Source organism: Grus americana, chromosome 8 (assembly GCF_028858705.1).
Source record: "Grus americana isolate bGruAme1 chromosome 8, bGruAme1.mat, whole genome shotgun sequence".
NCBI lineage: Eukaryota > Metazoa > Chordata > Aves > Gruiformes > Gruidae > Grus > Grus americana.
In genome coordinates this window covers 15,545,789-15,689,967 of record NC_072859.1, presented here as the reverse complement: position 1 = coordinate 15,689,967, position 144,179 = coordinate 15,545,789, and the positions used below count along the sequence as shown (strand labels likewise).

The 144,179-nt window shown below is 41.3% G+C and overlaps 1 protein-coding gene and 1 long non-coding RNA gene across 4 annotated transcripts; one reads left to right on the top strand and one right to left on the bottom strand.

Annotated features, from left to right (window-relative positions):
• Positions 1-53,442: 53,442 nt before the first annotated feature.
• Positions 53,443-93,494, bottom strand: LOC129209218 (uncharacterized). 2 transcript variants are annotated; one of them, XR_008578015.1, is made up of 4 exons: positions 93,057-93,494; positions 92,785-92,959; positions 54,080-54,203; positions 53,443-53,583 (listed from the first exon to the last, which is right to left on the bottom strand). It is a non-coding gene; the product is annotated as an uncharacterized LOC129209218 (long non-coding RNA). The 2 variants fall into 2 exon arrangements; XR_008578016.1 differs by lacking the exons at positions 53,443-53,583; positions 54,080-54,203 and adding an exon at positions 87,614-88,729.
• Positions 93,495-94,044: 550 nt separating this feature from the next.
• SNX7 (sorting nexin 7) lies at positions 94,045-124,807 on the top strand. 2 transcript variants are annotated; one of them, XM_054833334.1, is made up of 9 exons: positions 94,045-94,529; positions 100,926-101,108; positions 102,975-103,085; positions 103,510-103,674; positions 104,638-104,839; positions 106,732-106,931; positions 110,356-110,442; positions 116,042-116,194; positions 116,470-117,484. In XM_054833334.1, exons 1-9 carry the CDS (start codon positions 94,335-94,337, stop codon positions 116,485-116,487), a joined length of 1,314 nt encoding a protein of 437 aa, XP_054689309.1. In that variant the 5' UTR covers positions 94,045-94,334; the 3' UTR covers positions 116,488-117,484. The 2 variants fall into 2 exon arrangements, with proteins under 2 accessions (XP_054689309.1, XP_054689308.1); XM_054833333.1 differs by lacking the exon at positions 116,470-117,484 and adding an exon at positions 124,403-124,807 and having other exon boundaries at positions 94,046-94,529.
• Positions 124,808-144,179: the final 19,372 nt, after the last annotated feature.

Here is a 144,179-nt window from a genome sequence, read left to right as displayed (position 1 = left end):
AGGATAAGAACCTGGGTAAGAGCTTTGATGGTCTGGAGAGGGAAAAGCCTGGAATACAAAGAGGTTATAAAGGAAAATACAGTAAAGGCATGACCTGCTTGGTGAACAGAGTGTATGGCAAGCCCACACTCCATACTGTAAAAAAAGTCATAAAGGAACCGTTAAAAGAATGCAATGATTAAATCAATATATTCTTCTCTTATTTCTAAAGCCTTTGCTTCCAGTAGTTTTCTAGTTCAATAATGTATGTGCTGTGACAGATACAGAACAGTCAATATTAACAGCCCCCCTCCAGCTGCAGTTAAATTTATTTTAAAATCTCCACATTTTCATATATGAAGTAGATGTTTAAAATTGATCGGAGTTCAACATATTTATATTAAAACAGACTCTGTTTTATCAGGCGTTTGAAACTGTTCTGATAGTTTGAGCCACGTGCTTTAGCTATCAATATAATTGTCCTTTGACAGGTAACCGATTGCCATGTATGCAGACTCTGCATGCAAAAATAAAGACCACCTCTCCCTGGACGTCCCTCTTCTTTTTAGCCACTTGGGCAAGAGAAGCAGCTTGCAGAGCTTCTGCATCCTGCACTCACGAAACAAAATGGCACAGTGCATCAGTATAAAGGGTGAATCAGCAGCACTTCACATCCTTCCCTGTCCTCCTGTTGTGGTCGGTCCTCATCCTGACCCTTTAATAATAACCTGCTTCCAGCTAGAAGGGTGGAGAGTGACTGACATCTGTTAATCTTTGTAGTATGTTTGTGTGCTGTCACAGCCTAATCTCTATGAAAATCAAAATGGTGTCATTTTTTCCTTTTCAGGTACCAGTTTGGCAAGCCCTTACCCACCACTTACCTCTCCTCTCTACGCTGCCTGCCCAGGGCAAGATTTCAGCGCCATCCAGGAAGTCTCGGTCTGCTGCTACAGACGCCGGGTAACCAACTGCCTCGAACTTCCGAGTTGCCAGGACAAGTTGCGAAGATCGCTAAACTCTCAGTGTGACAGGTGATCGATATGCTGAACAATTAGTATCAAATATACAGTAAATGATGCATAATATCATTGGTGAAAAATGTTCTATTTAGGCAGAATGTAGATTGATGTCAGAAAATGCTCTTTAGTGTGTGGAATAATCAAGTCAACTGCTTGATGGATGTACTATATAGTCTATTTACATAGCTTGGATTCAATACACTTACACGATATTTGCATCAGAAACATATCTATAGTCAACCAATGGGAAAGAATACATGATTTTACCAACATGCTTATACATTAATAATATTACTTGGCAATCTGATGTTTCAAGACCCAGGGTGAATTACTTATTAAAAACCCATATACAGCTATCTGTCTTTATCTTTCTTTCTGTGTGAGCCATAATGGCCCTGATTGTTTTCAAAATTACATTTGGCCAGGATATGACTGTTACATGAAACCTCTTAAACCAATATCATTTCCCTCACTGATAAAATACATTATACTGCTGGGTGCATTGAGACAAACCATTAACGAAGGAAGCTTAACCTAACCTTTGTGCTTCTGACCAGCCGTTAGAGCAAACTAACATTTCAGAAATTGTTTAAAAAGTGGAATTGACATGATTATGAATATTTATATTAAGTTCACTCATTTCTTAGAGCTTCTCCTATCACCCTCACTTTTAATGGTTTGAATTTTGCAGGAGACTTAGTTACTTGGGAAGACACAAGGAAATGTACTCCATTTAACATTGTTTAGAAACGCAGGCCCATGATAAATTAGCCAGATAAGGTCAAATTAAGCAAGGTCAGTTTTAAAACTTGAATTCAGGATGCATGAGAAAAATCAAGTAAATGTATTCAGTACAAATTTGAAAAAAAAGAGATGTGATGGAAGCCATGGAAAAACCTCAAGTCAAATTCTTCCTCGTAATTGTGGCGCTAATAGTTTAATAAACCGTCTCAAGCCGTGCCTGTCTCTAAGAAGAGGCAAGGCTCCCTAGACCTGCAGGCCAAGACAATAGAGCTTGTCTGATAGGAAGCAAGTGATGTAACGTCAGTGAGAAACACTACTCTCCCAAGGAGCTAAGGAAGCTATTTTCTGAAGTTAATAACCAACTAGATCCCAGTGCTCCTTCCTCTCTCCTCAGGTCACCATCATGACTCCTCCTCACAACAGAGAGAGGAGGCTGATCATCATTTTCATGTTCAACAAGACGAACAACAGAGCAAAAGTGAAAGGAAGAGCAAGACTTACCTGTAAACATCAGTAATGCATAGCTTCTTCATAGCACTTTTTCTCTTTAGGCGTCCAGTGGATTTACAGAGTAGGTCATGGCCTATAAGACCTTGGGGTAGTGGCTTGTTCATGATGTATACCAGTGGCAGAGGTACAAGTGGACCATCTCAGGATCACTAGGTGTGAGAAGGCAGAACTGTGGATCCTGGAAGAAATACCGTGCAGTTGATTGTACATGCAAACTAGCAGGCACTGTGGATAATGCAGTCTCACCACAGGCGTCTCAGCCCACCAGTCTGAACAATTTCCAGAGGAAAACCATTCCAGAGGCTTGCTACTCTTCATTTTTTTCTACCCTTGTTTCTCCTATTCATCTACTCGTTTTGTCGTTTCTGAAAACACTGAAAGCACCAAGCATATTCCTGATGTAGGCAGATGTAAAACAAAGCGATGCACTGCTAATTGTAGGGCACGAGAGGTACGTAGCAGCTTCTGTGCGTGCCAGGACAGAACTAATTTTAGTCCGTACAGCTGCAATTTTATCAGTGTAGATACCCAGTTTACAGCAAGTAAAGCACTGCGGTTCTGCCTTATTTCCTTACTCCCTGCATGGGATCCCGCAGTAGCAGGATGGCTCTGCAAGCACGATGGGAGGGAAAGCCATAAAAATGAGCTAAAGGACAGCGGCGTCATACAAATACACCGCTTTAACCTGGCTGTGGATGCTCAGTCAATACAATGGTAAAAGAGGGGATCATCATCTGGGATCACCTCTCCAGCAGGAGAGATCCCTGCTCCTAAGGAAGATTTCTTAATTGATATAGCCACCATCTATTCTGTTTCATGCTGCATCAGCCATCTTTGAAACTGGTGGAAAAAGAAAGCGGAGAGTGGTCTTTAGAGAGCTGCAGGAGTCCCTCCCCTCCCCTGTATCGCTCTACAGGCACCGCGACACAGCTGGGACAAAGGTGCATGGCTGTGCCCAAGCGCCCAGCCATCGTCCCCGCGTGGTGGCATGCCAGGACAGACAGGCCCAGGGTCAGGGAGGTGGCGGGAGGCAGCAATGAGGAAGGAGCAGGGGGTCTCCGCACAGCCAGGGCATCATGAGCAGCTGCTTGGCAGGCTGGAAACTAGAGGCCCTCCCCCGTCACATTTCCTCCCGTGTTCAGGGGAAATCACCCTCTTACACTGCCTCAGAGCAGCACCTGATCCCCTCTCTGATCTCTTCTCCTGTCTGGAAATAATGCTCCGCACCCCAAATCTGGCTAACGGCTCCAGCTGAAATGAAGCGATGCTCTTAGTGCTCTGGTTAGTGCTGTCAAGCACTCTGAAATGGAAGCTGGCAGTTGTCCTTCTAAATGGCTATTGCTACATGTAGCCCAGAAGTGGTAAGCTAAAAAATCTTTTTGTATTTGAACTCCTTCCAATTTCATTCAACAGGATACTGGCAGGCCACTTTTCGTGTTAATTATTTCTGTCCTGATTGCCTGGCCACACAGAGCACTGCATCGACAGTATCACACTTCACCATTTGTTAATGCTTCCAGCTGAATGCAGAAAGAAATTGAAATAAAGAAATTTCGCCTAGAGACAAATCTCCAAAAGTCAGGGAAGGGGAGAGAAGGTGCCAGTGGAGTCAGAAGAGCCGTGTATCTCCCAGATCTGGATCCATGATTTTAGAAATCCTTAAGAGCAGAAGAATGACACAGTATATTACTCATTGGAAAACGCTTAATGGGTCTGATCCTGAAATGAATTACAGTGGCTTAAATCTGGAATGGCTCCAACAAAGTCAGAGATTAATCAAGAAGAACTTTTAATGCCTGATGAGGAAAGACTGCCTTTGCATTGCTGGCAGGTACAAATGAGAGGACCTAGGCATAAAATTACCTCATTGCTCCCACAAATCAGTGAGCTAAATGGCTACATCTTGACATTCGCACCAGCAGTAAATTATAGTCAGGCGCAAAAATCTGGGAACAATTAGATGTGGGTGCAATACTGAGAATAAAAGCCAGAAGGTATTTGAATCCTGTTAACACAAATATTACCTTCTACTGCTCTCCATAGCATCGTGCCTTTGGAAGAGCACAAGTGAATGCAACGGACAATGTTGTTGTCCAAAAAACACACCCTTGAAAACTGCTTAATAGAATTTGCACCAGGACTTTCCTGTCTTTGGCTTCTCAGGCAGTCATGGACTGCAGCGATATTCCCAACAATGGAAAAGGAAACTGGAAAGTTTTCAGCCATGGGAGCTGTCTACACGAAGAGGAGAGCGTCCCTTTGTACGGCACTCACAATCCCAGGTTCTGACTGTACCTGCAGACCAAGGCCAGCCTGAGAACACAACTCACACGTGCCACAGCTCTGACATTTTTACGGACTGTACTACTGGCTGTTGAGACAGACATCACCTGAGATAAGTGTATTTCTCATACAAGCCAGCATTGTTTGTCCAAAATTAAGCAAAATTATGTAGCATCTTTGGCGTACACACTAAATCCATGTAGTAATGAGAGGCTATTCAGCAGCATTCTGAATAAACAAAAAAAAAAAAAGCAATTGGGTTCTTTCAAAACAGACAAAATTATTGATATTCTCAATAAATTTTAAAATTACAGCTGAAAGACTTTAGTTAGGTTGACCTGGCCTCTCCCTGACGCATGAGCTCCTTGTTTTGACAATATGTGGAACAAAGTGGTGGTGAAGAATTCATTAATGAGTTGTTAAAGCAACATAGCCCTCAACTTCATTGTTGTGAGGTTAAATGGGACATTTTTGAAGAAGACAACTCAGAGTCTTGTGCGAGATCTGTTCGCATACAAGAAGTCACAAGTATGTTCTAGCTGAAGCTTGAAGAGTCTCTTTTAGAGAATCTAGTGGAAGCATGTTGGTCTGCTGTTGTATCAGGACTCCCCCGTGCAGCTAGTGAACTAGTGCCGCTGTAGTGAGAGCACTCCAGAAGTTAATTGGGAAAGATAAAGAATAGCATGGCAAAGCGCCAGGAGCACCGCAGCGTTGGGGTCCTCACCCCCAATGCTTACATTGCCAATGCTGCCCTTTGAACCAGCGTTTCTGAAGGAGGTTTGTCACAAAAGCAGAAACATTCCTTGTTAGGTCCCTTCTCCTCGTGCAGTAATTCAGTTGAGACCGTCAATAGTAGTAATCTGGGTGATAATTAATCATGACTTTGTGCGCAGTTGCCAGCAAGGAGGCAGGGAACTCATCGCTGCCCCACGCAGCCCCTCCCCACAGCCTGATCTCCCAGATAGCATAGGGTCTGTCCCTGCATCCTCTCTATTCCAAACCCCAATGGTCCCAGCATGGTAGCTGAACAAAGACAAGCGTTGGCGCGTCTGTGAGATGGAGATAAGCTCGTTAACAATTGTGCAATGCCCATTTTGGTTTAGGAATTTTGTGGATACTGAGGTTAGAATTTCATCTCTTTTCCCTTCATGGATTTAACTAAATCTCACCCAGAATTTTGAAACATGCCAGAATTAGAGAACAATCTCTTTAAACATGAGCTTATTTCTTACACTGAAATTTCTCCAGCTGGGATCAGCAATAACAGCAACAGTTTTAAGGTCTCCATCTTGATAGCGGCCGGTATAACAGGGCATAGAAGCCAGGTCTGGGCAGCTTGGGCTTTGACTGACTTCAGCTGAGCTCTGGGTGCTCGTTGTGGTGAAAGCCAGTACTTAACTCACCTGAACCTTTGATGCCTAAGTACAAACTGTCTGAAGAGGAACACCATCAGCTAATTAGACTGTAAACTCCCTTCCCCAGGAAATCTTTATCTTGGTGCTTTGGATAAAGCAGAGTTTGGTTGCTATCACCTAACAAATAGGAAATATGAGTGAAAAGCGGGTGCTTGTGGAAAACCTGTGGGCACAAATTTAAAAACACCCTTGAAAGATCTAGCCAGGATGATACCCTGTCTATTCAATTTACTATAGGAAACATCTCATCCAACAGGTGATATGAAACCATAGCGTTAAACCTCACTTGTGGAAAAGAAAAACAGTTACAGCTTCACAGCTGCAAACAGCAGGCTAGAAGGTGCAGGTTACATTGGTGGTCCATGTGTGCCTGGTAGAAACTGGCCTTTTGTCCCCTCTGGCTTCCAGCTGCATGGTATCCCTGTCCCATCAAACTTCCTTGCAAGTACTGGCTAATTGGCACAGGAGGGTTAATTGCCATGTCTTAGCATGTCCAACAGACCCTGCTGTGCCCAGAGAACTGTCCTGGGCACCCGAGGACAAGAGTGCCCAACCAGTGGGGCCTCTTCCCTCAAAACTGACACCTTGCAGATCTTGGCTGTACCTGGAGGTGCAGCCCACTCACCTTTAGAAGGAGGAGACAACAAATTTAGCTGGGTGCAGACCCTGTAGTGCCTGGCACTGAGACTCTCCTGGGTGCCAGCTCCTTGCAGAAGAGAGGAGAAGGCTCAAGAGATCTCACCTCATGGCAGAAGGCAAGTCCAGTCTCTCAACACAAAAGCCTTTCTGTCCACTGTCTTGCACCCTTCTTCTCTCTCCTCTGGATCCTGGGGAGAAAAAGCTTTGGCCTGACAGCTCCACACAGGTGGTCTGTGCTTCAGCCTGGGAGAACAGGAGCAGGTAGTGCAGTACGTACTGAGCCACTGAAGTCTGGTTCAAAAGTACTTCAAAGCTTGTGGAAGCCAACAGGGGTCTTACGTATCGCTACTGATATTCACATCAATCCGAAGCACTTTGTCCAAGTCCACACAGTGGGATCTCTACAGAGTTATAAATAGACCCCAACTCTCAGGACTCCCACTCCCCTGCTCTAAGTCCTTCTTACTGTTCCCTGGCTATACCTGACACTCTTGGATACTGTGTCTTACTTTTCCTCTGACTACAATTCACTTCTTTCTAAGGAAAAAGGAAAGATTCATAGTCTTTCTTGGACATTGGCTCACCTTTTCATCACGCTCATCTTTCTTTCCAAAAGCACATCGGACAGTGGACTGTTGGACAGGCAGCTGAAGGAGAGAATCTTGTCAGAACAGGGCATTGCATCTCTGAAATCCCATCGAAATTCACTCATAGATCTTTACCAACTTCTATATATTGATACCCTTTTCTAGCACTCTGAATTTATTGTTACCATCGGTTCATTTCATGTCAGCTTCATGCTGTCTGTAGATGAGCTCCATACATGGCCAAACCAGGTGTGTCTGTTGAACAGCCCAGGACACATCCCGTGGCTAGATGCCTCGGAGTCCGTAGCAATGCTCCTACTGTTTTCAGTGAGGCCAGGACAAAGCTCTGTGTCTTCGTTGTACCTAGAGGTAAGCGTAAAGCCTAACAGCAGAAACAAAGGAAAAAAATATAGTGCAGCCAGTTTTACCCAAATTGTTGTAGGCTTTTATGGAATCATAAAGATCAGTAAAATGGTCTTTGTGTAACATACCACAACTCCAAACATAATAAAACTAAAATCAATGAACATTCTTTAAAATGAGTGAATACACCCACACAGTTCAAATTTCATTGTGTTTAGACATGCAGTAGATGTTCTGATACATCAACTTTGATTTTGCCTTCCCCTCCTCCCAGATATTCTTTTTATCAGGTTGCCTGTATGAAATGCATTGAACACAGTGGGGGGGGGGGGGGGGAGAAGCAGTGTTTGGTTTTAAGCATTCATTAAACATCTGTAGGAGTTAATACAAAGGAAGAGTTTTTGAATAAATCTAAAAATTAGGAAGTTGTACTTCTGATCTTGACTTCATCCTCATGCATCAATGAACACATTTTAATTTTGTTCATCTTTATTGTGTTTAAACCAAACACTGAAAACAACAACCCTCATCCAACTGTTATATATCATTTCTAATGACAGGGTAGCTTTTGTTCTAAATGCACGCGTAAAAAGACTTTCACTTTAATATTCTACTTCTCAGCTCTTCAAGTTAAAATAGTGCTTTACAAGTGATCTCTACTGATAATGACATACATTTACATTAGAATTCCAACTTGATTCTCTACCTTTCATAATCTACATATATCTTTTGTTTTGTTTCAGATTCTTTTTCTTGCAGGTTATGTAGATTTGGCTGCAGTAGATTTTTTCCCCCAAAGAATATCCAAAAATACATGTCTGCATAGCATAAAGTTGGAAGAACTGTTTGTCGCAGTCTGCTTAACAAAACAAGTCCTTTTTCTGTTTGCAGATTATTCATGAGAACACATCCAAGTTTTACAAATGCATTCATTATTAGAAATAATTCTGTGAATTTCATAATTTAAGACCAAAAGGGACTATTAGTTCACCCAGTTTGACCTCATGTACCATATAGGTTACTATATTTCACCCATGGACTAAACTCAAAGACTTCATTAAAGCGTTTCAAGTCCCCAGATTAAATTGTGCTCCACCAGTTAAGAACAAGACAGACAAAGCAGCCCGTAATACCTAAGCCCCCTGCAACAGCAAAGAATTATTTAGCTGAGATATGCCCAAATCATCCCAGCAGGTAAGGCTTAAATTTAATGAGCAGTAGGACCTAGACATCTCACAAAGATCTTAGGAAAGATGATACTCTGCACCAGAGCACTCATCTGCTCTGGTCCCGAGGCAATTAAGGAAGGATTTGGGTCCCTAACCACAAACGCCTGGAGGCACTTGCACTTCACATGAGGTAGCCTGGTGTGACTGCAGGACAGCACAGCAGCTGCAGGGACCCACACTCCTGGGAGCACTGGGTGAAGGCAAGACGTGTGAGGCAGTGACAAGTGGCAGTAGACCCTCTTTTTTACAGCTGCATTGAGTCCTGAGGATGGGATTCAGCCCCACACTAAGACACCTAAGCCTAGGTGCCCCACACATGGCTCTGGGCTCCATTTGCAGTCTGTGGGGATTTACACAACACACCAGAGGAGTCTAGCAAGCTGCTCAGCCCTGCCAAATGCAGACCTGAACGTCTGGTAAGCTGGCAGACTCCCTGGGCTCCTTTCTCTGCTGATTAGCTCTCCGTTGCCCGAATCTCACCCTGAAAGGCTCTAGGGCTTCAGAGGAAACAGAGCCCAGCGAGCTCCAGGCAGGTATGGGTGCGTGCAACTACTGCCTTCCCAGACCGTGAAGGTGCCTGGGCACCTGAAGGTACCCCGAAGCACAAGGTTTCATTAGACACACTGTCTTAACCCAGGAAGTGCAAATGTGAAGATAATATTGACAGCAACGTTGGCAACCCCACCAAAGCCCATGACAGGACTTACCAAAACTCAGCACCCAGGCTGGCCGCCCACGGCCTCCCCCAGTCTGCTTTTCAAATGGCTTTCTGGTGAGTCACCACCCACACAGCGGGTAGTTTATCCAGTATGTTGCCTGCACAGGGCTTCCTAGGAAAGTCTTTTCCCCATACTGTTTCCAGTGACCAGTGGAAATCTCCAATATTGCCAGTCTCCTAATTATAGACCCTTAGCCTCTACGTCAGGCAGGTTACACTTGGCCTTGGCAGTTTGGTCCCTGCCTCTTGTAGGCTTTGATATTTCCTTCCCCAGCACGCTGTCAGGACTTTGCCGACCAGGCCTGGGAGAGCACAAAAGCATGCCCAACGCTGCTTAAGAAACACCGTTTCTTCATAGCAAACAGTCAAATTTCACATTGTCTGTGAAATGCAAGAGATGTGAACACAGTGTAGTCTTGCACAGCTCTCCTCTCAGAAGTGCGAAGCAGAGAGCAGCTTCCCATAGCCCCCACGGCTATGCATTTCCATAAAAAACAGGAATCAAGGCCTCACCAAGTATCAGAGCTCTTTAAATCATAGGTAAAACTAATCTGTATTCCAATTTGAAGAAAGTCTCTGAAAGGACAAAACATGCATGTTGATGGCAGAGAAAAAAAATCGTATGTCTGTTCATTGGGGAAAAAAAAAATCCAAGAATATTTAATGTGTGAAAATAGGACTCCAGTTATGCTGTTAAGAATAATGAAATCTAGGGTGCTAAGTACTGTATGTGTCGCTGTACAAGTTAAGCTGCCTGAGGCAGTTTTAATTTCTCTAGCCAATTTTTCTTAAATTTTCTTTAATTTACGCACCAAAGTTCTCATCACCTGTAGAGGAGGGGGCTGGATGGGGTAAGCCACAGACCTCTTCCCTCTGCAGCCACAAGTCCTCAAGGCAGGGGTGTGCGGTGCTGTGCCTGGGGTGCATGGCCTCAGGGGAGCTGGGGGCTGCTCTCCGAGCTGGGCACTGGGAGCAGGGCTTGCCAAGGAGCCCCAAAACCAAAATGCGACCGGCAGGGTGCTCACCGGCTCCTCTGGGAGCTGCCCCATCTCTGGTGTGACAGATTTTAGTCACAGGCTCAACTATTCCTCCCCCTAAAGATAAATGCTGTACTGGTCTCAGCAGCCCAGCAGCAGGGAGGGGGGGTGTGCCCCTCACCAAAACAGCCTTGGAGACAACCTCCGGAGCCCAGGGCTGGTACTGATACACATCCAGGCACCATCAATCAAAATAAATATCATTTGTTCCCAGGGTTTGGTGGGAACAGCATGGCCAGAGAGGCAGAGGGGAAGGAGGGCAGAACAAACCCGAGGGTGCAGCAGAGCCAACAAGACAGCATCAGCCTTGGCCGAGGCTGCAGGATCGGCTGCTCCAGAGGTTTCTCTGGCTGCATAACCTGTACTGGGCTGACCTGAAGTGCTGTAGCCATTGTATTGAAGACCCAGAGAGGAAATACCTAAAATATTCTTCAATTGCTAATCTAGGAATTTTTATTATTGCTTTATCTTTTTTGAGGGCCTTGATTTACCCTAATTGTTCCACCTTCCAACAGCACACAAATTGGCTCCTCCAGGATCTTCAGTCATTTCTCAGCAGAGCAGACATTATGTTCCTTTCTCTGGGCAAACAAGATACACTTCAATATTAACATTTTCAATAGTCTTGAAGTGTAAGTAGCTTGCCATGCAATATCAAGCTATTATCTTGCTGGAGCATTTCACTCCTCTCTTTGTTTTTATTCCTCGTAGCTACGTTCCTTGTCAAGAACAGCCTGAAATTAACTTGTCAAAATTATTAAATTTGAGAGGCAAACATAATCCAAAATTGGATAGACACAAACAAGTGACAGCAGCAGGAGCGTGCACTTTGGGGGACTACACCAGGCACATTTGCATTTTGCTGGTGAAATATGTATTTACCTCTGCAGACCACCATGCAGCTCGCTGTAGTTTTGCTTCCCAGGAGTTGCTGAGTTTAAGGCAGAAGCCTGCCTGCAGAGTCAGGTTCACTCTGGCCTCAGCTGCAGGTGCCCTGCCAGGGGTTGGGAAAGGGTCTTCAGTCACCTTTTGTCTCCACATCTGCAGCAGGAAAATGTTATTTTAGATTTGCAAAATATTCAATGTTCGTGATCTACTACGCTGAGCTGTCACTGTCTGGGCTTGACTCAGTACGCAGATTAAAGTGAAATAGCTGCGGGAGGAACAGAGGTATGTGCTGTGGGACAATCCACGGGTGCACCCCGGGCAGCAAAGGCTGGTGGTGGCATCCTTGCAGGGTGCTCCACGCTGGGATCGAAGGCCGCCTGACCAGGGAAAGCAGAGGGATCAGTAAGTGTCCTTAACTTTATGACACAGCCAGGCACGCTGCTCACTGGGCAGGGAGCTGCCACCACACTGCCGTGCACAGGCAAGATACAGAAGGCAGCTGCGAGTCCCCCGTTTTACACTCCACCACCACCAGCAACACTAAGGAGTTTTGCTTCCTCCTGAACCCCGCTGCCATCACTGCCCGCGTGGCAGCTTTTGTTCCCAGCAAGCAAGGGGCAGTGTCGCACAGCGTGGTCACATTAACACAGATCTCACCCATCAGCAGCCAAGCCTGAACGCACTCAATGCCCTTTTAGCCAGCTCTCCACCACAACTCAACAAGCTATCGGCACAGACACTGAGAAGTCCTCCCTGTTTTCCTCCCTCCTGTTTCAGGTTTCCCCGTGCATACTGCAACTTGTAGGAGTTTGGAAAGGACTGCAGGCAGTTGCCCCTGCCCTGGATGGGAAGGGCAGTGCGACCATCTCCACTGAGCTTCATTTCAGACATCATTTGAGTTCGGGGCAGTGGCTCTGCTTGCTCAAGTTGCTAAGCCAACCTCAGGTGGTTTGGAGATTAAGCAGGACCCAATTTTTAATCTCGTTCTCTGAAGAAAAAACTGCTTTTTCTGTGCTCCAAAATAATGGCAGAGTCCGTGCTGTGTTTCTGATTTGCATCAGCAATTTGCCAGCCAGACCCTCTGGACAGTGTTCTCTCGCCCTGTCTCGCCCACAGCACCAGGAGGCAGGTCCAGCTTCTTGCTCTTTCAGAGGGCCAAAACGCACAAGCGGCGAAGGCCAAAGCTGCTCTCTGCCCGTGCCTCTGCAGCCCCTGCCCGGACCCCTCCTGCCACAGGGGAAGCTCCTCCTCAAGGGGAAGCACTAGGGTGGAGGTCGGACATCAGCCCGATGGTAACACTCCAGGTTATTCCCTGCCAGCCCCCCGCACGGCCAGATGGAGGGAGGTGGCAGCAGGACAGGAGCCTGAAAAGGTGCAAAACCAGGTAAGGGGACCTTCCTGGGGGGCCTCTCTTCAGCTCTGGTTTTGTGCCAGGGAAATTCCTGCACCATCTGCCTCTAAGGACAAAATGCCTGTATCTGTAATCCTTCATCTCCAAGCCTTTCACTTTGCCCAAAAATTTTATTTGAATTTGTCTATACTCTATATTGAGTTTGGGCACAAACCAGTGTGGAAGACCAGATTCACCATTGGCATAGTTTGACTTTCATACCTTCTTAATTTTTCTTTTTTACAGTTGTATCCAAATTGCAGCAAAGATGGACCTCTTCCACATCCTCCATTTTCCAAAAAGGAAACTCAGTGAAACGGATTGTGCGTGTTTTTCTCCATTTCAGTACAAGATCCTCTCTTCTTCCCTGCTCCCATCAGCAACCAAAAAACATCTTCAAAGCTCTGATGGAAAGACAAGACACGTGATAGTATATTATTCTGAATGGAGTTTCTGGAGCAGGCGAAGTTTTGAGCTCATCTACTGCTCTCTCTCTAGTTTGATTCAGAATCTAATTTGTCCAGAATTTCAACCGTGATGAACTTTCCCAAAACAGAAGCAGCAAGCTGCTTCCCACCATCACATACTTGGCCTGCATCCCGTCTATCCATATGCAGCAGATGTAAATATAATTTACTGGCACAAGCAGCTTTCTGCACATGGCATCTTTCTAAGTCTTCTTTAGTATCCATGTGAAGAAATAAATTATTTTATTGATGCACTCAGAGGCCCCAATAACGCTTCATAATGACCTATAAATAGAGGTCTTTCTTAATATGCATCGATCAATAACTCACATAATTATGTCTCGTATCATTTTGCTGAATTGTTAACAATTCTAACCAAAGCTATAATGATTCCTTATAGACAACATAAGTCTTCCTGGAGCCACATTTTGCTGGCTTCCATATATTGTAGACGTGCACATATACAGATTTAGCGCAGGCACCAGTTGCATCAGTTAATTTAGGGCATGGCCTCTTCCAGCTGTGCCCAGTCATCACAAGGAAAGCTTGCAAAGTCTCCCGCCACATTAAGAGATGCTTTGGAGAGCAGACTGCAGCAAATACAGACAATTTTTTTTCTTCTATCCTGTGGAAATAAAATGGTTAGTAAGATGGTGCTTTAATCAGAGAGAAGACGACTGTAAAGTCAGAATGAAATATTCTCGGTGGAGACAACCTGTCTGGTGGCAATGGGAAATCCTGCGTGTCAGCACATTCATTCTTGGCTTTATCCTTGCTCACTGGATGTGACTCAAAGGAAATGCTGGGCTTCAGTTTCTTCATCAGCAAAATGGGGATAATATTTCCACTTATGCAAGTCACTTTAAGTGGAAAGCACTGCATTCATGCAAGATAGCTTTATCATGCCAGTACACCGCAGAGTTTTTCACTTTCTGCTTGGAACATTTCATAAAAATCCCTCCACATATGGAACAGAACAAGTATTGCAGACTGCAGAAAATGTGATTTTTAGGGAGCTGACAGCGCCACTTACATTCGTATATTTTCGCATTTCAAATACAGCCAGGTTTGGCAATGAAATTCACGATCATCTGGTGGCTTTTATGAAACGAGCTGACCATGCTGCTCCAGGTTTTGCCAGCCCAGTCACAACCCCCCTCCGCACGAGCCCTGGCCCCCGCCCAGGCTGGGGCAGCACCCGCGTGGCCCCGGCTGCTGCCTGGGCAGCAGGACGTGGCTGGCAGGCGCCAAGCAAAGCCCCGAGCCTCGCGCACGGGTTTTGGAGCAGAGACAGATCATTTAGCACTTTAAATTCCCCTCAGCGAGACGGTGCTGCAGCCTCAATTGTCATTCCACCGCTTATCCATAGCAGACGGAGGAGAGCCATGCTCTAGCGCCTTGCTGCTTTGCTTCGTGGAAATGCCCTGGGGCTTTGGGCAAGTTGCAGCCCCTGCCCTTCACGGTGGGGCCCCACCGTGCCCCGGCACACCCTCGCCTCCCCACCGACCACGAGGGACGGTTTGCTGTCCCTGGCCCTGCACCCGTGAGGAAGCACGCAGCCCTGCCTAGCAACTCGCTGTCCCCTTCTGGTTTTCAGTACAGCGCTCTGTTAACGTCAAAGACTGATATACGCTTAAAGAGCTCAACTTGCTGCTTTCCCTCCTATACGAGCTTGGAACAAATCCGTGGACAAGTACCATATATCACATAACTATCAAAGAAAGAAGAATTATATTTTAATTACTGTATTTATCTTAGAGAACACAATGATTGGTTTTTCTGATGAAAATAAATGTAATAAAGGCTAACGGACTTTTGGTAGTAGAGCCATTAAATCCTCTATCTAAATACGGTCTAGATATCTGGGGTGCAATTAGGACAGCCACACTGAGTGCTTCTCAGGGTAAATGTACGGATGCACTCTAACCTGAATCTAATTCTGCTCAAAGGCCAAGGCAGAGGAATGCTATTTGTGTTGTAATGATTTAGTAGAAATGGGCAACATCACATTTCTAATGCCTTTTGGTCAACGAGCATGTTAGGACTTTCAGTGCCTGCTACTCAAGACCTAATTGCTTTTAGCAACTCTTTCACAGAAAATACATCATCACAACAAATGCAGTGCTCATGTGTGGTGGCTATCAGGAAGACAGGACACACGATACAAGAGCTTTTGTAGCAAACTGCAAAATTCAGACATTTAGTATTAGGCCTCCACTTGTAAAAGCAGAGCTGAACAAATAATTCAAAATGAATAATTTATTTGATTAATTTTGTCTCTCCTTGCTCAGGGAATATATATAAGCCAATCACACCATCTCGAATTTATTTGTTATTCAAATATATTCAGTGACTTTCTTTTCACTATATTTTTTTACTCTATGGATTAATTAGAATATTTAAAATTAAAAATACACAGTTTTCCTGTGATTGGCCAGACGTGCCACACGACACTACTTTCCTACTGTGAGCAAGTGAGTATGCCAGCACTTCTGGAGTAATCCTTATGCATGCAAAATTGAAAATTCAGTTTTGACAAATATTTGCATGTGCATCTTTGAAATTCACTTGCTGCCAAGAAAACTGTCAGTAAAATTCAGCACCTCTTAAATTTGTAAAATGTGAGAACTAAAACATGCATTTTAACATTTGCATTTAATTTAATTTTTTTTTTCAGTTTCATCTGGAAGTTTTATAACATTGTATTTTCCCTGAAAGGATGCAGCATTGCCTACCAGGACTGAGTTACGGATTTGAGCCACTCATCTTAATATCATTTGGCTCAGCCAATGGTCTGTTGCCCTAAAAGCCTGTAGTTTTCTAAACGGGCAAATGCTACACGCATTGTGTGCAAGGCTTTCAAAAGTCAGGGTGGTTTTTTTCCTTGATGGATGATATGTGCATTATTCCTGCATCAAATAATCCCTCAATTATTGAATTATTCTATTGTTAGGAAAAAGCAGATTTGAAAACAACTCAGTTGAAAGCATAAATGATGATGTTAACATCAAACCAATCCACCAGAGAAAACGTTCTTTTCAACTTTTTGATTAATTAGGAGCCACTGGTAAAGGAGCCCTCATTTATCTGATGTGGTTTTTTGTGCAGCGCCCCTTTTTAGGGCAGAGCCCAAGGTGGGGATTCCTGGGAACCTCTTACACTACCTCAGACCTCAACCTCATGTATCTACAAACACTTCCCTATGTACTTCAGGTAGCAATTGCCCAGCTCTGTGTAACAGATACAGGGGGCTGTAAATGCATGTCTGTTTGCCTGAGAACTAATATAACTATCTGCAGGATTTATGTGTTAATATATCCCTTGGTTTATCCTTAAAGCAGCCTCCAAACGTTCATGTGCAAGGACATGAAAAAAATTTAGGGTCTGTCTAATCTTCAATTACATCTGACCCACTGGTGACTCAGGGTGGGAGCCAAACAGAATATACCCCTAATCACACTTTGCAGAAGTATTTAGGTGGAAACTCTGCCCGCAGAGAGATATTTGTTAAGGCATCTGTAGCACCGAACAGCAGAACCTGGCACGGCCGCTGCTGCCCTGGCCGCATCCTGCCACCCGCAGCAGGCCACAGCACCCTCTCCTCCGAGGGGACCAGTCCTGCCTGGCTGAGGACACAGCTGGCACTCTTTGGCCCACCGTAAAACAGCAACAACCAAAACCCAGCCCAGGCAGCGGGAGGGTTATCTGCTGGGAAAGGCAAGCAGGGGGACAGCCAGTTAGCTCTTTTGGGCCAGCAAGGACCACAAGTGCAACCATAAAACTATGGTGGGTAATAGGGTATTAACTCATTGAGTAAACAGAGCTAGTGCTTCACTTACCAAACAGGATGATTTAAATGGCTTAATTTACACATCACAGCAAGCTTTTCCTACTGCAAATCAATAAATTTGCATAGGTTCTTAAAATAATCAGCAACATGCTCCTGCATATATTTTTTAAATGGGTACAAAATTCCTTAATGAAAGCCAGAATCCCATCGTAAGCTCAGTTTTTAGTTCACCTGCTAGTTATATTTATGAGGAAACATGAATGTATGAAGGCCCAGAGCTAAGCAGCAGCCTTGCAGCTCGTGCCTGCAGACAGTAGGACTGCAGGTTCCCAGGGGCCCGGGTGTAAAGCCCCCTCCTGCCACCCCAGGGTGCCCCGGCGCGGGCAGAGCCTGCTGAGCACTCACGGCAGGAGCAGAGGAAGAGACGCAGCCGAGATCCTCTGTGTACACCTCTGCCCAAGGGACGGGCACACGGCGGGAGGGTTGGACGGAGGTCGGCTTCCAACAGCAATAGCCTTTACCCAGGTCCAGCACGCTTTTTCCGCGTGATTTCTTGTTCGCCTTCTTGCCTTCGGTTCTGGCTGCAATCAGAAACAGCAGCTCTGAAATGCCACCAGCAAAGCTGTCCTGGCAGCGGAGGTGCGCACAGCTCCCGAAAAAGCCTGTTCTCACCAGGGTACCAAAGTGATATTGCCAGTTGAAGGTTAAAAACATTTGACATAAGCATCCTGGCACTTAGGGTCTCATCTGAGCCAAAGCAAACCTCAGATGTTGTTGAGTTATCTCCATAACTGGCCAGGACAACTGTAGGGCAGCTTTGCACTTGAACTGGCTCTTCTCCCCCTCTCATTTTGGTGCTCCCGTGTGTGTGCAGCCACAGAAAGGACTGACCCCCCCAGGGCTCGAGGAAGGGGCAGAAGGTAGTGTGAAAATCTTGCAGCTTTGCTGGCTCATGGAAGGACACTGCACCGATGGGTCAGCCGGGCACAAACGGGGCTGTCCAGGGCGCGCTGTGGTGGCAGGGTGTGCTTCCAGCAGCGGCCACGTGCAGGCATGGTGCAGCTCAGGGTCTGACTGCAGGAATACTCTGCCCAGTCCAGTCCTCCTGTGGTCAGCTGTAAAAAAAAAAAAAAAAATTAAAAAAAAATCAAGATTAAAAAAAATTGATAGAGAATACTTCTGTGCTTGTAGCTGTGCAATGACTAGGGGCTTTGAAATTAATTTTTAAGCAGATTTTTTTTTCTCCCCTGCTAAAATCCTCTTGCTAAAAGCAAGGGTTTGTGGTTTTTTTTTTTCCCCCCACAAAGAAATAAAATGAGGGCAGAGGATGGAAAAAACATGGGTACTCATGCCAAAAGCAAAAGAAGCGTAGGCAGGGGCCCTGCTGCTTTCACTGCTGGAGCAACGGTGGCCTCTTGTTCTTGGGTGTGCAGGGCCAGAGATTTCCCTGGGCTTGGCATGGGAAATTTGAACCCCTTGGCTTGCTTCGTCCTGCTTTCCCCAATGCGTATCATGACACTGCGGGGCACCACCAGGCACCTCAGATGGAATATGAGCATCTCCTTACTCAGGTGCAGTGCAAGACCTCTTCTGAATACGAAGGACACCCTTACTGCCCTAGCAGAGCTCCGGTTAGGGAAGAGCTGGAGCAGACTCAGGTGATCACCTCTCCTCTCCCCGTTGCCTCAGGCAGGACTGTTACAGGCCCCAAATCCTGGAGCAAACGCCCCTTGCTGAGCACCAGCGCTCACTGTCTCTGCTGGGATGGGGCCGCTGCAGTTCCAACTAACCCACGCCTTACCCGAGAGCAGGTCTGTGGGTGGAAGACCATGGAGGCATCTCTGAAGAACAGCTCAACCCTTCATCTTGGTCCCTGCCCTCCATACGTGGCCCCCCATACAGCACCTGAAGGGCACGGCCTCCTAACTCAGACCACTGCTGCCATCCAGAAAACAGGCGGATCTGCGGCCCCTATTATGGTCACGTTTCCTGGCAAGGTGCTACCCCGCTGTCCCTTATTTCTTTGCATTTCTCATACTTAATTTGTTTTTTATTTGATTGGGGGTTTTTAATATTTATTACTTATGGCTGAATGTTGGGTTATGGTGTGTCAAACTTGACAAAACTTCAAGCAGAGGGAATGATAAAAAGTATCTTGAAAATCATATTTGCCCCTTAATTTAATTCTGCAGAAAGGGAAATCAAAGCATCACAAATTGATTGCTGTGAAACAAATTACAATTATTTCCACACATCCAAATAAATCTACTAATTTTAGGCATCTGACTTCAGGCATTAGATGGAATATGCAAATGCACACGTTGAAATGATGGCCGCGTCTTTAGAGCTGCGCTTACTTATTTCTCTGTTCTTACTAGATGCTCAATAGTTTCAGGCTGGTATTGAGACATGCAGTAAATTAGCTGCTCTTAAGCATCACCTGTTAAAAATATTAAAAAGCATGGCTGTAAAGCACAGCTGACAGTTGTAGGCATCCAGCACTGGCTTTTCTCTCTGGAAATTCAGACTCTAATGTCCACTGTCGCTCTCCCCAAATCTGCTTCCAATTAGGTCATTCTGTTCTGGCAACCATTAACTGAAGCCCTCTGCCCTGCTCTGCCTTCTAGAAAGAGAGCGATGTGCAACAAAACATCCCTGTTGAACACAAGTTTTCCACATACATTTTACAAAGTGTACTTGTTCAGCTGTCACACTTGTGCTTCACATAAGAGAAGTCATCTGATATTGTTACTGACATATTAGTCTAGTGTGGCATTTAATATTAGGCTTTATATAACTCACAGGGACAGCAGAGCAATCTCAGGTAATCAAAATAAATGAAGACAGCCTGAATAATGCATTTGTTAAATCTAAATAACATACAGCAGACACCTTTAAAGTGTTTTCCAGGAAAATGTGACTCAGGTGCAATATTGATTGAGAAGATAGACAGGTGTTTGCGATTCCTATATTATGGAAGCACAGAGGACTTTGATAATGTAACAATCATCTTTTGTTATTTTGCTGTAGTCCAATACAGCTAAAATCAATTTTTCATTGTACTCATTTACTGGAAAAGGGGATAATGGCAAGGACAACACAACTTTAATAGAAAGAATAAGTCATGATTTAATTCATATGTTGTACTACAGCTACAACTTGGAAGATATATTTGTATATACAGAACCAGTACAAAGGACGCTGCATGCTTTCGAATAGAAGTCATGGCTCTGCATTTCTATTTATTGGTAGTTAGGTGGAATGATGCAGCATTATCCTGACAGCAATAAGAAGCAAGAACCTTTTAAAGTAGAAAAAGATAGCTGTAGGATTATGAACAATCTTTATAGAAAAATAAAGGGCAATAGCAAAAGGGCACGTTTAGGTCTTCATTAATATTTGTATTTAAGTAAAAATGAAAAGCAGAAAAATCCAAAGAAAGGCTAAGTTCACAATCAATGTAATGCTTTTCTGCACAATTGAGATCTTTCTCAAAGATCTCAGGCATTTTTGATAAATTTTGTTCTCATGGAAAGCACTCAGAATGATGATAAAATAATGATTTTTTTCTGGCAAAATAGATTGCTTCATGGCTTCTTGAATGAAACACAAATCTAAGAGTGATAGTGTTTGGGGCTGGATTAGTCTCCTGGGGTTGCATCCAGCGTATGAAATTTCATAGCTTTTCCAAGGAGTTCAATAGTGCTCTTCTCTGTGGCGAGACACTGCTGAATGACCCCTGAAAAAACACCCCACAGACTGCACTTCAAAACATTACCACCAAAAGCTGCCAGGAGTTAATTTAGCCCAGGTGTAGCCCAGAAATATTCTGCATGGCATATTTCTGAGCAGCACTTAATAGGCCAGCCTAAATCTGAATTTCAGCACACGCTTCAGAGGAAATCAGGACCCAAAGTCAAGCTTTAGAGCTGGCTTCTACCTCTGTAACAGACCTGCAGCTGAAACTGCCCTTTTCAAGGTCCTGAAGCATTGGGAGGAATGAGCTCTTGCTCACTGCCTATCCAGCAGCTACAGTATCACCTGGCAATGGTGAATGACCTTTTATGTATGTGATATATTCCTTTTAACAGGGAGGAGGAAAACCTGCTCTTCATCTTCATTAGAAGGAAAATTCCAGCATTCTCCACTTCCCCATGCTTGTAGACAGAGGTGCCTTTATGGATAAACTTCACCTCCTCTTCACTCCCTTTCCCTCTTACTCCCCTTCACTTTTCACTTCTGTCTCCAGTGTCTTTCTCCTGGTTAAAGATGCCCACTTCATACAGGTGCCTGTTGTTTACTTTAGAATTACATGGTCCAGGTAGGAATTCCCTATAAAACCAGATCTCTCTTCTTGGGGAGGAGGGGGCGTTCGGGTTAGAACTGATAAAAATCACATGAACTCACAAGTTAGATTTTTTTTTTCTTAGTCCTGTCTTAGTTTAAAGGAAGTATCTAACCAGCTTCAATCTAGCAACCACATGAGCATGGTGAAAGCCATGCCCTTCCAAACCCTGCTCTGAGCTCCCAAAAGACTCTTCATGCCCTATATAACTGAGTTAACGTTAAGATGAAACTTAACCCTCTAATAGGAAGATGGGGAAGATTAGCAAACTTTTCATACCTTGGTTCTGCACCACTGTGAATGCAGTCTGATCTGAAGTACGTTGGCAGGCACACTTCTGGGCTAGAAAGAATCAAAGATTGACTTCCTTACATACATAGGTGTTTCAATTTCCTGGCAAGAAAATAAAACTGATACAAAGCACTCAAAGGACCCCAATATCAGCAAGAATGTCACTAGTAGTGCAATGCATTAAAGAAGATCATTGCAACAAATCAAGTTCCTAAGCGTGACTTTCCCTTTCATGCAGAGAATGGACTGATTCGTTCCCCAAACAATGGAAAATTTCGCGGAGGCTCTGGAACAGATTGCTCTGTTTGCTCCATTACTCACAGATCAGCTTGCCACATTCAGCAACAAAGGCAAGGGCTAAACTCATCTTATTTGTTGTCCACAATTTATGAAAAAATAATCTAGCTCATAGGAAATTAGATGCTTCAAGAACTTGCTGAAGTGAAAGCATTTCTCTGTCAGCATGGATTCAGATTCAATATGATCTGTGCACTACTATTTTATGCTACATTGATCCATCTAGGAATAATTGTGAGCACTTTACTGGATTTCTTTTACTGCTGGAAAAAAAACGCACTTAGGCCGTGCTGTCTGACCATACCTTGACTTGAGTTACAGATCTCTGTAGGACACGGCCATCGCATTTTTGGGCATGGGCAGGCCTGTTGTACGACACACGATATCGGTAGTTCTGCGACACAGTTCTGGGTCCTGAGAGGAAAGTAACATTTCTGTGTGCACAGCATTTCCTTTCATCCATGTCATACGCATTTTTGATAATTTTTTTGGCTGCCACCACCCGGCAGTAGTGAACCATCACCTAAACACGTAAAAGCAAATGAAACATTGTAAGTAACCCATTGAATACTATCAGTGTCTAACACCAATGCTTTCTGACTCACAGCTTTGGGAAACCTTCAAAGGTCAGCAAATGGCTTGGAGCTGTCCAAAACTGCCAGGGAAGCATCTCCAAAGCCTAGCACGCATAGATCCCACAGGGCTCCACGTTCAACTCCCCACCGTGGAACCTCCAGCCACGTAGCATGAACGTGGCCGCTGCTGCCCTGCAAGGGGAGCCCACATCAGCCCACTCCATGCAGCTACTCCCACCCCAAAGGGATTCCTTTTCACAATACCATTCACTGGGGGAAATTTCAGGATCCCAGAGACCAACTCCCTCTGCATCTTATTTCAATAGCACTGGAGAGACTGCAGGAAAATCAGCTGTAAGACATTGCCAATTGCCCTTTCCCCAAATGATTTTAGTGAAATTTTGTGCCTAGGAAAAGCTATACATATAAGGAGATCATTCTTCAACCTGCGCAGGAAACGGGCATAGAAAAATGGGATGTTCACTTCGATCAGAAGAATAAGTCTTTCAGAGACAAGTTGTGAGGCTCTTAATCATATTGAATATAGTATAATCCTAGGAAAAAAATCCCATGGTAATCCATGCTTTTATTCAGAAGAACATTTTCATTGTTAATACATCAGATTTTGCTTTTATCTGACTTATGCTCAGTGATTATAACATAGACATAGTGTTTGCATATGAAAGAGTAAGAAAGGGGGGAGTGTTATAGTCTGCAGAGGAAGGATTGAGGATGGATGCTTGCATTGGTAAATAGTATTAGAAGTAACTGTTTTCAAAAGCATTCAGGTGCACCTCATTCTGCTTCCATATAACTAAAGGAAGAAACTGATTTGCAACCTGGGATTTGAAATAGCTGAGAAAAAGCCAGAAAATCATTTTTGATAAAGTACTTGTTGAACAGCTGCGGCATCATGCAGTACGTGTTGGGCAAGTGCCAGGCTACCTGCCTAACGTCTGGAGATTGATAACTGTTAGGAATTTGATGAATGACAGGTTGAGAAGGTACACACAGTGCCTGGACTACAGACAGGCCCAGGGATGATATTCTTTAAAAAACCCAACAAAATGCAAGTGCAAGTTTTAATTTAAGACTGTGATCAACAGTCTGCTGTGTTACTCATTTGTTATTTTGGGGTTTCTCTGCACAGAAAAGGTCCTGAAGGCAGCCTGGCAAGTGCTCACTGATAGCTTTCTTGAAAAATAGAGCTTTTTCTTTGTATTTGACAAATTCTGGACAAAGTCCTTCCTGAGATATTCAGAGAAACCTGAAGTCTCCAAATCTCATAATAATCCCATATATCCCAGGCATCCTCTGCATTCTCCTGTGCCTCCTAGTCGTAATTCCCCGCTCAGTGGCACGCAGAACATTTGTGTTCTGCACAAGGACTGGAGAGAAAAAACCCCAGCAAACACTCAAAACAAAAACCCCCACCACACACACAAAACTCCCTCCCCTCCTCCGCTTGCTCGGCGTGCAGGGTCCAGAAGCCAGCCAGTGTTTTTGAGCCCCACATGCCAGCCCCACGGGCTCCAGTGGAGCCAGCCCAGGCCGCTGCGGTCCTTCCCCAACACTTTGGACAGACAGACCTGTTCTGCACATCCCCCTCCCTGGCAACAACACAGCTGTACTTTTTGCGGAGGACACCGGTGACACTACAAACCAATAGTGCTTATTGCTCCGTGGGTGGGATGAGGCGGATGCAGTGCTATCAGTCACCTAATGTAAGTGCCATTTTGGGGAGACTTGGTCTCCCTAGCACGTAGCGAGCAGAGAAGGCTCCTTCTGTAGCTACCTACTCTAAATTGCCCTGCGGAAGAGCCTGCATCTCTCGACTGACTCTACAGGGAGTCCAAGGAGACTAAACTCCCATTTTAGGCTTGAGTGCAGTCCTTGCATGGATGAGTTTGACTGCAGGCTTCCTGCTCGGTAGGGCTACCTAGCAAAAGGAAGATATGACTGTGTGTGGGTACGTCAGCCCACGTCGACATTAGTTAGGCTACCTCAGAGCATAGCACAAAGGTGCCACGGTCGCCAGCAGGGACCGGTCAGAGCCCCTGCCCGAGGCGCGTGCGGGGCGCAGCACTAGTGCCTGTGCTACCAGGCTGCTGCTCCTCAGCTGCAGGGGTCCTCACAGGAGCCAGGCTAACCCGGGTGCCACTGCACTTTCACTTTATGGTACAGACACAAACCTGATGCTATTTCATGGGAATCCTGTGTCTACCCTACAGAAAAATGTGAGTGGGAGACTTAAGCATTTTGCGTCTGGAGCTTCACCTCAGTGTAACTCTAAAAATACACAAAAAACCCAATCCCAACGAAAGCAAAGATGGCTTTGAGATATGTATATGTTTATACATGCATACACACAAGAGCAGCTTGGGTGAAAATTTGAATGCAAAGAACTAAAGTCTCAGCGCCTCTGGATTTTTCCTTCTGGAGAGCACCAGCACTATTTCATCGGAACAAGCAGCCCAGGGAAAGCTGTTTGACTTTGCTGGTATTAACTCATGCTTTGCTTCCCTAATCTTTTTGTTTTCAGTATTGTCAAATAACAGAGATGCAGAGAGAGATTGAAAATTCTAGCCTAAAAGCCAGTTTCCTCTGTTAACAGCAAGTGTTATCCCTGAGGTCAAGGATTGTCTGAATCAATAACACACCAATCTCAGTAGCCCCATTTAAATGGTGAGTCAGTTCACATAATCCAACCATATGTCAGACAAAAAAGAATGGTTTAGCAAACACTTTGCAGTCATCTGTTTTTTAGAACTTAGTACTAGTAAATTATTGGATATCAGTCTATTGTTGCAACTATATATCTTTACACAATAGCAATTTTTCTTATAGTTTTCTCCTGCTCAGCTGCTTATTGAGTTTTTTTATATACCCCATATTTATTTTCAAACACCATTTTAAAATATTCACTGGAATTTTTCCATCTACAGAAGTTTTAAGGGACTAAGTCCAGCCAGAGTTCATAAGAGCATTTCTCAGACAAGGAAAGCTGATACAAAGAATTTGCCTGGCCCACTAATTTAGAGCACAAAATTACTTACCCCTGGTCCAGTCCTAATTCAGGAACAGCCTTTGCCTCCTGAGCCAACTGCATTCAACTGTGGCTGTCCCAGCCACATGTAATTCTGTTGGGAGTTTTAGTAGATACATAGGTTAAATGAAACAAAATTCAATATATTAACTATTTTCTATCAGAGTGAAAAAAAATAACCTTACCACATACTTACACCTCCTTGGCACCAAGAGCAGCTGAATCCCGCTGGCTGCTGAGGCACGAGGAGGGGTGGGAGCTCCAGCAGCACCCCATGGCAAAACTCGGGGGCAGTCAGGAGGGGAACATGCACTGGAGAGGCCCCCCCCAAACAGATCCTGCCCCCTAACAGTGGGAAGGGGCAAAGCCCACCCAGACACCCCCCATCAGACACAAACCTGCATGGCCAGAGGTTCCCCCTGCCAACAGCAGCTCTGGGACACAGCCGCACATCACCCCACAGCACAGACATCACTTGAGGAAGTGTTAATGCCTCTCAGGTGAGGAGCGTGTTAAAATCCATAGCAGGTGGGGAAGGAAATCCTAACAGAGATTTGGCAGGTAAACCTTTTTTCTACAGAAAAGGCCAAACTCTACCTAGTGGGCTAGAAGTCTTCTACCCAAAAAAGGCACCAAAAATGTCTGAAGAATACAAAAAATGTCTCTGCTATCATGAAAAAGAAATTATCTGAAGTTACTTTTATAACTTCCTCTTTCAGGTTTTCTTTGGGATTGCACAACGAAGATATTGCCAGTACTTCATTTATATATTTGTGGATCACACCAAGGCAGAAAAGCAGCCGGTGAACAGAACGACAGTAACAAACCCTTTTTCTAGTGCAGTGTAACCGTGTGGTACGTGTTTAAGGATTTGCTCTGGGATCACTCTGAAAAATATACGTGAATTTGAATAACATTGCTGATGCTCTTGCATAGAAAAACCTACACTCACGCTGGAGCGACTCAGAATCAGTAGTCGTTACCAACACAAACATGTTTAAGATTTGGCCTTCAGCAGCCAGCGTGCTGCACCTGCATCGCCAACGAACAACGGGCAGTACAACAAGCTTGGGGGAGACAGCAGCTCCACGCACCCCGTGTTTGGGGCCGGGAGCATTTGCCACTTCTGACGAGCAAAAGGTTGAACAGGCGTGAACTCTTCCATACGACACGTTTCTTGTGAGGGCAGGCTTTCAATAGGTACCACGTGCATGACAGCACTACTTTGTGTGGTATAGGAAAACCAGATCCCTCCTTAGAATTGAAGAATTTTGGCCAGCCACCACAGAGGGGCTTTAAATGAAGGACAAAACCTAAATCAGTACTGGCTGTTAAAATATCGTCAGAGAAAAGAGCAGCATTGCAACGTATGTCATACAGCACCTAGACATCTGAAGAAATGCTGGGTTTTTTTACAAGGATTGTCTTAGCATTTTCATGTGAAATACCAAGTTAAACTAATACTGCTTTTTTTTTTTTTTCTAAATGGCTGATTTTACAGGAACATGAAACCTCTTGGGAAACAGTCAATGCATAAGTTACTGCTTCCCTGTCGAAACTTGCCAGCAATGGAATATATTGTGACACCCTGTCTCAAGCAGCCAGATACCAAAACTGACATTAAATACGATGCAGGGTCTGACTAATACCAGGTGAAACCTGACACAAACATCAAACCATGAGGATTTTCAAAGTTGCGCAGGCAATGCAAAATTTGCTAGGAGTGTGGCGTCTTTCGCGTGAATATCTTTGAGCGTGTGTTGCACTTGCACTGCAGCCAGGCCACCACAGCCCTGATTTCCTGCTCATTTTCAGCATCTGTAAATCCTAGAGATTAGGAGCTGCTTGGTAAAGCTACGCTCTTACCTCTCAATTGGCTGCTGTGGAAGCAGCAATTACAAGTTAAATTTCATCATGCTTAAAAATAATCCTCTTTTTCCCTCTGGTCTAAGGTTACCAGTCTTAAAATAAGGCAGCAGACAATTAGAAATGAAGGAACACAAAGTCCGAGGCTGGGACATACGTACATCCTCTGCTTCTCCCACCCAGACATTGGCCCTCAGCTCCGCCGGCATCAATAGCAACTTTGCTGGTGGCAGTGGTGGAGTCACAGCTGAACCTCAAAAGTTTTCCATAGCTCCCGTAGCAGGTCCATAGCTCCATAATGGCCAGAAATTCTTGACATTATAGTGAATTTCTGGAAAAACCAATGTCTTCATCACATTCCTGCTAGGGCAGCCAGAAGAGCAGAACCACTCTTGAAGCACGTGCAGCTTGCCACAGGGACTGTCTGCTTCTTTAAATGAACACTTTTACAGTTATGCCTTACTAGTTTTTGAGGAACTAGTAAACACAGGCACTCTTTGGGCTGATCTCAAAGAACAAAAAAACCCCTCTAACAACAACAAAAAAAATCACCTAAGGAGAAGATCATTCCAGCTCTTGAGAAGTATCAGTGGTGGTAAGACTGCAATCTTATATTTAAAAAAGCAAATTACAATTCCTGATCTTCCTTAACACCCTGGTAACTGAACTAAGGACTATCATCATGAGTGGGAACCCGAGCAGAAAGAGTAAGTGCCTAGACCAAGGTAACAAAAGCAGGGTGAAGAATGCAGCCTCGTGACTTTAGATTGTGTGCTAGACCGCAAGTCAGCTGTTTAGAGTGATATTTTGTTCTTCCCTTTCAGCTAAAAACATCTGTGTACAATGTAGAGCTACAGCATCCTTAATGGCTGGGCCAATTCTCTGTCTTTTAAAGCTTAAGAAACTTTTTGCTTCAACTTCCTTATTCCTAAGGCATGTTGAAACATTACGGATTCACAATTAAACTTTAAAATAAAAATATGAAGTTGTCTCAGTCTTTTCAAACTTCACTTTTTTTACTAGATGCAGGGCAAATTCGTAGATGACAGAAAAGAAAGGAAATGGCATTAAAAATCATCACCACCACCTGAACACCACGTGGTATAGACATAGATTATTTAACAAAGTCTTGGTGCTTTATCAATAATAAGAACCATTCTAGAGAACAGTGCAGGGAGAGCACAAAATTCTCTCTCTTTACAGGCTGCGCGGTACCACGGTGTCCAGTTGCTTCTCAGAAGCTACCCACGTCGCTTCCTCTCCACATCATGCTGAGAAAAAGGCGACATAACCTGATGTTTGCTTACTGGTGCATCCTGGGTTGTTGACTCTTCTCCAGCTAGACAAAGCTGAGGATGAGCACATTTCGCATGTGAGCTGCGTGCTCTGTAAGGAATGAAAGGTCAAAGGGTAGCAGGCAAAAGCTATTTGCCATTCAGTTCTAATTTCCCTCATAAATTATTAAACAATCCCTTATGCGTTTCCATCTTTGATAGTCTTGTGGTATGAAGTATAAGTCAATGGATAAGCTAATTGCAATAAGCAGAAGTGGTATTTAATGCACTGGACACTTTCAATAGCAAAGTAGTTCTAATTAGTGTTTCTAACTGATGTGACAGCAGTTTACAGAGCGCCAAAATAGTTCCTCATTTGTCAAGTGGGTCTGAAGCTTATGGCAGCTTTCTGATCATCTCCCTTGCCGCAGGACCTGAAAGCACCTTCAAAAAGCTTTCTCTCATTGATCTTTAGTCAGATGCTGACTGAAAGGCACACAGCTTTGCCAGAAAGAAGATAGATAGATGCTGCACCAGCATGAAAATGTCACTTGCTTAATGAAAAAGGGTATCTGTTCATAACCCCTCTGTATGCGTGTATATGCACACACATGCACATACACAAACCCAAACCCAGAGGGGCAGTGACTAGAGGCATTTTTATTAAGCATTTGAATGCGTGTGTAAAGTACTGTCTGCATAAGCTTACCACATCAGATCATATATGACATATCCTTATAGACACACAAATATGACATCACACAATCTATGACTGAAATGCAGAGATTTTAAAAGGTGCATTAAGCTCTTCCCTCTAGACTTTTCATTGAGTATTAGGCATGCAGTGCATCAGGAACTACACCATTAGTTTCAAAATGTCAGAATTTACTTTCCTTGTCTATGATTTTTCTTCTAATATATCAATAGTTCAGCTATCCTGCTGTTCCGAGGGCTGAGGGACTAAATGATGGCATGTCAGATAAAGAGCAAATACTTGCTGAATACAGTGTCAACAAAGTTCAGAACACTTTTCCCTTTGTTACACTTGTTTTATAGCCACCATTAAATAATTAAATATTGTGGTTAGTTATGGGATAAACTATGACATTTTCCTGTGTACCTCAGGCAATATTCAAAAGGGCCTTGAAAGCATTTATGAGAGGAAAGGAAGGGGGACTTCTGAAAATTGTTTGTAAATCCACTGCCACATGGGTCTGTCAAAAGCCACTCTTTACTGAAATACACACGCTAGATACCAGGAGCTGTGCTGATGTGGTACGGCCAGAATTTTTTGATGGTACCATGTGTGAACCATAACCGTACTTGGATGCTGGAGACCCACCACTCCCTGTGATGCATGTTCCGGAAGTCTCCCAATTTCTGGAAGTGAGAAGGGGATGTGCGAAGAATTGTAACAAACCCGCTGAGTGGTATGCACACTGCCAGGGCCCATCTCCCCAGTGCCTGCACCAGGTGGCTTCTGGCCAGGAACCTTGGCTCCCAGGGTTGTTCTGGCAGCCAAATATCTGGTGCAAAGCAGTATCCTTGCCTGGCTTTCACCAGTGGTCCTTCTTTGCTGGTTTCTTGGGAACAGTGCACAAAAGCCAACAGATATTTCAGAAGTGCTGAGTGGAGCCTCCGTCGGTACATTAAGGGAGGTTTAGGACTACTTTTGGCTCCCTGCCTTAGCTTCAGTCAGACGTGAGGTATACCCTGTCCCACTATTGAGCTTATGTGCTTCCTTAAAACAAAAGCTGAATTGAAAATGCATTATTTGTATCATATAAGGGTTAAACCAGTAGGGAAGAAATTAATAATGGAGAAAGAATAACCACAAAATCTTTTTTCTTGAGAGAAAAGAGCTTTTCCAGTACATTTTATATCCAGACTGAATCTTGAAAGCGCAACAGCTCTTTCCACAAGCAGAAGACTCAGTATCTAGAAATGGAGACCAAAAGAGAAAACAAACCCCCATTTTCTTTCAGCACACCAGCAAACTTTACTTCAGCAGTTTTTCAGACTCCAAAGGTCTAGTGCAGTCAGGAACTACTCAACTGATGTCAACTCTTGTCTCCCTCCCAAGGCTTACACCCAGCCTGGAAAACCCCGCAGGGTAAAGATGACTTCTAAGTTTTCTTGATTTCTAGGTATGGCTTTATTTAAGAACTCCTGGAGGCTTGATGTTCCATTGCTACTATGAACAGCTTTGAAGCAAGCATGATAGAAAAGGATGCCCAGCTGAGGATAAGGCCCACTGTCCGAAGAGGTGACCACTCCCCTCCATCTCTAAATATTCCATAGTTTGTAAACATGCAGTTTGACCAGCTGAAGTAACAAAGTCATTTCCGATCAATCACGGAGGCTGATACAGACAATTCTTTCCTCTTGCAGGAGACCACAGCTCGTAAAAGTGCGTGGAAGGCGATGTCACTTAGTGCAGCACAGGCAATTAGGAGTATGGAAGGGACTGGGTCAGAACACAAGTCAGAAATAATAGAGAGCATGCACTAATTGGAGAAGCTTTTTATTTTATTAGTGCTTCCATGTCAAATTAGTCAAATGGCTTAGGCACTCACAAGGTGGCAGTGAAGTATGCACGCCGCGTGCCTGCCCAGCACAAAGCCACATGCAGCTTCACATCTCACTATCTTTTGTTTTCTTCTCCCTCTGCTTTCTGGACTCAGGACCCTGGCTCTCATGCAGTTCCAGTCAGTGTCAGCCTGGTCACCTTTCAGAGCAGGTGGCTAAGTTTACCTAGTTAATAAATGAGAAAGTTATTTGACTAAGGCACCACCTGGAACTCATTATTGAGCTAAATCTTAGTGACCAAACCCCATTAGCTTTGCAGTCTGGTTTCACTGCAGTGCAAGGGAAGCAATGCATCCTTAAGCCCACAGTGCTGCAAAGCCCGCCCATCCCACCGCCAGGCTCTGCACGCCCCATGAGGAGAGGTGAAGTCAGCAGCGCTTCAGTGAACAGCATCCCAATCGCCAAATTACAAGGCACGAACCTGGCCTGTGCCAAGCGAGCATGGAAAGACATTGTCACCTCCGTCACAGAACAGGGCCCTCTCAGAGGCAGAAGAGCTGGTGGGGCTGGTGTGGTTACCAAGCAAGGACTTGGATGTGCCCTGCTTTGCTCTCATTCAAGGCATTTGCATGCTGGCTTTCAGGCTAGGCAGAAGATGAGCAGTGATCCTTCCTCTCTTTGAAATTCTCATTCCAATTTTCTAAAAAACGATCTAGAATGCTACGCAGTTTCATTCAGATTTAAACACATTGCCAGAAAACTTGCTTTTGTAATGGAAGTGTTCTCTCTGCTTCTTCTGATGTTTATGGCTTTGAAAAGCAGATAGATTGTGGGTGATGGAGCAGGAGAGCCTGTTTCACAGACTGCCCTGTTCTTACTCGTCATTTCCCAGAGAGCTTTGTATCACACAGGACAGCCAAAGCACCATCATTTTACCATAGTTTAGGATACCATTTTGGAGAAAGCCATGTCATGGGGGCCAGACATAGAAGCCCTCCTATATACATTGCATTTTCCATACTTTAAAAAGCGTTATTCTCCTGTTTAGGTCTCGGACCTCCATAAGAGTTGTCATCTTCCCAGCCCCTGTCTTAATTATTGCTCTTGTATTTTAGAATTTGTCCTTTTGTCATTTGGTCCACTTATTGACTTTTTTCTCTGATCCCATTTTGTGTTGTCCCAGCGAGCCTCCCTATCCTTTTATCAACTAATGCCCTATACTTTCACACTAATTTCTTACCAAACAATAGCTCTCCAGTTTCTTTTGTAGCTCTAGATCCGTTATGAATATTAATAGCCTCTTGCAAGCTCTATTATTTGTGGGAGAGAGCGCTGATGTTTGATCTGTGGCTTTTTCATGAATACACCAGTATCTCTGCAATTGGGGTACGGGTCCCTTTTATGTTTTCCTACCAGATTCCTTTCTTCATTTCCATCTTTCCCTTTTATTGCAGAGTTGGAAGCTGTGGAGGACCTTTAAGCATTTTTCTTTATTAGGCAAGCCTTCTTATACTGGCACAGTCTATGGTGATTTCTGCCCTCACTGTGGACTATTTCTGTACATTCCTTAAAGGCATCAAGCCATTCAGGTGGTAGCGTGTAATTTGTTTTGTACTGTGGAATTCCTGCCATGCCTATATGTATTTAGACCACAGGCAAACCAATAAAGTTGTCATAGAAACAAAGCATTTCATGAATAAATCAATTCATAACAAACTTGTAAACTTCGAAGAACCCACTGTGCTTTAACAACACATCTATTATATATACACACTAATCATGTTTGTAATGAACAATGTACATATACTACATATGTCCATTTGTTTTGTCCTGTTGGGCATCTTATAAATATTTTTAACACTTTCCTGCATGTTATGCATGTCTCCACAGTATGGAAGGACAGAGTTGAATGCTTGCTTGCATGATAATGTAGCAGCAGGAATTTTTCTATTTTTTGATGTGCAAGATGGAGGTTCAGCAAACGCTGAACGCCTTTTTTACAAGCCAGTGAGGACTGAAAGTATCAGTGCAGTAATTCTTTTTCTAGTCACAGACAACTTAATAGGACTTCATCTACTCTTCATGTAATTAGAAAAAAGCCCAGTTGATGGGAGCCTGATAAAAGCAGATAATATTGCCGAGAGCTGATAATACAAGCAAAAGTTCAGAGACTGAGGAAATCCTACCTTCTTTTACTCCAGTTTAAGCTCCCTGAAATACATGCATCTGAGGTGGAAACGCTGCCGGAATTGATCACAATACAGTCCTGATACTTTGCCGCTTTGCACACTGTGCTTTCACAGCACTTGGGTGAAACGGGTGCCGAGCACCACCTGATCGACACAGCACTGTGTGCCTCGGTGGGAACAACTGGGTCAAACAGGCTGGAGATTTTCTGGAGAGACTCAGTCTCATGGTCCCCTGTTTCCAAGTGGATATTCATGCAGTAAGGTGCTATTTGCTGTGAGGTGTGCGGTGCATTTGAACTCTCAGCTCCCAGTGCAAAGCCAAAGGACAGCTTTCCAAGTGTGCCGATCAGAAACTTGCCTACCAGCAAGACGAAAGAAAAGGAGCACGTGTTTCAGGATGCAGGGGGAAATGTAAGAAACAACACTTAAAGGATGGTTAGCATTCAAATTCAGGCTGGATACCTTCCTGCTGATAGATACGCACGATTAAGACATGGTCCCATACTAGGACAGGCTCATGGGGTCTGTCCATAGCAGGGCCCAGAGGCCGCAGCAGGTCCCTCCCCAGCACCAAACCTCCTCCTCAGCCTCCGCAGAGGAACGGGCAAGCTGAGGGGTCTGTTACGGGAAGCGCCTGTCTGCCGCCTCCGCACGGCGGCACCAGTGGAAACATAGGAATAATGGGGTCGGTCTTAAGCATCTATCCCAGAAAATGTGTGCCTGAATAACAATTAATGTTATGTAAACTTGGTTACAAATGCCATTAACGGTATACAGATCTCACTTTAAGGAGTTATTCTGAAACAGTAAGGAAAACACAAATTGGAAGAATGTGTTTTATAACTGCAAGTTCAAAAATGTCTCTCCTTTGCAAGCCATTTAAGTGGGTTTTTTTCTAGTGCCTCTAGGATATTCATTAATTGCCTGGCAGCTAAGAAAATTCCAAGTATTTATTTTGTTATATTCCGGGATATGTACAGGGAAACAGGCAAGAATTTAAAAAAAACACTCTGCAACCATTTAGGAGGCCTGTTTCTCCACAGAACTCTCCCCTATTCACAATGGGAAGGCTACAATAAAGAACTTAGCTCACAGACATATGCTGCAAGTTGGGTGATTTTTTTTTTTTAGTGTTGTCTACACACGAGACAAAAGCTCTCAGTCAGTTAGTGCCATCCAGGAATATGCTATAGGGAGCACAACTCGAAAGCAAAATTGTCTGCTTTCAAATTCAGTGCCTTCTTTTAACTACATATTTCACACATACGTTCTTTCCATAGAACAATACATTTCCCAGTAATTAGGTTCATTTATGGAATCAAATCAAGGCTGTCTACAGTTCTGCTGGGTAATGTTCTTCACAAACAATCCTCTCTCCTGGCTCCTCTGATTATTTTATGATTCCTCTTGCTTCTTGTCAGTACAGATTAAAGGTAACACATACTGCTGGGAACAAACATAATTTTCCAGCAGCAGCATTTTGTTTTCCTTAATAATTAACAAGTGCTGCTGACTAACCTTCCAGTATAAAATGTGCACCTTATCGAAAGGGAGCGGACACAGGTTAGAACAGCTCACTTGGGATATCAAAATAAGAAGTGTGATTAAAGCATTAAAGATTTAGAGGTTGACATTAAGGGATGAAAGGTGGAATTACTGTAAATATAAAACTGTTCAGCATTAAATAGAATGTGTTGCACTTGAAACAGTCTTTCAAAGTGCTAACATTTCAGCATTAATTATTAATAGAAACTGACAGCTCATTTTTAATTTGAGCCTAATGACAAGGTTCCTTAAGAGATAAATACAACACACTGGCTCAGAGGGTTCGTGGATCTTTTGAAGGGCTCTCTAGGTTGTCTAGGCCTTAATCTGCAAATTCCTTATAAAATAACACGCTGTCCTCAGAGGTAAATACACCCCCGGCGAGCACCAGCCCGGCTGCTGGCTGGGGCCACCAGCAGCACCTCTGCAGCACTCCTCCCCTCTGCTCAGCCAGATGGACCCCGAGAAGGTCCCAAGGGTGCGCCGACAGCCTCTCCTCGCCCCGTCCCCACCAGACAAGGGCTTTGGGAAACATGGATCTAGTCTTCTGAGTGTTCTTCTTATCAGACCACAAATATCATGGTCACCCACCACTAATCACTTAATGACTTGAGGGCAACTACCCATCTCCTTTCCCCATTTGTCACCGTTTTGAGTTGTGTCACCAGAACAATGAGTTTTATGACTCAGTTCTGATCCCACCTCAGTCACCATCACTCAGGGGTAAAGTCACTGCCCTCAGGGACACCATGAGGATATACACCAAAAAAAGGTCAGGACCCCAAGGTCCAGCTGGGTAAAAGCACCTTTGCTAAAAACTGCTGTTGCTGCATTTCCTCCATTGCTCAGAATAAACTTTTCAAGTGTGAACTATCAATAAAGATACCATTATTTTATTTCTGCTATTGAAACTTACTACTGTATTCAATGCCAAAACTGCAATTTAGGTATGAAATAGAACAATATATTCAATCATATACTATATAGTATAGAGAAAAGCATATTTATTAGGTTTTTTTGTTAATAGAAATATTTGTAATAACACCTCAGATGCTCTTTTGGGACATTAGAAATCTGCTAGGAGTGTGAAGTTCTAAATAACCAGCCAGAATGGGGGGTCAAGCTTAGCTCATTAGCTTTGGCAGGTATAAAGGCTCATGAGTGACAGTGTGCTTTCCTTCCAGCCATGCAAACAAATTGCAGCAAGGAGACCAAGTGAAGATATATGGCCATTGCACTGCTATAGGAGAGGCAAGAAATGGGAAAGACGGAAAGAAATTGGGTGGGGCAAGGAGTGGGGAAAATAAAATGAAAGAGAATACCCCATGTTTTAGGGTATACTTGAGAAAAATGTTCAGAAGTAAGAAAACAGAAGGAACATGATGATGGTTTTATCTGCTTTTACTGACACATTCAGAATTCCTCAGGGGCTGGAAAGAAATGAGGCAGTTTGCAAGCTGGGCTTTCACTGTGCTCAACCCTGTCGCACAACGCGACAAGAATTAACTTGTGTCTATGAAAAAGCAGTATTTGGCAAAGAAGGGCACTGAGGCCACAAGACTGTCAAATTAAAGGACATTCAGGGAAGACAAGCGCTTGTATACTGGTTTAATTCAACCATCAGGGTAAATGAAGAGTAAATAAGGGTAATAAGAGAAGGAAGTAAAGAGAAATCATTGCTTGAAAATAGATTATGATTTCAGTGGAAAGCCTGCTGATGCGAGTCTTTTGGGGCTTGGCTTTTCTGTTTGCTTAGTGCTTTTGTTCTGCATCAAAGGAACCTGTGCTAGAAGCAGCATGTAAGGAGCATCAAAGTTAGAAGATGACTTTTGGGAAAAACATTTAGCTAAAATACTCCAAACTTCACTTCTGGTGCTGTCTTGGAGTTAGTGTTCACTTGGTTCCTATTTGGCACATCCAGCTCCTCTTCAATCACTTATAGGAAACCTGATGAAATCAGATGCTCTCCCCCTTACTGCCAAACGATCTAATTCTACCTGCTCACAGTAGCATCTAGGTACAGTGTCTCTGGAGTAATTCAAAATATAATTTGGGAAGCAAGTATTTTTGGTTTTGTTAAAGTATCTGGCAGAGAACGTTCCTATGCATGATCTCACTCAACAACTAAACACCTGTATTCTGGCAAGTGGAAAAGCTGAGCTAAGAAAAGCTTTTTGGTTTATATACAAAATAAAATTGCTAAATTCACCTAAATGAACAATTTAAAGCAATTTGCTTCCCCAGATATTACTCAGGACTATTTGCCATTTAGGAGCTGTTAGAGAAGTATGAAATATGCCTAATGAAATACACAGCTATACAAAAGTCAAGGCTTTTTTTTAAGTCATTCTTTAATGAAAGATGAGGCATTTTCTTGTAAAAATGTTACCAGTGTGCATATTTCTAAAGCATATTAAGAACTGTACAATCAGAAGTAGCATGCTGTTCTATCTTCTGCTCATTTCCTTGAAAAAGTTACTATCACAAATAGAAATGCTATCTGAAAAGACTCGGTGAGTGCATCTTTTCTGGGAAAAAGAAAAGATTTCCTCTTCATTTGAAGATTTGATTCCAGGGATGACAAGGCAGTTTGCAATTTCACTATGTCCCCTGATTTTTATAAAAGACAGGAATGACAGCTTCAAAGGCCCAGCTCCCAAGTATGAAACCCTTTTGTAAATTTGCCTCTTAACTCCTAAATGTCTGCTTTAATAAGCTAGTTTCAATATGTACATGTCACTTGCAACATGAAGATTCATATTCAGGCTGGGTAGTTGTTCCGACAGCCTCATCCCATTTCAGCTTTCCAAGAGCCTTCTGGGTTCCCCCCCCCCCCCATTTTTGATACATCCATCCATCACAAACCTAAACTGCAGGTTTCCTGCATCCCAACACAAAGACACCTACCCTACATAATGGGAACACACGTGCTATGCCACCTGTGGAGGCTGCTCATACTACAGCATGTGTCAGTATATTCACTTGCTACAGGACAGGATTTAATCTGTATTTTGGCTACAGAACAGACACATACCAGGAAAAGGGCCCTAACATACTCCCTACACATACCTCTTGGAGGCCACACAGCCTGCTCCTGCAGAAAGTGTAGACATCTCATCTTTATGACATTTTAAATAAGGGCAGCAAGTGTTGATTTTGCACATATCTTACTACATCAGAGCCCTGCAACATCCTCTTGAGGGCTTTTAAACTAGCAACGCATACTGTAAGTGATTTGCCTTGCATGCAGACTAGAAAATATTCCACGTTTTTAACCTCACCTTCCCTCTTCCTAACCTCACAACCACCTCAACTGAACTTCCATAGAAGACAATAATGTGACTTTGAACAGACAAAAGAAATTGCAAACTTTGCTGTCTTAGGAACTGCAACAAACCTTAGCTGGCAGAGATCTGAGCTCCTTCCTGGCTTTTCCACTGCACAGGATGGGCTACCACCAGCAAATCTCACATACTTACAGGGTAATTCCTCATGCTAGGATTTAGAAGACAGCAGCAGCTCTAAGCTCATGGGCAACAATATTTTATTTTTCTAACACTATATTCATCAATAAAACAAATGCGAAGGGCAGTTCTGAAAACACAAAGCATTGCGCCCAGATTTCTCATTTCTTTTCAGTGAGATCCTCTCTCATGTTCTTTCCTACCTCTGCAGTGGGTTCCATGAGAGGTAAAATAGGCTCATTAGCCATCTCCCTGCTTACATTACACAGTCCCCACTCACAGCCAGACCTTCAGCCAGCACAGACCCAGGCTACATCCCTTGATGTTACTGGAGCTTTTCTGATGTGCTGCAGATGGGGATTTGGCTCCTGCAGCTCTGGTGTACGTGATAGCCCTTTTCAGTACACAATGCTTTATGGAGGCAGCATTAATGCAGACACGACTCCCTGCTCTTTGAAAGGCAGACACATCTCCTACAATCTGACTCCAACAATTTATACACCTGAAGGGACCCAACTGAAATGGCAACAGGAACCTTTTTTATTATTACTTCGTCTTGTCAAGATTAGAAGATTAGAAGGTGTGAGTTTTTGAAGTGGCACACAAAGGCTGTAGTAGTGGGAGTTTAAGAAGCGCTGCCAAGGTAGGAGCGTGCAAACTGCATGTTTGAGGCGCCTGCCAATCGGCTATGGAAGTCTCTAGGAAACAGTGAGACATGGGGAGGGAGAAGGAGATGAAACCAAGGCATCGCAAGACAAGTCTGAGCCCTGGAGACAGGCAGGGAGAGGCACAGGGCGTCAGCCTGGGAGGAAAGGCAAGAAGCTGAGTCCTAGTCTGTGGCACTGGAGTGCAAGAGGACATCAACGTGGAGATGTCTGGGAGACAGCTGAAGCCCTGAAAATTTGGGGTGGCATAAAGAATTGATTGAGTTGGGAGCTGTCAAATAGGGGCAGCAGGTTAAATCACATAAGAGGAGCTGGTAGGGAGAGAAATGGTCCTGTAAACCACAAGAATCAATAAAATAGAGTTTAAAAGGAAAGATGCTGCTTATAGCAATGCTGACTAATAAAAATTGAATGGGACAATGAAAAGCAAGACAGAGCAAAGCAAATACAAATCACTGCATAAATAGGAAGTTTAGTACATCTCTTCTTGGAGACCAAAGAAAAAGGCCAACACTCAGCTAAACTGGCACAGCTCCACTGCAAGCCAAGGATACCCTTCCCATCAGAGGCAGCCCCAGTGATGCCTTCAGACTTCTCTAGGCTTCTTGTGCACTGTCCCTCAGTGCTTAACTACATCACAGCGCAAGCGGAGGCATACAGCACTAACACAGTGGTCTTCCCCTTAACCTAAAGAAGGGTCCATAAATTGTATTTGAGGTAGGTGGTAGAAGGGGGAGAAAAATATTCATATTGACTTTTATCCATTACTGAGAGATGCCCCCATAAGGAGAAAACTAAGGAGGCATATTGTGTAATTGTTCAACACAATTATTTACTGTGCAATACAGCAAAGCTTATCATGTAACCTCATTGTGAAACTCCCTGATTTACTGTGAACACAGCAGAGCTTATCACGATGTAACTGTTCTGTGGGAAAGACTTGGCACCAGCTTGGGATAGGGTTTCACAGACCATTAATGATGACTGACAGGTTCATTTCAAATGAGTTATAAAAGAGTTCACTGTACAAAATCATCATGCTGCCTGTGTGATAATCAGACATTTTAACTTCAGTGCTGTATAAACACTTCTTACCACCAAGAAATTACCAAACAAGCACATATCTTATGAGATTGGATTGGTTTACATTTCTCTTGTGTTTTATATATTATCGTTAGAGTCAGCCTTCACGTTTTCACAGTCTATACATGAAAAATTGAAACATTTCATTTTTCCTTCAGATTGGACTGAGTGAGATATATACAACCCTCCAACCCAATTATGAAACATTAAATACTCTCAGCTTATGTAAAATATTTTCAAAATCATAAATCTGTATTTTTGACGGCTAGGAGACATGTTTGTAAAATATGAAGTGGGTACCTGACAAGTCAGATAAACCCCAGCATAAAAATAATGTAAACACCATTGAGCTAACTGTTCACCTGTTTTCCTTTTGCTTGGCTGGGCTTCACAGTGTTGCACATTAAACTTGGAAAAATATGACAAATCTCTGATCTTTGTGGAACTTCTATGCTTGAGGTGGTCCTGCCAATAAAATTGGAGCAAGGTACTGACTGCTGCAGGTAAGAGGGGAGAGACCATCAGATTTGGGTGGCTCTCAGCCAATGCCACACTAGAACTACACAGAAATAACAAGCTTGTCTTTCTATAAAAAGTACTGAAAAAGAACAGATGAAAAATGAAAATACCACTTGAATTACATAGACCATATGTTGAATGTTAAATGCAAATCTGAAGAGGTCATCCAGCAGCTACCACCAGTTCAAGCCATTCTTTGTCAAATCTTGCATGCAACACAGGGAGAGAAGACTGAATGCTTGCTGAAGCCGTCTGCAGGGACCAATAGTTATTTTAAATACTCATTCCCCCACACACACACTTTGTAAACAGTGACTTGGGCTTTACACAAGATCAATTCATCTCACTTGGCCACACTATGAACTGTGCATTATTCTACAGTGGAAGAGCTCACACGTTAATCTTGCTAGCACGAGTAAAGGGAAGATCAGAAAATGCCTACTGCCCAGTCTGCATCACTGCACAGCACAACCATTGGACCTTTCTTCTGCTGTTCAAACAGGTGGCTGCTAAGATTTGCTTTCCTTACTCTGGATAAAAGCCAAACTGTTGTAGGTCATCAGATGCTGTCAGCGCACACTGCACTGCTGAGGATGCCCATCTCAGACCCCACGTAGCAGGGCAGGATGCCTTTCTCAGAGCAGCCTTACAGGGAGCAAGGTACAACCCAGAGGACAAACCAAACACCCTCACAAGATATGCCCGAGCTCCTAAAGCCTGCTCAGTGCTGATATGAAAAAATACAAGCACAGTCCTGGATTTTATACCTGGTCTTTTCATGCTGCTGTAGCTGTGACCATCCATATTCAGTCAGGTCTGAACTTGGTAAACGGGTACAGGCTGTAAAAGCTGCAGCTGAAAGTGGCAGCTTGTGTGCACCTCCAACAACTCCGTGCTTTTGTAGAAGAGTTCAACTTAAGGCAGCCCCATAAATACCCCACAGCAGATTAGGCAGTGTGATGACAGGCACAGCAAAAGCATGCTACTGGCATGGAGACTCTCACACAACCCCAAGGCCATGGCAAAGAGTAGGTTTGCTTTACAAACAAGCTAAATTCACTATGAAGATGTTTTCAGATCACACTGCGCTAGTCACAGCCACAAGAGATGTCTTAAAGCAATTTGTTTCTAAAAACACAGTTTTCATTGCTCCTGTTGCGAAAAAGTGCTAGAACAAACCTTGCCCTGTTACAAGCAGAGAGCAGCGAGCCAGCGTAGCCACAGAACTGCCCAGGCTTTCTTTTTTCAAGGAATCAGCAATTTACTTTTCTTATTTACACTGGAAACCAGCAGGATTTCTAACTGCTGTAATTATCTTTCAATACTGTATAAAGCCGAGCACCTGACTGCACTGACTACAAAGGGGACCAAAGCACATGCTTCAGTTTGAGCACATGACAAATTGTTCCAAGAAAGCAGGGCCAAGGAAGTGTGCAGCAATGTCTGCTGCAGGTGCTTCCACAGCATCATTTGCCCTCCAGCCTCCTCATCTGCTAACATGATTCACTGCTATTTTGCCACTGGACTGGCTGACCTATTAAAAATGTATCTGGACATACAGCTGTACCCTGTGATGTACAGTTAACTGTTCCATCAGATTGATTTAGGGAACAAGAATATGCTTATCTGGAAAGGTAAAAATCACAAGGCAGGAGAGGAACAGCTGGCAAGTCTTAAAGACAAAGGGGAGGCTCTCTTCAGACACTTTTCTTGTATAATTTATGCTGTAGACATTTTACTCTGTCTAATTGCCCCATTTCAATCTAATGTCAGTTAATCAATGACTTCTGCATAGCATGGAGGTGAACTCTGGATGCAGAACAAACACATAAATTTGGTCTGCCTTTTTGCAGGCTCTACTTACAGAGCTTCATCTTTCGCATTTGCTTTCCGGAGTTGAAATTTCTTCTCTTTTGACTCATCCCCAGCAAACACCCACACTCTCCCTCTTTTGAGTCACAGTGTTTTTGTATTTTTAAATCATGATTACACTTCTGTAAAATGTAGATTTTTTTTTAAGTACCCCATCGTTGTTTTTTACTATTATTGTTTTATTATCCTGCTATTTTTGTTTGGAAGGTCTGCTTCTCAAGCCTACCCAGGTGGTAAGATCCCAGGTGTATCATGAAACGAACATTGTGACTTTTTGCCTTGCTTCCAAAGTCTTGTTTTCATGCCTTTCTTTCTCTTACTCAAGATATTCAAGAGTACTTTTAAAATGAGAATACATTATCCCAAGTGCTTGGAGGGACCCACAGGTTTTTTTTAATCTGCTAGGCTAATCCATGTAGAGCAGCTGGGAACAAAAAATATTTAGAGATTATGCCAATTAGCCCCACATGTAAAGGATCTGATCTGGCAGGTGCTCCAGGCTACAACTTGGTGGGAGGAGGCCCATATTCTTCCATTACCTTCAGACTAACACTACATTTAAACAGACACATCCAAATTCACTTGTAGATACCTTGAAGGAGGACACTACACCTGTCCCAGATGGACAGACACTTGCCTCTCCCTCAAACTTGTCCTGTCTGGCAAGAAAGATAAAAAATTAAGAGATTTTTTTCACTGTTCCTGAGAAATCAAAACTTTTTGAAGGAAATTCAGAAAACCTGTAAGAGCAATACTTTAACTCTCTGAGCACAATCCTTGAAGCCAATAGACAGTTTTCCTCTGTCTTCCTCCAGAGGCTAGATCAAGCCCAGCATGGAGTTGGACAAGAGGAGATACTTTAGAACATAGGTGAAACAGATGACACTGTCATCCATATTTCTTCCAAACGATGGGGAAACTCAACACAAGTTGTTTTTTTTTCTTCCATTTCTTTAAAAGGCCTACATATTTGAGTTGTTCTGCTTAATGTCTGAAATAGTGCCACAAGTTTCTCAAAAGCTAGATATTTATTGAGGAGAGGTATTTAGGAGAATTTTAACCTGATCCATTTTGCTACAAATCACTGTAGTACTTCTCTTGAAACACTCCATAGGATTTGGATCAACTCATTGCCTAACATGCTGTCCTGAAGACAGCAAAGTGAGACAAACCATCTAGCTTCTTTTCAGCTCTCAACCACCACCTCACCGCCACCACAGGATCTCTTTTACCATGACCTGCACAGGAGACATGGACACCAAGAGGCTCACGTTTTGACTTGTGAAATTCCTGAGCAATAACTTGGGTTTGCACACAGACTAGACAGGCACAAGGTGAAGCAGGTGAGCAAACAGATCAACAGCGCTTACCACAGAAAACCCTTGGCCACACAGGAGACCAATGGAGAGCATCAGCTCAGCAGCAGCTCAAGCTTCAGCCAGCTGCTTCCCTGGAGGAACTGCAGCTCCCATGCCCATGTTTCTGGGGCTCAAAAAGTCTTGAAACCTAGATATGTAAAGTTAGCTCATGTTCACATGAACTGACTCAGACACAGCAATTGTCCTAGGGTATTAAACCTAGCTGCTTTTTTGTTCTCCTAAGAAAGTTCAGCTTTCTAATATAAAATAGGGGATAGAGACACATGGCAGGGCAGGGTCCTCCAGGTTAAGCAAACTCTATGAACAGATTTATTTACCTTGAGTAATCCATGTCTTCTTCCAGCAGGACAGGGAGGCAGGAGCTGAGGGCAGTATCAGGGCCAGTCCCACAGTAAGTGACAACGAGAGCAGGGCAGCTTCAGCCACAAGCCCCCAACACCACACAAGTTCATGGCAATGATGCAAATCCAAAGCCAAGTTTGGTGGTCAATCCGCAGGTCAGGGTCACACACGTTCCGCAGATTGCCGGACAGGTCCATAACAACAGGTCTGTCCCCAAGCCAGGAGGTCCATGCACCGGCCAGAGCCCAGAAGGCAGGGTGCGTGGACAGGGAGCCAGAGACCAGCAGCCCTGCAGCATTGTTCAAAAAGAGTCTAATGACCCAAGGCTGAGCTTAAATAGTGCTCCTGGGCCCACGGGTGGGGTGGGGGCCCCAGGTGAGGCTGTTCAGGGCCATTAACACTGACCAGTGCTTCAGGGCGCCTGACACCTGATGTATTGTTTCATTTCTGTGCTCTTTTACGGCAAAGTAGGGGTTTAGACTACATTATACCACATGCCTAAAAAACCCCCCCACCAAACCCCCTCCAAAACAAACCCCAGGTATCCCAGTGAAATTATTGTGAGAGGTCTCTATTAAAAATACCAGCTGTGATACGGAGCCTCAGACGGGATTTGAAGTTTTATTCAATATTTCCTAGTCGAACTCAGCATTCTGCTCGGGGAGCTACAGTAGCGCACAATCAAAGCCTCCACTTATTTACCACAACAGACTATTGTACTGCGTTGTGTTGTTGCTGGTACAGAAAATACTTAATATCAGTTTTGTAGTTGTAAATTACAGCTCCAAAATTTTCCATATGCTTTATCCAATACGCATCGAACTGTTATGTTCGTTGTTCCAAAATAGTGGAATTTGCCATAAAAGGTCTGATCAAGATCCCACTAACTTAAAACTGCCTTTGTCTTCTGCGTGAAGAGAATAGGACTACCTGGGGATATTGTTTTCCATTGCCAAAAGAGAGAATCAGACCGATGATAGTTTGGCTCATCAGGAAGATGTATAATGTATTTTATCTTCGGTTTTTGAGAAAACCCTGTGTCAGAAACGTGTGTTGTAGGTGGAATAAATTCACTGCTGTATAAAATTAGAAATCATTCTGAGATCACATGTAAAACAAACATGGTCAACAATAAGGTTGTTTTAAAAGCTATTGGATTTGTGGTAACATTCTTCTTTGAATACACTATCATTAGTATTTTATTGATCTAAAAGTTCTTGGTATTTCAAAGGCTCTGATTACAATTTTATCAAAATATGAGGAAAAAAATCTATTGTAGCAATTATATGAGCAATCTGAAGTCTGTAGTGTGCGTCGCCATTACAGGACAAAACAGTAGCAAAGGGAAATAAAAGCCAGTGTCAATCTTCAATGAAATTAACACAAGTTAAAGCTGCTCCAGGCAAAACAATGAAATCTGTAATTTATCAGCACTGGATAACATCACCAGGGGAATTATTTAATGATTAACTACAGTGGGCTGGAGCCTGGGGTGAGGCGTGGTGGCTTACGGCTGCACTTGCAGCGTGTTCTGCCTCAGAGCTGAAATGGCCATCCATTTCCACGGGAGAGCAAACCCCAGCAAGAGCTGTCACTAAACCCCAGCCGGCCCCCTGCACGGGACAAGTCCGGAGTGAGGGAAGCATGGGGACGAGCTCCCCACCAGCTTTGCAAGTGTACAAGTGCTCTGGACTGGCAATGAAAGCGCTGATGAATTGGGACAGCTTTAAATGCAAAACCAATAAAACCGCTCACCACAGGAAGGGCAGAAGCTGCTCTGTCGCTGATGCAGATTTTATCATCGACCCATGTAGAGGCAGGATTTCACACCAAGTATTTTTTGCTATAAAGAGCTGAAAAGGTGAAAGAGCTACATGCTAGTATTTAATATTGTAGTGTAAGTACTGGCAAATTGCATTTCTGTGCTTCACGGTAGCAATCTGCTTCTGTGACTAAACAGATTTCTGTGGCAGAGCTTAATGACGGGGCTCAGAGTGACCGGGGGAAGCCGTGGGGAGAGGTGCCACGTTTGTCAGCCTCCCACGGGGCGCAGAAACACAGACGGCGTTCCAGAGCTGGAGACCAACAACCTGTCTGTACCCTCGGAAATAAGGAAAACGGGACTATTAAGCTACTGGAATCACAGACAGGCAAAACCGATGGAACCAAGAGCAGGCAGCCTTGGGAACGATCTAACATCTCTTGCGAGCACACGCGCGCACTGCCCTCTTCTCGCCTTTGCAAGCGGCTGGGTTGCTCAGCCTTGGTGGCTGCTGCCGGGTGCTCCCCTTCCAGCTTCTCCCTGTGCGTGTCGCTGCACCGGAGTGGGGAGGCTGAGCCGGCCCAGCAGTGCGGGGTGCCCGCACCCAGCACCCTGTGGGGCCGCCCATGCCCCGGCAGACCCTGGCCCCGGCTTGCCGCTGCCTTTGGCGCTCAGTGTCCCTGGGGGCTTGCACAGAGGGCTCACCTCAGCCGGGCAAGGCAGAGAGGTCCGTCCCAAACACACCCACACAGCAGCTGCTCTCCGGGGCAGCTGGTGTGACATTTTTTGCAACAGATTAGGTCACTGCAGACCTGAGAGAGATGAATTACAAGCAGTATCTGGGAAACTCAACGTGGCTGAACTGCTCCTCGCTGAAGTCTGAGCTCCAGGCTTGGCCCTGGCACTGTGGTTTGGCTGCAGGGCCTCCTGCGCTTGCCCAAGGTTGCTGGCTTGGTCCCGGCATCTCCCTCGTCACACAGCTTTAGGATGGGGATTCTGATTGTAAGTGTGTGGGAGACTCCACCAGGATGGAGCCACAAAGCTTTGGAGCAAGTGTGTTTCCTCCCCTGAGAGCAGCACTGTTTGCAAAGCTACGCCTCTGCATGGCTTTTTGTAGCAGATGAGCAAGGGAGACACCTAATTCCCTCTATTATGTTTTGTAGCCTGAAGACAGTGGAAGTGTTGAGCCAGAAATATCCTAGATCAACTTCTGCATCACGGTAATCAAATAGTGCATGGGTTGTTGATTTAATAATGCATTTTTGCTACAGAGATACTAAGAGTATGTAAAGTATCTCCGTTTTTAAGTGTTATAGTCATTATAATCCACTGGAACGTTAGCTGTGTTGCCTTGGTCGTTTTGTGTCTGGGTTCTCTTCAAATTTGTCATTTTTATGCATCCTCAGAAATGTCTTCAATTTGGCAGATCCTTTGTCATTGCAACTGCTGTGATGAACACCAACCAAGTTCTTGTTGCTACAATTAACAAAAGTAAGGCTGTGTCCCCAAAGACTATCTACAATAGTATCTACAACACAGATTGTACTATTCCCCCTCTAAATCTTGCTGCTGATTAACAGGGTGGGGGTTTTTCCTGAAGAATATGTTGTTTTTCTAGTTTGCTATTAGCCTCCACAAATGACTGTGTGATGCAGTTTTGTGTCTCCAAGCCTACAGTAAATGAGAAACATTTTGTAGAATTTTCTTTTGCTCTTGAATTTTTCAACATGCACATGGGATAAGAATGTAACAAGACTCCAATAGAATTTTATAATTGGATCAAAACACAGTTCACCCACATATGAGCCGGATTGGTTGTGATAGATGTCAGGAGAAACTCTAAGGCAATACTAAAATTCTTTTATTCCATAACTGCCAAATAAAATAGTACTAGAACCCTGTAAGCAAAAGCCTCTTGGTTTGGCTGGGTTTAAATAGGAAAAGAGCAATCAGATAGTGGATGGGGCATCAGTGAAATCAAATTACGTGAAGCCAAATGATAAGACTGCCGTACCATCCTCCCTGCTTCCATTTCTATTTCAGTTCTGAACATATTAATCATGGCTTGATCATTTGCACCTTGAATCCATACCAGGTATGTATCCCATCTTTAGGAGGAACCAAAGTCTGAGACCTCTTTCAACTGTGTGTAATATCAGCACGCAGCTCCTCCAGCTGCCACTAAGACTGTATCAGACCTGTTCTGCCACCCAGATGCAGGGCTGGCCAGAGTATGCATATCCTTTTGGGTCTTTTTACTCTAACACTGAAATACTGACTTGCCTGCTTCCAAGGAAGAGGCAGTGACCTTGCCTCGAGGGTCTACAAGAGGGTGCTTGGCCCCACCAGCCTGGGATGAAGGACCTTCCTGGCCCCACACTGCAAATCTGGAATTTCCAGGGTCTCCCTGCACTAGTCCTGCCCCACAACCAGAGCTGCTGCCTACCCCCAGCCCTGCTGCCTGTCCAGCAGCCTCCTGGCACCAGAGCTCAACCCCCAACCTTGTGCGTTGCCACGTTGTCCCACACAGCCCCATGTGTCCTGAGATGGGGAGCCAGGGTGGGTGAGCTATGGATGACACCCCTTCCTACACTGAAAAGCCAATCGCCACGAGCTGTGCACTGAGCTGCCTTCCCGGTCTGTCCAGGAGCCGTCTCCGTGGGCATTGAACTCGGCTCCAAAACCATCAGTGGAGTAAGTCAGCGACTACTGAAATGCTCCCATTTCTCCATGAGGCACAAGGAGAAGCTGTGCTGGAGCACCCATGGTCTGCGATAAAACCCCTCCGAGCAGCATCCTTGGAGGAGGCCGACAAAGCGTGGTAACACGAGAGACGAGGATGAGCTCATGCCGTGCCGCCCATGGTGTGCAGCAAAAGCCTCGTCTGTTTGTATTAGCCTTTCCTCAGCGGAGATGTCGTCACTCTGACCCGCAGCCCCCAAGAAAAGCAAACAAAAGCAGGGAGGGCAGAGCAATCATTAGGTCCTGCCGAAGCCCTGATGCAGCTTACCATTATTGTGTGTGGTGCCTAGATTTTATGTCAGCAAGGCAACATAATTAATTAGATCGAGACTAGATGAGAATACATTAGACACAGTGAGACGCTACCTTCCTGTCTGTCCATCCTCGGAAGAGCTGGGCACAGTTTCTTTCCTTATGCATATTCCCTTAATAATATATTTGTCACAAGGATTCTTCCTACACCCATCTGGCATATAGATATTTTTCCAAATTTGTCATTTTTTATGTTCCAAAACCTATTTTACTTCAGATGCTTTCATAATGAAGCAGCAAAAGCCTGCCATAGCTTGATATATGGAGCAGAAATCACATCTGTGCCAGGCTGTTTTCTAATCAGATAAAGCACTGAATACCTGCAGTGCTTTTTCTTCTGGCCTTTGAGTAGATGTACCTGAGCAACTTCCAGTCTTTCCTAGCCTTGCATTCACAATTAAACGACAAAATGCCATTCTTAGATTTAGCTTTCTGCTAATTTCAGTGCTTTTAAAGCAAGAGAACCATTAAATTGCCTAGTGGCCCCCTGCACAACACAAACCATGGAAATTCATTCTGCAACTTGGGCATAAGCCCAAAACCCTGTACTTGAACTAGCATACCTTTCAGAAGGGCATTTGCCCTCATTTCTCCTTTTAAAGCTGTCATTCACACCATATAATTTACAAGCGAGCACTGGAAGTGGGCAACGGAGTGAGTTTCTTCTTACCAAATTTGGGCCCCAGACAGAAGGAGAAAAAGAGTTGTGATGTCCCATTTTCATCAACAACGTAAGTCCATGGTGCAAGGAACTTCACTTAACACAACAGGGTCATAGAGAGGTGCTTCTACTCTTCTCCGAGCCTTCACCTGCCCTGCTGTGGCTTGGCTCCTCGCCACTGCCTGGCTCCTTTGCACGCACACAACCATCAGGCGAGATGGATTCTGCAGGAGGTAATTTCATCTGAAGCCACATTAACTCCCCAGACACACTGTCTGCTCCTCATGGTACATCCCAGGAGAGGCTCCTCTGGCACAGCAGAGACAGGAAGGCTGATGGTTTATGGCACTCCCTTATGCCAAATCCCAGGAGAGAGTTCCTCCTACTTTGAATTTCCTCTGTTCATATAAAGCAAAAGGACAATCTGAGACATTGCTCTCAGTATAGTTCAAAACACAGTTTGAAGTGTGAATTTTTCAATATTTGAAGCATTGGCTTTTATGATTTATTTATTGATATTCCAGGACAAGCGTCGCAGAGCGTAGCTGGTGCCTACTCCAAATATAACAACAATCAGTGGATGAATAGCGATATTTTCATAGACATTTTGTCCATTTCTATACAGACAAATTTAATCTCTGTATAATAACACAAAGATATCAGCAGATAAGATCAAGCATTTTGGAGAAACACTAAAAAACCCTCTGACTCCGAAACATAATAGTTCATATTGTTTCATTTCTGACAATAGAATGTACTTTATGAACAGAACCTGACTTTATAGCGGGTGTGACTCAGGCGTAGGAGGTGTGCAGGGTTTGCTGTCTCTTATCCCTTGAGTCCACCTTGTAATATTGCTGGTATCCGTGTGTAACAGATAGTGTTGTGCACTGGGCTGGAAGATAATAAATAGATGTGAGCTGATGATTTACAGGAGGGTGCTTGGAACTCCTTGAACCACTAGGGAAGGGAAACTGCGCCGGTACAAGGTTGTGCTGTCAACCTCGCAATAGTTTTTCCTCTCTCCTGAGGGCAATTTCTCCAAGATGTAACTTGCTTCCTGCCTCATCATCTGGAAATTCACAAATCAGAGGAATTGTGGTTAATTACTAAAATGGCTGATCCATAGATTCTTAGCTGTCAGAGCCTGGGGGGGGAGGGGTTTAATTGTTGTTTTTGTCTGAAAGGATTTCTCCTAAAGTGATGAAATAACTCACATTAATGAAGATTGCAAATAGAAGATTTTTGTGATTATTTCCAGTTGTTGAAAGAATTGCTTACTTGAAATGCATTGCTTTCTTATGTGAAGAAACTTGTATTTCTCCAAACAGCCGGAATAAATTCAGCCCTAAAAGATTCATAACGAAGGAAGAATGCATATTCAGGCTAACACTGTATGTGATCTCTGATCACACAGTAGTTAAGTTATACAATCACAGTGATTTATGGTACTAAACTGTGGAGCCTCATATCTGCAGGAGTGTGGGTAAAGGGGTGGAACTCTCATCAATCAAAAGACTATACTTGTTCAGCATTGGGATAATTAAGGCAGACAGTAAAAAAGCATGAAATAATATTAAAAAAATGAAATCAGAATTTCTATTTGCATAGTGTTATTAAGCAATACAGTGCTGAGCCACCTTTTCAAAAAGCTTGCCTAGAAATCCACTTATTACCTTGTAGCACTTGATATATGTGTTCTTCATATTCATGCTGAGGGTATTTGTAGAGTAGTTATATAAATACACATACTGTCCTCGACTCAAAAAACAGGATTACAAATAATGGCATCTTTCCACTTTGTTCCAAGACAGAGATAAAACAAGAAAGAAAAACACACAAGCAATTTTAAAGTGCAAATTTCTGAAATTTCAATCATCCTATTGATAGTGCTTTTCTTCCAATTCACCAATATCAAGTAGACATAGTCGGGCATAACGAGGGGCTAACACAGGGGAACTGTATTAATCAAACAATGTTCAAAAAAAAGTTTAATTAACTGCGTATTTTGTAAAAGCCACATTTCATTACTGTTTGTTAGGAAGATGGAAGCATGCACTGGAAACACTAATTCTAATTATTACTTCAAGTGGGAGTTTTTGGCACAAGGTCAAGGAATAATAGAAGAATGTGTGAATCTGTGCTACAGCATAGCAGTAAGACTAATCATTTGAATAAAGCCAGTTGCTTTTTCTTGGACTGTCTGTGTGCTGTTCAATGTTCTGGATGAATCTAACACAATCAGCCTGTTCTCTGGTGTATATCCACTTCCTGCTGACTCAGGGCAGCTTGCCTCTTCTGCCATTTATTAAAATGAAACATTCCTATTAAAACACCATTTTTCAGAGAGATGACCAAATAGATATTAGTAATGACATTATTAAAACTATTTTGTTTAAAATGAACTGTCACACTTGTGTGTTGCAAAGCAACACAAAAAAATCTATTTCATTTAGTGAGAGATTGCTTTGAAGAGCTGGATTTCTTTCTTTCTTTCTATTAGAAGGTATTGCAGAGGGGATGTGATGTGTGCTCCAGGAAACCGCCGGCTTTTATAGCTGTTAGAAAGCAGGAATACTGTTTCTAGTACTCTCCATAGCAAATAATGTATAATTCATGGATTTCATTAACATGCAAATATGATCCATGGTCTCCTATGTTTATATCTCCTAATAATCTATTAATGGTTTTAAAAGTAAAGGGTAATAGAAACATTTTGTGTAAGCAACATTTACTCATGCTTCTCTGTGTTTTCTCTAGTTGTATAGTATAAGCATGTATAGAATTAAAACAGAAACAATGGAAATTAATTAACCTATGATTATCAAATAAGTATTTATTGACCATAAGGTCACACATCCAATAATGTGTGATTCTGTAACGAAAGACCCTATTACGATTAGATGTCAATGTGCCTTAGAAAAACCTGTGCTGGGGGGGGTGATGGTTTTGTAACAAAACTTGTGCTTGAAATGACCCCTCGATTTGGAAATAGCATTTGTATTGAGATTTCAACTCCCCCCGTCAAACATGGGTGGAACAAGAAAACAAAGAAACATCAGATTCATCTTGAAGAGTTTTTCAGTTTCAGTTTTCTTTGTTATAGGTAAGAAGGATAGCTAAGATTTCACCCTGATGCAACCTTGTCTAGCATTTTAGGATCAGCTACTTTCCCCTTCCATATTCTAACTGAAACCTTAGAGCTGTCAGTCTAAAAAAATGCCAAAACCCACTTCGTGCCATTGTCAGAGCAGAGTTTACACAGCATTGGCAGGCAGATAGTTCCAGATTTTGGGGTTTTTTCCCTACTCTGGGCACTTGCTGCCTGCAGGTTTGCGTGCCTTTCCTCCTACTGTCTGCAGTGCCGTTGCACAAGCCCCGTGCCCGAGTGCTGCTGCCACGCCGCCCTCCCCTGCTGCTCCCCGCGTGGCCGGTACCCCGGCCCTCTCGCCGAACCCCTCACCTTCCCCTGCTTCCCCTCTCTGCAGCTTCGCAGAGGGGATCTGCCCAGGTCGTGATTTCACTTCTGTATTTATCAAAAACCACACAAAGAGAAACAGTGCAAGACACGGGCACATCTGCTCTTTGTAAAAAAAATACACGTAAAGCAATGGTGCTGTAGGCAACAATAAACCGTTTTAATCAACTAATGGAAAGAAACATGCTGCCAAGGACAGTTTTGATGATTTTCTTATTACATCCCGTAAGCACCGGACAGTATTTTAGACCAGGGTCAAGGATCTTTTCTCTGAGGCTGAAGAGTTTGTCTGAGCATAAGGAGAAAAAAAAAAAGTGTGTCAATCCCCACAGCATCTCTCTTTATTTTTAATAAAAAATGTTCCTCATGTCACATAATGGTGGAAGGAATGATGGGCTTCTAAACATTTATTAACAAATAAATATAGGAGGTGGTGGTTCATTTTTTTTTAAATGCATATATGATGTAGGAGCCCTTTATTTTACCAGCTACTTCCTTCCAATGATTCTGATTTCTCAGAGAAATGAGAACAAATTACTTTGGGCTGGGAAACACAGACTGGACTTTCTCTCAGCATCCTTAGCTCACTCCTTTGCGCTCCTCTCGGTAACTCTGTGGTGTGCAGATCCTGACCGCAAGCTTGTGGCAGTGTTTTAATCTTCTACTGTGATGACCTTTTTCAGGTTAACTGTGACTAAAAAAGTGAGTCTCTTATCCACACTCTCATATGTCACACCTCTATTACATCTCCCTTCTCTCTGAAGCACGGAAGAACACTTACGTACTTGTAACCCTTCCAGAAATGAGAATGGCCTGACAGCTACAGCTGCGTGGATTCGGGAAGCTGGGTGGTGGGTGCACCAGGAGAGAGGCAGTTCAGAAAACAGTTTATACGCTATTCATATTGACCTATACATGTAGAAAAAAAATTGATTTGTTTAGTAGAGGCCACCTGTCAGTATAAACAAACACAATCACATTCACAATGAAAATACGCCAATTTTACACAACAAAAAAGCCTGTTGGTACATACACTTCACAGTTCGTTACAGATTTCCTTAATTAAATGAATGTAACAAGTTGATTAGACTTTAGAAGCTCTGAGGAAAGTCAGATCCACTTATACTGAAAAGTAGGACTCAGAAATAAATTATTCACAGTTGATTAGACTAAGACAAGCATTTCTCAAACATTTCTCAATACTTCAGAAAAAGCGACATATTGAACTCTATTTTACTGTGAGGCTCCAAATGGCAATTAACAGTCCTAAGCTGCATATAAACCCCAGTATGAACCACGTTTACAAGAACGTTGTGTGTGAATCAAATTACGTTATCTTTGGTTTGAAGAACTTAGAAATAATTGCCAATAAGTATTCATGTATAGGACCAGTTTTTTGAAACAAGTTATTTTAATTACTACTAGTGTCAGGAGTACGTGTAGGCGATTTTATTAGACTTAATGTGTTTAGTGAAGCTCCCTGAACTGTATCTAGTTCATTTCTGTAGAGGATGAAATATTTAATATATCTTTATTATTCTTACTTTCTAATACTGTATTTATTTCTAAATTAAATCCCAACATTTGATGCTTTTGTCGCTTTCATAAAGAATACCAGTATAAAGCAGAGTGATGTATTATCATCAAAAAAATCTGTACGTTTGGGTTTCTATACACCACACTTGTAATATAAATATCCTTCAAACTGCATGCAATTTCGAGCCCTCTACATTTGTACCCCCACACAGACCCCTGACGCAGCGATGTGCCGGAGCCCTTCCATGGAAGGATGTGAGTGGGAAAAAAAGGGAGAGAGAGGGAAAAGGTCCCTAAAGAGGTGGACGTCTTGGTCCTGAAAAGTGACAGAAGTCCTCGTTCACTTAGCAGCTTTTTCACTTCTAGCAACATTTTTCTCAAATATGGAGTTCTTTGAACCCTCCACACCCAAATTATAAAAAAACCCTATCGAACAAATGATATCAGCAACTCTGTCAATAAATGATGCTAAGAAGGTCATTTCAAGATATCCATACATGCAAATGATCAAATCTTAGCGCATAGGTCAAGCAACCTTTCAAGTCATGAGACTTGTGGATTTGCTTCCTTTTCGGTTTTTCTTAACTGCCGAGGCCATACATCTACGCGATTTCAAACACTGCAGTGACAGCCAAACTGCATAGAGCAAACTACGCAGCCCGTGACGTGCCAATATGTTGTGCTGGGAGATGGGCAAGGCCATGTCCTGCCTGGCACAACGACACGCAGCAAACAAGGAGTTCACAGGCACAACGCCGCTGCCTCCTCCCTCCCGCAGGAGCGGACCCAGCCAGCCCTACACCAACAGCACTACCGAAGGAGTAAGGCGATAGAGGTAAAACAATGTGGCATTTCCCGATAATCCGTATTTTACATCACCCAGTTCCAAAGGTATACTAATTCCTTAATATGCATTATCTTGAACATGTCAATCCCCTGTGAAGTTTTTACAGCCATCTGCAAACATTCATACTTCAAGGAACACAATACTAAGGCGCTTTACTGGTGTGATACAAATTAGCAGTTTCCCACTCTTCATTGCCACAATAAATCCACACAGAAAGAACTGGTGGTATATACAACAACATGAAAGAGCCTGAAATAGAAGTAGTGAATTGCAGTTATAAAAATAAATTTCTAAAAAGAAGAGAGAAGAGAAAAGGAGACGAATGTTCTAATCTTACCTTCATCATAATCTTATTAGCATTTCTCAGTGAGTAGTTCAAGTATCAGTCTATACTCTTATGAATCTGTCTCATAAATATGTCAAGTGCAAAGTATAGTTATTTTAATAGTCTGTGTTGGTGGGCCATCGTGGATTTAATTAAGAGACAACTAGTGTATGAAATATGACACAAAAGCACCAAACTAAATGGAGAAATGTTTTACTGCAGATTTAAATCAGGAACACAGAAGTAATGATGATCTGGCCTTAGAAATCCTACTTAAATTTAATTAATGCAGACCAGCACAGACCTGGTCATATAGGAACAAAAAATAAAGGCATTAAAAATAATGATTTAAGCTATACTGTGTTATTTATAAAGACATTTGCATTATCTCCCACTGTATGATGTTATTTATAAATGTGTGTTGGTTTGTGGCTCTTAATTTAAAAAGCTGGAAATGCAAGTCCAGTAAAAATTGTTAAAATATTACTTTCAACCATATGGGGGTTTGGTTTGTTTGTTTGTTTGTTTGTTTTTTCAAAAATGAAGCCTTTATTAAGCTTCCTGCCTTATTTTGAAGGGTCTCAGAATGCTGAAACCACTCTGCTATGAGATTGCATATCCTTCTAAGGTTGCGATGAAAACTGTGTTATTTTCCACCCAGATCTGCTCTTTCTCCATCTTTCTCCATCTTCTCAAAAAGCAAGAGCACAGTCAGCACTGTGAGTATGCAGGATTAGATCTTCAAGCACTGCACAGTCCTTCCTGCTATCCTTTTGGTGCACTGTTTTGACTTCACAGGAGATTTGGCAAGATACGATGCTTCTAAGAAGCAATGCAAGAACATATATTTTCACGTTGAAATTCCTTACTACTTATATGAGTTTAACACTGGTTTAGGAAGAAAGAATCCAATAATTCCATGAAACTATTCCAATATCTCGATCTCATCTTGCAAAATCATTGACTGACAACAACCTCAGTTGCACTGAAGTTGAAAGCAAGGCTTACTATTGATTTGTAAGGGCACAGGAGCAGACTCTGAAAATATACAGTTAAGTATATGCCTGTCTGGCTGTAAGAACTGATGCCTCAGTCAACGATAGCGGCTACATTTATACATGATTTTCATGTCTAAGACTTTCCATTTTATTAATCTGATCCAGCAGGTACTAGCCATTGCATGTTAACTTTTTCAATTCAAGTGGCTTCCAGTCATTTAGATTAGAATAACCTTTAATTGGTTGGCTGCTTTAGCAGGCAGTTAAAGTATTCATAGATTTTTATTAACCTTTTATTACTAAAGGAGAAGAAAAAAGGCAGTGGCCAGAAAGCATCATTAAGTGAACTTCATCCCTGTTTTCAGAAAACTCAGAGCTGTGGACTCTAGCTGCTCTCCAAACACCATAATTTGGACTGCCAGGAATGTAATAAAAACTGTAAATTGACACAAAAATGAAAGTGCTTGGGAGAAATAAATTCATAACTACTTTTATTTTTTGGTGAAGAAAACATCAAAGGTTTGCAACTCAGCCTGGAAGGCAAAAATGGATAAAAGGATAGTGCCTATAGTTTCAAAATATTTTTCTCTTTAATGAACAGTTGAAAATATCCATAAATCTCTTCCAGTATCACTGTATTTAAAAAGCAGTCAAGTCTTTTGTGCCTGACATGTTTATAGTAAATCTATTCTCATCTGTCGTGTTTGCATAAATTGTCCAAAAGTTCATCCTGTCTTGGCTGTCTTTCAGTATTCATTAGTATTGAAGTCATTTTTGGAGTAAATGAAGGAAAAAAATGCCCAGAAATTGAGATAATGCATAGAAAGAACCAGACTTCTGATGACTAACAAGAACAAACACAGCTTTATTCAGCTAAATTCACAGAAATTTGTTTCTTATTGCCAGGGATGAACGAAACAGCATGAATCGTGTGTGTAAGTGTGCAATAAATAAATATAGGCAATCAGGATGAAATTCTGAATAATATATGATAAGGTAATAATATAGTCCCAAATAGGTATTTATATGGACACCTGACTAATCAAATAGCTCCTGTCAGAGGTCTGCTGTGAGCCATCACCTGGATTTAGCATACCTTTGTACCTTCCTCTGATAGTAAGAATTACGGTGCAGAAACACAACGTCAACCCCAATCTTTCACCTTCTTCCTCAATTAAGGAGACATATATAACAAAAATGAAGAAAATAAAATTGAAGAAGCACAGCCTGAAATGCGGGGCTGGCTGAAGCTCCTGGGGAGGGATGGTGGGAGAGGAGGCCCTGCACAGCAGAGACCCCCCACCTTCCCATGGGACAGAGGACTGGGGTGCCCCCAGCCTCCAGGGCTCGTCCCAGCTTGGCTGTCCCCTCCACCTGGGATTTCCCCCGGCACCCGCAGCCTGGCCGTTTGCTGTCCCAGCCGCAGCGGTTGGAGACATCCCGGTGCCCCTGCCTCGCTGTGCGCCGCTGAGCCTGGTGGCTGTTTGCGGGCGGCCATGCGAGCACGGCTCCCTTCCCATCGGGGAGGCAGGAACAAACACTGAGCTTTCATCTTCTCAACAAACACTCCCAAATTCAAAAGCTTCCTCTCAGGAATAATTAGAGCCACTTTGGGCGGCATTGTAACTGGAGCATCTAAACACATTTTAGGTTACTTTTAGCACAAAATATTCACTTGATAAGAAGGGCTGAAGATCAAGGACATCATTTGCTGAGTGACTCAAGTAATCAAGAGGTGAATAGATAAACCGTACAGCTGCACCACAACCAAAGAAGCAAGGGAAAACAGAGCTTTCCAGTCTAGACTCCCGTGGAATCAAACCTGAAGATGTGCAGGCAGAAATTTACCCTGGTCTACTCCCTGCACAACGTGTTCATTAGATTTTAAAATAATAGTGCACTATATCTCTTGGCCTCAGGGTGCGTTTTCTGTGATTGCCATTAAAAGTCTTGTTGACAGTGGAGTCTGTCCACTGAATTGCCAACATAGAATGGTTTTGCAAAAAGTTTTACAGAGTAACTTACATTCACACTAAGCTACCCACACCTCTGTATCAAAAACAATTTGCAGAATTAAATATTTAACAAACAAGTTTGAGATCTGCTGTGATTAAATTAGTGAGGTAATTAGCACGATATTTAAGGTTAATGTTCACAAGTAGGTTAATTATATCCTTTCCCAAATTTCTGTTTTCATTTTGCCTGACGCATGTTGCAACAACAGCCTAAGTGAGGCCACGCTTGCAGAGATGGCAGGCGAGGCAGCACGTATCACCAAAGGTATCAGAGACTAAGTGCATGCTTCTGAGGGAACTTTTCTCCCACATACAGTCTTAGAGCTTTATATTCTTCATGTCCCAGCAGTTTTCCATCTTTTAGGGTGAATTCCCTTGAATAACACTTCAGAACTGTAAAAAGAAACGTTTTCTACAGGGCTTGTGGGATTTCTTAGCTTCAAGACATCATGCAGCTCTCTAATGTTAATTACAAAAGAGACTGCATTTAATGTTTTGTGCTGAATTCAGTCCACATGCACAGCTCCTGTGTACAAGACTGCAGACCCAAAGTAACATACAGAGCTGACTGGACTTCAGTTACTTCGTATTTAGTCTAACGAAATTAAGAGCAAAATTTGCTGCACTTTTCAGCAGAATGGCTGTAGAGAATCAAGCAGAGAGGCAAGTACTACAATAAAGTTTTAAAAAACTAGCAGTTATTCATGCAAAGGGAATGGGACACAGCATTTGGATTAACTGACATAAAGCTAGTTTGCAAACTTGTCAAGCCAACGTGACGGCGGGACTCTGAGCACCCAGGAAGCACAGCCGTGTACGTGGCGTGATGCTCCCTGGCCTTGTGTTCAGCGACAAAGCTAATGCCTTTTGGAGGAAACGTGCTGAAGCTTTCCAGTAGCAGAGCAAACATTTTTCAAAGCATCTGAACTGTTCCCTCTGCTGCCTGACAGAGGCCGTCCCTTTGTTGTCTCCTCCAGGTACCGGAGCCTGGGGCCGAACTTCCCAAACCCTGACAGGGGGGTCTGATGGACTGAAATCCCACATACGGGGCTGAGCTTCAAAATTCCAACCTCTAAAACAAGTGAAGTCAAGACCCAAATACTGCCAAACATTATGGTGTTTCATACACAGATCTTGTTTAGGCAGCATGTGTAATTTGTAATCATTACATCCACCCTAGCAAATTTTACAAGGTTTCCCCCTTGGTGAACATATGAGGTGCAGGCCACTGAAGGCTGCCCAGCCTAGCCACCCTCCCCTGGCAACATGCAGCCTACTAAAAAGTTCATATAGCCATTTTTAGCATTCTTCCATATGGAAAGACATCTTCATTTCACCTTAGATTCGGGGCTGCCAGAGGCGGCGATGTTGCCCCGTGCTCAGTTGCGTGCGGGGCAGCACGTCCCGCCCCAGGCCCTCGGTGCGGGCGCCATCGCTTGTCACCGCAGGGTGAGGGGGTTCCTGAAGGCGCCGAGCTGCCTGCTCACCCTGACACATCCCCTGGTGCTTTATCCTCTAAAAGGGCGTCCGTTTTTGCCCCTGGAAGAGGGTATTCCCTGGCTTTTAATTTACATCTGCTACTTTTCCTCATGTCGACTTTCGGCCCAGCCTTCCCTCACTCAGACTCCTCGGGAGAGCGAAGGCTGGGCGGCCATGCCAGCCTGTCCAGCTCCTTCTTCCCCTCTACCGTGGGGCCATGAAGCTGCTACTGGGAAAGGAAAGCAGACTCATTGCTCTCCTGGGGAAGAGGGAAGCCATGAGTGTAAGGGACAGCTGAATAAAATGCTTTGTGTCAAATTTTCTGCTGCTACCATTTTGCTGACCGAAAGGATGCATCCGGAAGTCTTACCACTATCTGTAGACGATGTGCTTTTATACGCCACTATGACTTACAAAAATCAATCTTCTGAGCAAAAGGAGTCGCTTTCTAAACTAGAGCTAGCCACAACAGCTGGTTTTCAGGTTCTGCAATGTCAGAAATTCACAGCACACAATGTTGAAAATTTGAATTGTTTTCTGAATATTTTAAGCTGCAAAATTTTACTCAGCTTTGGTTTATTTTTTATTTTATATCAGTATGGTGCTGTTATTTTCTAAATTATTTTATCATTTTGCCACAGCATTACAAAATGCTAACTTGCTGATGCCTGCTGGACCCTGCTGATAAGGAGACTCAGAAGAAAGGAGCTGGTGAAAAATCAGTCTCTGTCCTTTTGAAAAATTAGTTGAAGTAATTTCACATTTTTACTTTCCCAAAGAGACACTGCAACCATTTCTCTTCCTTTCTTATTTATTGTTCACACCACTGCAACATAAACATATGCTTCTGTATCCTACATACCTACTGCCACAGACAGAGCCCTCTTCTGCATTATTTCAGTGGCAAGATGCTCTGGGCTGCACTGTATTTGCACAAGCGACTGCTGTGAGTATACATGCAAGTAGAGCGACTGATTTTTGAAAGGCAGTTAGATACCCAACCAGTAATTGTGTGTACAATTACTGTGATTACACATGTAATCACGGTCATTGTGCTTCCAAATGATGCATGTGCTATTCTAAAAATTCGCTGCTGTATTACTAAAATTAATGGGAGCTTTGCCGTCAATTTGAATTGATGGAGGATCAAGCAGTACGTATTGTAGCAGTAGTCCTGATATATCCAAGAGCAAATGCAATTTTTGCATCCAAAATAAATACTAAATTTTCAGAGTGTATTGAAACAGTAAAAGTGGGATGGAGACATAGTTTCTTAGCTTATCTAGGTATATATTCATTATGCATTCATTAATAAATTATCATTTTTGAATAGGGTTCTGGATTTGATTCAAACTCCACTGACATTAAGAGAAAAGCAGGGCTCTGGATCAAGACTTCTTCCTTTAATGTTTCCAATTAGCTCAGGTTATACAGCTGTGTGTGCATTTGTTCATGGCAAAGTCTTTGCCTTTTGACTGTCTAGTCTTTCAAGAGTTAAACAGGATTTTGCAGAGAAGATGCTGTGCGATACAGCAGGTATGGTGATATGTAGTATTTCACATCTAGTCTTTGTCCATGTTCTAACAATGTACATTAAATGTCTTGCTATTGTCTCTTTTTCAGATTAGTTTACAGCCCTGTAGTTCCAGCTGTTTTATTCTGAAACTCTAAAACCCTATCACTAGGGAGTTCTGTGTAATTGCCCATAATATGCACCACATTATCCATTTCAGGAACTGTGCTGAAAGACAGCAGCAATAAGGGGTTTTCTAAAGGCAGTCTGGTTTACACTAATGGATCTAACAGGAAGGAAATGCAATTTGAAAGAAGCTGATGCATATGTTCTATTGTTGAATATAATGTTTGATTTAATTATTAACTGTCTGTGATGGAAAGTCAGATCCTGCTCAGTTCTGCTTACAGTTTGGTACCCTGCTACCAGTAAAAACAGACAAGATTCAGTCTGAGGATTTAAGAGTTCTCTCTAAAATACTGACATTTAATTGTGCTTTTACAAAATATCAGCTGAGGAACCTCAGTCGCAAGCTTCTTCCATACGGGCTTGCTTTCTTTTATCAAGCTAAATATACAATATAGAAGCTGACTCTCTTTCCTTTTTCACTTGCATAAATCAGGAGATTCTTAGAGTTAACGATCTGCTGTAATTATTTAAATAAATATGATCCAAACTGAGTTCATATTCACTACTGTTCATGACCTATTCATTTTTATTTTATTTTGCATTTCATGTCACACACACAGCACTGCAGTCAACCTATTTCTGTATCACTGAGGAAGGACACAATGGACCCAGGTGGATTTTTAGGAAGGAGTTAAAATGTGCTGACATGACTTTACCTACCCTTCTTTTATCAGGGACGGAGGATTTGGCAGCCAATTTCAGTCCAATTCTATAATTGGTGTTTTGTGATTTCTAGTAAATTGTTGCATTGTGTTACAAAGGTCCCTAATTCCACGTGTGGGTGTTAACATGGTGTTAGGAATGAATTCATTATGAAGAACTCTTACCTGAAATTCCATTATCCTTTCCTCACCATGGTGACTCCTATCAAACTCATTCATATAACGTAATCTGGAAAGAGATAGGTATTGATGCAAAACTGCTGCATTTTCAGAGGAGTTTAGAGGTAAAAATCATAGCTCTCCTGCATGATTCAGACAAAAACAGTAGTTTAACACCACTAGTAAACAAAATAATTGAGCAATGTAATTTCAGTTTTGTATTTTATATCTGTCTGGTAGGATTATTATCATTGACACTATCTTAAGCAGATGCAGGACTGGAGTTGAAATTAAACAATAGTAATGATATTTGGAGTGCATCCAGAATGATCTTCATTGTTTGTGAGAGTGGCTTCCACATCACTATTTGATCCATAATTTCTCATCTTTCGTTAAACGTATCTTTCTACATGTAGTGCACACAGCACCAGCTCTGTGGGACGCGTCTTCCTTTGCAAACTCTGGAGGGACTGGTTACTTTCGTCAGGAGGGTAACACAAAGAAATTAAGTTCTTAGGAAATACACCGCCATGCCTCAAACACCTAATTGATTGAGACAGCTTAAGAAAAAATAGAGACCCCTTCCACAGCGTATTTACATTCTTGGTGTCAGTCAGCAGACTTCAGTCAAAGAGTATGAAAGAGCCAATGCAACAAAAATCTATCTCAGATTTATCTGGAGATTTCTGCTTGTAATCTGTTCTCTGTTGTAAGGATCTGGGAAGATTTTAGGCCTTTTTAAAACCTCAAACATTTTGAATATTTTGGTTTAGAGAAGTACCTGAGAGTTCAGATCAAAATGTATCCAGACTGCTTTAGCCCATGACTCCCCTCAGAGCAGATTTCTGCTGGGTCTTTCCTGGGTCAAGAGCATCATAAAACCAATCTTTCTTAGGCTGTTTGAGGACTCCTGCCTTCAGCTTTGCCACAAACCAACAAATGCCAAGGTGTGCGATTTCTTTCAAAAAGCTAATAAAAACCTGCAAAACAGGCATGAGCTGAGGTCAGCTGTTGTTTTGGCTAAAGCTTTCTCTTAGTTTCACTGTTACTCCTATTCCTAATTAAAAGTTTACTGAAGCACTTTCCGTACTCTAGTGTATTGAAGAAGCAATTGTTGGAGTGAAAAGAAAAACTGTCAGTTCTGAAAATAGCTTGGACTGCTCATGTGTCATTCTCAGTATATGCTGAAATATCCAGAAAAACGTGGCTCACACTGTGGATTGCATCAGATACCCACACATGTATAAGCAACCCTCTCCCCGCCTTCTCCTGTGGCTCATTTTCACAAAACACACGGTCAGAACTGAGCTGTGCTTTCTGCATTGGAGTAAGCTACAATGGAGCAAAGCACAAAAGAAATTTATTTCCCTGGTGTACGTAGGATCTGCCTGCAGAGCCCAGTGTGATAATTAAGAACAGACACTTATGGTAACCAGCACACCGCAGGGGCCAGGGGAAGCAGCCTGCTTCATTTTCTTGGATCTCATGACCAAACCTCAGGTAAGGCTACACACGTGCTGAGCATCGGGTCCTTTGCGGATCAGGAATGCAAGCTTTTCGTGCAGGTCCTGGGAGGTCATCCTCCTGCCTCAGCCATGCCAGAACCCGTCCTGCCCGAGCATCCCCAGTGCACCTGTACAGTAAGAGTTGGTGCGACCAGCCCACCCGCCCATTCCCTTCTCCCCTTCTCAACGTGCAGCTCCCTGCACTAGTCATGCTTTGTCTCCATCCTGAAGTACTACCTCATGTTTGCTGGCTTAGGCATGTCCAAGAGGGAGATGGAAAGGGTTTCAGTGGCTACGCAGAAGGGCAATTGAAAAAGGGTGCTGTGGAAATCATATTCATAAGGAAAAAGAACTGAACTCACGCAGGTGTTTCTCCATTTCTGCCGTGACTCCTCTAGGCAGCAAAACAGGTGAGTTTGCTGCATGCTAATCAGGAAAAAGAACATCTGAAATATGCATCTGCACATGAGCATCTGTGCAGTTTCTCCAAACCAGTTCTCAAGTGCATTTTTTTTTCCTGTGTGGGCCTCTTTTGTACTTTGTTGTGCCAAGAGGCTTATTTTGTATAGGTGGAGAGACCCCATCCACCAGCCATCAGGGAGTGCTATTAATATGCAACATCTTGAATCCATGAGCTGAATGACAAGCTGGCAGAGTTTGAGACTGTGTGGTCCAAGTTTATGTCTCTCCCTGAAGAGGCAAAAAGCCCCTTCCCAAACTCTCTGCCAAACTGTGCAAGAGATGAAAGAAAGAAGAATGGGCAACCTATTTTTCTGCTTCTCTCTTCCTAATATCTTCACACTATCGTTTCTTTCCCCTGGCCACAGTTAATGTGAACGGCTGATTTCACATAGTTTGCTACTAAACTTCAATATCAAAACAGACCATGGTAGCAGAGCTATTGAACTATTTTTATTTTTTTTTTAACTGCTCGCGGAACTAATCAGAACTATTTGTTAGACTTTTTATACACGCACTGTCTTTTGGATGCACATATTGTCCTCTATCCTCTGTCTGAAATGTCCTTACAATAGTGAGTTGAGGTCCTGAATTCTAGGCATATTTGCACTTTTCTTTTGGTCACGTAGTGTCACCGTGCAAGGCTCGACTCAGCTAGTTTTTCAGCCTGGCTTACGTGCCTGAGTAGGAAGAAAGGATGCCTGTAATGTCTCATTGTGGCCTAGTTACAGCTTGATCTAGGAAGAGTAAGTGGATGTTTCTTACTCTCCTCAACTAGAAGATGGGGAAGGATGCAGCAGCAGGAGGAACCAGACGGCCACCATCCCCAGCCTCAAACCAGGCTGCTGCCTGTGGCTGTTCCCAGCTATTCATGGGGGCTCAGGAGCTGGACTCTGCTTCTGCAGATTAGCTGCACCTGCCAAGATGTTCACCTGGGTCCTCCTGTACCAAAACACACTGGATGTTGTTATCATGCAGCGTGACCATGCTGTGGTTTGTGGAACTAGTGCCTTAACATAGATCTTTGGCCATCACCAGCTGTTCAGCTTTGGGGTGTTCAGAAAGAATATGAGAAACAAAGAGCTACAAATTAAAAAGCTGCTTCAGAGTCTTCTGACAGAAGAGACAGAAGAACACAGATGGGCCCGCACATGTCCTCCTAGCCTAGTGGTAACATCTACCGTGTGAGCAGAACTGAAACAAGCCCACCCCAGAGACCTTTCCTTGGTGCGGGCATTCCCACTGAGTCCCTGTGGCCGGGCAAGGAACGGGCTTTCCACCCGTCCATGGCAGTCTGGAGTTCGGATCTAGTTTTGCTGTACTCAATCCCAATCGGTTGGGGCATCGCAAGCCACGAGTTTCAGCCCCGTGACTCCACAGCAGCAACCTTCTTGCTAGAGCCTGGCCTGATCAGCAAGCGGCTCCACCCCAGCCTCCACGCAGAGGACTCACGGGAAAAGCAAACTGGGCTTTCTGAGATACCAGCTGTTACCCTGGCATCACTGCCTCCCTCTGTGCGTGCCTTTGTCATTCCCTGAATCTCTGCCCGCTGCACAACTCTTGGATTGAGTTAAAATGACTTTCGGGATGTTTTCCTCTTGCCTTAAAGGACTCATCTGCTTTGTTTTTCCCTCAGTCACAGTAGAACGTGGAAAATGGTCTACATGGAAAATGTGAAAAATTGTTTCCATGTAAATTGGAAGTAATGTCAGCCAAATTAATTTGTTAATTTAATGTCTAAAAATCATTTGTATTCCCCATTTATAACTTTATATTCTTTCTTGCGGGAATATATTTTCTCCGTATTCGATCCATTTTTTAACTGCTCCAACCGTTTTTCACTATTCCACAAAGCAGGTTCATTTACAAATGATGCTTACCAATCACAAGGGAAATTACAACGTTTATTCCTTTTTATGAGATTGAAGTCCTATCCCTTTTCTGGGAAGATTGTGTAGTATCTTACAAAAAATTCCTTTCGATTTAGGGATCAGGCCCTGTGGGGAAGGTCAGACAAATACTGCCAGCGGAGTGAAATTACTAGCCACAATGCATCAGCTTGAGGGAAAAACAGTTACAGTCTGTGAGGGGATGTGGGACAAGTATAAACCTAGATCTGCATTTTGTAATGTTAAAAAAACCCTTACAAATACATACTTTTATAATACCATAGAATATATGACTTTGTTTAAAATTGTCATGCAAATATGTCAAAATTTAGGTGAGTTTTAAGGATCCCATAAAACAGTCAATCTATTAATAAGATTGTCCACACTCATGCAGGAGGGGCTAGAAAAACTCTCACTGATACTTTAAATTTGGGAAATACTGATTTTTATCTGCTTGCCCACACAAATAGTGAAGAGATTTTCCAGGATAAGAGCCACCTGGGTAATTTAAACTTTTGGGCGAACATGTCTGTTGTTGAGCGCATGTAACCTCTCCAAGATCACAGACTGATGCTAGGCATGGGTCTTCCACAGAAGAGAAAATCAAAGCTTTGAATCATGCATTCAAGGGCTTCTCACTGAGAGAGAACTGAAATAATTTTAAATAAAATTCCTAGGTATTGAATAAACACCAGAGCAGCGTGGATGCCGGCAGCAGAAGCTGGCAGGTACCTGGGCTGCCACCCCAGCTCCAGCCCTGGCTCTGCGCAGCACCGTGTCCGTGATGGGGGCAATTCCAGCTGCGCAGAGGCAGCGCGGGAGCATCCCCGCGAGCAAACAGACGAGCTGCCTCCTGCGGCAGGCAGCACCGACCTCTGCCCGCTAGGGAGGCCGTGCCTGAAACGTCAAGCATCCTTTCCCCGGGCACACTGTGATGTTTGCTAATTACGACACCTCTGCGTATTGCCTATACCATTACAAACATCTTGTTCTTTCTGTGAGCCACGGTGGCCTTACGCCGGCAGGCAGAATCGGAGAGAAAACATCTCGGAGTTAAAACGCACCATCTCAGCCTCCTGCTCAGTTCTCCTGTGGGGCAGAGGCCCCCAAACGCCGCACACATCCACAGGCTGGGGGCTATTCTAATGACACCAGATAGACTCTGCTTACACTGCTGAGGGTGTCCTCTGATGTCACTACAGCGGGGAATAACTTTCCCCTACACTAGCTGTCAGCAACACAGATGTGGATTTCCTTAAAATAACAGAGGTCTGAAAATAAAAGGGTATTGATTTCGGCTATCTTGTCAGTCACAGAAAAGAAGAACAGCCCAGCAGGTATAATAGAAGGAGAGCTTGTAAAAAAATGTGCCTTTGTTTCTAAAGACCAGCAGACATAGCTGGTTTTAATGCTGGTTGGACAGACTATGAGCTTCTAAAAATTCCCTCAGACAAAATATTTTGCTGGAGACAAGCAAGACCAAGAGAACAAGTTTTCCACTGGACCAAAATAAAATGGTTCCACCAACAACTTCATTAGTGCCTTTGAGGGCACCAGCAGGAAAAGCTGAGCAATGTGCTAAGCAGCTGGACTGAGCTCCAAGCATAGCTGGTACCTCTCACCTTGTGCAGGTCCCTCAGCCGCTGCTGGCACTCATGTATTGCCCAGGTTCCTGAGGATGCTAAACTGGTGAGATTCCTCTTTGTTTTGAGATGCTACTGACACAAAAGGTGAGCAGCCTTCCACGGTTTGGATCTTGCCATGTTTCCCCTCATTCACAGCAGGAAGGATGCTCCCAGCCTTGGCCATGCTGCATCACGCTGCCTCCTTGAGTAACCCCTGGGCCTCGCAGCCAGTGCGGGACCTCGCTGCCAGCCCTCCAGCACGGGGAGACAGCACAGGGGCCCGTGGCACAGGGCTGCACAGACAGACCTGCAGCGCGAAAGTCCACAGTGGCTTTGTATTAAACAGAGCTTCAAAGCTGCAAAAATATTAACACCCACCAAAAACCAGAAGCATAAATGTCCCTTATTAGCCTTATACAGCTCATGCCACAAGCTCCAAGTGCTTAGTGAGGAAGTGACCTTTACGAAATTATTGTTTATGATCTCTCCGTGTGTGCCAGTATAGGCACAAAGAGTATTCCAATTTATTTAAAAGGTTACATACCAAAACTGAATATGCAGTACAACTGTGTTATCACATTGTATAGCATTTACACAGGAAATCCAATCCTTGGCATGTATGCCTTCTAGGCACTGGGGCTAGATTCACTGAGTATCAAAACTAGAGATGAAGAAGTAATACGTAACAAAATAATTTATTCATCCTTCTCTTCTTGTTTATAAATTGTCTACAAATCACTTGGAAAACTCCCCAAATAATGCCTGTCTTTAAATTACTCACACATTTCTTCCAATAGATAGTATTTTAGCTTGCAGAATATCTGAACATGGGATTCAAGGTACTCAGCACCTTTGCAAGCGAAGGCTGTTCATGCTGAATAATTTAGTTGTCTCAGTTTCAGAAACCTGATCTGATTTCTTTTGAGCTGTTCGACCCTCTTAGGGTACCTTATGCATCATAAACAATCTCCCCCTCGCCTGCTGCTTGTTAGAGGCACTGGCTGTGCCTACCGAGGGAGACTGACCCAGCACTGCCTGTTACCTGCCCTCCAGCTGACTCTAGTATCTAGGTGGGAAACCGCTCCCCTGCTCCGAGGGAATACCTGTGCGCTAGCGTGTACTTCAGTTCTTTGCTTCCCAAGTAAGAAAGTGCCCTGAATCAGCCATAGGAAACGCACCTTTCACTTGACGAGGTCCAGCAAAATAAGTGGTTAGCCTTTTGTGCACAACATTGGATAAACTCACAAAATAAAAACTAAACTAAAATGAAAAAATGCATTTCTAGACTGCAGTTATTGATAAGGACCTCTCCTAGCCCCCACAATATCAGCAGCACAGCAGGCTGGCAATTACAGGTCCAAACCTTGCCCGGCAAACCTCAAACCCTGAGCAGCACCTTTCCCTCGTTCAAGGTGGATGAGCTCACCTGCTCTGGGCTAGCCTGGGGGGTCCTGTGGACACCTCTGCAGGCTGCCAGCGACTTCTCCTCCCAGTGTCCCTGTGCATCGCAGCTCAGGCCAGAACTGATCCCACTAGGTCTACAGAGGGGTCAGGCATCCTTCCTTCCTCTCCTTGTTTCTGCCAACTTAAGTGTAAACATGCCAAGCAGGACACGTCCCGTCCTCCTGCCTTACCCACTGGGATGGGTTTCTTCCCCTGTTATGGAAGAAGATCTGCTGAACTGTAATTTCTATCATATTCCTTAGTAAGAATATTGTTTTCGGCTTCAGGTCTTCCTGCAAGCCATAACACAATGCCCAAGACTTAAACTTGATATACCATAAACAGTTTTATACAAACATCTTATTAGCGTTAGGGCTTCTTACTTGAAGTTAGCATCTAATTGAAACCAGACATCACATTTCTGAGTTCCAATGACAGTCATTGCATGTAGACCACTTTTTCTAAGTTACCCCAAATTATCAGCCATTGCATTCTATCAACATTCTTGTGTCTTAAATGGTTAAAAAACCAACCAACCAAACAACACTTTCTTAAAGTTACTCTGCTTGGACATAGTCATTGAACTTGCCAGTGACAACCTCCTGACAGCACAAATGAGGAGAAATTGGCCTGTAACATTTACTTTACACTGAAGTACAATGTTCAATACACTAAAAAAAAAAAAAAAAAAAAATTCCTCAAATAGAAATTTGAAATCTGCAGCTTCTTATTTTCTTATATCTTCTAATTTGTTTCTGCTTCTGATGAATCCTGCAGTTCACAAGGAAAAGGTTTTCCAAAGCACTCCACCTAGCCAAAACCTTCCCTGAAGTCCTTCAAGTATGCAGTCCCATAGAATAGATAGCAAATACCAGGCTACACCATGTGAAATCCAAATCTCACGATTAAATAGATCACTAAAAATTTATTTTCTGCAAGTATCTGAAAAGTCTAATTGAAAATTTGCTTTTGCAAGTATTCATGAAAGATAATTTCAAGTGCTTGTATGCTCATAGAGAGTAAATTCACAAAGAGTCATAGACATGATCAATTTGGAATTCATTTCTGAATTTAAATGAATATTCATAGAAATTTTTAACTATTCCTTTAACTTCAATACAGACTCATCAGCACTCATTTGCACCTAGTTTTTATTAGTGCAAATCAGGATTAAAAACATTGAAATCAAAAGTTAAGCATGTCTGAAAAATGCTTAAAGAAGACAGAATTAAGCCATCCTTTCTTATCTTCAGAATGGAATAAATCTAGCTTCCTTTTTTATTAAAATTTGAGAATAATTTGTGATCTTTTGAAGTTATTGTTCTGCTGTCAGCTAAAGCTATTTATATGCTTTGATACTAAACATTCCTTTACATAATGGTGTCTCTTCCTTCCAATCCCTTAAAAATTACTCATCTGCAATACTTTTTCCCCCATTTCCTTGGATTCAGTTTAAATGAAGTTTGTAAAATTCTCATAAAATGGTCTATTTTTTTTATAGCTGGTTTCAAATGCTACAAAGTTGAATATTAAAAATTCTTTCAGTTATGAAAAATTTGACAATATCAAGAAAAAGAAGGAAGATATTTTAGACAATAAACAGTTGCAGGTCAATGACTTACTGAAACATTTTCTTAAAGAGTAGCAATAGTCACACTTACTCAATTAGATTACTTATATGCTTCAAGTTCTCATGTGACTGAAGAACCTGTGGGATATGATAATACAGTAAAATCACATTGTTTTGAGAAGCTTTCATCCTGGAACTTTCTTCACATCTTGTGATTTATTCTTTCTGAGTTTGAATCTGAACTCAGCAGTTCCTCATTTTATTTGACTTCAAATTTATCTGAAAACTGGGATGACCCCTGAAGCTGTTTGGAAAGACAGAACTGTATTAAAGGTCATATTTTCAAAGATTTTCTAGGTGATTTAGAAGTATAAAGGTCTATTGATCTATAGAATTCAAAATGTCTTAGTCACTTCTAAAAAGGGCATAAATCTGGGACTATTTGGCTCTTTTGACTGTCTTCCTAACATTACTTCATCAAAGCAATGCACAATGACATACATCGAGTTACATCACAAAAGCTAACAAAGATAATTATGTTAAAGCTAATCAGGTTTGTGCACTATGATGTCAACCACAAGCCTGTTCAAAACGCCTCTGATAAACCTCATGCCCACCGTTCTTGAACAGTAACCATTCTGTTCTTCATCCTTTCCCCTGGAAAGCCGAAGTGATGTAGAATAGCATCTCTTAAGAAAATATTTTCCAATATCATAATACCTTCTAGAAGTTGCAAATGCAATATTTGCAGTTATTGTTTGCATTTATACAGACCTAATTGCTTCTCTACAAAAGAATTTTCTGGAAACTATGGGCAACAAAATGAGAAACCTAGGAAGAGATGGAGAGATGGGCTTTTTCCTTTTTTTTTTTTTTTTGTTTTAACCATTTTTCTTAGATTATCCTAGCATCTAAAATCAATATTTTTCTCCCTACTTATTTTCTTCAGTACCCAGCTTCTAGGCATGTTTTATACAAGGCAAAGCGAAAGGCTTGGCTTTGAAGTCACAGAAAACTCACTCGCCAAGTGCATCAGCAATTCACGGAAATACACATGAAGGCATAGAGCAGAGAATCGGTACAGATCAGAGAAACTACACAAGCCTCTGTACCAGTTCAGCCTCATTTATTAAAAGGAATTGACAAGATACTCTGTATTGGAGTCTCTGGTATATTACTTACAGAACAACAGGTCAAACTTTATGAGAAATTTCTGTTGCTGCCTTTTGCAGATTCAAAGGTCTTTACTGCAGGTGGATCACTTAACTCGCCTTGGATAAGACATTCCATTTCCATCCAGCCGGATCGCTCTTCACCTTTATTTCTGAAATCATATTCACCCTTGTTGCAATAATCACTAATTACCTACAATTCTGAAAATACAATTGAAACATGACATTTCCTTAAATCCCTTTCTATTATTAGAATAGACACATGCATATACCTCCTATGCTAGTTGATTAGCTAAGATATGTCTTAGTGGAGGAAACTGGTTTTAATTCAGACTGCAAAATTCTGCAGTATTCTTTCCCATTCAATACAAATAATTTTCATCCTTGTCCTCTTTGCTTCCTCATTTGCCCCACAGTCATTTACTCAACTATGGGGTTGTGAAGATTGCAGTAGCTGCTACTCTACATGAAGAAACTGTTATATTCACACCAAATATATGATATGCAAACATACCATTGTAATTCATCTGTTTCTTTAGGCTAATTTATATTTTAATGAATTTGGTCATTGGGAATTGAAGTACTTTAGCTTCAAAAATAGAGCTTGTTGAAAACCTTTTGCTGAAATACGTAATTTTCAAGCAGGTTTTCAGCCAGCTCAAATCATTGTTGAGATCCTTTATTTAGTGAACCAACACTTCAATAAATAAGACAGAGATATGACTTTTGTGTAATAGCCTATAATTTTGTATACGAGATATAAGGATAGCAGAGAAAGCCACGTACCACCGGGATAGTTAGACAAGTTATTTCTGAGGTACAACAATGTAGTTATTAACCATGTTTTGAAAATTATTCTAAAACAACTTTGCCATTATTTTATTGCAGGAGTACCTTTTTTCAGAAGAGAATTTAAATTAATTTAAAAGATGCCATCAAGATTTAACAGACAAGTTCTAGTCGTAATTAGGAACCCAGTTATGAGCGGCTCACGTGTCAGACAGCTGCAGGATTGGACGGATGGGAACACTCACAAGGCAAAAGTGGTGGCTGTCCCAGCCTGGCATCACCAGAGCTCATCTGAGGAAGTTCATCTGTATCAAAACTCTCACAGATCTGAAAGAACTGTAAATTGAGCATAGTCCTTACGTTGGCACGTGACACAGCATTTTGGTGGGAATATCCAGAACTCACTCGGTGAAGCAAACTCAGGCATTAATGAAATTTCTTTGGGAAGGGATGTAGGCCTTATCCATGCCGGGTGTGGAGCTGACTAGCCAGCGCCTTTGGAATTCACACAGAAACTTAAAGGCATCAATTTTCCCTATACGAAAGCACTGAATTTGAATTTTACCTAGACTGAATTTAGTCCGACATCTGTAAAGACTATATTTTCCATTGGCAACACTCAGCTACAGGAAATCTGAGCTTTTAAAGAACCCCCCAGCACAACAGACATTTCGGAGCTCGCTTTCGTTAGCTGGGGATTACTGATCTCGCGGCTGCTAGAAAGTCTGCAGTGTCATGGTCAAGCTAGAGTCATGCGTGGTGGCAGTTGTTGGCTCTTTAAATAGATTACTTCAGTTTGGATGGAAAAAACATACAGATTCAAGATCACAGTCAGGAGGATGGGGAAAGACAGAATGAGATTAAGAGAGATATCACTAACAAACCTCACACACTGAAAACAATGGCAGTAAAATCACGATGACAGAACAATCATTTATGTCCTACCAGTTTGAGAGAACATCGATTTAAAAGGTGTAATCAGATCCATTTATTGCAAGGACTAAAAAAATATGGAAACTGTGAAAGTGAATACAAATACATCCTTTGCTATATTTTAAACCAGCAGCATAGCTTTACCCAATTAGAATGAAATCCATCTTCTAAGAAATATCTAATTATATATGGTAAACTTATTTTATTTTAAAAGAAAGACATTGATGACTCCTAATTATACACATACATGTTCTCTAAGTAAATTATTGTCTCAGCCGTTACGCCGACCATGTCGTTATACAACAGTGTCATCTAGCGGTCAGCGGTCAGGCGCTGCTCTGGCTGGAAGGGGACGTGGTCAGAAAGAGAAGTAATACCACCACCGGGGTTGTTGGTTGTCTAATAGATTGCACTATTTCACACAACAAAATACTTCGTGATTTATTACGTTGCTGTTAACGACAGGCCTTCCAGCGTCTCGCGGAAGGCACGAACGGACTGGCATCTGGACTCTGGGAAGGGAAAGCCTCTCAGCCGCCAGCCCACTGGAAATCAGCGCTGTGCCAGGTGCTCTCTGCCATATTAGCAACCACGGCAGGTTTCAGCTGTTTCTCTGCCTCCGGATTTGTTCCCTGTAGTACTTTTGGTCCAGATTTATAGTGCAAGTTGTGGGAACTTGCTGCCAACCGTGTGCATTCATCAGGGAGCCGATCCCAACGGGCCAACGCTGCCACACAGCCCCCGGCTGCTCCACAGCCTTGCCAACAGCAAAAGGTGAACAGAAACCCCGGCCGCCCCCCACACGACCGAAGCAATTCATATCAATTCATGCATTCAAGTCCACAGTCCCTCACACCAAGCTTTTCTGCTCAGCGCCGTACGCCTCTATTGTGTTCAAGAAAGCTTGCTAATACTTTGCTTCCTATCAGCCAGCTAACTGTGCCCCGGGTGAGAACACGGCGAGCATGTGCTGCCTCCGATTGCAACACTAGAGACGAAACACCCAGTGGAATAAATAATTACATTTTACAGACCTGCATCCTGGAAGTATTCGTAATTAATGAGAAACAGAAAAAAACTGATGTGATGACAACATGCCCTAAAAGCAATGTATCACCATGGCCCTGAATAACCTGCCATCAGCTGAGCCCTATATCTACCAGTGAATCTTACTTTCTGAAAAAGAACAACTTCATATTCTAAAACTAGCTGGAAGTTTTGGATAACAACATTGTGAGCATACCGTCTTTACAGGTCACCTACCGTAGGCTTTGGTGAAAGCCATCTTTTATAAGGTATGTGCCTCTGAGATCCAATACTGATCGTAACGGTCGGACATGCAAAGCCAGACAGTATTTCTCAGCTCTTTGCTGTCACAGGCTACGCCTCTTCCCAGAAAAGCCTTGGGGCCTGACACCAGCAATCTTGACAAATCAGACATCACAAAATTGTCAGATTGGCAAACTGTGATCTTTGAGATAACCAAATAAAATTCAGATCCCACCTCAATGCACAGGAATGCAGTACTGTTTCCAAGAGTCTACTAATTCAAACATATTCCTGGAAGACTTGAGCCCTTATTTCTTTAAAATAAATATAAAAATTGGGATCATTAGAAGACTGGATTAAATTTAGAAGGTCTTTTTGAGTATATTCTACAAAAATTTCACAATACATTATACACAGATCTTCAGCATCCAGTAATTACAACTAGTATTGTTTTATATTTAATATTTCTCCTGATTAATGATATTATGGGAAGAAATAAATAAAATCCTGTAGAAATCAGCTTCTTTCTTTTATGCTCCAAACCTGATCTCTAACCAGTATGGGGTTCTCCCTATTCCTGCTGCCGGGTCCCACATACCCAGCGTTTTTTCTTAATCCAGGACTCCTGAGAAGGGCTGCACTAAGTCAGCATTCTTGGACTGGATTGTTCCAGTGATCAATAGAGAAAGACCAATGATTTATTTATAAAGCAGCAATGCAGCACTGCAAGAATTAGCTCTCTTCTGGAAATGTTTCCCATTTTATGCATTTCCTACATTAAAAAATGCACAATAAACTTCAGTGTGAATTGCAGCACAAATCACATTTAACTTTATCCCTTCATTTCTTTCTCTTTTGGAAGTATTGTGTGGGGGCTTTTTTTATTTAAAGCTTGTTGTATATTGATTTAGCAAGGACTAAGTAATAGCCATAACAATTTTCTCCCAGCGAGATGTATTGCTAGAAAAACAATTTTATAACTAGAAACAGAAATGACTGATCTATTGGCTATTATGACCTATTCTGATTATACTATACATAGATTATACAGTTGATATATATAAATAACTGTGTTGGGATTTTTTTTTCCACACAAACCCAACACTATAACATAGGCAAGTTTTGTATTTTAGATATGCTTCAACTAACATAGGCAGTATGGTTAAGCAACAGAGAGGTCCACATCAGCAGTATAATATACTAGAAATTGATATTTTGCATAGGAAATGGGATATATGTCTCTGAGTTCCTTATTATGTTGATTATTACATTTGGGAGAAATAACATTCAGTACTATTATGGCAGTTTGAGAAATATAAATGTATCTGAATCTGCAAAGATTACAGCTCATAATAATCTGGGCACACACTCGCTGTTTCACAAAAAGTAAATGGGATAGAAAGTATGTTTTACGTCTTCAAAAAGAGATATTTTTTTTCCTTCTTTTGGGTTGCATGTTTCTTCATAATCATCATTTTGCAATATAATGTCAGAATGAAGCACAAAAGGGAATTTTTTTCCAACAATTGGAATTGCCATGGCAACACCCCAGATCTCAGATAAAGTTTGGTCCTGTACCGATAGTCACATTAGCATTTGTTTTTGTGCTGAGCGTGGTACTGCATGGGAAAAGCACTTTGGTCTCTTTAGTTAAGTATGAGAAGGTGTAATTTGATTATTTCAGAAATGTGAACTATAAGATTTCGAGAGCTCCCTAGAAAGCTTCATCTTTAAAATCACATATTTTTGAAATGACACAAATCACCAAAAAAAATTAGGTTTGGCTATCAATATTAAGAGCAGTTGTTTGCATCTCTAGTCTCAATTATGCTGAATTTGAATAACTGTCAACTGTCCCCTTTCCAGCAGCATTTAACTTTCTCAAACATGTTAATCTTCAGTGTTTGTATTCACACACACACGCATATATAAAGAAAGAGATGAAATTAAGCAATGCCTTTAAGCTACTAAAGAATCAAAGGAGACTATTTTTCCCAGACATCTTTATGAGGATACTTTCCTTACACTAATGCAAAGAATCAGTTGAAAGTAAACACAGACATTTCTTCTCTAACACTTCAAAATCCTGTCCAAGCTATAAGGAAATTACAATCCTTTAAATTATAAATATTCTAACCTGGCAAATCTACATATCTACAGAGCGTATACATGTAAACATATTTAGGATGTGTTCATGAGGTTTTTCTCCTGTAACACCACTCTCTAGGCTTGTTGAACAACCTACCAGAAACAAAACACAGAGGCACAATACATGACTATTCGAGCTGAAACCCAATTCCTCCCCCAGCAGAAAACAAACCCTGAATATACTTTCTATCAAAGCAGCATACAGTTCAGATTTCAATTACTGATTTTCTCAAATAGTGTAGAGACAAAGACTTTGTTTTCAAAAAAACCATGCTGGAAATATCTACAAGATAAAGTGCCAGAGTACTTAATATGAATTTCAACAGTACTGATGACAAAATAAATAGTACAGAATGCAAGATGAGACTGAAATTTTGTTGCAAAAATAAGAGATTGCAGAAAGATTTGATTATCCATCATTAGGCAAATGTCATGAACCATACAAAGAACACAAATACATGGTCTTGGTATACTCAAGCAGGTATCGGATACTCTGTAAAAAATACAGTGAAGAACCTAATAAGCAATGTTTCCAGCTGGAGAGGGAGTAACTCTAACGCAAGACCTGTGTCTCCTTTCTCTTTAAGGGACAGCTGGCTAAAGAGTATTGGCTTAGAAAGGATCTTCCAGAAGCACAACATTAAACAAGGCAGTCATGGCTGTCACTGGAAAGATCCTAAATTCTAACATTTTATGAGTATACAGGGTCCGCTTGAAATATATACTGGTGTTTGAAGTGCTACTATGTTCCTGTTCATATTATAGATACGTCACGGGTCCAGGATGACAAGCTTAGCTCCTCAAATGAAAAAAGAAGTGACAAGCTGCAAACTGTATTGAAGGGCAGAATAAGCTAACGACAAAGCCAAAAGCACTCAAATATGAAAAGAAAAAAGCCCAGGACCAGGTACTATTGGCTGCTCTGGGGCCCAGCTTCCAAGCACCCAGCAGAACCTTAAGTCCCTATTTACTTGCCCCACAAGGTGAGCATTGCTCTTCACTGAGAATCTCAATGCCTTGATACACTGGCTTCCTACCCGAGACACACAAGTACTCAGAGGTAGGTGAGGAGCCCCCACCCGCTTTTGAGATCAACAGCCTTGGCAGCTGCAAAGCCCATGGCAGAGAACTCCTGCGTGTCCCAGGTGAGGTCCTTAGAAGCCAGGAGTAAGTGCTGTATCAGAACCAGCTTAAAGGGGATTCATTTTTAGTATTTACTGGTGGATACCAGGAAAGAAAAGGGAACTTCTTGCTACAAGTCTTAAACATGGTTTAACTTTTCGCTTTATTCTATTGATTCCTCTTCTGCAGGCAATGCAGCGATCATCGCTTGGGTTCACCTTTAATGCACAAATTCTTAATTAAGAGACTTTTCTTATAGAAAAGGCAAAGCATTTCTGTCAGTGCACATCTTCCGCTCTCACAAGCAAGATGTTTACTTTGCATGGGAAATAACTGGGACCTCCTTGAAGACACAGGCATACTTTGAATCCACCTTTCCAGATTTCACACCATTAGGCATGAATGCGATGTCAGGCAATAAATGAGTTGAGCTATGAAAACGCCATACTTTGGAGATTGTAAACCAAAACAGAAAACTAGGAGGGAGCTGGGAAGTAAAGACAGCAACGAGACGGCACAACTGAGCGTGTAGGGCTTTTTACATCTTTTCTTGCTGCCCTACAATTTTTCTAGCAGCTCCTCTTTGAAGGGAGTAATATGTAGGTAGCTGTGTCTCTGGTAGCTCTATCTGCAACCATGCAGTTGTGATTTTATTATGCAGTGTTGTGGCTTAATAGCCATATGAAAGCATTACTGAAATATTTCATTGCACATTATGATGACTCTTGTACCAGTAACTAAAGATGTAGTCCCCAGGAAGTCCCATTTATTTCGGTGGAGCACAGCTGCACTACAGGAAAAAGCCTGCGGCACCCGCAGCAGCAATAGGGAAGCAGAGGGAATCAGCAGCTTCTGTCAGATTTGAAAAAGGAAACATCTCTCTTAAAGTATTTATTTGCAAACACCTTGCACAATTACAGACATTTCTAGAGGAGTCTCCCATTAGTTTTATTTCTGAATTAATTTTTCTTCAGGTGTTTTGATGATTTTGTTAATGTTTTCCTTTGCAAATAAATCTATTCCTTGTAAAAAAAAGTCTAGCAGTTCTTTTTTTAGTATCTAACATGCCCACGCATGGGAGGTTACACACTGAAAAACATATGCCCCTTTTCAACTTGTGCTTGTGCTCTAATGGAGGAAAAGCAGCAAGTCTCTGAAATGTCTTTCTTCATATGCAAAAATTTTGTTTTCATTTTTTCCATTTTAGAAAAAATTACTAAAATGACAATTGGAAACAGTAGTTCCTGAAAACCATTTCAATGAGGTTTACAACAGCCACTGTACATAGTTACAATTATTTCTGTAGAGAAGCACAAGAAAGATAAAAATAAAATGCAATTCAATTCCAACCCCTTCACCTTTTCCTAAAAATCAGTATTACATTTCTGATGACTCTAAATTTAGTAGGTTGGGCAGGGAGTCTACTTCTCATGCTGTCAAAGCTGTGTATTGTGATCTGGAACAGGTCACTTAATCTATATCTGCTGTTTTTCTTCCTTCCTTCGTCATCTAATTTATACAGTGAAATATCAGGACAGAATATAACACTCTGCTGCTGATACAGAAAAATGAGGCATGATCTTTTAAATACAGTATTCATTATAATACTGGCATTGAAAATACTCTCTTACAATGCAAATACGAACATCTTAGTTATGTAGGTTACATATACATGTCACAGAAGCACATTTAAGGACAAGCAAATAAATGAAAAAACCAGAAGAATTTCAATGATGATTAAATTTCACAGGGTAAAAATCTGATCATGAAGGGCACTTGCTGCAGAGTGCATAATGGAGGATACAGTGTATTACGTTTCTCAGATGTGTACACTTCCAGTGTGTACAGTTTCAGTAATGAGAAATTTGGATACTTGAGTTTCCATGAATAACAAAAATCATCAAGATGCATTTTTCTCGTGGGTTTTCTTAAATCTGGCTTATAATTTTTATTTCCTTTATATGATCTTGAGAGACTGAAGTCCAAACCACCTAGCTATATCACTGGCAAAATAAGTCATACGACATGCTCAATTTTTAGAGTCATTAGCTATGTGCAGACATCGTCTTAAGCAGTGGAGTTAAAAAACCTAAAGAGAAAAAGACAGAATGTATCTGAGGGTAAAAAGCCTTTGTGGGTGTTGATGGAAGCATATGGAAGAAACCAGCAAGAACAGTGGATAATGGAAGATTGCTAGTGCAGGTAGTGGGCTTATCTCTATGACAAATTGATGAAGAAAGAGGAGGAAAACTATGTTGATTTAATGCTGGCAATTTGAAGCATAGGCTGCACAGCTGTTTCAGACAGAAATACCAAGATAAATTCAGAAGCAACCCCTGCTCTGACAGATTAATAAAATACCAGGAATTATTTGAGCTTCTTAGAGGAAGGGATCACTAAAGAGCCCTTCGAATACCCAAGATATTGCACATAAGAATAAAAGAACGGCTCATCCAGCCCTTGCCCGCCTGTTATCAAGAACATGCTTTAAACTGATAGCCAAGCTTTTCTAGCAGACATGGAAAAAATACATATTAGAAGGGAAAAAGTAAAGAATAAAGGAAACACCTGCTACTGATACAATTTTAGGAAAAAAACTGTCAGTGGTAGAGCCTTCAAACAGGACACACAAGAAAGGTTTACCTAAAATAAGAAAAATACATCATGCAGGGTCTTTTGTTTCAACTTATGCTCCTTAAACTCACTACTAGCAATAGGAACATTTATCCAGGTAAGTCGAAAATCCAGCCTTTTCACACTTCAAAAATAAGACAAGCCAACTTGGTGTAAACATTTTCACCACTGCTTTAAACATGCCTGTGAATGCTGAGCCCTTCATTCTCTGATCAAATATGAAAGACCACATTTCCCTGGTTCTGCCACATGTTTAATATGTGGCCTGCATGCTCACTGCTAATAACGTCAGTCTACCCAGTCACTAGAAAATATATTTTTGCACATTTTACTAAACAGCCAGCCATGCTTCTTGGCTGGATTTCTGAGAGAAAGTTTGATTTACCAGCATTTTTGTCCACTTCCAGACAATCCAGCACTCTCAGAAAGGCTACACTGCGTCAGCAGCTTTCCGCTGCTCTGCTCCAGAACCCTTTGGAAAAATAACATGGACTAATTTACAGACCAAAAGACCAGAGCTGAGAGTTAGTTCTTTGCTGCTACAGATGAATGCATTGGAAGTGGTAAGACTGCAGGGTAGCATTAAAACAAGGAAAAAAAAAAAATTAATTAGCTTTGGTATCCCTCCCCTCCTCCCCCAAAAGAAGGGAATACTTTGGAATACTTCAGTGTGATGGCTCACTAATGAATTCTTCACAGAAAGGTAGGACTTGCTTTCTTTCCTAGGGGTTACAGCAATGTCAAGTGAAAACACGTCAGTCTGCCAAGAAATACCAATGGTGTGGAATAATTCTACCAGAGATGACACAATCACCCCTCTAATGATATAAGCTCTTTTGATGAGTGTATCTGAACCACATTCCTACAAAGGATGCCAGGCATTACCAGTAATTTGATACTTAATTTTGGGAAAACTTAAAGATTAAACAAGCTCCTCTGAGCAACTTCTAAAGTTGTGGTTTATTTTTCATTTATCAGCATTGCCTAAACTTATTATTCATTGCACAGTTCTCTTCCAGCACTATTTTTAACAGTACAAGCACTCCAAGCACTAATTCTAATACTAAAATGACCTCTAAAACTGCCCACTACTTCCTCATCTCAGTTCTGGGAAGAACTGCTCAAACCTCAGTCCAACGGACAGTTCCAAAGGGTGAGGAAGAGCATAGGTTGCAAAATGAAGTGACTTGCTCTCTGATATCTGGCTTGAGCCTACTTTTCTCATGGTCCCTGTAGTTGTAGCACAGAAAATGTGGTATTTAGGGTGCTTTTTGTCAGGCTGTCCGTTCTGGTGGTCAAGAAGGAAATTCTTTTCTTAGGGAACCTATTAGGAAAGGTCTGTTGTGAGTTTTTACCTCATTCACAACATCAATGCTTAAATAAAATTTAGAAATAAATTTAATTTTTCCAAACAGATTGGAATTTACAGCTAAATTTACACTTAGTGCTAGTAAGAGGTCTAAAGCACTTACCTTCCAGGACAAAACTTGAAATTCTTATAATGGACTTGATTCTTGTGGGAAAATCTTTGTAGACTTAACTGTGTTCTTCACAATCACTCTCTCCCATCCTCAAGAATAAAGTTAAGATCATTTCACAGACCTAGCTGCATTCATGTCAGTTAGAGGAGAGTCTCACAAACTCTATAATCCATGGCTGGTACCTATATTCAGTTTTGGTACTTTGTATGAGAAAGTTGTAGCCTACAACTGAAATCCGTATCTGTGCAAATCTTGATCCACTCATTGTGTATCAAAATCAAGTTACAGGCAAGGAATTAAGAAGACATGCTAGACTGACCCATGCTCAGACACTTTAGAAAAAAAAAAAAAAAGACATCCAGTACTACCTAAAGGTCTGATGTGTTCAGGAGAAGTGTTTCAGCCTGTAGGCAGGGTAAACTGGCCCCTAAGAAAGCCTGGTCCCTGATGAGGGTAAGGATGTGCACACTGCCCGCAGCATGCTGCTAACACCAGCACCCGTGATGGTCCAACACTTATAACCAAAGCTGGTATCAGTCAAGCATTTGCAAATACAGGAAGGATTCCTTTCAAAATTTCTTCTAAAGCCTAATGCACCTATAACCACCTTGTCCATTTTTTTTTCTTCTCCCTAATCACCATGTATTTGCTGTCATGTGGTATCAGATACCAGAGTTCATGGGCCGATCTCTTTCTGGTCAGGAAATTGTTGATCACCATCCTTCACTACATCAAACTGCTTGTGTTTTGCTTGCATTTCAGTTGCAATGATTTTTATTTTAAAGCCTGTGGACTCATTCCTACTAGGCAACCTCCATTTCCCACCACAGTCAGCAGCAGCATTTCTAACAAAGAATAAAGAATTTTCTTATTCTTAGGGTCATACATTTAATCCTTGAACAGTGACCCCACGTTCTTCTCAGTGCTTTGTTTCTGAAACTGTTTGCTTAAGGCTGGGTGATTTTATCATGTTTAATATCCAGTGCAAGGTCTGGCTCTGCTTGACTTTTGTTCAATTCATCTGAATCCTATGCTGCTTTACCTCTTTTGGATAGTTTTCTTCGCCTGTCCATCCTTTCTGCAATCTTTTTTCATTCTGGTCATTTATTTTTAATTATGTGGCTATTCATCCAGCTAGATTCTTTCTACAATGTTTCCTTCTTTGTTATGGATATTAATTCCAGACAGTATTCAAACTTTTGAGTAAGAAAGTTCCAGAACTCCACCACATTTGAGTGCCTGAGCTTCCTTGGTAGATTGATTTAATCATTCACATTCATAGAGTATCAAGCTTTGAAATCCTCAGTTAGATACCTGTGTGTTTTACTCTTGACTTAATTTTATATGAATTACACATCATACCTTCTTCAATCATCTCATCTAGAATATCTTCATTACTTAAATGAAACCTTAAAGTTGGCCTCTTATCAATGAAGTGAAAAAACTGTCAGCTATTACCAGCAGAAATAACCAGTATTATTAACGTTTGTTCTCCAAGCTATACTGAAGAAGTTAAATACTTCCACATGTGGGGCTGCCCACACATATGGTCACAACTCCTGGTAGTACTTAAAGCTTTAACCACACACAAAATGTTAAAGTGATTTTAAAAGATCCCTTTTAGCAACCAAGTCCAACCCTACAGTATCCTACAGACTCCCCAAATTAATAGAATTTTTCTATCATTCCCCGATTTTGAAGCGCTTTTGATTCAAACAACATAGCTACCTTATTGCTACTTCTTTCTTTAATCTGCCTCGAATTCATGTGCAATTCTATCTTTGATTACCATACCCCATTCCACACCTGGTTTTCCACTACATTCTTGTAATCCTTCTCCCATCCCACATTTTCCTGGTCCAGCTCATATATATATTCACACACAAACACTTCAGTTACTCTTTCCTGACCATCAATTTTTACCTAGATTAATCAAAATCCTTCTGCTGATTACAGCACCTAACTATAACCCTGAGGAACTGCTCTGGCCTGTTGCTTTCCCCTCCAGCACTGTTGGCTGCACTTCCTTTGCCAAACCTCTAGCCATTTCCCCCCCGCTGCACCAACAGCTGCCCCTGCCGCACCGCAGAGGAGAGGCAGGTCGCGGTGGCACAACGCGCGTCCCTCGGGCGTGTGCATCCACCCGGGGAAGGGCTGACAGAACCAGCCCCGATGAGAAATCCAGCCCTCACAGTGGAGGAGCTGCACCAGACCAGCCTACCCGACTGTTGTGATGCAGATCATTATCTTCTCTTCTTGCTGCCCATGTTTCTGCTCACTAACTCCATCATCACTGGAAGACACCTGAACTCACTTTTTCTGTTTACAGGAGATAGGTTGGGCAGTCCAAAAATCTCTCAGCCTTACCCCTCATTCCTTAGTTTCACACTTATTTTACCAATTATGCCAATCTCAGTCCACAGAGGCAGATTACCAATGCTATTCCCTTATTTCCAGGTTTCTCAGTATGCAGCAGTACATATCATCATTTACCTTTTGATCAACTGGGAGACAATTTGTATCCATTCCACTCTGCATTTTGGTTACCTAAAAATTGACTGATTCGTTTGTAAATAGGCATAATTTTGTTTTAAAGCCATTAGCATTTCAGACCATACTTTTACTGGAGACTCATTCCTTCAGCTTCTGTACTGATCTGTACATGACTTGGTTCTTTGTACTACAAAAATAATAATGAGAAAAAATGCTTTATTAACTAGCTCATACTTTTAAGTGTTGTGTAACCAGAGGATTATTCAAACCTTTTTTCATCTGAGTAAGTTCATAGCTACCATACTTGCTTTTATTGTTTCCTTTTGCCTCCTTTCCTCGCTTCTATCAGGCATGTATTTGCATTCAGGTGTGCACATAAAATTAAGGATAAAGTTAAAAGGCATCCACACACCAGCAGCACATTTTCATGGGAATCTGAGGCCAATTTCTTTGTTACCTTGCGAGTAATTTACATTGGTTCTGCTACAGCACGGGAATCATGAATCTTCTTGGGGAATGCTCCTAAAGCCCTAAAAAGGCACATAGATATCAACGGAGATTTGCTCCAGTCTACCCAATAACTCTTATCAAGCAGAGAGGATAGCTGAAGGCAAGAATGGCCTGCTTGTGCTCCAGCACTATATCCAAAATACTTGTGTTGCCTTATCAGCAGAGGGCTTCAGACAGAAACCGTACAGCTTATCAGGAACTATATTAGATATTTTTGGCAGAGTGGAAATCAAATCAAAGTCTCCCACATCTCCTATCATTCCTCCTGGCAGCTCGAATGGCTTTCTGAAACAGAGATGCAAACTCACACGAAGGCACTCCTAAGCTATTCCAACCTGCCAAAGAGCTGAAGGAATTCCCAGCCGATTCAAAACCAGATGAGTTTACACTGAGACCCTTTCCCCTACACTCAGCTATCGAGTCCAGCTCAGAGCTTGCCCATCTAAGAGATGCTAGAATGGTTAAACTGGAGTTTCCTCTTGAGCAAACCCAAAGGTGTTCTCAGAGATGACGCATGTGGAAAATGAACCCTTTCCACCAGTTGTTCTCTGTTCATTGCTGTTTTCCTCCTGTACGTCACATGAGAACAAGAAAGGTCACTGGTCTAAAATTCTAGCCTGTTTCATTAGTTTCATATAGTTTAGAAATGTGAACAATTTGGCAGTATAAATCATTAAGTCAATTTAAAGAGGAATTCTTACAGAACATCAAATCAAGTACTGCAGCATACATGGCCACAGGCTGAAAAATGCAATCTAGCAGACAGTCATTTGCTGTCTTAAGCAATATGACACAGAAAAAACCATATTATTCTATCAAGGCTTCAGAAGTTCAGTAAAGCCAAAAATAGCATGCAGCTTTGCTTCACAGATAAGGAAAGCACAGTTATATACTTAAAGCAGAAGGAACTGACCTCTCCGATTTCCAAACTTTTTCACTGTACGGAGTAGGTTAAGTGTAAACATTGTACTACATGCCTTTCAAGTTCTCCTATATTCCTTCCGTTTTCGTAAGTCTATAGCATCCTTCTAGCAATCGCTTATCAGAAAGATGAATAAAGAAGAGAAATTTAATGTATTTAAGCTTTCATCTAATACAACAGGGATTTAATTCCTAGGAGCTGGGGAGGTACACCTACTCTTCCCTGCAGTTTCATCTTGCCTAACAACTTTTCTCTTCCTCTCAGTGGAAAAGAAGTGCCAGTGCTAACTACAGAACTCACTGTAACTCACCAGAATACAGTATTTCAACACCACAATCCATCCACAAACCTCATTTTAAACACAAGTTCTCTTGCAAATTTATTGGGTCAACATCTTAATTGCTCTGCCATCACATCATCCCTAGGTGCAAAATCAGTTGAATAAAATAGGCACCTAATTAATCCCATTTGTTGTGGTTTAAGCTGGCAGGCAGCTAAAACAACCACACTGCCATTTGCTCACTCCCCTCGCACCAGTGGGATAGGGGAGAGAATTGAAAAATATAAGAAAAAAGGTAAAATTTGTGGGTTGAAATAAAGACAGTTTAATAGGACACAAAAAGAGAAGAAGAAGAAGAATGATAAAACAATATACAAAACAAGTGACACACAGCACAATTGTTCACCACCCAGAGCCGATGCTCAGCTAGTGCTTGAGCTGAACTACCGCCCAGCCAACTCCCAGTTATATACAGAGGATGACATCATATGGTATGGAATATCCCTTTGCCCAGTTTGAGTCAGCTGTCCTACTATACTATCAGTTTCATAAGAAACTGTGTCAGGAAAATTTTGAGGTTTCCCAAGAACTTTTGCCTAAGTAAAGGGTAAGAGATCAAGCCAAAACGTAAAAAAATATTCTTTCATTTATAAATCTCAGTTCTTTTTTGTGTTTAGGCACCTCTTAACAGTGTTGAAACTATTTTGAGCTATTTAGCAACTTTATAGCAAATATTGCAAGGAGAAGAAGAATCTTCTGTTGGACCAACTGCCAAGTTTTAACACAAGGACTTTTCCACATATTAATATTTGATAAGGAAACTACCCTAAAATATTGTAAACACAGCTGTTTCCATTCTAGGATTGATGTCTTCTATGATAGGCAACCTCAGCGCTCACAAAGTACCCTAATATTACTCGTTTGTATTTTTTACTTATTCATAAGCCTGCTTCCCTGTCTAATCATATTGTCTGATAACATACGTTGTTCTGAGTCTCACCAGGTTCCAGATTTTTAAAACAACCTCCACTATTAGTTGACAAACATCATTTGTTTGTAAGGACTTAACAGCAGCTCTTCATAAACAGAGAAGCCTTTGCCTGATAGGTTGCGAAAAAAATTGGTTACACTCTGTGCAAATTGCAAGAAGGGTATCCATGAAGTAAATTCAGAATTTACACCTGAAGACACTGCAGTTACCCCTGTCAGGCTGTGCGGATTTCCTTCCAACTCCGGCAGACTGTAATTGTTTACTTAACCTGGGTATTGATTGTAGTTAGACTGCTGGCTCGCTTCCTTCGGCTGCAATTCTCATTTTGGCAGGTTCACATACATCACTTAAAATTCCTCTCTGCAGATGCATTGTTCACATTCTTTCCTCTGGGTCATAATCTACTATCCATAACCATACTTTTATTTCTGCATTACGGTGATGATGGTGTGGGGGTTTTTTTACATTTTCTGATCTCTGTAGAACAAAAGGGGCAGTTTTTAGCAAGAATGACCTTGAACCACTGTCCTTTACAAATAGCATTGTACAGAATTTTATGGAAGAGCTCAGTGACATAAAAGTGAGAGATTCTGTAGTAGTGTAGCTGTAGAATGATTTTTACACATTTATGAATGACTATATAAATAACATTTTTTATCAATAAGTATTTAAGTGTTTATTAGGTCCCACGTAGATCCCAATTTTATGTCAATAGTTCAGGTGTGAATTTGAGACTAAAAAACCTTTCATGTAAAAGCTTTCTTAATAGTCATCCTTGTAGTAGTAAACTATGGGAAGAGGCACACAAAGTTTCTGTCTTTAAAAAAAAAAATAAATCAATCTATTCGAACATCATTCTAATTCAACCACGGGGTGCCTCTTGGATTGGTTCAAGTAGGCTCACCTACCTGCCAGGTCCCTTTGGTGAAGTTTTTTAGGGTCACTGAAAGCGTGTGTGAACAATAAAAGATTTCTAAATCCTTATAAAGCAATTCTGTAAAGGCTAATAATCCTTGACACAATGGCAAACCTTTTGCCTAAAAGGCCAAATAATGATCACAGGTTTGCACAGTATTTTCAGAGCTTGCAACAGCTGAAATACAGAATTCTTCAATTTAAATGGGGTATAAACAGACATCTGTAAATGAATAACATTCATATCAGACACTGTAATTTCTTTTCAAGTATTTAACAAAGAGGACAACACCTAGACATTGATAAATGGGTTAACTGAGGTCCAGTAATACTCTGTTTCCTTTTACCTAAAGTTCAGAGTTCCCAAACTTAGCATCAGGAAAATTAAAAATAGAAAGAACTCAGATTCATATATCAATTTAATTCAATAAGTTTTTAAAGGTATGTTAAATATTAATATATTCATTGCATACTTTTGGACTAAGAGATACTCTAATATTTCATGCCATGAAGTACGGATTGCTAAATATACTATTCATCAAAAAACAAGAACAGCAACAATTATTTGGAAACACGAAACCATTCCCTCAGCAGAAAAGACAATGCTAGATTAGAACAGACAGACTCTGACAACAGTGCAAAGTATTAAAAAAGAAATCAATGTTTTCATATCCAATGAAGCTTAGCAACTGTTTTTAGATATTGTAAAAATTATGAAACCAAATAACACTTCACCTGGAATATTTTCACATCTAAAATTTGGCAGAGTCACATAACTTAAAAGGATAGCAAGTCTCTAGATATCGATCAGGGCTTTGTACATCTACAATGTCATAAAAATGATCTGCAGCTATAAAAGAGATAACATGATTATGAGTATACCACACTGTAATTTCCTTTGGGCAGTCAGAAAGCAAAGACAGTCTGACAGTCTCTGAAAAAAATAAGCTTGCAGGATATCCAGTCTGACATAAATCATTTTACAGTATTTCAATTAAAGCACCTTCCAAACAAACTAACAACAATAACAGAAGAGCTTAACAGTTACTTTTCAACCAAAACACAACAGGGAGCTGAAAAGCTAAGCAGCTCACAACTTATCTGAGAGCTTTAATGCTCTGACTCCTTTGCCAGTTGAAGCATGGAACACAAACAGTTAACCTTATTTTGAGGCATTATATGGAGCTCACTGTAATATATAAAGCTTGCTCTAATAAACGGTATGATATGAAGGTCAGCCCTTAATTCACCATCAAAATATCTTCTGGGTGTAAACATAATGACTTCTGCTTATACGCTATACAACCCTGACAAGAATGCTACTTGACAATGCATTTCAGACCTAGAAAAATGTTCTAATTTGCGTCAAGGTGCCCAATGTCAGCAGATTCACTAATATGCTTATTATTTGTACTGCAGTGATGGAACAGAGTAAGCCACCATGAGCCCTCCATACCCCACTACTGCCTGGCTAGGGAGCCAACGAAATAAAACAAGGTTTAATCCTGTTCATATCACTGTGCAGTTGGTGAAACTCGACAAGTCAACATTAAGTATTCAAAGTGGTATTGTGGCCTAAAGGGATCACATGCAGCCTGCACATGAGAGCAAAGGAATAGCTTGGTTCTGCTTCGGTGTTTGTAAATTTAATTTGTTCAAGAAAAAGCAACTGGGGAAGGGATTACTAGCTAGGATCAACACTCTTACCAAAGAAAAAGGGAAAATGCAAGTAGAAATAATATTGACATTTCTGTAACACAAAGTAGCTTTTTGGGCTTAAGTGAATAAATAAAAGTTGAAGGTGATTGCAGCTCAGCCCTGGCATATGCGAATACTCCACTCGGTGTTCCTGAGTAGGAGGGCCTGGAAAGGTTGAGTGTTTCCTGAAGACTATATAACTATTTAGAAAACATCATATTTTACAAAATGTTAAAATTTATTTAGCAAAATACTGTCGAGTATTGTCTCAGTGCAATAGCTATTTCTTTAAATAAGTGGGGCAATAATATTCACAGCATAACAACATCTGACATATTGACCCTTAATTATTGCCAAGATCTAATTCCACAGGTTCAGGGACAGATACTTGTGGTTAAATATGTAAATCTCAGGCGCTCAGGAAACACAGAGCCTGTTGGCATACACATGCACATACACACATTGAAATGAAGAATAACCAAGATCTATAGCAATGCACTTTTGAAATAACAGTACAAGGAAACCTGTAAATCCCCTCTGGTAAGCATAGCTCTGTATTTATGCTACCTGCAACATCTCTGAATAGCACAATTATTCAACTGTTTAATGTCGACTCTGGTCTTACAGCAGAAAATAAGCAACAAATTCTTGAGTTTGTAAAAAGCTCTTTTTGCTAAATGCTGCAGGGGGAGAGGTGCTGGCAATCCCACTGGGACTCGGCATGGAAGGGAAGGTGCCCTGAAGTTACATTTATTTCCAAGGACCTTTCAACAGAGATTAGGCACGACTGGGGTAGAGGGTGGGGAGAGCAGGTGAAAGTAAAGGCAGAGTAGTCTCCTGGTTTACTTTAGCATGGGTCCTTGCGATGATTAAACCTCCAAATAACTGTTAAATGTAATGCATATTTTCCTAGAGCGAAGGACAATGAATACCTTTTCCTCACAGATTGGTACTTCAAATATAAAGCACAGAAAGATAAGCACTGCCAGCGAGGAATCTAAAAATATGTCTTGTTAAGCCTGATTAATGAGCTAATAAAAAGCTATAATAAGAAAAAATCCAATTAAAGCATCTTGTGAGATTTCTCTCAAACAGAAATAAAGAACCCAAGAGAATGGTAAAACTTTGAAAAATTAGTACGATCCAGATGACAGCCTTAGTATTCAAGCCTACAGTACATCAGTTTTATACTTTCTTTGACTGGCTGTCCTTTATTTATCATCTCTGATATGTGCTGTCTGGAATCCTGATCTTCAATGAGTTTTATTTTGTTACTGCCTCACAAGTATAACATCTGAATTTAAATACAGACATATTAGAAGTTTAGGTATTTTATAGGTTGTAGGTACTTACTCTATTCAGAAAATCTGTAGGCCTCTGGCACAACATGTGGCACTTGTAAATAGTGAAATAAAGGCAAAACCAGAGGAAACGAAACTCATCCATCACTTTATATAAAGTCAGCAAACAAACTAGCTACACTTGCCTTATCATTGATGTACAGATGACTGAGCAGAAAGAGAAGAAAACTTCTATTCTGATATTCACTTTTCATCAGTATCTGGTACCCAAGGGTATCCAGAGGAGATAGAAGCAACACGGACACTGGAAAGGAACCATAAAAGATGCAGACATGGGAAGAGCTGTAGATTTGGTGCTGGATGAGAAGCACCTGCACCATGAGGAACCTCAGCCTGCACCTGGAGTGAGCAGCACCCAGCTGAGGGCTGGTGGCAGCCTGCAAGGAAGGCAGCGCACCAGAGAAACCCGCAGTTCCTCAGACACACAGAGCTGGGGCACAGCAAACAGCAGTAGGGCAGGGACAGTCTACACAGGGTTGGAAGGAAAAGAAGCTTGTGGATCTTGTACTAGGGACAGTCATTATTCTAAAAGTACAGACAGTGCCTGTTTTAACTTACCGAAACATACTCTGCCACCAGTGAGTATCCAAGTACTGAGGAAAGGTGCATCCCGTCTCCCTCTGGTGGCTGGTCCATGGAAGAGAGCAACGTACTACAGCAAATGCTTCTCTTAGCCAAAACGTGCACAATCACGTCTGTGTAAAGGTCCACCACCCCCAACCCACAGGTCCCTCTGAAAACAAACACGAAAACGTCTTAGCATACATTCTCCAATTACACAGGCATATTCTTTTTCTCTTTGCACAGTTCAGTGAATATTTAGTGCTTACTTTCATCTCTTTCTTTCAAGTTGTGGCTCAAGACTTCACTGAAGAGCATAAAATACCAAATGAATTTCCTCATCAACTGCCAGGAGTCTTTCATGAATGAACACTTTTCAAAATACTTTCATTTGATTACAGGGTTTGCCTTTTCTAATTTGACAGCAAGGGAACCGAGGTACACAAAGATTATGTTGTATCTGCCTGTTTAAGCACCTGCCCAGGACTCCCAAGACCTACGTTAACACCAAAGTTCCCATTGAGTTCAGACGTTTAAGATGGAGCCTGTAAAGAGGTGCCTTGTTCTCCACTGCGCAAACATGGGCCGCACTGCCATGCCCAGCGCTGCAGAGGAGCTCCTGTGTTCAGCACAGAAGGTGGTCACCCAAGGTGGCACTGAAGCTCACTGCAGGTCACACCAGCCTTACCCTCCCTCCACCTGCCTGCTCATTTACTACACGTTCCAGGCTCCTGCAACTAGTAGCACTGCTCATTTCCTATTCAACACCAGCAATTTCAAAATCCCTCAGTTCTCATTTCTACTTTCTGCAGCTTTACTATTCTTAAATGCTTGGTGTCACTCTCCCCATCTTTTCAGATGCAATGTAGCGTCAGTTTGTTCTCACAAGTAAATCTCTGACCCCAAAGTAATCTCTGGCCTCAACATCTGAAAGCAAACTGGACCCCGTAAGGAAGGAGCTAGCAAACAAGCCTCCCGCTACAAACAACAGAGCAGCTGTCCAAGGCATACCAGACAAGGCAGCAGGCATGTTTCCTGGCTGCTGGCCTATGCCAGGGCCGTGGGGTCTGCAGCCTCGACGCCCACCAGAGAGAAAGAGACCAGCCCGGGCAAAGAAGCAAAGCCTGGGTACGCCCGTCCCAGCCGCGCACTCTCGGGGCTTCCGAGAACACGTGAACGGGCCCGACGCCCCCACGAAAACGTCTGCGGGCGTTGTGAGGAGAAAGTGCCGCCTCCTCCTCCCCGCCCCGCGGCCAGCCTCCACAGAGAGGCAGAGGCTGCGGCCTCAGGCCACAGTCCCGCCGCCCTTTGAGGGGCAGGCCCACAAACCGGGGCCTTCCGGGAGGCGACACACGGCACGACTCCGCTTCCTCCCCATCCCGCAGGGTGGCCCTCCCGCCGCCGCTTCCACTTCTGCGCACTGGGCGCGCCCCTCGGGCCGGGGCCGGGGGCGGGCCACGGGCGGGGCCGGAGGCGCGGCGGGCGGCCAATTGCGGCCCCCCGGGGAGCGGCTCTGGTGGGGTTGTCGCCCGCGCTCGCAAGGAAGGATGGAGGCAGAGGGCCGGGTACCGGCGCCGCTGCTCACCCTGCTTTCCCCTGGCGGAGGAGGAGGGACCGAGGCCGACCCCGATCCTCATCCCGCCGCGGGTGCCCCCGGCGCGGCCCGGGGGCCGTTGCTCGCCGCCGCCGCCGAGGTGCTGTCGTTGGACGATGAGGAGGACGACCTGGAGGTGTTCAGCAAGGTACGGCAGCGCCCTCCTCGGGTCGGGTCGGGCCGGGCCGCGCCGCGCCGGAGGTTGGCGGGCTGCTGGCCGCTCCCTCACTCGCCGGCACTTTGCCCTGCCGTGGGCCGAGCGAGCCGGGGCGGCGCGGAGGGACGGGACGAGACGGAACGGGACGGCCTCGCCCTGGGCGGTAGCGGCGATCGCGGCCTCCGCCCGGGCTCTGCCCGCCTGCCCCGCGCTTGGCCGGGCAGCCTCCGCTCCCTGCGCCCGGACAGTGCAGCGCCTGGGCATCGCCCCAGGCAGCCCCGCGCCCCCGGGCAGCCCGGCCCGCTCAGCGGAGCCCCGGGTGACTTCTTGGGCACGGAAACGGGGGGGTTGCCACTTCAGACGAGCTGCGCAGGTCATAACTTCGCTTACCTTCAATTTGCAAAGTAATCTGGACTTGCTGTAACCTTATCATCACATTTGTGATGTACCATGTATGTATCTGTAAATTAAATAAACAGTCATATTTAGTAATTGCAGTTGTGTTTAAATATAAATAAACATTTCCAAGTTTTGGTTTGAGTTTTCTTTTAAAGGACGAAGGGAAGTCTAACACCTTCACGTAGGAGGTTTGAGAAGGTAACATCTGTATTTTGATGAAGGGAATAAAATGAATGTAACTGATGATATATTAGGGTCCACGTTCCGAAGGCACACCGTTAGCTATGCACATGGGCACCAGTCTTGCCAATATTGCTGATTTTAATGAAACCAATGAAGTGCAGTATGGCTACCGTGTGTATTGTTTCTCATTTTGTACTGATTTGGTTAAGACGACACCTCTCGCCTTCTCAGCCATTAAAGAAGAGATCAAGTCATGGATCTACTGGCCTTACCAAGGCAGCATCTAAAATATAACATAAGGACATAGAGATAGCTATGGTGGAAAAACATATATATAGTGAGCTAAGGCCCTGCTCACCTTATGAGACTTCTGAACCATGATGTGACAGGATGTGTGACACTGGAGAGAAATAGCAGACGTTTCCTATTTGAAAACGTGACACCAAATATATTTTCAGTAGGACTGATTGTCATGTGAATTAAATGTGTGGGTTTTTTGTATTTCTGTAAACGAGACATTTTTTGGTATGCATGAATAAAAACATTGGAATAACAGCTTCATTTTTAGGAGCTATGTATTTAAACTTTGGCTGTAGTAAAATTCTCCAAATTCAAGGATTTTAAGGCCAGAAGGGACTATTAAGTGATTTAATGGTCTGTAACATGCAAGAGGTGAGGCTAAATTTCACCAAGCTATCTGCGTTGTTCTGAAGCATATCTAGGGTCTAGCTAAATCATATTTTCTAGAAAAGCACCACTGTTGATTTGACATAGAGATGAATGATTCACTGAACTTGCATGCAAAAGCAGTGCTAAAATATAATTTTAGTTGTTTGTGTCTTTGAATCATTTTGGTTTTACTAGGTAAGCTCAGGCAGTTCTGCATGCAGGTATCTGCCTATCAATACAGCGTATCACCAGTTATGCTGCTTGCTTGTCGAGAACGATGCTCCTTGGGAATAAAAAATAAAAACAAGTGTAGCTGATACAAGTTACTGCTGCTATATGGCAAATATCTATATCTTTAAATTTCTGCTGCCTGGATTCATGCCAAATATTTCTTACTTATATCTTAACTACTATTAATGTATGCCACATGATAACTTATTCCTGCAAACAAGAAAATTTCGTACTATGTGAAAACACAGCATTCTTTCCGCAGCTTGGACACCTGCATCCAGTGGTTATACATAGACCAGAAATTCACAGTTTGCTTTCAGGTGCAATTTGAGGGCTGATCTTTTGAGCTGATGAAAATCTGTGGGGTTGATTGGGGATTACACCCCATTTTGTTCATGTTCCACATATTCAAGGGAAACTGACAGGCGAAATGTAGCTTCAGACTAAGTTTTGTAAAACCAATTTTTCCATAATGTACTGTTCCGGGACCACCTTGTTTTAAATTGTATCTTAATGGGGTTTCTCAGCGCCACTGTCTTTAAGGTAGTAGTGTGGCATTTGCAGGCCAAGCGGGACAGTAGCAGTGCAGTGTTCAGTGCCTGACACTGACATCGACTTCGTTTTTCTCAGTTTAGTTAATGAAATGTACCAGCCACCAAAATGGTGAAAAATGAGATTCTTAAAAATTGTCAACCTCAATACCCTAGGTTATTACTCAAGATGTAAAAATAGGGCTTTTATTTTAGGAAAATTCATAGATATTTAACCTGGTAGTGTCATATACCATTGACCCAGTATCCTGTGACACATCTCAAATATTACAGACTAGCATCTTTGGCAACTCTGATAAAGCATTTCATGATGTGACATGCATTTCACTTTATCCTAGTTTGCGTTACCATGGAAAAAGTTCTGAGGTCTTTTTAGCAAGACAACTTCTGGGGGCTGAGTTACGAGTCACACAAATATGTTTTCAACCTGCTTTCTTCCATTAGTTTCACAGTATAGAGTACCACATGTATCGCAATACCCATTCAGTTCATCTTTGCCTTCCTTGTTAACTGATACAGTGACCTAGCATTGACAAAGCTGTCAGCACTTCGGTTAATACTTCAAATCTTTAGCAGCTCTTCTTTCAAATTCTGTTTGTGTCTATTTCATAATTACAGAAAACTTAATTAATGGTATTTCTGGAAAAGATGTACATGCCACTTCAGAATTGCATAGTGGCCACTTTTTCTTCCAAAACAAGTTAATCAAGGATTTGAGACTGATTTATAAGACTGAATTTTTTGGCCAAGGAACTATTCTATCTTCCTGAATCTCTTTGCTTCTTTGAAGAATGCTCCAACAACTAAGCTATTATCTTACAAGACAAACTCTGCCACCATGTCCTTTATCTCCAGGCCTGCTTTGGATCCCTTGCTTCAGAAGACTGCAAGCTCTGGATCCTCACTGGGAGGGATGGATGGATGAGGCATGGAGGCAACCTTGAGTCAAGGATCTATGCTCTGGGGAGGAATGGTGTTTAGGCAAACCCCCGGGCTGAGTGTCTTCTACAGGGAGCCGCCGGCTCAGCTGTGTGCTCAGCTTGCTTTGAGGCAGCTCCTGCTGTATGAGTGCTTTCCTTCCCTATTTATTTTGGAGTCTTACTGGCCCATTGCGGCCAAATGTGAGAGTGAGAAGAGGGTAACTGCAAGTATTAGAGGAAGGAGACCCAGAAGAAGGCCCTCATGCTGCCAGGAGCTCATTGATTTTTCCATCTATTTGGTCTCCTGGCCAGTAAATCAGAATGCATGGACCTGTTTCTGATTGGCACAGACAGCTCTGCCAACTGCTGCCAGTAGTGAGAGGGCTTGGAAGGGAGAAGGGGTACTGCAGGTAGGTGGGGCTGGGCGAGGTGTGGGAAAGGACATCATTATCTGGGACAGGACCTTGGTTCTCTTTGCGCGGATGAAGAGGAAAGAAGTTGGGTTTGTTTTTTTTTTAAAAATAGTTATACAACCCAAGAGCTAAAAGAATTGTCTGTTTTTCCTGTGCCTCAAAACTCCTCCTGCCCTCATCTGTATGCACAAAAAAACCATAGTTCCAACCACAAAATTACAGCTGCATAGAAAATACAAAATTATCATCTTCTTTTACCGTGTTTCTGTGATGACATCAGACTTATGTCACACGAATTTCAAGAACTGCTGGAAGTAAACCTGAAGTATCATAAGGATAAAGAAAGAGAAACATGCTTGTTTAAAACTCACATGCATTCATTCATGTGCAGATGAACACTATAGCTGTATTACAACAGAACTGAAGACTGCTTATTCTATGGATTTTTATTGCCTGTGTTTTGTTTCACAAACCACATATTCATAAGCCCTTCCATATAAAAATACACTTTCAGAAACCTGCCTGTATAGAGCAATTTTAGTAGCAACCTAGAAGGAGGAATGAAACATTAAGGTATTAATGACCCATGGAAAATGAGAAAATATGAAACACATTTGCTTTGATCCAATTTAGGCCTTGCAGAGTCATTATTCCTCAAGTTATATGGCTGTTCAAGTCCCTTACATGCTCACATGCATTTTTCTTTCGCTGGAAATTTCCCGTTGTCTCAGTGCTTTGAATTGCATGGGCTGCTCTGAAGTAGCAGTCCTCATTCTTCATGTAGAGCATGGCCAGCTAGTGCTAGCAGGCAGTGAAAACAGCTTCTCTATTTATCCTCCAGCACTCAGGACAGTGCTGGCTAGATACCAGTATAGAAATCATGCGTAGGAACACACTGAGTAACAATAAAATGACTTACAGGTGTACAAGTAAGCAGCTATATAATATTTAAAGCATTGCCTTCAGTCTTCTGTCCTGCTTTTGTCTCCCTATTCAAAGAACTGTACTTAAGTGATGGGAGAACTGGTACATCAGTGCTTTCCATGCATAATTCTCAATATAAATTTCTACTCTATATTTGTGGGGGTACGCTGATAAATCCAAAGGAGAAGAATGGCAATAGGCAATGAGGTTTAAGGCAGGAAAAGAACAAGAGGAGAACATGTTCCAGAGAAAGTTTTGATCTAGTTATATTCAAAGGAAAAAAAAGCAGCTCTCACCAAGCTCAGCAGCACTGCGGTGGTGTGCTTTTTACTCCCACGAGATCGGCCTTGGGATGATGCTGTGACTCTGGTTTCTGTGGACTCCCACATTTCCACTTCTGCCACTCTTTAGCAACATCCCTTTGCTCCTTGCTCCTTGCTCCATAGTTAGTGAGGGATCAGAAAGGGCAACTCTTTGCCACTTGGTAGTTACTGTAGCCTAACTACACTTCTAGAAAACTTCTAGAAAACAGATTAATTTTAAATTTTGTTATAAAAATATTTCATTGCATTGGATATATTAGAAAAAGTGTATAAAAAGTTTGATATTTAAAACATAGTGATTGATTTTAATTGCCCTACACAATTAAACTTCTCAAGGGCAGGGAGTCAAAATATCCCTGGGCTTGTTTGGTGGAAAAAAATTGACCAGCGTGAAGTTTATGAATTGCTGCTGACATGACTTTGTTGACAAAATACGATGTTATTAATTGGAGTTGCAGGCAAACAGCCCAGGAATATTTACACTGAGCTTGTCTATCACAAGCACTGAGATCTCCCTGGGAGAAGATCTGGCTGGGCTCTTCAGGGATGCACTAAGGTCTTGGCCATGGCTCTGGTTTGGGGTTTTGTTGCTGAGAATGAGATGTCAGGGGTCTTAGTCTCCCACAGTGGCCACGGGAGCATGGGAATTCACTGACTGCGGATCTGCGGCAGTCAGAGAAGGACACAAGGAGAAGAAACCAGAAGACAACCACGTGGCTCCTTTAGGGCAAGCTGAAACAATCTCTGTTGATCTGGTTGAAGATGTCCCTGCTCATTGCAGGCGGGTTGGCCTAGATGACCTTTAAAGGTCCCTTCCAACCTAATCCATTCTATCGTTCTATGATTTTTAGTGATTTATTCATTTATTATGCTCTTTTATGGTGTCAGTGAATTTAATTTATTTTCCAAGTCACTATATCCTCCAAGATTTCAGATTAGTAGATCTCATCCAGACTTGCATCTAAGAAAGAAAATGAGATTTTTTTTCCTGTTTCTAATTTCCACTCAGTTTCTCAGCATGTGAGTGATCACCACGGAATGCACTGAGCAGAAGCAGCAGCTATGGGGCTATATTCTTAGCTGTGGTGGAAGTGGTTGATGCTATCAAAAAGTGGTTTTCCACTTCAGCAAAACAGTGGTTTGATGGGGTTTTTTTAGAAATTAAGCAACAACTTTGTACTGCATCCTTACCTACTGTTTTTCATATTACAAAGATTAAATTTATATCTCTGTAAAAGTTTTCCATTTCAAACTTTATTTTAAAATGTACGCAAACTGAAATATCCAATTCCAATAAAAATTCTCATTTGGATTTTGTCTTGTTTTCTTTTAAAATCATCCTTTTTTATCCACCCTGTTCAGGTTATTAGAGATAATTCAAACTTCCTAAGTCCTGAGTAACTGGCTTCTAACAATTTTAATAAAGTTGGTCAGTATCCTACACAATGACTGGGTGTTTGGATTCGTAACTAATTTTAGCATTCGTAGGCAAATTCTCTTTCTAGCTATGCACAACATTCTTGTCAAATGGTAGCGTTTTGCTCTTATCAGTTTCAGAATAAATCTCATTCTTATTTCTTACATCCTCACTGAAGCAAATACAGAAAAGGATTATAGATTTGACACGTACTATATAATTCATCTGCTCTGTTTTATCTGTTTTACCAGACTATTTAAAAGCTTGCCATTTTAGCATCTGGGATATATGTGTTTGCATATGTGTGTTTGTATATAAAGATGTATTAAGATGGATGCTCTCATGTCTTATCTGTAGGATACATCACTGGCTGAGGTAAACTCATTCAGTCCTTCAATGCCAATATCCCCTTCATCAATGATAAACCAGTATAAATTTGAAGATGAACCAGAATTAAGAGATCTCTTCATTACAGTTGATGATCCTGAAAGCCACATTACAGCCATTGAAACATTTATTACATACAGAGTAGTCACAAAGGTAAGCATCTGCTCATGGCTATAACGGCTTACCTTGGTAACAGTAGTAGCATTTTCACTCTTTTTGCATACCATTCTCTGGGATATGACTAAATTTAAATTATACCCTGATTTTGCAATGAGTTATAGACCACTAAAACTATATGAAATTGTGCAGTAGATTCTGAAAAAAAAAGTCAGTGTAAGTCTACACACATAGATGCTTTGGTTTTTTATGCTGAGAAAATAGCTAATAATCCTTCAGCGGCCAAATCAGTTCTATATGAGAATAACATTTGCTGTTGAATATGAAACAGCAGAAAGACTGCTTCAGTTCAAAGACACTATATTAGCCCGAGTATTTATGACTTTTGGATCACTTGCAGGCTAGTAGTCTTTTGTCTTGCATAAATGTTACCTGCTACAAAGTCTTTCAATTCCATTCTCGTAATTACAGCATGCACTATGACATGGACATTTGTTTCCCACTTACAGGGGCATGTGATTTCTGAGGAAACTGCCACAATTCTCCAATGAAAAAGTAATATTAGGAAACAACTAAGCGTATTTTTAGCTGTCCTGAATACAAATTATTTATTGGAAATAAGGAAGAAAGTCAGCCTTGTGAGACTAGCCACCTCTTCTGGGATTACCAGCAAATATTCTGCAGGCTGCATTTTGAGAACTGCTCTGTTAATTTATTTTGAGGTTTTTTTAAAAAGATTAATTTAAAATGAAATCTTCAAATGGGAATCATTTACTCTTAAATAAGAGGAGATATCAATTCCTCATAAAATATTTAAAGACTAGGAAAAGAGTTATCTTCGTTAGGTTGCTAGCAATAATTTTCACTTTATGCATGTTTTTGTAGACGAGAGAACATTTTTTCTTCAGGCAAGTATGGAAGGGCTGAAGGTGGATTGCTTTTGCTTTTTTATCTATTCTATCCTTTCTTATCGTATTTTAATTTGAAGTGCTGGTTGTTGATGATAAAGTAATACCATTCCTCCCACATACCTTGAAAAAATTTTATTCAACCCTCCAAAATGTTTAGATTACAAAAGCACATTTTAAGGTTTTTAGAATTTACTTGCATCGCATTATAAATCTCTGTGCAACAATGAATGCTAAACAGCACGCATTACTTTAATGAAAACACGAGCTCTTTGTGGCTCGATTCTAGAAGACAGAGCAGAGATAAAATAAATCTCATGGTCTGACAATTTTGCAACACTGTAATAAGCATTTTTTCTAGGCATTAAAGGTTTGTTGGCAAGTTCTAACAAAGGGCTACAAAACTGGAATTGATGATGGAATGCAGAAGCCATTAAGCAGCGCAGAAGTGTTATTGCTATGATATGCTAAAGTTTTCATGTTTTGAATGCGGGGATTGTTGACTAGTGTCAGCAAGTCCCAAGGGCGTGTGTCAGCTATTTGGGGTTTTTTTCAGAATGCTAAAAAGTGGACTTTCCTCACTTGTAGATTACTAACCACTTTAAAAGACATGCCCTAAAAGTAACATAACATAACATAATTGTGATTGCGTAAAGGAAAATGCCACACTAAAATAATGATTGAAGTCTTTTGGAAACACTGTGGTAGGCTAGTTATTATAAGTCACTCTGTGTGCAGTGTAGTTCTTGCTTTTCTTTTCCTTTTTCTTTTTTTACACTAGAACTTTTGATTTTTTTGCTTAAATGGGTTGTGTTTTATCTCTCCAAGTAGTTGATCATTGCACTTTAAAAAACAGCAAGCAAATAACATGGGCAAAATAGAATCATGTATGCATTCCCTTCAGGGACTCAGTTTTCTCCAAAATCTAAAACTATTTTGTTCTTTTTTTCTGATATTCTAACCTGGGCTTGTTTTATCTGCTTCTGGTTTTCAGACGTCTCGTGGTGAATTTGACTCCAGTGAGTATGAAGTTCGAAGACGATATCAGGATTTCCTTTGGTTGAAGAGCAAACTTGAAGAAGCACATCCGACATTGATTATTCCTGTTCGTTCGCTAAAACTTAAGTTATTTTTATTTGTTTATAAGATGGCTCCAGTTTTATACAGAGATGTTTGAGGTCTTTCTTCAATTTCTGAAGCCTCACAAACATTAAACCAACCTATTTTCATTAGCTCTATATGTATGTGATAACTATATATCCCATAAAGGTATTTCTTATGTTTGTAATTGTGCCATTTGCAGTAATTTGCAGTCATTTATGTCCTTCTTTCTTAGTTGTACTTGTATTGTTCTGCACTGTGTGCTACAAGAACCATGCTATACCACTGTTGAATATGATAACTTTGTAACGGTTTTTTGCATGGTGGATTTTACAAGGTATACCTATGGTTTTTAGTAAGTAGAGAAACTATAATAATACTCCTGGTATTATGCAAATTATACAACATATTTATTCTTTTTTCCTCAGCCATTGCCTGAAAAATTCATAATGAAAGGAATGGTGGAACGATTTAGTGATGAATTCATTGAGACCCGAAGAAAAGCTTTACATAAATTTTTGAACCGTATCGCTGATCATCCAACTTTAACTTTTAATGAAGACTTCAAAATTTTTCTTACTGCGCAGGCCTGGGTAAAATTACTTTATTTTTATTTACAGTTACGGGGAACCACATCTTGCGTTAGTAGAATATATCTGGTTTCTCCCTAGTTCAGTATTCAATAGTGTCCTCCCACGGCTTGTTACAGAAGTGTCAGAAGGTGGCAAGGAATTTATGGAATATTCATCCCCCAAGATAACCTTTTCTTTGGTGCTTTTGGTAATCATGCGTGTGGCCATAAATATTGCTGTATCTTCCAAAGCAGTTTTTGTTGCTGCATTTTGGATTTTTGTGGCAAATTCACAATATTTCAACTGCATGCTTTTTGGTATGCATATAAGCTTCCAAGATTGTATGAAAAGTAGTATTTTAAATTAATTCTTGTTCTGGCATGGCACTGTCTTTTTCATCTGCTTTTTTTTTAAAGTTATACTAGTCTCATAAAAGAAAAATACAACCTTTGAATTTCCTGTTGTATTTTTGCAAGATGTGTCCAGTTGAAAATTGGAGTTTTGTACTCAGAGAAGTCTGCCTCTGAACTTCAGCAAAGGTTATTCCAGCAACGTATAAAAAGAGTTAAAAAAATAAATAGATTAATTACTTCTGTCAGTAGGAACATTGTTTACTTTTCTCAATGACTTATTTCTGCAATCATTACCCCTGCTTTCCTGTTCAAAAGGCTAAATTGCAAACTAGCTAACTCACCCTACAGAATGAAAGGGTAAAGGTTCTCTGCCATCTTTAATCATTTTTGTGAGAGCGTGATACCTGGCATGCTTGTGTTTGCCCAGAAAGGCTTAGCTAGTAAAAGCATGATAGGTACCGTTCTGACACTGGTCTAATAACTTTGAAGTAAGATTTATACACTAAAAAGACACACAGAGGCTTATGCGTGTAGTTCTGTTTAAAAAAAAAAAAAAAGCTTTACAGTAGGTATTATTTTGAGAGAATTTAAAAAAGTCCTTGGAAGTAAACATGGCTTGTTCTGTCTTTAGGAACTCTCCTCACACAAGAAGCAGGGTCCCAGTTTGCTGAGCAGGATGGGACAGACCGTCAGAGCTGTAGCATCCTCAGTAAGAGGAGGAGTTAAAAATCGTCCTGAAATGTTTACAGAAATGAATGATTACATGGAAACATTTAGTCAGAAAATAAATGTACTAGACAAAATAGCTCATAGAATTTATAAGGAAGAAAAGGGTAAGTAGAAAGTTTCTATTTTCTGGATTTAGGAAATTAATCTATAGGAAAAGTTTTGTGCTGGGCAAAATACTCTTTCCAGCAAAAAAGGGAAAAGGGAGACTTGTGTTTATACTGTGCTTTTCATAATGGTCGTTGTTTTGGCAGGCCTTCAAGTTAGTTTGTATAACTCATTAATAGGAAGAGTTTTAACATGTCATTGAACTACTTGATAAGAAAATTAGAAGGAAGAAAACATATGGGTACCTTTTTACTTGTGGCTTTTGGAAAGCTGCATAACCTTTTGTTTTGTACTTTCAGTGGAATGTAAATAGTCACAGTTTTCTGTGCTGTCTTGTACTGGCATAATGCTGTCTACATTCCAGATCTCTCAACATCTCTCTTTTGGTTTCATTCTGCACCTTTTTTCTGTGTTGACCAAGTAGATTTAATTTTTTTTAATAGCTTTACTGTTGGCCGTAATTTCTGTCATGGGAAATTGTGTCTGTTAGAGTTTTCTTAAAAGGATGACTTAATCTCAATTTTTCCCTTAGTAACAGCAGTTTGCACACCCACTTGGAATGCTAAATTACTGACGTTCTGAGATTGACCCTGATCTCAGACTAGGTCTGTTCAGTAGAATTTGCACTGGTCAGCACCTGAGGGATTTTGTTGTCTGTATAATATAATTTGAAGAGCTGCACTGTGTTCTCTAATAACTAAGCCCTTGTGCTTTATTGTGCAGTACCAGATCTCAGCGTGTCCTCACTAAATTGGAGGGGGTCTTATAAAAGGAAAATACATGTTGGTGAAGAGTTCCTTTTGATATCGTTCATTTCAGTGGAAATAGCTGGCTGAGGTCCATAGGTTCAAGGCATCAGTGCCAAAATATTTCTTGGAAAACCTTATGAATTTTGACATGCTCCCAAATGCTGTAAGTTATATCTTCTTTCTAGATTTTCCAAACAGCATTTGGCAGAACACTTGTGTGTAGGGCCGCATTGTCGTGAATATGAACTGTTGATAGCTGTAATTCAGAGAACATTCCTGCTGCAGTAACTTAACATGGGATTCTTAATTACATCTTCCATGGAGGTTTTTTTTGTCCCATTAATCTCAAAGTAAACATTATACTCTTCAAGCCACACAACTGCTTTGCATCTTTTCTTGGACATTTCTTCATTATAAATTCATTCGTGATGAAATTGCGTTTTCAGTACATGACCAATGTGTTCACAGTACCCTCCTGTGAACATGCAGCTTCCAGGCCACATCCAGCCTTGCCCGAGTTTACCCCTACCAAATGGCACAGGGAAGTCTGCGCCTTCTTTCTGCTTACAGGTTATCACTTGGCCTAGAGACATAAGAGAAATAATTCATAGGGTATCCTTGTATTTACATTAATAAAAACTAGTGACAGAGAAAACACCTGCAGAACTGGAGTGCACTTCAGTGTGTCTTCTGAAGCCTTTGGGACGTACCAAGGCTGCTGGTTTTAATAACTGAGACAGGATGTGGAAACTGTAGCAGAGTTGTTCAGGGCAGTAGAGGCAAGTCTGCTGCCTGGGGCTGCTATGGCTTCTCTCTCTATGTATGAAGACAACGTGAAGTAATTCAGGTCATTGGATGATGTGAATACAACTCTTCAGGTCTACCTGAGTATGTGTGTCCTTTTGAAATGACTGGGGCATTTTTGCTGATAGATTTCTGGGAACTACTTAATTACAATACATTAATTGGTTAGTTTATTCACATACAATGAACTGCAGTTTACTTACCTTGGTCATTTGAGAAAATTTAAACATTAGCCTCAGTCTCTTGCTTTCTTGACAGTAAATATGAGGTTGCAATTAGTATCACTTAGACATCTATTAATGAACAAAAAAGTAATATGGGTATATGTTCCTGTTAAGAATATTTTAATGAAATGAAGGAATACGGCCCCATCCACACACTCTGGTCAGCATCGGAAGAAGATGTAGCAGACTCCCTAAAAGGTGTCGCCAGCTGCATCGACAAGTGCTGCAAGGCTACGGAGAAGCGAATGGCAGGGCTCTCGGAAAACCTGCTGCCGATTTTACATGAATATGTTCTCTACAGTGAAATTCTGATGGTAAGGTTTCCTTAAGGACTGCTTATGGTTGTAGATAAAATTTGGCTTAGTCCAGTGCAAAGTCTAGAAGCGAATTTGTAACTGATGAAAATGATTTTGCAGTCCCTCTTTACTGTTGTTACTAAACATGCACAGCATAGGACAGCTGTCCGTTAGCAGGGAATCCGGTTGGTCCTGTTTGCCTTGCTAATCAGGCAAGAGGCACCCCTTCCAGATGAGAAGGCTTGATAGTTTTGCATGGCAGGCAGCCCTTGGTAGCTGGGCTAAAGAGGGTCTGGTTTTGCCATCTTCAGAGAGCTCTGCGTTGTGCCAGTGAGGCGGGAACACAGAAAGGTTTGGGGAACAGCAGCTGAGAAAGACCTCCTCTGACACTGCAGAAATAGGAACTCATGGGGTAACAGATTGTGTGGGGGAAAAGGAGCAGTGAGGTTTTTCCCCTTCTAGGAGATGTTCCTAAACTCTGTATTCTTTTCCCAGAACAGCAGGGAACTTCCAGTCCCTGTGCCATTATATAAGCAGGTGTTAGTCTTTGCCATAAGCTGATGCTCTCAGTTGCCTTTATACACACATTTTTCTTACACTTGGAAAGAATGTAAAAAATCTGACTACAGAGTTGATAAACTCAGTGCTGATGGATAACCAACACAATTAAGTAACTGAATTCAGCATATTGTAATTCCCACTGTGCTGCCGCCAGAAAGCAGAAAATGTGTACAAACCCCTCTTTGTCTAGGTTTTGAGCAATGCAAGCTGCAGTATCTGTTCTTGCCTTTCTGCTGGGAGCCCAGCTTCTACTGAATGTGTTGGAGGCCATGGGTAGAGCAAGACCCAAGTTAACTCAGACTTTGCTGGCACTGTGCAGAGCACTGCCAGTTTTGCAGTAAGGCTCAGCTACCGAGAGGTTAAGAATTACCGCTGCAATGACTGCTGTCTTTAAAACAGCAGCTTCATTGAAAGAGGAGCCATACAAAATGTCCTGTGTCTCACAGGCCTCATTATTTACATGTATGTGCAGGTAGGTGGGGGTAGGTACTGCTTTGCTTAAAGGTCTGGAGAGATTACTGTCCTCGCAATTGCAGGGCTTCTTCCTCTCCCTCACTTCCAAACTTATTTTTCAGAATTTCTGTTACCCATGAGAGCTCCTAGCCTTCATGCTATTGAAGACATGCTGCCTGCCCCCTGCCTTCTGGTCTGCAGCCTGGCTTACTCTTTCTCAGGTGTTCTCTTTTGTCCAGAGCCCAGAGAGGTTTCTGTGGACAAACCCCAGAGTGACTGCCTGGCTCTTCATGCATGTGTTCCAAGTAGCTGTTGCCCGTTGCATTTTTTTCTGCTTGTGGTGTTCTCGATACAACACTTGCTACACTGCATTAGGCTGCCATGAGGTCCTGTCCGGAGGAAAATCTTCCTCCACTAGTTCATTCCTATTCTGCAACTGTTCCTTTCCTTTCATCACCATGGATTTTTATTTTTCCTACAGCTTACTTCCCTCTCACAGTTTGGAGAAGGAACTACTAGTCACGCTAAAAATACAACAGGGGAAGTCGCACACTAGTAAAACCTGCTTTCAGAGGTGTGTTTAACCCCTTGTCACAGGGACCTTTGTGCAGTGCTGCCAAGGCCATGCACAAATGTGCAGAAGAAGGTGTGGTCAATACAGTACAATCCTTGTATTTTCCTGTCTTGGGAGTTCAGCCTTAACTGGGGAACGAGATGAACTCATAGCTAAAATATTTACATCTGGACTGGCTCCTTCCTAACTGACTCGCAGAACAAATCTGGGGAGTGCAGAGTATACTGCTGTGCCTCAGGGTATGAATTGCAGCCATAAATTGGTTATGGGTCCACCTACAACTATTTGAGGGTTTTGTGGCAGGGTACCATTAAATATTGCACCAAAAATTGTAAAAATATAATACTATGTTTTAAAAACAGAGCCCCTCTGTTTGCCATTAGAAGTCAGCACTTGTCTATAGTTGTAGCATATTAATATTAAAATAATTGGGTTTATCTTGTAATTTAAGGAGTATTTGTGATAAAAATTGCCAGATAGTCATTAAAACAGTTTTTAAAGTGGCAAAAGAAATAGTAAAAAAGAGAAAGGATTTAGAATATGAAGGAAAGCTGTTCCAGACATATTTGTTTTGCTTCTATGCTTGAAGCTAAACATTTTCTGTATTTATCTAACCAAAAGATATTCTGAGCTGTTGAAACAGATTTATGAGCATTAGTATGTCTTACTAATCTATTACTCAGAATTGTCCAAAGTCAGGTTTATCATTTTTTTCTAGTGAGTACCTGTTCAAAAAGAAACATTGAAAAATTATTTTAAAGTTAACCTCCTAAATTATTCTGTTTGTTAAAGTGACAAGATTTCAGAGAGAACTCAGTCAAATAAGACTGCTAGGGAAGGTGGAGCTGGTTGTGCCCTGTGCTGTTTCAACATGCCCCGTGCTAGAGGTGAATACTGAAAATCTCTTTAGTATACGCAGGAGAAGCAGTAAAACCAGTTGTGGCAAGGTAATGTAAAAGAAGGTTTTGAGATTTGTAATTATCTATGTCCTGCTTCTGATTTTTTTTTTTTAAAAGGACTAAAGCCTTGCAACGTTTCTGCAAGATAAGCACACCTGAGTGTGCTTTTACAGATGAGGAAACTAAGGCAAAGAGAACTATGTAAGGCTTTGTCAAGGTCACAGAGCAAATGAGCATTAGAAATGGAAATTTAATCTGTAATACCTGCTTTGTAGTTTAACAAGTAACATTCCTTCCCCTTTCTAATTATTTTTGACATTATGCTAAAAATCCAATACCTGATAAGACAGTTTTAAAGGAGATAATAATTACATATGCTGAAAATAAGCACATACATCAATGGTAGAACATGTATCATTTTTATGATAATTTTATCTGATATTTCTGAACTATGTTTGGCACTTATGAAATAACATTGAAGGTTAAAGTCACAATTTCAATAATGTCTGGTATACCATATTTAGTCATTTATTCTACTTATATTGTAACTTTTTCTCAAAGATGACACTTGTTCATGAGATTTGGCAAACTCATGTTGCTGTTTTAAAATATGAATATATACTAAGTTGAGCTGATACTAAGTAAACTGCTGTTGCAGTTTTTCTCCTATAACTAGCAATGGTACTGCGTATGGCTGATTCTTGCGGCGCTGATTTTGGATTTACTAAGATTCTTGAAAAACACATAAGATAAAATACATGTATTGAAAAATAACCTTCACAATTTTAAATTTTTCTTGAGGAAAGTACATGTATGATGTCAAAATTATTAAATGGCATCATTTTGCAATCTTGCTTATTTTATTAAATAGCCAAGTTGTTTGATGGTTTTCTGAATAGATGGTTAAAATTTGGTGCCATTTACATCTTTTTTTTTTTTCCCCCCCTATATTAAGGGTGTTTTGAAAAGGAGAGACCAAATTCAAGGCGAGCTCGACTCCAAAGTTGATGCTTTAGCCAATAAAAAGACAGAAAAGGATCTGGTGAGTATGTACAGAAAGCTGAAATCTTCCTTATTCTAACTGCAAAAGACGATCCCCTGATGAAAAGCGTGTCCTCTGAAGGCATGCTTTGTGACTGGATGGTGTCTCTATAATTCTCATACTTATTCTGAAAAGGTCTGGTCTTTGCAGCTATGCGTGCCAGGCAAAGGCAATCATGAGACGCAGACCTTCAGTAGATAGGCTGCTGGAGCAAAGGACTGCTCATAGTGGGCGACCACTGTGTTTTGTCAACACAGACTGCACTGAGTCTTATTTTTAGCATTTCTGCTTACTTCCACACTGAAGTTAAAAGCAAGTAAGACTTGCTGCAGTGCTCTTGTAGCTGCTGCTCCATTGATGTAGGAGAGGGAGAGGAGGAGGTTAGAATGAGCAAAGCTATTCATTAAACTTCTTTGAAATAAAAAGTTCTGGATTCTGTTCTTTCAGGTTTCTGTCTTATCTGGTTGGGCCCAGAGATATTTTTGTACTGCCAGTATGACACATTCATTCATTCTAGTGAAGTCAGACCATAACTGGCAGCCCATGGGGGCAGGCATCCCTAAATCCATCGATGAGGCTCCGTGGGCCAATTAAGAGGAACTTCTGGGATGGGTATTGGCATTTTTAAATTATTGATTGTTTAACTCTCCAGCCTAAATAATGTCCTTTTACCACAGTGTTAACAAAAAGTGTTATAGAGTGTAAATAATATATAAAAATTACTAAATAATAATCACTGTGACTTTTTAGTACGTCGGAGGAGAAAGTCCTTGACATTTCAGATACTTTTTATTAGGGTTGTCATAATTAGCTTTCATGTAAAGATGAGCTGTTTAGATAGTTTTTGGCACTTGAAATGCATATTTTTATTTGAGTTCTTGTCACTGAGCTGAATAAATAAGAATATATTACCACTGTCTGATATCTATGATGGCTATGGTATATTTCATAACAGTTTGCCTCTGTGCACTGCAGTGGGACGGTAAGTAAATACCTCTGGTTTTGATTTTTCCTGAAGTAGAAATTCTGTTTACTTATATCTTACATTGTCCTCCCATTTCACTGCCTTTGTGTTCTCTAATCTGTTCTTTGTTTCTCTACTTCCTCTGCCACTTCTCCTGTCCTTTGTCCTTAGTTTACACATAAGGTTTGAAGCTGTTATAAAATGCGTGGAGGACGGTGCCTTGGAGAAGTCCCTAGGCTGGGAGTTGAGGTGGCAACGGCAGGTCCTAGTCCTCTGCTGGCTGGAGGCCGCTGTATTCCCACGCTGCCTGGGGAGGGCACTGGCCAACCCGCTGCGGGCTCCTGTAGCCTGCCCGTGTCCTCAGCACCCCGCGCCACGCGTGACCTGCGGGCCAGCAGCACACATTAGTTGCAGTGCAAGTAAAAGCACAGTATATATTAAGAATGATCCTTATGGGTCCCTTCCAACTTGAGATATTCTGTGATTCTATGATAAAAGAGTGTTATACATCATTGCGTAAGTTGTTTGTATGCAGCTAGTTATATCAACTTTTCACCATTGCGTCCCTTTTAATCAGTACTTCCCATTTGTATGGTTTGTTGGCAGCCTGCTAAAAACAGTTGCATTTGCACAGAGCAATTCAGCAATGAATTCCAATTTCACGCAGCTTGTTTAGCAGCTAGTCTTATTGCTGTCCACCATTGGAAAGGCAACATTGCCCAGCAGGACGTGGTCTTTTCAGAATGTATTTCTGTTATAATCTGATGGAGTCCTCAGACAAGGTGCATGCACTCTCTTCCTGAACTGTTATAGACAAAAAGGAGTATTTTTCCCTTTAGCATAGTATTGATCATACCATATTGATTTGATATTGACAATGGTTTACGCCATAATGAGATGTTTGTACTTGCTTCCAGTAAAATTTTGAGATCAGTTTGCACAACCTGGTCTTTTTTTGCTGCTTCTGTGTTTCCAAAACTGTTTTTACAGTTTGGTAAAAGCCTTTGGACAGTGTGATTACCCAGGTGTTCAGATCTTTGCTTTATCTTTCCAACCCCTCTATTTCTTACTCATTTCAAAAAATCCTGTTTCTGAGAGCCTGATTCTCTTGCAGTCTCACAAGAGCAGTAAAACAGATGTCTGTTAGTCTAATCTGATCATAAAATCCAGTGTTCTCTAATTGAGTGGCAGCTGTATCCCAAAGACTTTTTCTTAATTAGAAGTTGAAGGCTTTTTCTATTAATAAGTTTGGCCACAGAGAATGGTGTACTGCTATTTTTAACCATTCGAGTAACTTTTAACTGTTTTCTTAATCATTTTTTACTATGTTTTAATTTTTATTATGTGTTGAAATATTTTGCTGACGTTTCTAACAAGACTGATTTCAGAATAAAAGGTGGTCATAACACAGGTGCTGTTATTGGAATTGGTGTCAAACACTGAGTTTGGCTGTATTTGCACGTTTCTATTCCTAAACAGAACTCATGTAGCTTTTAATGATCTCCTAGATGTCAGATTGAACTTGTCAGTGCAATCTAGTAGCCAGAAATTCTGCTGACAATGAGTGGCATGAACTCTAATCTCATTTGAAGTACATTTCCACCATAGATAAGGAATCTCAGACTGTCATTAGAGCTGATAAAAGGCTGTGAGATCTTTAGCATTGGTCATGGCAAACATTAAATGATTTAACAAACAGGAGGTTATACAGCAGGAGAATACAAAACATCCCCAAGGTCAGTGCAGCTGAAATAGGCTGGAGTCACAAATTAAACCTTATGAGATGTCAGGCTCACTGGCTGGGAAAAAAATGTTTTCTTGAGCTGTGCTTTTGCCACTGGGCTTTTAGAAAGCTGCTTGTGGTGCTGCTGAAAAGCCAAAACCTTGTTTTCCCACTCCAAAATTTAGTCCACGAAGGCGGCAGTTGTTCAGGGTATGGAAGGTTTGAAGACTGTGATTTTGGATGCAGGCTCTGACAGAGATATTTGGGAGGACTTTAGTGTCCTCCTGCTTATCTAGACCTTTCTTACCTCCAGAGCTCTGGCTGTAAAGATGTTGGAGTTTGTGGCTCCATCGCGCCCGCACTCCATTCTGAAGGCATATACACAGCAATGCTAGTGCATCCCTTTGTGGTTTGGGAGTTTTTAACAGTTTTGGTACTGCCACTAGTGCTAACAGTAATTCTGACAAAAGGTTGCTATAATGTGCTCTGACAGAACCAGATAAGCATTAAATGCTAACTTACGGATTCTAGTGTTCAGGCTTGAAACTAGGTACTAGAGAGATGAAATGCTGAATCTATCACATTCTGAATATATCTTACGTTTTATCTCCAGGCTAAAAACAGTTAGTATTGCCAAGCTGTAGGATTAATTCATGTAGCAGATAGAAGTTCATGGTATTTTGCATAGTGAGTGTAAAATGCTATGTCACTTACTAGGTAATTTGGCTATTGGGCCGAGATTCTTTGGCTACAGGTCACACTGTTCACGTCTGGTAGCGCTCTGCCCTAGCAGCCTCTGGCTCCCACCTTCCTGTCCCGTGCTCCGATGTCTGATTAGCACTGCGCTGTCTTTGGAGATCACTGATGTAAGATTTAATTTATCACACTAGCTGCCTCAGTGAGATCAATGTAAGAAAATGGATTCAGAGTCATATTTAATTTGCAGGATAAATTGTAACAATTTACACCTTGTAAATGAGGAACAGACTAGGTAGGTGTTTCTGTTGAGACCAAACCATTCTTCTTTGATTTCTGCTGTCATGGCAGCTGAAGAGGGTGGCATTTATGTTTGTTTTCAGTTGTGAAAGAAACCCCAAAACAAACCAAAGCCCTCTCTACTTGAGATGATGAAGTGCAGCATAATGCTGTCTTTAGACCTTAAGTCCAGCCCTTGCTTTGATACAACACACAGTTTCTTTTGGGCTTTAGAGATGATGTTTAAACCGCATATCCAGGCAGGGATGTAGAACAGAGTCTGTCTGTCCACCTCACATTATGACTATACCACAGAAGAAATTTGTAGTTCCTAGAAAAGGCAAGACAAAAACATACTGTAAAATAAATGTCTAAAAGATATAAAGAACAAGATAAGGGGAAGCTGCTGCAGCCAGGACTCCTAAGTCGAAGAAGTTCTTTATGTGTGTAGCCTAGCTCATTCCCATGTATGGGCTTTTTTCTTGCAAAAGCAGAAAATGGATTCACTGCCTTTCCTACTCTAAATCATCTAAAAATATTCAGTTTGCAGTATTCTGTGTGCATTCATTTTTGATATTTGAAGGAAAGGCAATTAACTTGATACATGCCCAAGATACTGAATCCAGCTGCCTGTAATTCCTTCAAAGGTAATTTCCCTACATTTAAACTTTGGATTAACCTTTTCATACTGAATACAGTGTTGGTAGTTGAAATTAGCCTTGTCCATAGTTTGATTACTGGTCTGGCTACATGATTGAACTTGAGCTTTTCAGTAAAGCAGAAATAATATTTTGCATATTTGTATCCTGGGGTGCATTAAGACGACTGTGGCCAGCAGGTTGAGGGAGGTTCTCCTCCCCCTCTACTCTGCCCTGGTGAGGCCACATCTGGAGTTCTGTGTCCTGTTCTGGGCTCCCCAGTTCAAGAAAGACAGGGAACTACTGGAGAGAGTCCAGCAGAGGGCTACAAAAATGATGAGGGAACTGGAGCATCTCTTGTATGAGGAACGGCTGAGAGAGCTGGGGCTGTTTAGTCTGGAGAAGAGAAGACCGAGAGGGGATATCATCAATGCTTATAAATATCTAAAGGGTGGGTGTCAAGAGGATGGGGCCAGACTCTTTTCAGTGGTGCCCAGTGACAGGATAAGGGGTAATGGGCACAAACAGGAACACAGGAAGTTCCATCTCAACATGAGGAAAAACTTTACTTTGAGGTGACAGAGCACTGGAACGGGCTGCCCAGAGAGGTTGTGGAGTCTCCTTCTCTGGAGATATTCAGAACCGGCCGGGATGCAATCCTGTGCAACCTGCTCTAGGTGAACCTGCTTTAGCAAGACTAGATGATCTCTAGATGTGAAAGAGTTTCTTCTCTGCAGAAGTCCTTTGGTTTAATTTCTTTCTCTGCTTCTGTATTCCTCTCTCCCTCACATGGTCACACAGAGGTTAGTTCCACAAGAAAAGATGGCAAGGTGACAGGCAAGAAAGCAGAAAATTTGTGCTTTTGATTTCTGCTGTCTTCTCCCCATTCAGGTTTCTTCTGAGTGTCTTCATCAAAGTGTCTGTCAGGGTTTTCTCAATTTTTAGGGCCAAATCTAATTTGTATAAGTTGATTCTGCTTCAGTAAAGCCCTCTATATTTTCCTTTTTAGATGCATTACTGTCAAGTGCTAGTGAAGAGGTGCCAGAGTCTGTAACTTCTCAGTCAATAAAAGTATCTTCAGCAACACTTCTAATTCTGGTCTAGAATTTCTATTATTAATATTTCAGAAATTGTACCATGTTATTCATTAAGAATAAAATTTAGATTTACCCCTGTGCTTAGTTAAATACCAACCTTAATTCTGCAGTTCTGTTTGTCTGCAGTACACTCATTTGATTTCAATCACTTTCAAAATGGTGACTTTTCTAATATTTTTTAATGTTTACAATTCATATTTAGTTCTCAGAAGAGATTGGGAAGCTTGAAGACAAAGTCGAATGTGCCAATAATGCTCTGAAAGCGGATTGGGACAGGTGGAAGCAAAACATGCAGTGTGATATGAGATCAACGTTTATTAATGTGGCTGAGAATAATCTCCGTTACTATGAAGAGGTAAAACACTTTCTCATAGCAATGTTATTTTTTCATTGATTATTTTGGTGGAGAAGTGCATGGGTTATCTGTAAAGAGGAATTTTTGCATTTTAGTTCAAACCTGTGTTAACTTCAGAATCAGTTTTTGTGGGAAGAGGGAGGCAGTTATCCTTAATTTGACATGTTTGAAGCAAAACGTATTTTATTTGTGCCCAAGTGGTTGCTCCTGAGTTCATCATCGACAGAGGGCACTCTTGTTTTACTAACCACAACAATTTGGAACATATTTTTCAGTTCAATGTCAGCTGCTAGATTTCAGTTTGGAAACCTTTTGCTGTAACTGCATGAAGAAGCCCTCTGGAAAGCTCAAACTTCTGTAAATGATCTTGTATGAGGAAAACGTTTAAATGTGATGCCATTTCAGACAGCACGTTCAGGAAGTCCTCATTGTTATTTCTCGAAGGAATTGTCTTTTGTGAAATAATCAGACTTCATAAGGATAAAGAAGAACAATACAATTTTGAGAAATCAATATGAAAAACTTATTGCAGTTTTAAAAAAATATAAATGCTGCAAATGTATACAATTAGTAAATTGAATCTTTTATAATTGAAACTTACTACTTCAGAAAGAAAGAAAAGTGGTTGAAATTAGATTTTTATTTTCAACTCAAATGTCACGGCTAATATTCTTGGTAAGGATTCCCTGTTACAAGAATATGTACTAAGAAAGAGAACTTGAAAACATAAAATATGTTAGGCATTCTGTGAAGTTTCTTCATGGGTAACATGTTGTTGATTGAAATGCGCATTTTGAAAATATCCCAGATGTCTTGAATTTTTTTAAAGAATTTCTCCTTATTTTGGGAAAAAAAATTGCAATATACTAAGCCATCTATTAATCAAAAATTCATAATTTTCACAGATATATGTTGACATCTGTAACTTCCAATCCTGTATTTTGAACTTTTTATGGATTGCCCGTTAGCCAATGACAGTGTCCTGATTTTACAAATCATTTTGTTAAAACATAATTGAAAAGACAGAGCTCTTGATCATCGAGTCTAATTAATTAACATACAGTCTGTGAGATGCACGGACATTGACAATCTGTTGTTACATATTAAGATCAAAATATTTTCTGAAATCAGGCAGCAAGCTTTTGGCAGCCTCTCACATTTTCTTCAGTTATTGATGATCTCTGACTTCTATATCACCAATATGTATGTTAAAATGATGCTAAATATATTGGAATATTTTGTTAATGAAAGATTAGATAAATTAAAACACAAAAATAATTCTTTGGTTCTCTTTCCTGTCTAGAAATGCTTTTTGCTGAATTAGAATTTTAATTCAGAATGCCAAACCTTGTACTGTACATGAAATTACTGTCATTAAGTCACAGTGCAGAAAATGGTTCAGCTATCTCTGTAACTGCCAGTGGTTCTTCTTAAATAGCCTCTGAAATAACGGACAAATTGGTTTATACTGAGACATTATTCTTTCTCAGTGCTTTTCTTGAATACTGAAATCTGCATAAAATGTTTCTGCTGTTATATCTCAGTAGATCTAGATTTTAGAAAAAAATACCTTATCTTCCTGCAGCTGTTGCAGTAATAAGAAACATTGTGCTAACTGTATCCCTCCTTGTTTGCAAACTGAGGGCTTACCGATTTTTTTCTCTTTTATCAGAAAAATCATTATCTTAATCCTGACATTCAAGAGAATTTGATAAAATTAATATTAGATTGGGAGTTTTGATCTAAAATATGCATTTTTATTTGAGACCTGTGGTTAATGCTGATGGTTAATTATTGGAGAAGTGATTACTGTCAGAGGCCCTTATATTACAAACTACAAGTGTGTAATGCGTTCCTGAAAACAGCAGCAAGAAGCCCTGGCATCTGCTTTCGCTATTTGGAAGTGAAACTTCAGGAAGGGAATCTCAGAAACCTGAGAATCAGAATATGATTTTTACGCTTCCAGTAGAAAACAAAATCGTGCCTTAAAGATAATAGTTTGAGTCTCACTAAACTCATGCACAAGCGCAGTGCCTGTTACAGTGTTTTTCACTTGTTCAGCCATTATGTGCATCATTAACGTTCTCTCACATGGCCGAAGTTAAACTACTTGTTCATGCATTTGATGCTTACTAAGCCTTTCCTTGCTGTAGCATCCCTCATCTTATTTCTTGCTTTTTTTCCCCCCAAAGCATGTTCTATGCATGCTCCCAGACACCATAGATGCCATGGATATGATTCAGTTGCCCAGCTCTTCTGGCCATCTCCTATGAGGACTCATCTCCTGCTTTCTAACTCAGTCATTGCCTGCTTCTCCTCCTTTCCACAGGTTCCCCCGCCACACCCCACCCCACCACAATTCAACTCCCATTCTTCCCTCCCCATGAGCAGTGTCCCATTCCCTTCTCTACAGCAGCGTTTCACTGTGCTCCTCATTATTGCCCAGTCTAGCTGACTTCACTTCCCAGGTGCACAACCTAACCAGGAGTCATTCCTGTTAGTGGCCATTCCCTGCATCCCTTAAATTTCTGAGAACTACAGAGTAACGAGGTATCTCATGTTTTCTGGTGGCTTTTGCAGTAGAGAATCCAGTCCTTCAAGACTGTATGGAACTAAAGCCAGTGTGATCAAGTACAACATTGCAGTGTGTCAAAGTACACTACAATTTCTAAAATGTAATTTCCTCTTTGTCACCATATGGGGAGAGAGTATGACCTTATATTTGTTTGGATTTTTCCTTAATTGTGGTTGCCTAAGGATTCTGCTGTCAACTTCTCAAGCATCACTTAGCTAACATAAAATATGTCTCCCTTAAGCTGAAGTAATCTTCACATTACATGAAGTGCTACTTTAAAGTGTTACCTGTAATTATATTTCTCTGGATTTACTAATTCAAAACAAGTAGAGATATTTCTCTAGCCTTCCAGTTTATTCACTATCTACATTTAATATAATTGAATAAGAAGCGTTCCTTTGTTTCTACAGCAGTGGAAGCACCAATCTCTTTGTGTCTCTCAGTGCTGTGGTAACAAAGACACTAATTAAAGCCCAGTGTTGCAAATTTACAGGGTGCTCCCATGCAGACCTATGAGAATGAAGGCTTTCCTGAGATAATGTACAAGTTATGTTATAATACATTTAAATATGTCATTTAGTAGCCAAGAATGACCATGACTGACCAATCATTTGGTATTCCTGTAGCTGGTCTCAAGAGTTCATAGAGTTCTCTGCTTCCTTTGCTTTGCTTCTGGAAAAGAGTTAAAATACATGCTTAAGTCTCTCTGTAAGGCTTAAAGCCAATAACATACTGCATTAATAATGACTGTGAGCGCACTGCTAAAATAGGGACGATTTTTAAAAATCCAGAACTTGACTCCTATTTCTGAAGCAAATAGCATCCATTTGTTTGCCTTACAGAGAAAAGTTGTTGAACGAAGTATGTGTTAACACCATACCATTTATTTTATTCCTTTCCCCCATGCCTTAGGTGTGACACTGTTGTCTGAAATGTCACCCCTCAGTCTAGAATATCTGCCAAACAGTTGAAATCACAAACTGTCCACAGGGTGGAGCTTACAGCTGAGAAAGCTGATTGGCACCTGGAGTATTTTCATTAAGTTAGGTATAGATATTCTGCAGAGCCCTAAAGATGCAGCACTACTAAAACCAAAACAAGATTCGAAGTTATTGGTGGTGGTAGTATTATTTAGCTAGCCTGTCTGAAGTGTTCCTGGTACAAGTTAGCAAAACCAAGCCAGTTTTGCAAAACAAAACCAATTTTGAACTCTGGCTTCAAAGAGCAATTAAACATTTACTACATTTTTGCCTTTTGTTTTTCTCATGTGTTTACTGTAGTCTCTAGGATATTTACAGCACAAAAGAACAAGAAACACTTTAATTTTTCTCAGCAAAGAAATTTGCTAACCTATTCTATTCAGAAAAAAACACTGGAATAAGTAAGTCGCTAGATTTTGCAGCCCAATCCAAAGACTAGTTAGACATTATAAATCCAGCAAATATACCAGAGTGTGGTTTTCCACTGCTCATGAGGCACTCAAGTAAATGCAGGCAGATTGGGGCTTTTTTCATAATGTAGGATGATAATTAGTTTTGGCATTGAAAGAACATGTTTTTTCTTGTGCATGGATGAGCCTTTATTTTAAAGTGTAGCCTCTGATTTTATTTTTCTCATGTCAAACTAATCCTGTTAAACCTTTGCAGCTTAATGAGATAAAAAGCTAAAGTTATCTTTTATATAGTGAGATTCTTGTTGGTATTGGCACAGCTTACTCTTTTCCAAAAATATAGATAATTTCCTGATTTTCCTAACTATTTCAAGCATAATTTAGTTTATTTCTGTGACCTACATTGTTGTACAGGCATAAATTGCTCCAAAAGATTCATTAAGGCAAAACAGTGCTCCTTCCCCATTACAGCAACTTCCTCTAACTCCAAAGGCCTTGTTAGTATAAGCTGTAGAAAAATAGATGAGATTTGTTGTTTGCCCTAGAGGCCCCTGTAGTGATGCATTTAACTAGTCATTTGGTTGCGTAGCAAAAAGGTAGCTGCTCATGCATGTTGATCACATCCTACCTTAGCGATGCCTGGGAATTTAGCCAACAAATTTCATGTGATTTTCAAAAGCTCCCACATGGCTGAAGCAGTTTGCCTCTGTGCATGTCACTTCAAAGCCAGGATCCATCTTTGAATCCTCATTCACTGCAACCATAAAAATTTATTTTAAATACTTTTAGAGAGACTTTTTTTATAGCGGGAATCACTGTTTCTATGCACTCTAGTTTTTGTTTCCTTGCACCCAGAAACTATGGAAGTATTTTTGTCTGCCTTTCAGACACACACAAGACTTCATTTTCAGATTCCACTCCAGAAAATACCATCATAAATGATATTTTTAAGGTATCAACCCTGGAAAAGAGGGAACTGGAACAGAAACACACATGGCGTGTGACACACTGCTTCTGTTATCATCCCTACTACATGTTCTATTTTTGTATCTCCTTTTTAGTTAGATAGGCAATTGTACTATATGAAAACCTTTCTGCTATTTTTTCTAAAAATGATGTTGCAGAATAGATGTGTGACCTGCAGTGGTAATCAGAATATTTTAGGTAAAGTAGCCTTATTTAAGCTTTTGCTATTTCATTTTGTGTATTTAGGCTTTTTTATGTCTTCCGCTGGGCTTTTACAAGTAATTGGATTATGAATTTCAATCCTAGGCATGCACATTTAATTTCCTGGGTTTGGTTTTTCTTTTTTTTTCCCTTTCTGTCTCCTTTGTGAAGGCTGGCTGATCCTCTGTTTAGATCTCCGTTTTCAGTGGAATGAAGTAAAATCATTCTCTAATAATGTTGAAGTGTACATCACTAACAAAGTGTCGTTTATGCAGTTCATGCTTCACGATATAAAAAGCTTGAGCCTAAGGCACAGAGACCTAGTTTTGTTTTGGTATGGTTAATTATAAAACTTGTCAGCTGTAGAGGCACTGTGATGTCTGACAGTGAAATGAGCCACCATTGCTCTTACATTTTGGAAAATGTGTTTTGGTTATATAAATGAGGATAAATTAAAAAAGAATAATTTGTGTAACTGAAAAAAATGCTTTGCATCTTTGTCTGGAAAGACTTCAGTAGATTGCATCTATCTGGTTAAGCAACATATTGTGATTGCATTTTAGCACATGCAGTTTGGCTTCGTGTCACAAAGAGAACAGAAAGCCATTTTTAAATTCCAGCCAGTGCTGATATATGTATTTTAATTCACATTACTGAAATTACAGAATTACAGAACATGGAGTTACATGGTATAAATTAAACTGTGGTTCAGAAAAAAAGAGTCAGTCATTGCCAACAAAAGACTCTTGAAGAAACAGTGATCATTTCTTGTCCCACACCTAGATGAAGCTGAGGAGAACAGATGTGCCTTGCAGCTTTCTAGGACGGTAATCCAGGCTGGGCTCTAGCAAAGAGAAATCTGAGTCCGAGCACCACAGTGAAGACACATTGCTAGCAGCTGCCTCATTGACATTTTAAAACCAAGATGCCACCTTCCAACTCAGGCATCTCAGATAGACTCAGCTGCCACAGTGTCATATGAAGTAGGGGAGAATCTAATTATCAAACCTTAAAGGCTTTATACAAAAGGTCAAAAAGACCTTTTAAGTCAGAAATCAGTTTGCAACACTTGCAGATCACTGTTCATGCTAATGCTATTTTCACCATTTCTACCTCATTTTTTACCATTTAAAAGTAATTTCTCCAAAAAGTCAATGAAGAAAGCAGATTTCTACATGAATTTTATCATGTATTCCTCTCTTTTCACATTAATTCAAACCTTAGATGCGCTCTGAACAGCAGCATAACGTGTGCAAAAGCAGCAGAAGCTAGTTGGGGATTTTGTCAGCAAGAGCAGAAAAGAAGGATTGGGGGAGTAGATTCATGGTTTCCATTCAATATATGAATAACAGGAACACTCTCTAACATGCCTGATAACAACCAAAAACCTACACAGAAATAAGCTCCCGCATACTTTTTTCTTTGTGATCTCTTTGGCCAGTCGGCTGTTTTACCCTCTCATTATCTTGCAGGCCCATGTCTTCTACTTTTGTATGTCTTGAAAGACATAATTGCTGCTGACTTCTGTTTTCTGTTTCTTGTTACTTTTGTCACCCATAATTCTATGGGTATCCTTGGTTCTGCGTCCTTCAGTCATCATGGATTCCCCAACTCCGGTCATCCTGTGTGTCTCCTTCATTTTGCTATCTGAGCTTATACTTTAACATTATTCATGACTATCATATCCTCCCACTCGTCTGGTCTGCTTGCACATAGCTATGCAATAATACCAGGACCTAGGCTCTTCAATGTAATATGATTAAATCTACATAGTTAATGGCAGAGTTTTGAAGTCATTCACAAGAAGTGTCTAATAAGACAGTTACGTGGCTGTAAGTTCAAGCAGCATGAATGCTAGTGTGTTTTCCAGGGCTCCTAAGCAATGACAGATGGATGCTAGATACTTCATTGTAGCTGGGCATAGGAAATTACTGTGGCTTGAATAGGTTATGGCAAAAGTTTTCACTTAGGAAATGATGCTGTTTTCAGGGTACTGATTTAATTCAAAGTTCAAATAAATGGAGTATGCTATCCAAATTTTAATGTAAAAGAAGATATTTCCTATGAAATTTCAGAAGACTTTTTTATTGTGAATATTTCAGATTCTTCATGAAAAAAAACCTGTGTACAATAAGTAGTAAATAACCTGCATTGTCAAGAGCAATAGGTATGAGTGTATAAGTAAAAATTTTATTAGAACATTTCCATTTCAAGGTGTTGTGGGTTTTTTTTCCCCAAATTATTGCATGAGTTTGCCTGCTCTGTTCTAATGACAGACTTGAAATAGTAGAAACCTGGTACTTTGCATATCAAGCATCAGCACACTACAGGTTACCTAGTGATAGCCTTGCCATGACTCTCAACACACATGATTTCTAATGGTTTGCCAAGCTGCCGACACTCATTTAAGACAAAATGAACGAAAGTCATTTGGGGATTTTTTAAATTTTTTTTTTTCATTTTACTGCCTACAGTCTTGGTGCTTCAAATAAAAAAAATAGTTTGTACAATTATAAATACATTTTTCCATGAGGTGAGAAATGCCACTTGTAAGGATGACATTTTCCCCACCCCCTGCCTGTCTGGTCCCATTGCTTTCCCATTACTCAGGGGAAAAATGAATTCTCTGTGTGTTTAGAAAAAAATTGTTTTAATTTAACTTGGAAGGAAAATTGGGTATACAATAGGAATCCACAGAGATTACAAAGGAACTGTGCCTGCCAGTGTGCTTTCTATTTGGAAGAGATCTTTGCCTGTAACTAAAGGGAGAGATTAAAGATGAGCATAATTAACATTAGCATCTTCCATGCTAACACATACAATTACTGTGCTCACACTGTGTGCGCTTGTCATAATGTAAAAGTGACCTTCACAGCTCACTCAGCATGTTGGCTAACATTTTGCCTATCACTGAGCTGCCTAGGAAACCAGATTTCGCTCTTACCATAGTCCCACAAAAGCAGCTTGTGACAATGGATATGTATTCTGCTATTTTTTTTCCCCTCTTTTTCTCCTTGGCTACCAGTTTTACAGGAATCTATCTGCTATATTCATATGTATCTGTGTTTTTTTTAAGTGCCTTGCTACATGGGAGTCCTTCCTGGCATCTCAAACAGTGGATCTTCATGTGGAAGAAGATTCTGAAGACAGGCCTTGAGTAATATCTCTGCTTGATCTCTGCCTTTTCCATGCAGTTTCTCTGAACCAAAGAAGTGCTTTATACAAGACCAGATACATTATGAAATTTAACTGTTAAAAATCAGTGACATGCAGGAACCAGCTTATTGAAAACTCAGGTATTTTAGTCCTGAAATACATTTTGGAACATGCTATATATTGCTTTATATTGCTTAACTGTGATTTTCATATTTTTATGCAAGTGTTTGCATACAATTGTTTTCATAAATATTGCATAATTTGGATATAAAGTATTTTAAATATGTAAAAAAGCTCCATTTTAATAAAAAGTTTAATGAGGAAAGCTTGTCTTCATTCTGTATACTAGTCTTTACGAAGTATCTTGGTATTTTAGCGTGCTTGTTATATTCTCTTTGTTGAATAATTTCCCGTACTTGTAAAATTACCTAGTATATTCTTCAAGGAGCTCTTTAGGGTTATTTTAATAGATTTTGCTAGTCACCCGATGGCAACATGGTACGGAAAGATACTGAATATGTTCTTGTGAGATTAATGCTGCTTTAAAGTACTGTTAATTCAGTTTTCAGTATTTACATGTCTATTAAACATCTTCAATTTGACATTTTTTAAAGGATAAAGAAAAAACTGACAGTTCATGAAACAGGCTTTCTACAATGATACAATGTTAGTTACAGCACAGATCCTGCCAACACAAAAGCTTCGATTTGGGGTTTGCAGGATCAAACCTTTTACTCCTATGGCTGACCTTCCTGTAATCCTTAACTTCCTCCCTCTTTGGATAGCCAGTGTGGAAAAGAAAGGGATAAGAAAGGAAACGAGAGGTTTTCTGTAAAATGATTAGCTGATTCACTCAATATGCATTAAAGTGTTCCAGCCATTGAATTATTCCACCCAAAAGGTCTGTCAGTCTGCACTTGTAATTCCTGCAGTTGTTCCCCTGGTAGTTAAGATCTGAGCAAGCCTAAGTCTGAATACAGAAAGAATGAGGTGCAGGAATTGGGGACAGCCTAACCGCAGCTCTGGCCTCGCAGAACAGCAGGGCTTCAGCCATCACCTTCACCTTTTGCAGTGTCATTTTGTGAGCTTGCTCGAGTCAGTCACCTCGTGGCTGCGGGCGGGCAGTTCATGAGCACACGGCTGCACTTGGGTGGCTGTGGACCTGTCCGAGATGGACGAGTCATTTTGTGGCTTCATTCTTAAGAAACTTAGATTGCAAGTGAGACCTGGACTACCAGCACAGCCTTTTCAGCAATGCAAAGAAGACTGCTCTCATGCTGCCCCCATGAAGTATTAATGAAAGCTCAGCTCTTTTTTTTTTTCTTTCCGCTATAAAATAGCAGTTAAGATGCTTAAATACTACAGGAAGCATGCGTCTTTCTCAGCATGGACAACTCACAGACGAGAGGCGAGTCCGTGTTCGGAGGAAGGCGGTGCGGTGCCGAAGGGCTGTGCCGCGCAGTGTTGTGGCCAGCAGTGCTGGCAGCGGATGCTCACAGGCAGAACAACATGGCTGCGCTGTGCTCTTTTCCCATGGTATCCTTCCCGTTGATTTTTTTACATTAGAGCTTCTATTAATGTGCTTAATAGCCCTTAATGCCTTTCCTGTACTTTATTTTTTCCATCTAAACTTTTAGGATTTACCATGCTGAATATCTATGGATTCCACAATTTAATTTGCAGGAAAAATAAATTCATTTTGTCATTTCTTAAACCAGCTACCCAATAATTTCAGGTAATGCCCTCTGCCTCTTAAATTGTGAGAAGAGATGAACAATTGTTTCTTATTTGTCTTCCCTGTGCCACTCAAGAATTTACAAACCTCTAGTGTGTCTTCCAAATGCCGCCTCTTTTCCCAGAGGAGAAGCCGTAGCTTAATATCATCTTGTACAAAAGGCATTTCACATCTGTGCTCATCGTTGTTGCTTTTCTCTACATTTTCTAGTTCTGCTGCAACCAGTGTTCAAAATGCAGGCACAACAGAAATGTACATGTTGCCACAATTTTGCTTTGATTTTTTTCATCATTCTTTCCTACTAATTCCTAATTTATTTTTTAAAGTACCACTGAATGCTGAGCTGCCATTCCATAGAACTGTCCATTGTCATTAAGAGCTATTCTGAAGGTTACTAAATAATTTAATCTCCATCAGTGTGTATATATAGAAGTGGCTTTTCCCCAGTGAGCATTAATTTGCATTTATTAATACTGAATTTTGCCTGCTGTTTTTAGTTCCTAATCTCTCAGTAGTGTATATATGTATGTATATGTGTGTATATATATATATATAAACAGGATTCCAACAAGATAGGCAGCAGTAACACTCTGTATACCAGATAAGTGAAAGTTCAAGAAACTGAGCTTGAACAGGCTTACCTGGAAGGATATGAATGTTTAAGTGTAACCAAAAATTAAATACCATGACTCTAATTTAGGCTCCTCTAAGAAAAGGTAATGTCTGGTTAGCTGAGAGGGGGAATGCCAATGTGCGTTGCATTGATTTTACCTGTCTGTTCTGCCAGAGCAGAAAGCTGCTCTCTGAGGCATTCAGAAATCAGAAGCACCATCAGAAATTTTGCATCCTTGGTAAAAAAGTGGGCTGCAGTTCATTATGTTCATGATTTATTTTTAATTTCTTTTCCTCTTTAGCTAGGCCATAACTTATGGGGGAAAATACTTTAGTAATCAGTTATATAGAGGCTTTCTTGTGACCATGTTATTTTTCTATTTTCTAGTAGCAGTATCATCACACAAAACCACGGCTATTTTAAGTACAGTCATTGTCCTTTTAGTGTCACGCAAATACTTCTGAAACTTACAATTTTAGAAAGTCTATTGTGTTTTTATGCACTGCCCACTGTATTGCACAAACAGTCCTTTGCAGCCAAGTGAAGAATGGATGAGGGCAGAGGTGTATATATAGGCTCCTCTCATATGTTTTAAGTTTACTCAAAGAAAATGGCTAAATAAACCTTTTCTGACAAATAGAGGAGCTCCTGCTGGTAGCTGGTGGGGCTGACTCGAGTGACTAGAGGATCAAATTGTACAGCCTTAGCAGAAAGCACCTGGACAGCAATACGTTCATGAAGCACTGCGCAGCTTCGAGCTGTTACTGTGTGAACCAGGTATGAACTGTTGATTGACTTTCTGCTGCCTTGACTGTAGCCCTGCCATCATTGCGGGGAGAGAAAAGCCTTATCTATGCAGTCCCACGGAGGCAGCTTATTAAATAAAGAGTGATTAAAAGAAACGTTGGCCAACAAGCTGAACCTTCAACTCCTTCAAGAAACCTACTGTGTTGCTTTTCTAAGCTGCACCAATATTTGGGTGCAGCCCCACTGTTGGCAGTGGCTCAGCCTTGCTGGGACGAACAGAGAGACGAGAGCTCATCCGGACCTGAAGGGGACAGCCACAGACTTTCAGTGGATTTGGAAGGGTTTGGGGACATGAAAAGTGAAGATACATCCTGGTTTAGGTAAGATACACAATTAAAGAGATACAGAACTGCAAAAGGATGTCCTTGTTTAAAATATAATTGGAAAAATGATCAAAAAGCATTGTATTAGTTTTCCTACAGGCAAAAAGCCATACTTTGAGGTTTAAAATTTTTGATCCAGACTGTGACGTGACACTGAGTTTTCAGCAGGAGTAATTCCTTTGATAATTGTATTGCTCAGAAGGTTTAGTTAAGGAATAAGCGTTATTACGTCTGCATTAATAATCAACCAAAAGTTGCCAGTAAGCCATTAACTGTCAAAGCCAAACTAAGAAACTTCCCTGAAATCAAGGCAACGTTGATTACGTGGTGTGGGGAAGATGCACTGTTCCTTAAGTAATTGTTATAATACTATGTCAGCTTAAAGAGCAACTGAATTGCCTTTTTGAATTACCTTCTTTAATCAAAAAATAAGTGGTTGCAATGTTATAATGTGGGGGTTTTTTTACAAAAGTAAAGCATCTCACCAGGCTCTTTCTGCAAATGAAAAGAAGATTTTTATTATTATTATTATTTCTATTCCACAATTGTGTTCATTTAAATAATAAATAAAGCTTTCACTAGGAGGTAGGAAAATAGTATGTAAAATGAAAGCTGAGCAAGAAGCTCCACATGTACAACTATCATAAAGCTCCTTTACTTCTAAGTGGAGAACTGGTTTTTCACTCAGGCACTGCATTATTTGGCTGTTGGGGTACAAGGCAAAGCCAGAGCTGCTCTGACCATCTGCACCTCCTGCCCAGGAGCCCCTAAGAATTGCTTGGGCCCCACAAAGCTGGTAGTCAGCCCTTCAGGCTGACAGGGACTACCTAAATGAGCAGCAGCTCATTGAACTTTCAGAATTGCTAATGCTTTTTCATCTCTCTTTACTGCTTGATACTTCAATATACACAGCACAAGAGTCCAAAGTTTCTATCTAATAAAAGCAAAAGAGGGAAGTGTATGAGGGTCCCTTTCAACCTAAAAAGTGTTCTATAAGTCTATGAAATAAAGTGAAAATTGAGAGTAATTCCATGAAGAGAAAAACTATTACAGGAATTTAGTACATCCTCTCCTACCTTTGTCCACCAGCAATACCTTTTGCAATAAACAAAAAAAACCTGGCAGATACTCTGCTGACATAAAAGGAAGGCTAAAGCAAGGTTAGAGAAAGATTTGTAATTGAGTTTGAGAGAAAATACCTAAGTGAGACTAACTCTTTGGAGACTGTGTTTATTCACTGACAGGACAGTACAAATTTTATAAGCAAATTAATTGTGACAGCTTAACATAGTAAAATAAGTTGTTCAATATTTATTGGTGCCTTCCAGCATGTTGCTTTATTCCTGTGGTTGCACATAATTTTGTTACCATCTCATTGTGGGGAAGAAAAATAATGTTAAAATATAAAAGGGGAGGCACAAAAGCAGAAAAAGCAACTAATTTAGAATCTTCTGTGGTGATGATTGTACACTATGGCCCACAATTGTTAAAAGTATTTAAAAATATTATACCAATACAGTTGTGCCTCATTTTGTCACCTTCGGGTCCAGCAAATGAAGAAATACACTTCTGCTGAAGACTGAACCTAGAACCCTTTTTTTTTATATTGGCCTTTTCTTCATTTCTGAGTTTTTGCTGAAGCAGAGAGACTCTCACTACAGACCAGCATCAGTCCTATCCAAAATATCTAATACAGAAAGGCAGTACTGGGTCAAACCAGCAAGTCTTAGCCAGCCTCTTTGAACCAAGGTAAAAAAAGCCATGCCCTATCTGGCTAAAATGCAGAGACACCAATAGAAGCCATTCCCTGATTTTTTTTTTTTTTCCCCCCCCTATAAGAGCTGCAAAGCCGCTTCCTACAGGTCCCATGCTGGTTCCTGCTCACCTGCTGAGCACCTCGCTCAGGTTTAATAAGGGCTTTTACAGCCACGTTAGGGCAGGGCACAGCGTCCCCTGACAGAAGAGCTGGCAAAGAGTGGGGCACGGAGGGCTGGGAGCCAGGCACACACTGGGGAAAGGTAACCCCAGTTCTCTGAGCCGCAGCGCTGCCCCAGGGCTGAGAGAGATGCTGAGGAGCACAAGGAGCTTGCGTACTTTGTCTCGTTACTCAGATTCTGGGAGTGGTACAAAGGTAACGGTCATCTGTCACTTGGATTGCAGTCTATACGTAGATTTCAGAACATTTCAGATCAAAAATGTACGGAAGGAAAAAAATACCTTAGATACAATTAGAAGGATATTTGCTTTCATGATTTAAATTATATTTAGCTTAGTTTTTAACCCTTAACACAAAATGTTCCCATTCCTACTTTATATGGCTTGTTACCTACACCAGCTGTGTGTTGCGTCTGAACTTTGTGAGGGTTGCTATGGGAATTCTGGCTTTACTGCTTAGAAAGTCATTGTCTGCAACTTGACAAAGCTGATCAATGTTGCTGCTATATATGTTCATCTGCCCTTAGAAGCATTTGTCTTACGGATGACCTTTATGGAAAACAATGTTATCTCATATCTGCTTTTTAATATGTAATCTTATTTGTCAAAAGTATTTATTCAGAACAAATAAACCACAAGGCTGTGAAGATTTTCCTCAGGAGACCCTCTCCAGTAACACAGATCCAGATGTTAGATTGTTCTAATTCATTATTTGTGGCACAGCTATGTTATAGCAAGGATGCAGGAACACACGTATAACTCCATGAAATGGCCAGCGCAGTGTCACGTGGCACAGCCATGTGCCCAGAAAGCTGGACGTTTAGGTCACTCGTGTGTGGAGGGCTGCTCACTGCAAGGAATATTTCAGTATTAATTTTAGTTTTTCAAAAATCTGAGATCAGTTCAGAGCAGAATTGAGTTCCCTGAATAATTCTAACCATGCAAATGTATTTATATGGTGCCACTTGGGTTTTTTTTGGTTTGTTCATTCATTCTGGGATACATGAATAATCCTGATAATGATTCTCATCATTATGCTGTGATCCAGAATCCATGGAAATGAATGAAAAGACCAAAGACTGTGTTCAGCTGTTCTAATATGAAGTCTCCAAATTAAGCAACATTCAAATTATTAATAGTATTTGGGGAAAATTTGATTATTAAAAAGAAACTAGAGCAGAAAAATATAATCAGGATCTTGACTTTACTCTTATATTTGGCAGTGACCACGGTGTGTCTGCCATTTATTTCTAAAAGGTTGGAGGGTGATTTTTTTGGGGGGAGGAGCATTTGCCATTGCCTCATCTTAAGCATCTCAGCTGTTCTCCAGTAGCAGCAACATGTGTTTAGAAGGGAAGCAATAAAGCCTTAATTACAGGGCAGTGTAACAGCTACAAATGCATATTCTACTGCTACATGTTCTTCAGAAGGATGTAATCAATTCACACTGTTTCTGAATGATGTTTCATATTGTGATCTTGTAAACAGATCTTAAAATAGCCAATTTATAAAGAAAGCTAAATCTCTATAATTAGGAAAGCATTTCTTTTTTCAAAATTAACCCGAAAAGTGGGAGGATGGAGGTACAGCAGCTTTGATTTTGAACCCTCTACTGAAGTAAAAGAATGCTAATAATTTGAAAGTTGGTTTTGTTTTGTTTCTTTAAGAAAAATGTACAGCCATTAAACAACATACGCAACAACTAAATCTGGTGTGTCAGAGATGAACTTAAAATGGTGTTGCTGTAATGGTGAATCACCATGAATTAGTTCAGATAGTGAACAGTGACACATTGTTTTGGCTTTCAGGAAGAAAATAAGAAAACAGTTGACAAGACTCAGTATTTTCAGAATTCGTTTTGTACCATATCATTTAACAAATGGCCAGTGGCTTCTGCTCCACACCGTGATGGTGCGTGAGGTACCGTTGAAAGCTCAGATCACTTGTGATCTGAATTGTAAGCTTGGGTTTTAAATATGCCACCAATTGAGGCTGATAATGTACCATCCAGGAAAAAGCTAAACTAATGTTTCAATATAGCAGATTTTGAGAACAGCTGCAAACCCTTTGCCATGGAGATGGAACTATAGCATATCCGGAGCATACTTCATCCTTTGGGGTTAACTTTGAAGAAGATGTGATTAACTGATAAATCATAGTTATAACAGTTCTATTCCAGTACCTATAGCCTTGATTTATGGTGTCGTAAGAAAGAAGGACCTAATATGAATGTGAGGTAGTTAATGTTGCTTAGTAAAAAAAGCAAATTGTAGAGGATCCTGTGGCAGAGTAAAGTCCAAGGGAGTTACACCAGCCCTCTGCTCTGCCCTTGGCCACTGAATGCAGGGGCTGAATGTTGGTGAACATGGAACAGCTCTACTTAGGAGCCTAAGTGGCATGAAGATGCCTTTGAAGCATCTTTCAGTTGCTTAGGCATAGCTCAGTTTTGGACTGTAGTCCCTCTCTCCTTTGCCACTTGCCAGCAAAATTGAGCATGGTTGTCAAAAAGCTGATCAGCAAGCTCAGAGTTTCCATATTTGCTGCATATGAGTGTCATTTTGTGTAGCAAGAGCTTCTCATTTGGGTCTCCCATGTAACAAAACTTCAGATGAGGGTACCCCTCCGCCTTATTTATCATTTCTATGCAAGGACAAGTTCATAAGCATGTTAATGACCAGGGAAAGAAGGTATGTCTATTTGGGGAATATTATGTCTTTTTACAGTACAAATGATTGTTCTCAAGTGAATAGAACCAAAAGTACTAGAATAAACTATAAATGGCTTTTGCCTAATCTCTTGAAGTTGCTTAGGACACAGTGATATCCTCACCCTGTGTCCAAGGGCAAGGAAAGCTTCTCACTTTTCTACGTCTTTGACAAAATACACATAGTAGGAAGGAGAAAGGCTGTCAAGTCTCTTGGCCTTTTCTGTTTCTCTTATCATGTACTTCTACAGCATATGGGTATAACTAATTACATTTTCTGAGCAGATGTGCAAAAGATGGATTGATATGCCAAAGCTGGTAAATGTCCAATGAGGAGACTGGTATGTCCATGACAGATTTTGTAAATGAGACATTTACGGAAATGACGAACATAAACCATTTCATTTTAATATGTTATTCCTGAGGTTAAAAGAAGCCCAAGTGCATTGTCAACGGGGAAAAAATGTGTAATGTTGTCTCCATTTCTCCTTCTAGAAAAATTAGGTTTTTTCAAATCTGTTGGGAATATGTTGGGTTTTTTAAACCTGTTTCCTTGCTTCTCTCCCTTTTTCTACTTACTGTTGAAAAGGAAGGTAAATAGGAAAGGATTTGGAAGGAAATAAAAAGGTTAACTACTCTCATACCACAATAAGATTAAAAAAATACTAATTTTTCAAATGTTAAAATGAAGAGTCAACTGATAAGACCAGTGAGGCTGTACACACTACACCTGAGCAAACAGCAAACAAGGAATGAATGATGCTGTTAGCTGATGCGGTGTGTGAGAGCAGATTTGACTGACCACTCAGCCGTGCTTAACGGCACAGCAGCTAATGCTGCTGACTCCGCCCACTCGAAGCACAACAGAAGCCTTATGGATTCTGTCCTTAAAAAATATACAATCCTATTGTCCTAATTCAATATTAAGCTGGTGAGAAAAGTCATTTTGCAAAATAAAAGAAACACATTATTTGATATTCAAAATGGTATTTTTCTCCAAATGTTACGGCCCTTTTGTAAATCAGTACTTCTGATCATGTAGTTCCCTTTAGCCAGGTCTAGGTATGTTCCCACCTGGGTAACTCCAGGGGTCTTCTTTTGTTTTGTTTTTTGTTTGCAAACAGAGCTGAAGGAAGTTCGATAAGTTTGTATATTGTCTAGAGAAAGAACTAAAGAGGAAGAGTATTTTGCCTCTCAAAGTGATTCATAGTTGCCATCCTTTTTATTTTCTCCCATTAGTCTCTTCATTATTATCCACATGTCTCAAATCTGTGTATGCACCTTCTTCCATTTTCAGGTGCTTTTCCTTCATAGTTAATTTCTTTCTTCACTTAAAAATCCTTCATTTCCCTCCGACACCATGTAATATTTATTACATTAGTCCTAAAGCTGCATGAATAATTTATCAACTATTTTGCCTCTTTTCCTATTCAGGTATGGCCCATAATGATTTACTTGAAATATTCATTATTTGAAATGTGTTGCTGAATAATTTTTGCAAATAATTCTTGGTCTGCCTATTGTTCAGAGGTGTGACCAAAAACCCAAGTGGCAATGATTCGACAATCTCATCCAACTGTCCCCTGACAGAAGCTCTTCTGAGCCAGTGTTTGGTGTACCTGCTGAAAACGTCTCCACTTGAAACTGGCTTCCTGAAAATACTCCTCAATGTTCACTTAAAAGTTTTCATATAGAAAAAAAAATACCCACCACATAAATGCATATTTTTTGACTACTTGGAAAGGAAGGACATGAGAGTCAGTGGTCAAAACAAACTCATTCAGCAGTGAGAGTGCTATCTACAGGGGGCTTGCTGCTTGTTCAACTAGCTGATGGATTGCCCATGCTGTCTTTGTTCAGTCACTCCCTCTGCTCTGCAGCACCATCAAACAGTATAGGTTACCCCAAGTGACAAGTTCCTAAAAAGTGAAATGTTGTACATATGATTTACATAGCCAGCCTTCAGGAAGCCTGAAAGAGGGAACGCTGATACTAAGAGCAACGACAGTGCTGCAGAGTTTCCCTTGCAGCATCGATGCTGGCAGCAGCAAGAGAGCAGCATCGATCCTCGAGTGGAGGGATGCAAACAAGAGGCTTCACTTATATTCAGCCACATATTTTTCAGCCACCCGTGGCAGCCAGGGTATGGCTACTGTGTTTACATAGATGAGGGATGCCACGCTTTGGGGAGCGAGGGGCTGGACTTTCAGGAGTCTAAAATCTGGTAGGATCAGCAGGTCCAGTGCCTCGTCCCCCACCTGCAAGCAGCTGGGTTTGCAGTTACTGTCTGCTCTCATCGGGGGAACAGCCATTTCCAAGTGAGCATCCCAGGCTATGAATCCCTCTGTTAAGGAGATCCTCAAGGGAAGATCCTTGGACAAACCCATCCCTTGTATCCCCAGCTTCCAGCTTGTTTCTGCACCTTATTAACAGGTGGCAGTTCCTTCTTGGCTAATTTGGCTTTTTCAGTGAGAAAATTGGTGCCATAAATAAATAGTGACAACAAATTTTAGTAGTAGCATGGTTATTGTTCCAAGGCATTTGTGTAAGCATCTACGTAAATACTGCAGTTCCTTAGATTGTCAGCTTTCAAGGCTGGAGTGTATTTCAGTTTTCTTGATAAAGCACCTAACACAGCAGTTTCTGCTCTCAAGTTGGGACTTCTACTTCCTGCTGCAGTGGAACTATTATTTATCTCTGCACATGCATTTTTGGAACGTTCTAGGGATGCAAACTATTCATGTTTGTAGTAGGAACAAGTAGTCATCACAAACTCAGGGCTAGGCCCCAGAAAAGTGTCACCTATAAAACACAGTAAAGCTGTTTTCAAAATACCGTCAGTTACAAAGTTCTCAACAACATTTCTCTTGCAGTGAGGAGGCTGCTTTTAATTTAATTGCTAATTAAAAGTTCAATCATTTACTGCTTAATATTCCCAAATAAGCACTAAATGAACATTAAGTGATATAATTGCTGCTGAAGTCCCTGACCAAATTGGAAAAGGAGGGGTGGGGGGGGCAATCTTTCAAAGCATCAGGGCTCTCTCTGCTTATGCCAATTTTCCACCTCCTTCGTCAGCAATGCAAAGCGGGGAGTGCTGACCCTCAGGGTTAGCTTCTCTTGAATAAAAAATTGGAAGTAAAATCAGCACGGCTATCTGCTGCGGTTGGTGAGAGCTGCCAGCTGTACCTGTGCTCTGCAGAGGTTCTGGGTGTGTGTCCAGGGCAGCAGGAAGTGAAACACCAAGAGGGAGAGACAGCATGTATCAAATGGAGCTGGGCTTTGAAGAGGACAGAGAGAAGGTGCTCTGTTACATACCAAAGTAAACAAGTGGGACTAACTTGGAAGACAGTGAGGAAAACAAATATATGTTTTCTTTCTGAATTTCTAATAAACCCATGATACATAGAAATATATGTAAGGAATACCATGAAGTAGACAATTGGTACTGAGAAGCAGTCTGTAAATAATTGACTAGAGAAGCTGTGACTTTTTGGAATTGTGTCATTTTTTTCTGTTAGGCTGAGCTGTCAGCCACCATAGCCAGATTCCATGGATGAACGTGTATCCTGTAATTAATTATTACTTATTCTTTTTTCTGTCTGACCCCTGGAGTTAGTTTTTATAAACTGCAAATTGTCAGAATCTGATTCGTATTCAGTGCTACTGACAGTGGGAATGATCAGAAGAATTCACTTAACAAATATAGATGATAAAATGTCACATTTTATTACATACTTTTGTTCCATCTGTCTGAGCAATTTTAAATGCCAGATTTAAGAAGTGCCAGCAGGCCATGTCTTTCAGGGGTGCTTGCACATAGCTGCACTGTCTTTTAGTATTTCCTTTCTACTAAGAGGATAATTTGGTGGCACAGTAAACTCCTGGAAGGGGGCGAGAGCACGTGTGTTTGCAGTGGGACACTCTCCCGTGCTCCTGCCCCTGCGCCAGCTCCCAGGAGGAGCACCAGGAATCACCACCTCCCAACTTCCCTCTCCCTAGCTCACACAATTGCTTTTTGTGGTATTGCCCTAGCTGGGAAGCTGCATCATTGTTTCCATGGAGCTTCTGAAGGTCACCATCGCTCACCTCCCTGCTGATTGCTAGTAAGACACTACAAGAGCATCCCTCTTACTGTGGGCTTTTTCTATCACTCACAGCATTTCTCTTGTTCGCATACCAAATATTGAGGCTCTGGAAAATTTCAGATTATCTTCAAAGTACTTGTGTTTCCATCAGTGAGGCAGAGCAATGGTGGCAGTGGTTAGGTGTCAGATTGTGGTGCGTTTTTTGCTTGGGTGCACACCCTCTCCAGACTGCTCCTATTTTTTCTGGTCCTTGTTGGGGACGGTACCTACCCTGCCTGCCAGGGCTGCCTGACCAGCCGGACACACTGGGGCCACCCCGTCCTCCTGACTAAGGAGGGAAGTCAATCCACCTCAGCCCTAAAGTCCCTCAAAGACTGTGGGGTTTAAAGTTCAGCTGAAACTTGAACCATCTTTGATGCATTTTCTGCTTCAAAAATGCTGTGAAAGAATGAACAGGAAAAAAGACCCAGTGGAAATAACAGTAGAGAAAAAAAGATTGGGAAATGGAGCACAAAGAGGTAGAATAAAAAATGTAGAGTCTCTGATCAAAGAGTAGAGAGAAGATGAAAAAAAGAGATAATGAATAAGTAAGTAAATGCTGCATACTCCATGTCCAACCTCCGCTTTCTGTGCCAGCTCAGTGGCACTCTGGCTCTGATGCACAGAACCGGTGCTACACAGGGAGGGGAGGTTTGTTCTCCTTGGTAGAATCTGACTGGCTTTCAAGGAGGAAAATGGTATTTATTATACAGGATAACCTGCTACTGCCCCAGCCTTAGGGCAAGTATGAACTAACAAGCTGCCAGGAGTACCTCTGTTGCTACATCCACCCCATGAAAAAGAATTCTCATCCCACACTTCACCCTTTGCCGTCCTATTTGTATTCCCTTTGAGAAGACAGCAACTTGTCAAAACATGTAAAAAACCCAGCCATATTTAGGACTGGAGAGCAGCTACTCAGTTCCCTTTACATGCACACACACGTTTCAGGTGGAGAGGCCTTAAAAGGTGCAAAATTTCAGCCCACACATCCTTAGCACTTATTAAAAAAAAGATTCTCTTCTTGTATCGCAAATTGCCAGCTACTTGGAAATACAGGCCATAAGGTTTTATGTGGCCTCCCATGGAAATTCAAATTGTATTTCAAAAGCTGAAATTTGCACTTATTTTCAAGTGTTCACAATCTCTTGCTTTTAAAAAAAATTGTGTTATTTCAGCTCATTTTAGGTGCATGTGTGGAGACAGGCAAAAGTGTGAAGGCACCACCGAAGTCATTTATTCCTCTTGGGGCTTAATTTTCTATATTGAATTAATTAGAGTTGGACTTCCCAATAGCTAGAAGTTAAACTTTCATATCTGTTTCTGTGAACTGCAAAGCAAGATGGTAAATTTTCTCTTTTTCAGCAAAGCTAACACTCAGTACATGAAATAAACGTTATCTTGAAAAATAGATGCTGCAACTTGCATACAAAGGACCCCTTTCCTGTGACAGGGAGTCTTTTCTGAAGGGGCCTGTTAGATTTTGTGCTTGGAAGAAGAAGAAGAATATGGAATTGACTGCTTAGTCCCCCTGCCAAGATTCCAAACTGACTTTTGAACAGGACCTGGGGGACTCTCTCCCACGCCATGAAGAGCCGGTTACCCCTGGGGAGATGGCAAGGATGAGGATGGAGAGGAAAGCAATGTTGCAGGCAACACCAAGGATTAGAATAAAATCCAGCTTTCACATCTCTGATAGGACAAGGGGTAATGGGTTTAAGCTGAAGGAGGGTCGATTTAGATGAGATGTTAGAAAGAAATTCTTTACTGTGAGGGTGGTGAGGCACTGGAACAGGTTGCCCAGAGAAGCTGTGGATGCCCCCTCCCTGGAAGTGTTCAAGGCCAGGTTGGATGGGGCTTTGGGCAACCTGGGCTAGCGGAGGGTGTCCCTGCCCATGGGAGGGGGGTTGGAACTAAATGATCTTTGAGGTCCCTTCCAACCCCCCCAAAAAAGATTGCTTTGGCTGCCTTTGAGGTACCTAATGTATTTTTCAGCTTTTCATTTAAAAGCTGGCTGTACAATGGTAATGGTCAGAGGAGAAGATGCCAAGCATTTATCAAGTTAAGGCTCATTTTAAAAAATATACCAGGAAATATGCATACTGGAGCCAAATATGCCACATATTTTAACACCATTGAGCATGGTTTTGTTGAAAGAGAAGACACTGAATTTAACAAATACTCCATCTTTCCCTACTTAATCTTTGAGAAGACATTGAATTTTTTTCCCTGGTTGAGTTTTTAATCTTTGTGCTTGATCCCTGCAAATGATAACAGAATCAGGGCCCTTGTTCCCGAAATAATATAGGTTATAAGGGGAGGTAACTCGAGTATTGGGATTTGAATGTGAGAACTTTGCTAACTCCAGGCTACTATTAGTTTTGCACCCTGCCAGTGAGTAAAGTATGGATTAGACTAGCAGAAATACCCCCAACTGTGCTCATGCCTCGGGGCGGATTTAGATCAGACTGATTGTTCCATTAAGCTTCCAATCTGGTGAGAAGTCATACTAGTAATTTGCATCTTCATAAAAGAATTAGCAGAGCTGTTGCTTTGAAGTTCAATTATCCATGTGCATGTTTAAAGCAGAATATCGAAAATGCATTGTGCTGTTTGCACAGCTGCAGGGAGCTAAATACATGGGATGTTTGGAGGTTTGCTATCGAACTTTCTGTGCAGCCAGGGAAACACAGGGCTATTGTGAAGTCTGCAGAAGATCTAAAACCATGGGCAGGCATTGAAGCAGAAGTGAAGCTCTAAAGAAAGTTTATAACTTCATTTGTGGACATTGAGGATAAATTCAACAGGCCACTTAAGTGTTTATATTATGAGGTACCAGCTGCAGCTCTATAGTTCAGGCTGAATTGAGCTTTGAATTTAAATCAGGGGTTCAACTTCATTATTTATGTGGATGATGCGGTTTCCTTTCTTTTTTTCCTCGTCTTGAAATTTACAGTACTTGCTCTTTAAGTACATGGGTACTTCCTGCTAACTAGAAAGTAAATCAAGCACTTAAGGGTTAAAATTAGAATGCTACTGATTTTTTCATTGTTATTGCTGTTAAAACTCAGTTATACAATATAAAAAATAGCTGAAAACCACTATGAAAATAATTAATCAAAGTTTATATAATTGCTGTGACGAACAGCTCATTTATATTTCCAGGAATTACTACGGCATCAAAGTTTACGCGGCCTATCATCCCTCCTTGCCAGCACAGCCATTCATTGCCACAGTACTCCAGGTTACAGCTTTCCATGGTAGAGTACTCCAACTCAGAGGAGGGCAATAGCCCATTTAAACAGACATCTTAGCCCAGCCATTACAGCCCTCACACCTTGGTGAGCTCCTGCCCACGTGGCTGCTCAGGTGTGATTGACCCTGAAAGGCTTTGTGAGACTCCTGCACAAGACCCAGGCACGTTCCCCAGAGTGCTGGGGATGGACAGTGGCCGGTAGTTTGACACTTGAAAGCCTCTTCCTATGGACCTGCCTCAGCTCTCCACGTGGGAACACCTTGTGCTCCAGGCAGGGCAGTGCTAGGGGAAGCCTGGAGCTGCAGCTCCCACCCGGCATGCCCCCAGGCACCACCTCCGGGGCTGGTAGCAAAGAGATCACTTGCAAAAGCATCTGAAAAATAGGCCGATATTGGCCTGCACACCCCATTAAGAGATTCTGCAACTGAATGGGGCTTTTGAGAAGCCACATCGACTAGATTATTCATTATGAAACAGTATACACTGTGAGAAAAATTAATATTAAACAGACCGGCCCAGGTAAGCTGCAGCTACTGCTGTCTACACAAGGCACTTGATATATGCATTATTTTATGTCCTTCATCCTTACATAATTGTCATAATATTTCATGGACCACTCTTTACCGCTTGCTGCCACTGTGCCACATTTTGGCTGCTGGTCATTTTTGCAGAGAACAGGAGGGATTGCTGCAAAAGAGACAGGCATGACACATAATATTTATGAGTGAGGAAGATATTTTGATATGACTTTTATATTTATTGCTAGTGACTAATCAAAGTTCCAGCTCAGCATCTGTGGATCAGAATTTCTAATTTGCTGGCTGCCTATCTCTTAATCAAAGCAACATCTTAACATCAAGGATTCTGCAGCCTGTGCCATTTGTTCTGGGAATGTACTTCATCAGAAACCTAAGAGAAACAGACAGATCTGATAGCAAGGAAACAAAAATATTATGGCTCTGATGTTATCAAAATTAAATGACTGCCTTTGAACACACTACTTTTCCTATAGCAAAGACAATTACAAAGGGAAATAAAGCGAGGAAGGTTTTTTGCAATGCAGTAACTAACTAAGGAAATCTCATGTATGAAAATCCAGGGCATTTTGTACAATTTCATGCATTGATGAATCTTTGCCAAAAGGAACAGAATTCCTTAAGCTTACAACTGTACATGTAATTAAACACATCAAAATGATAACCCACAGGAATTCAATTGTTTGCCCCAAAACATCATCCTCGGGTCTTGTGGCAAACTATTTGTTGGACAATAAGCCTAAAATATTACGGAGTCAGGTCTGCTCAGTTCACACCTAGCATATTCAGATAGTTGTGTCTTTCCAAATGGAAAACCCCAGTGGAAGTGATAACAATGTATTTATTTTATTGAAATACTACTGATCCTCTTAAAACTAAGTTTGGGGTTAATCAGATTTACTGCAGTTTATTACTTTTCACTTATGAATTATTGGAAAAGCATCAGATCCTGGTGCAGTCAAAGCCCCTGAGTAAACTGCAGATCAATATGAAAATTGATCCAATCTCTATTCACAGCACACGTCTTCCTTTTGGAGCAAGTGTAAATGTTACACAGCTTAAACTAAACCACTGCAAAGAATATTAAGATTATAGCTGATTTCTAGCAACTGCTAAACACCTCTAGCCCTGAAACCACACTTTCATTAACTGCAGCACATTCTTGACACAGTTCTTTTTGGTGATTTGCATTCTTGTACTCTATAGAATCATTTATTGTCTCTCTGTGTTTAGCACTGCAACAAATAATACCTTTTCACTGTATTATATTTTTTTTAATATTTAACACTGTTCACACCCATATTGGAAAGAAAAAAAAGAAAAAGTTTTCCATAGTTTTTAATACTGGAAGGAATTCTGTCTGGCAAAAACCCCAAATCTTAAGAAGTAGCAATGCTAACCAAGAAAAAGCTTGAAGTAATTCAAAGAAGCCCATGTCAAACCTGCAGCCTACTCCCACACTTGCTTATCCCCATGAACAGAGATAAAAAATGGGTTTGCAATATACACAAAGGACTATAGATCAAACTAACGTTGAATGTGATACCACAGAAAGATCAGACAGTGCTCACATCCAAATTCTTTACAGATTCGTTCCTGACCTTGCATATTTAAATTAATGTTTTCCTGTTACTACTTATTAAATAAATACTTGAATTATTTCTTAAATAGAAATCAAGAGGGGTATTTGCATGCCTTGTTGCTACATGTAGAGCAACTGTGTCTTGTCTACTTTAACAGTTGCAAAAATCAAGGGGAAGGATACAGAAACACTGTGGGAATGACTCCGACATCTACTCCTTACATTATGCCCTGCTATGATTTATGTTATTTTCCTTAGCTGTTTATGATCTATACACCATTTGCTAGCTACACAAATCATGTTTATCAAACCTGCATCATTATTGCCCCATTACAATGAGACTTCACCTTGTATTTTATTACTAACCAAAACAACTGTTGTTTTGTCAAAAACAACCCAAACCAGGGATCTGTCTTCATGAAGTGTTTGTATATTTAGCCAGGCACACAGCAGAAATGATGCCACATTACTGATTTGCTCACTTGCGATCTGAATAGTTCAAACGGGAAATACTAAACATTTTTATGAAGTCATTTGTAGCCAATTCACACACATAAAATAGCTGAGAGAGGATTTGTAAGTGTAGACTAGACTATCTAGTCCAGCATGACGTCTCTGGTGGGTATCAGCACTGGATTTTTCACAAGAGGTTGGGTAAGAGCAAATATGAAATAACAATCCTATAGGAAAAGTCCTCTCTTCAGGACTAAGTTTGCTTCCTTAGCCTAACGGTTTAATTATATTGTAAATGGCTTGAAATCCTGTCTGCAATAATCGTGAACATTTCCATTATCTATACATCTAATTCATTTTTCTGATTCTTACTAAGCTCTTAGCTTCAGCAAACCCCTATGGTAATAGATGCCTGTTGTTAATTTAAAGTGTCATCAGTTTTAAGCTTGTCTCACAGAAAAAAATCGTTTGTACACATGGTAGCAGCTCTTGAGGATCTGGAACTTCTTTCCTCGCTTGCTTACTTTCACCACAGACTCTTTTACTTGTTGCCACACCAAACTAGATTCAGGCTTCCTTTGGTAGAAAATGTCTATTTTGCAAAATTATTACTACTCAACACATACTATTTGTTTCTCTCAATACTTTTCTTTGATAAAGATATATTCAGATTTTTTGATGAAACATTTTGCTTCTGTTTCCTTGAAGCAAACCCCAAACACCCCAATGAGGACAGGTTTTTGTCTATAGCCTCATTTGCTGAGCAAGGCACACACATCAAAAGACAGGTAACACCGCAGTCATACTACAGCTGTGATGAAACTGAGCACGGTGCTGCTGAAAGCCTGGCTTTAACACTGGGGTTTTCCAGTGGCTGGAAACCTGCTTCAGCACAGTCCTGTGCTTTCTGTTTTCACTTAGGCTAAGTTCCAGCATCAGCCAGTGCACTGTGCAGAGCCATGGGATAAAATGCCTGATGTACTCATCTATCAGAAATCAGGCACATAGAGGAGGATGCTGCTCATGAGGAAAAAATATATTTCAACAGTATTGTCTAATCCGTCTAAAGGAAATGCAGTTACTAGAAAATACACAAAGTGTCAAGCCCCTCGCAGTGTGCTAAACATCAAAATAAGCCCCTAGTGAGAAAAGCCTCAGAGAGCAAAGACATTTGTCCTGAAATGCATACAAAGGGGAGTGGCAGCTATAAAGAGCTCAGTTCCAAGTTCAGAAACAAAAAGGGTGAACCTCAACTTGCAATTCCATCAGAAACTTTTCTGAACCATCCTTCCTCCCAACAGAATGTGACTTCTGCAATAAAATGTCTAATGAACAGTGGGGGCCACAATTCCTGCTGAAAAGGGTACTCCTTCCTCAGAAGAAGTGCCGGTGCCAGGACTGCCCCAAGTCCCGAAGAGCAGACGGAGGGTGTCCTTTGAATGGCACTCCTTGTCCTGCTATGGCAGGGCAAGGGGACGGCTGGATGGGTGACAGCTCCAGTCACGGCACACAGCTGCTTCCAAACCCAGCAGGAGGCAAGCGGAGGCAGAAGGAAATCGCCAGGGTGGAAAAATTAGCTCTTAGAAGCCCAAAATGATCTTTGTAGAAGAAGAGAGAAGTCTGTTG

Coding starts and splice junctions, on each gene's coding strand:
- SNX7 (XM_054833333.1), top strand. CDS start 94,335: ATGGAGGCAGAGGGCCGGGTACCGGCGCCGCTGCTCACCCTGCTTTCC. Junction 103,675..104,637: donor TTCTTACTGCGCAGGCCTGG/GTAAAATTACTT, acceptor TTCTGTCTTTAG/GAACTCTCCTCACACAAGAA. Junction 116,195..124,402: donor ATCTCCGTTACTATGAAGAG/GTAAAACACTTT, acceptor GTTTTTTTTAAG/TGCCTTGCTACATGGGAGTC.